Below are 103,791 nucleotides of genomic sequence, written 5' to 3' on the forward strand. Positions count from 1 at the left end.
ACTTCACTCTAACATTTCTCTAAATGAAAATGAATGTTAATTTTAAAAGCTTGAATTTCTTATTTTACAAAACAAAAATTAATCAGAGAATATGTACTTATAGTGCTTTTACGTTCCCTCCAGTTTTGGAAACAACAGTGCTTTACTTTCAACTCCAGATGGCACTGTGGTGCTGAACACTACCCAATTGGGGGAGAGCAGATGGATTGCAAAAGCATGCAAGCTCCTGAAACACAATGGCTTTCTTGTTTTATGAGAAAGCAGCTGCTAATAGTTTTCCAGTGCAGATGTCCTATTTTACTTTCAGTTCGGTGAAGACTGGGGTAACAAATGGCAGTTTATATGCCCGAGATTTGACTTGTCGTGGAAGAAAGGACTTGCTTGTCTGTACTTGCACGAGATCACGAGGGTACTAGCCTTTGCCTCCACCAGCAAAACCTAATGCAACACACACTATTGCAGAATGAAGGGAGGTCTGCTGTTGCACAGCTCTTCCTATTAACAGCGATTAATTCTACCTCTGTAGAACTGGTAACTCTGCTCATAAAAGTGTATTTTCAAGGATGGAGTGCAAGCCACTGAAGTAATGAGGTTATTGGTAACTTTTCTAGGGAAACCCATAGACTTTACTGTTCGCAAGACATCCTTTGCCATTTCATGTTATCACTTAGACTATTGCAAAAATGTCTACAATAAATAATATTATTCCTTCATGTTCATCCTTTGAGTATTTAGGAGCAGGACATTTATATATTTGCTTAATCATACACTCATATTCGTCTACACTGCATCTTTTCTTACATTTTATTTTTTCTTGAGATTCTATCTCCTTAGTTTTTAGAGTCTTCTCAACTCTTAAATTTGTAGAAGTCTGCCTGACACCTAAATTCTTTTAACCCTTCCTAGCTTATACTCGAATTCTCCAATCTTGTATAGAGTCATTTCTAAATACTTGTTACCTGACCTACGGACCCAGGTAAAGTTCCCAGCTCCCACTGTGCAATTGCTAAACTGTTGCTCAACCCGAGTTTGAATAACTTCACTGGTTCTTCTGTGCATTTCATCTGACAGAATTCTGGAATTTGCTCCATAGGCCCATGAATTTCCCATAAGCCACAATAACCCTTTTGATTCCAAGCAAAACTCAGAGAGTTTACATGGGTGCATTTGCAGGCTGTTACATTTTCAACGCAAGTAAATCCTTTCCCATAAAGTTAAGGAAGCAACTGAAGATACATAGAAAGGGCAGGCTATTTGTCATACATCTTCTAGCACGGATGACTATTTCATTACAAAGTTTATGAAAGAAGAGGAGCTCAAAAGACAAAAAGGAATAAAAGCAAGAGAGAGATTACTGTCTTAAACAGGCAGGACCTTAAAATAGGCTAGGTTCTCTCAAGCACCATATGGAATCCTTTTCCAAAGGCATCAAAAATGCATGCACACCTGCCCACACACACAGAGGGCATCCTTAAGTTCCCTCTAGATTTATGAAATAGTCATGTATGTCATGTTAGTTTTGGTAAATGAGTAGCCATAAAACCACACAAAGCAGGATGTCCTACATTACTAGACAATAATGATGCCTCTGAAGACAGAAAACCCATACGACGCCTACATTCGTTCCACAGCTCTGTAGCTCTTAATTTTCTTCTCCATCCTCAAAAGTTGCATAAGGACACTGGTGGCTCCTGATAGCATTACACAGTACATAACTGATAATGTTATTGGCATACGTGACACAAAAGCACTTCTTCTTTCAGAATGTGTTCCATGTCCATTCTAGGTCTTCTGAATAAAACTCAGAAAATGTCCTGAAATCAATTTTTTTTAAATTAAAAATAAACTTTAATTTAATAAAACTATTCCCAAAATTTATGTACATTGTATTTACAATTTTGCTGCTGACTAGGTAATACTTACATGTAATGCAAAATCTTCCCCTTGCATTAGTCACACTTAAATGTGCTCTACTCAGCCTTTAGACTGACACCAGTGCCAGAGCAAACAAGGGAGAAATTTCTGGAAAAAAAAAATCTTTTGTGTGTAACCATGACACATAAGATTAATTAAAAAAAAAAATCTAACCGAAGAGGACAAACCAAAGTACTGTTGTTACATCATTAGAAAAACAAAATTGGTGGTAGAAAGAATGTATGTTTCCTGAAGAGGGACATACAGAGTGGTGAGAAACTTTATCAGCTGCAGTGCTGGGGTCATACTAAGATGAACAGAGGGCTGGGTAAAAGCCAGATGACAGCTACAATAATAAAGAGTTTGACTCAGCAGGCACCAGCATTTTCCTAGTCCATATTCTTCTTCCATCCTCTCTGCTGCAGCACAACTTTATTCCCTTTTAAACTCAAGGCAGAAGGTGAAGGAGGAAAATGAAAGCAGGCCAGAACAGCATCCCTGAAGCTTTTAGAAAAGATCTGCTGCTCTTTCCCTTTGCACCCTTCTCAACCTCCAGCCTCTGTGGCAATACTGTGTGCTGGTGTTGTGGGAGGAAGATGAGCACTACTCAAAGCACCTCTGGCAACATATTGTTTTTAAAAAAGCTTTTGGGGGTGGAGTATCTCCCAAAATCTAATTATATAAAGCAAAGGATGTTCTAGGTACCTTGCCAAAGCTGCTGCTCTGCCAGTGAGCAACTGCACACCTACACTCAATTGTCTGGCCACTGATTCACACCAGTAGCAAGGTGGATCCCTCATACACCTTCACAACTATGTGCTTGCTGGGGCGGCTGCAGTGTTAAACTGTCTCATGTACTTAAAAGAGGTTGCAATTTGGGTTTTTTTTGCCTTCTCTAGCCATATCATCACATGCCGAGAAAGATGTCAAATGTAACACAAATGGCACGAGTGGTGTCAGCCTCTGACCTATTGAAACAGAATCAGCAACCATTTGCTTTTCCGAGCAAAAAATTTACTGTGGCATGGACAGCTGCATCAGACAAACATGTCTGATGTCTTCTGTGGTCATCATCTAGACTTACTCTAAACCTGTTTGGAATTAACTTGAAGATGTTGCAAAACGTTATTTGATGCATTTTGCAAAACACAGATAGGAGCCTGCATCTGAGGAAAATGAAGAATGGAAGTAGTAACTATAGATAGTACAGCCTTCCAGAACTGAAGCAGGATAATTAACATTGGATGGAACATCATGGAAACTGGTTTGCACAAAAGAAGTAGGTTCGTGTCCTAATTACTGTCTTGTGGAAATCAATTCTGCCAGTTCCTTTGTGGGCCATCTAGCCCTCTCTTTGCCTGCTGGGGAGAAAGGTGTAGAACTTCCAGAAGTGCTTCTTCACCAATTTAGGCCTTTTTTTTTTTTTTTTTTTTTTTTTAAACAAGTGCTACTCTATTGCTGAGCAACCTCATACTTCACTTTTTGCTTCCACTAAACCTGCTTCCAGATGAGGGCTGGGTGTGGGGGATGTGACTTAATATTAAATGCAGAAGTGGTATCCCAAACAACCGTGTATGCTGGGGATCAGAGTCCTTTCACTCTCTTTTCAGCTTTCAGAACAAAGCAGCAGCACTTATGAGATCACAAAATTTCAAGCCAGTTAAAACTATAGTTCCTAGAGATTACTCTAGAACTAGGTATTTTATTATTTTGCTACATAAACATTCCAGAGAATGCAACTTAGATTTCCCACTGTAGTTTTACTCTGCAATACTTGCTTTTTCTCTAATAATCTGTTTGCATATGTTCACTTCTCTCTTTGAAAACCTGTTTTTGCAGAAATACCAATTTTGGCTTTTACATTTTTCCACTGACTCTCTTCTTTCCTCTTAAGGGAACAATTCATCCTCCTCTTTCTGCCAAAATGCAGTGATTGGTAGCAGTGCTGGATTTTTTTAGTGTACCTTTTTTGTTAGACAGATTTATAAAGCTATTAGGATAGTGCCACAATCATATTTTTAATGGGAAAATAAACAAGCGAAGGCAGAGGTTTTATGGCTTACCACATTAAATAGCCAAAACTTTTGAAGTTTCTCATTTAACTCATCCTACAACTGTCTACACTCACCACTAATGCAAGTTTTTGTTATCTATCACCTTCTTTATCACTATGAAAATAGTGTCTTTGGAGCTTGCTGGCAGAGATAATTTTTAGAAAATGATCATCATATTGATATTTCTTCAGATCTCGGCTGACATTTCAAACATCCCATCCCATTTTCTGGAACAAGCAGACCACACCATTTTCCAAAATTAATCCAAAGATGATGGCCAGCCAAGGGAGCATTCGGTTCAAGTTCAATGTAACTGCAAAAGAAAACAGAACAAATTTATCACCATTTAAGATGATCATAGAAACCATGATTAATTCACATTAATTTGTATGTATAAGAAATCACACAAATCTGTTAAAGTCTGCATTCCAAAGCCATGCATAAAATTAACACGAAATTTTCATCTTCCAGACACACAAAGAATTCTACTTTATGTTTCAATGGTCCACAATGAGTTGTCTCAAATTCTAACTGATGGATCTGATAGATATAATACAGCATATACAAAGAGATGATGGTGACATAAGAGGTTCTTTTTCTTTAAGTGCTTTGTTTCATTCACTTTCTATTAAAGTCTAAATAACACAGTTTTAAGCTAGAGCTATTTTAGTCACGTATCTGATACTGATTAAAAAAATAACAGCAATAATGACTTCTATAACAGCTGCACTCTCTCACACACATTCTATACCAATAATGTAGTAATAATAAAGCAAAAACATACCTCTAATTGCCTGAGAGTTTGATATCAAGACAAACACTTTTATAAAAGCAAGGCACACAGGTGTGTAGTCATGTTCCCAAATGACAGCTGGAATTAGCAAAAGCTTTCCATAGCTGGACAACAGCAGTGCTTTGAGAAGCAAAATGAAGTCAGACTTTGTTTTTAGCATCTCAGGTCTCATCCACCATAAGGTAGTAAAAATGCCAAGCAAAAATGAAGTTTGTTCTAAGAAGAAATAAGAGAAGTTGGAAAGAGAGAATGAAGTGCCAAAATCAAGTCCTTTTTTCAATGGATTTCAGTGAAATGATGTGTCCCAAATGCAACTGAGCCACTGCTATTTGAGAGACACATGCAACACGAACATGTCCTCCATCTCCTGTGTTCATTCATGACATTCAAAATAACTTGTTGTGGTTTAGCCCCAGCCAGCAACTAAGCACCATGCAGCCGCTCGCTCACTCCCCCTGCCCCCATGGGATGAGGAAGAGAATTGGAGGAGTAAGAGTGAGAAACACTCCTGGGTTGAGATAAGAACAGTTTAATAATTGAAATAAAGGAAAATAGTAATGATAATAATAACAATATAATAATGATAATAATAATAATAATATACAAAGCAAGTGATGCACAATGCAATTGCTCACCACCCAACGACCGATACCCAGACAGTTCCTGAGCAGCGATCACTGCTCCCTAGCCAACCCCCCCCAGTATATATACTGAGCATGACGTCATATGGTATGGAATAGCCCTTTGGTCAGTTTGGATCAACTATTCTGGCTGTGCCCCCTCCCAGTTTCTTGTGCACCTGGCAGAGCATGGGAAGCTGAAAAGTCCTTGACTAGCACAAGCAGCACTTAGCAACAACTAAAAACATCAGCATGTTATCAACATTCTTCTCCTACTAAATCCAAAACACAGCACTATGCCTGCTACTAGGAAGAAAATTAACTCTATCCCAGCCAAAACCAGGACATAACTCTATCACAGAATTCTGTCTGTAGTATTGTCATACTCGTAATTTCTGACACTGTACAGCACAGGAAGTTTAGCATACGAATTTCCTTTACTTTTCCTTTTTAACAAAAGGAGAGGGTTTTTTTTTTTTTTCAACTGCCTGTTAGTCTGTAAAACAAAATAAATACTTGTCTGTTTTGAAAAGGTCACCAGCAGTGAACCCTTTCCATCCAGCATGAGAAAGAACACACTAAGGTGAAATATCACGGAGCTATTAAGACTTTTTTTGACACCACGTCCCTGCATAACACTGGTATTAATGCAGATGTCAAAGCAACTCTCATGACAGCTGTAATAGATGAATTACTACTGAAAAAATGAGTTCCAACATTTTTACTGACCTGTTATGAAAGCTTCCTTAGAGCAACACAAGACAATAAATGACTGAAGTTAAACTCTGAATGACTAAGGGAAATACTAGTTTTAGTCTGTGGGCTTGATTTAAACTCTATCACCAGAAAAAAATTAGAGAATAAAAGTATTACCCAAAATAAAACAAAAACCCTCCCCGCCTTCAAATTTAGTCTTGCAGCACAGAAGTATTTACTCTATACCAACGGTGACACTGCTCTGTATCTTTGTGTATTCATGTAAAAAACCAAACCAAAACAAAAAACCCCACAAAAAAACAAACAGATACAGCTTTTCCCAATTATTTACTTTTGTAAGGATCATCCTTAATGTTGCATCACCTTAATGAATAATAAACCTTGGAGTCAACATGAAATATGGAATAAGGCTGAGCTCCACACTGGTCTTCAAAACTATGTAAACAGATTCAAATGAAGATTTGTAAATATTGCCACTTTTCAGTATTTAGGTATGTAATGTTATCATATCAGTCTGAACTGTAATCAGGATCAAAATATGCATTTGCATTAAATGAAGGCAAATGAGAATGTGAATAATCATTTAACCATACTGGGCAGGACATGACATCCATTTTGTATTAATTTTTGTAATACAAGCTTGATGAAAGACTCATGGAGTTATTCAGTGCTTAAAGAGTAAATAGTTACATGAACTAATCATCCATCTTACCCAAAGAAGCAATACCAAACATTCTATAAAAATCCCATTCCTTGGCATATCTAATTAAGTCATCAGGATCTGTATTTTGGCTTGAATCCTGTAGTTGCAACCACCTGAGATAAGCTTCACAGAGCAAACAAAATACGCAGAGCTTCCCATGAATCTGGTAAATGAAAGAAAAATGAAAACATTAGTATTAAATCAGCATAAATTAAAGTATTAGTATTAAATTGGTATTTAAAATACATTTCTACATCTCCACAAACAAGCTCTGTACATTTATTATTTTTGTTTAGAAGTATAAGCAAATTACTTCTGTTGAGCCACTAGTTTAGCACATTATCTTTTTAACATAAATTAATACCATAAGCCAATTAGAAGAGGTAGGAAAGTGTATGAACAGTTCCATACAAAAGAAAGCATTTAACTGTAGTTTGTAAAGCCTGCTCTATACTTTTTTTTAATTGGGAAGGGTGTTTCAGTTAGTAATATAGAAACAAAATTGTGCCATAGCTAGCAGTACTATATCATCAAAAATTTTCATTTCAGGGAAACTATTCCCTTCAGTGAACTGGTTTCAATAGCCTTGTTTCTGTTTTTCCCTGGGACAATCTCCATTAGAAGAAACTGGTAGTGTAGTTATACCAAAAACATTTCTTAGTTCAGATAAGGGTGAAGGACCAAAAATAAATGGAGCAATGTAACTAAACAAAACTTAAATGCATCCTCTGAAGTGACTGCAAAAATGATGTCATGAGGGTCCACAGTTAGCACGTTTCCACATTAAACAGTCTGTAAGCCAGTGTGTATGTGGGGGCAATTCTGATTTTATACAGATTTAAATAAACCAATAATTTCTGTGCGTGGATTCTACTTCTTCCATTAGAGACTAGTTATGCCAATTGCACTCACATGCACTGGCTAAACCAGTTTAAAATTCAACTCAATTTATTTGAGTAGACGAGATTTCCACAGATGGAATAGTTCTTTCCAGAAGCCTCATGGAAAACATCATTACCAGTCTCTAGAAGCACTGATTTCATTAAAAACCTTTAGTCAGATTTATGCTTGAAAGACGAGGTGAGTATCTACCTACATTCTTTAACACTGGACTGGCCAAGAGGTATCAACGTGAACACAGCATACACTTAAGCTTGGATAGTTTGCTCTAGATTAGCTTCCCTCTCCTGGGAAATCAATCCTTAAAGTAAAATATGCAATTCTGTCAGAAAAGCTACACCCCTACACTCCACCTGGGCCAGCACAACTAAGCTGACTACGTAACTCTGCATCAACAATGCTTCATGTGAAAGCCGCTATCTTTTGCTATAGTTTTGAGGACATGGTTAATTACTCAGGAGGAAACTTGTGAGAAATTTGTACAGTAAGTTTAATTGGCATAGTATTGTTAATGTGGTATGTTATACTACTATAGCTCGTTTCAAAAAGAACTGTTTCCAACAGAAATTTAAGTTGGAAATGAACTTGAAATCAGACCTGTCTCTTCCAATGAGTCAAATTAGGACTCTCTTTAACATGTAGGATGACTGCTGTATTTGCTGGTATTGTGGTATCACTACTGGGGAGACAGTAACTTTCTTAGTAATAGCTGGAGTTTGAGATTTCATGTGTTCTACTCATGATATTAGACCCTTAACCTGTTCAAGAACAAAACCGATGCAGCTTGATGGAACCTGTGGAAAGGCAGAAGAACAGTTCTTAAAATTTTACAACTATTACAGTCAACTTACCAAACCTAACTGTATCTTTAACCGAAAAAAAAGTCACAGGGTAGGGGTGAAGCAACTTACATTTATCTTTGTATTGAAAAGAATGTGCCTGTATGCTTGTGCTTTACATAAAATAGCATTAATCAAGATGATAACAGGATCATACTCAATGTATTTGTCCACAGGTTTCTGGCAGGATTTCTGAAAGTCACAAAATAACAAGAATTAGAAGGGTCAAAAAAAAAAAAAAAAAAAAAGAAAAACAAAGCAAGTGTTTATTAAAGGCTCCTCTATGCTTAGCACAATTGCATAAATCCAACCTAACTATTCAATTCTTATTAGTCTTTCATTAATGTAATCTTCATTTTCAATAGTTTTTTAATCCATCCAGAAAAATTGCTTCTCCCCTTTGACACTACAGTTATGTTACAAAACAAAGGTAACATTATCGATTTTTGTAGGCTTCAGATTAACACAGATAATAAGCTATGCAAGGATGTACTTAGTTATCATTTTGTGTCCTACAGATGCAAAAACCCCAAACTGCCTTCCCAACACTGTAGAAATACACCAGTATCTTGTTAAAGGTTACCTGATCATGGCCTGTCTACTGGGTATTTGGGGATTTTTTGTTTGGGTTTTTTTTTTTTTTTTTTTTTGGAAAGAAAATGAATTTCTTTTATCACTTCCTTCTTCTAAAAGAGGTGCTTTATCCTCCTACCCAACATTTTTCCTTCTTTAAAGAAAAAAAAAAGTTTTTTCCTGTTGCATTGGTCTTCCATACTGGCAAGTAGTCTCGATGTTTCAATTCATTTTCCATTATCGAACAAACACCAATATATTTAGAATACTGATAATGTAGTTTTCACACACAGATATAGGCAGAAAGTCAGAAGTTGCTACTGAATGGTGGTAAGACACTAGGCCATTACTCCTCCAACACATCTGCTGGTTCCTGCTGTGCCTGCTAGAGAGGTTATTTCACCCAGACCGCTGGGAACAGCTTGCCATCAACCCCCTTCAGATTTATTGACTTACCTGCATGGGTGGTCACTCCTTGACTTGAGTTAAATGAGAAAGGCTAACAAAAGGCTATTATACTAACTGTGAACATGAGGCTTAAGTAACAGTCTTACAAAAGGCTCATCTAGCAGACCTGAGGGGGAAATAACTTCTAGCAGAGAGCTGAGGAGCAGCAGCAGCTGATCACAGCAACCCCTTCAGCTCCAACAAGCGCACCTGCATAAGGGTGCTGGCCCGCAGGTCAGCTTTCTCCTGCTGCTGGATCCTCCACTTCAGCCACTTCTCTCCTCCAATCTGTCCTCAGCTAATCACACTCCCCTGGGCCTTCACACTGGCTGCCATGCTCAGAGTACAACAGTCATAGAAACAATTTCTATTTCCATTTTAACAAGCGCACAGCAGTGTGCTGCCGGAAAAGAAATCTATGCACACAGCTTTCTGAAATGCTGCCAACAGGCAAAAATGCAGCGTAAGACAACACACACCTACAGACAAACTCCCAGGAAAGAACAAAAAGTTTTTTTCTTGATTTTATAAGGATTCCTTGTGCCCAAAGTTAACTTTGCCTTGCTATTTACCAGGCTTATTATTGGAGAATTTGCTAAGCAAAATTTCACTAGCAAACCGACTCAGAAGTCCAATATCCATATCAAGAAAAACATCTAAACAGAGGCATAAGTTAAATAGTGTGTCTAAGGAATGTTCCTACCACCAATCAATGTTTCTTGGTCCAGCTCAAGAAAAAAAACCCAAACTCATTTGCATTAGAAAATACAGCATATGATAGTACACAAGTTAGAGGTAATGAATTCAAAGACTGACTGGATTAACCAACAGTTTGATAGGTCTAAAATTAAAGCGAGAGAGATGGAAGAAAGGACATAATTAACAGAAGGCCACAGCTACAGCATTTAAGAGTGAAAAAGAAATTGCAACTATAATTAAAGGCAGTGCCTTGCTTCATTTCTTTCTACAGGGAAATCATGAACAGATATTCTTATAGGTGATAATTTACGTATGTCAAATCTCTGGGGTGATGTAGCACAGGAGAACTCTTGAGGTTTTTTTGTAGGCTTATTCACAGAAGCACTGGACAAGCACAAACAAAAGAAGGTTATTCTTGAACACAGTGGGTGTCGTAAAGGTTAGATGAAGGACATCCTACATACCCCAGGATTTATTACGCTCTCAAATTTTCCTACAGCAGAACATTGTTTTGACCAGGGTCAAAAATCTTTCTGAGAAGAGTAAAGAATGATCTTTTCAAGCAGAGGGTGCCAACCAAACACCAATCAAAAAACTTGCCATTTAAGAGGTACTGAAAGTTTTTCACTGACAGCTGATACGAATTTTAGACAATTAAAATATATCAGACCAACCCTCCAGGCAAAATCAACAATACAGAAATTCTGCTGCAGATATATAATGAGACTGCTGTAGATGAATACACAAATAGTGGTGTTACCCTTAAGAATGGGTCTTCTGCTCCACAGCTTCTAGCAGCCACAACCGAACCTTCTGCAGCTGTGAGAATGATGTTTAATTCAGTATTTTGGCATACCACCACCACTCATTTAAGAATCCTGTTTCTCTTGTGTGACTTCAACAGGAAAAGAAAACCTGCCGTATCACAAACGAGCAGCCAGCTTCAAGGACTTTTCACACACAGACACATACGTGCATTCATGTCTGCCTGTCTTCTAGAGCTAGATGACAGCCCTATTCTTAATATACTTTACTCCTATTTGAGTCTCAACTGCATGAAGGGAAAAGTCCTTTGTGCTTACCCAGCCAGTGACCTAGCCAGCGTGAGTTCATTCTGGGACTTGAGACCTGCAAACCACCTCACTGCCAAAGACTTGCGTGTACACTGCCATAGGCTAATTGGACAAAATGAAGATGACACTTCCTACACGACGAGAACATTACCGAATTAATAGACCCTCTAGGATGAAGTTTTTTCCATACCTGGCTTTTTTGTTATTTTTTCAGCTGTACTACAAAAACATCTGATGCTAACCTTAAATGCCTAGGAAGGAAACTTATGACTAGAGCCTGACTTCAGCAAAATCAATGCAAGTGAGGGTTAATGCAGTTTAAGTACCCATAGGTTTAACTAGATAAAGCTATCTAGTTAAAGTGATGTAACTTTATGGACATCGATAATCACTAACACTTTCAGAGAAGATCAGTATGAGCAGCTCAGCTATCGAGAACTGCTTGCACACTTAGTTTTAAGATTTTAGTCAGGCAGTTTAGAGTGAACTACAGTACTGGTGCTCATGTCTCATTCCCAATTGTGGTTCTGCACAGCTGTAGTCAACGGCCCGTTCAGCAAGAAGAAGGCATGACTGAAGTTCAGACTTCAGAAGAAGTTCAGACTGAAGAAGGCACATCCTTAACAAAATAGAGCTTTTTCAATCTTCTTTGGGCTTTCTCAAAGAAATGCCTCAGTTATCATAACCACGGTAACAATTCTAGAACGGTAGAAAGAAGTAACTGGATTTCTCTCTGTTTTTAACTAGTTTTTAATTTTTTCCTTGCATACATAACATCAGAAACAGGAAATAACTGGTATCTTTCCTTGAAAAAATAGACATTACTTTGATTAAAAGGTACTTTCAAATTATGTTGCAGAAGAGAAAGGTCAAGCTTGACACCATAAATTCTATTTATGCATCTTCTACTAAATTGGTAAATTTAAGGAAAATTATGAATGTTTGATACTGACACACAGGAGTCCAGTAGATACTGTAAAAAAATCCTAAAAAATACCCTAAAAAGGGTGTTGAATGTATGTCAATATTCTAATGAGTTTAAATGGATATTAGTTTAGGAATTGTTTGACTAGTCAAATACTTAGGAATATTTGACTATGCTTGTCTATTGTTTCCAAAAAACCCCTTCCATTTTCATAACTTAGAAATTTGTTTAGTTATCTTAAAAAAAAAAAAGTATTTAAAAAAATGAGCAAAGGCAGCTTTAAGAAAAAAAGAAATCTTCAAAAGCTAGTACAACCATGTTCTTCATAGTGTAGTGTATCAGATTCTTTCTGATCAAAGCAATGAAAAACAGTTAAGGAAAGTAACATATGTTTTAATATCTCAGTTGTAAGAGAAAAGGAGTATTGAAATGTTAACTCTGACTGCATGTTTGTCAGCCTTTTATAAAACATTACTCAGAAGACATAACTCCTCTTTGTTCATCAAAGATTCTTAACTACAAACACACGCCAAATACAATAGAGTGTACAAATATGTGAGGAAATACGTACTATCACTGAAGGGCAAAGTTCCTAAAGTATATGAACATGACTTTTTTTAGAGTGCTCTTATCCAACATGAAAACATAACTGATTTTTTTAAGTATTTTGGGATGGGGGTGGTGGAAGGGAAAAATATAAGAACATTGTAATGTAAGAAGAGGAAGCCATAGGACACTACAGAAAATAAAAATGTACATTGAATAACCAGGCTTCATCCTGAACTAAAAGTAACATGAAAACACCACCAGGAATACATTTGCAAATCTCTGGATATTAGAAACATCAGTGAAACAGTCTCATTTTAGTATTCCTTTCTCCAAGGATTGGAGTTTGGCAAAATTAAGCTACAGTTTTTTGCTGGACTACATATAAAGCGAATTTTAACAACATTTACATAGCTTCAACATGAACATAGGTTCATACGGCAAATTAACACAGACCCATCATGCTGCGAAAGTGCCCTTAATCCCAGTTGCACCCTTAAAACAATAAAATGTAATTAGCTATGCTGCTTTCAGGAATGGGTTCTTTATTAGGGATGTGGCTAAGCGTAATAATAAGCTGAAAAACAAACCACCCCAGTTTCAGATGCATTCCATTTCAGAAAAGTGAGGTTAAAAATATTGTTTTATAATTTTTCCTATATAATATGTTTTCCAGTAGTGAGTTGGTCTGTAGACTGAGTTATGTAAACAGGAAAAATAACATACTTTATTTTCCAGGATGATCTTTGTACTCTTGACAGATTCTTTACCTTACCACATAAATGCTTTGCCTTGAAAGCATTTACAGTCTGTCTGCCTTGCTGCAATAAAAGAGCTATTCAATTATTTTTTTAATTGCAGAAAAGCTAAATGAAGTATGCACTGCTCACACAATTTGGCTTTCTTATTACAAAACACAAGGGGGACCCTGACTGAGCTCTACATACTGCAATGAATAATTTCTTTCCTTTTGTTAGGGTCTGCAATGATTAACATTTTTGAAACTTTAAACACAACAACATATATGTAATTTAAAACCAAATTTTAAAAAATTGCATGCTTTGCCTTCTATTTTTGAATAAGTTTGCTAATTTCCTTTTATATTCCTTTTACTTTGACTGCAGAATTTATTCCAGGTTAGCCGAATGTGGGGTTTTTTCCCCTATAGCATTAATACTGTAGTGGCAATGTTATCTGAACAGTATTTTTTGTTACTGCTCTTAATGGTTGGTTCATAACATACTCAGTGAAGATTCATTTTATTACTTACAGATCATTTAAGTTTTAAGGATCTCAAAATAATTAAGAAAAATCTCCTCTATAAAGACCTACCTAGGCTTACTTTCACTGTCACTTCTGATTCAGAATAGGGAAACCATTAGCACGTTCACAGCCCAGGACTACAACCAGACCCATGAGTTGTAAAGCAACCACCAGAAGTCACCTTTGTTGGAGACAATCCTAACATGCCTGCACTCCACACACACACCCCCCCAGTTATCACACTGAAGAAAAAACATATTGAATAGGTCTCCCCAAGGAGGTGAATTTCCTCAGAATTTTACTATCCATTTTTAAGTACCTTTAAGTTCTTTTTAAGGAGCAACAGTCCACCTGTCTCTTGTAATGGCATTTCCACAGCAAAATATATGCAGGATGAGAAAAAGGTGCATTCACTAAAAGCAAGTCTCAAGCAAGAAGGAATGCGCAATATCAGAGGTCTGGGCTAGGCTTCTGCTGAAACTGGCCTTGATTAAACAAAACAGATTAAAAAAAGTTACAGAACTTGAAGAATTTGTGGCAGTTAGCCACCTTGCAGAGCTCTTAACAGAGGACATGACCTATCCATCCCAAGTTTCATGGTACTGAGTGGACTTCCCATGTTTGATAGAAGGTTTCTTTAGCTTCATCTGTTGCAAATTTATTTCCAGGGTGGCTATTAACACTTGTGAGGTCTTTAATGCTTGCCTGCGTTAAAATTGCAATATGGACCTCAAAGAAACTTTTTATTATCTAAGAGCAATAACAAATGCTGCAGGAACTGAACTGAAACAGCACCATGAATATTAGGCTGAATTTCTAAAATTATACTCTAATATTGTGAGCTGGAAACAGATGTTCCCTAATGGAAGCTTTGCCTTTAGAAAAAAAATCCATTCTTCTCTTCAACAAACTAATAACAGAATACAAAATAATGTTATTTTGCTTAGGCATTCGAATTTATATCTTCCACTTGAAAATCAGGCCCAGATCAGGTTAAACACATCCTAAAAACAAATGTAGGACTAGACAGAAGATGCTGTTGGGAAAACTTAGCTTCTTCAGCCTCAAGATAATGTTCTGAAAGGTGCTGAATGACAGGAACATCCTGAGAATGGCAAAGATGTTTTAGATGCAGATTTATTAATTCATCAAGGATAACTTTAAACTAGCATGGGGCAAGTCTGTAGGTCTGTATAAAAACATCTGGGCAATGTTCTGCCTATTCCTAATTTTCTGGGGCCAAAATAAAGAAGGAAACCCTTTATGTTACATATCATATGGAACAAATAATGCTGCTTTTTTTTTTTTTCCTTAATGTGTCAGTATTTTCATGCACTACTTGAAAATAGGAATGAAATGCAAGTATCCCAAAGCTTTTTAACAAAATAATTATCTAGACTGTGTCCATTGGCCTCACTTTGAGTATCACTACAATCTTTCTATGTTCTTTTCACTTCTTCTCCCTCATGCTACAAAGGAGTAGCAGTACTCAATGTTCTAATTCCACAAGGACAGATGAAAATTGTTCTTAGACTGAATGGCCACACCTTCTCATCTCACCTCAGACCTCAAATTTTTCTTAAATACCTTAAGCTTTTCATAAGTTTTTAGAGGCCTACACCCTAAGTTTTGTAAATACCTGACATAAGCAATGTTTCACACTGATAAGTGGGATATTCATATTTTCTAAAGTGGAGAAAACTTCTAAGCTTACTTTCAGGTTAGGATGATTCGTAACACTGACAAACTCATTGTAACACTGCTTGTAAAAGTTTGTAGAGGGTACCAAATCACATTCTGTACTTGATTACTTTTTGTTGTCAGCAGCATGATGCTGACTAACTTTTCAGGTCTCTGGCCGGAGCACAGCATTGCCTGCACGGAGCAGAATGCCTGCAGAAGGTTAGTGCAGTGACAAAACTATTCTTCCAGATTACAAGGAAAAAGTAAAACAAGAATTGCCCTATTAGAAACCATGAGCTCTTGGTAGCTGGAGACGACAGCAGTGCTTTCCTGCAATACGCAGATAAAGCTGAATTCAGATCAGTTCAATTGAAGGAATCTTTTGATCTTGGCAATTTTCTAACATTCTCATCTTCACTTTATAAACCGTGAGCTAACGCGTTTCTTACTAACATGTTTTGTATTGCCTGTTCTTTATGTGGACTGCTCCTACTCTCAGCACCTCCTGGGTTGCCAGAAGTGGAGAGAAAGGGTTAGAGATGATATCACATGGCACCATGTGAGAGCAACTAGGACTAAGACTGAATCTGAACCATGATAACCAACAACATAGACAGAGGAATCAGACTGGTAGGAGTAAGTGAAAAACAGTACTGATCTGGACCTGCATGAAGAAAGGTGGACAGAATTCCAAGTTGCTAGGAAAATGTGATTCTTTACTCTTTCTTTTACTCTGTTCTTTACTCCTTTTGCAAGAGTTTGGCATTTGTGATGAACACAGCAACTGGGACTCAAGTCTTTGATTCTACATGGGATGTCACAGCTCCAGAAGACCAGTCCTCAAATGGTTAAATGCTAAAAGGAACGGGTGCCATCTGCTGGCTCCCAGTTTCCCTTAGAGATTATCATAGCCAAATTAATAACTATAATTGATAGCCTGGATCTACAAGAAGTGCTAAATCTTATGTGATATGGCTGCAGGCATCAGCTTGATACTTGTCCTTTTGTATCCAACTTGTCCTTGATTTCAAAGATGAATTTGAAGCTCCACGTGAAAGAGCTCCAAAGAAAACCATTTACATTTTTATCATGTAATCATTTGACTACATGATTTGACTACCAATGATTTGATGCAGTTCATATCCACTACTAAACATGACACATTATACTAACATGAAAAAGCAACTAAAAATCAAATTTTCCTTGCCATGTGCATGTCAGAAGCCAGTAGAAATCAATCTCTATTACTTTGTCTTTTACCTAAGAAAACTGCTGATGTCTCCAGTTTTTGAAATGTCTACAGAGATTTCTGTGCACATTTTCAGCAACAAGCCATTTTAACTGACCACTGGGCTGGGAAAAGAAAAGGATGTGAATCAGCTCTTTCTACTATCATCAGTGATTTGTACATATCTGGTTTTCACAGCCTTTTGTTGATAACAGAGGCTGAGATCTAACAGGTACGTCTTTCAACTTGAGCTAACCGCTATTTCCCCAAATATAAACTGGCCACAGACCAATGTGATCTGGTGCCTACTATCTCTATTTTTGAGCCAAGAGTCTCAAAGTTAAAGCTGTAAAGAAATTCATCACAGGTTTCATACAAAGCTTTCCTGTCACCTGTTACGCTTATAGCTTCATGGTTAGTAAATTAACCCATCTTCTAGCAGCATTCTCAAAACGGCAAAGGCTACAAAACTGGAGGAAACAACCACAAAAGAAGTTTGAATGATACACAACTAATTCCTTACAAAACACAAAATATTCATCAATCTGTTCAAAAACAAGGTTTCCCAATTTTATAAGCAGCAGACAGGATATTGTGAAACATAATCACAGATAAAAATCAAAGGCTTAGTCAAGACATATTTGCAGATCCCTCCATTCCAAAATTCTTATTTTTTCCCCAAACTAAAGGGTGCTAAGTGATCCAACTTTTTACACACTACAAAAGAATAAGTCAAAGCTAACCATAAATGTAAAATAAACCCTAACAAGATTTGAAAACAGTAATTTAGAAATAGTTGAAAACACTGCTTAAAAAGGTAAATGCTTTTTTGCTGCGGCTGCAAAGTCTCCAAGAAAACGTGGGAGACACTAAAAGAAAAAAAAGTTATTTTAACATTATGAAAACATTATGGGGAAAAAAATTAACTCTGTGAGAGGCAGAGTGGGAAGGGAGAGCAGCGAACACCCTAGAACATGCTGGCACCATTTTGGAAAGTACAACCGCTGTAGCTAGGTAAGCAATACAGAAGTCTTCGTGCGTACGTTGGATGATCGTCAGTCAAAACCCGAGGCTTATGTCCAACTGTTATGCCCGGCTTCACTGAAGTTGCCTAACCACGGAGCTGGGCCAGATCTGCCTTTCAGCAAGTAGAAGACAGGGAGCGCGGTGACAGGCCCACTGCAGGGCCCTGTATGGGGGCCAAGCGGGTGCCCTCGGGGAACTAGAGAAAATGGAGGCAGGAAGCACGGCAAACAGGGAACCTGCCCCTGGATGCGGGGAAGCCGGCCAACCCGTGGGTGCCAGAGCCGCGAAGCAGCGCGCCCCGTGGGCCAGGGCCCGGGGCCGCCCGTGACGGGGCGCGGCCGCCGGACAGGCGGGAACGCCACCACGTGCCGCCGCCTGCTGACGTCGAAGCCTCCCGCTTCCCCTCCCCTTCGGCCTCCCTCGCCCACTGCCCGGCCGCCCCGACTCACGCAGATGGAGATACGGAGCACGCCGCGCTGGTAGTCCCTGTACAGCTCCGCCGCCTCCCTGCTGCACTCAATGCAGCGGTAGGCACCAAGCGCCGCCATGGCACGCGAGAGCACGCCCCAGCCTGCCAACGCTTCAAACGGCCTCGCTTCCACCTTCGGGGGCGGAGCCTGGCCTGTCCCTCGCGCCGCGATGCATTCTGGGAGTTGTTGTTTTCTGCTGCCGCCGACAGCCAGGCCGCGCCGGCGCGGAACTCCATGTCCCAGGAGGCAGCGCGGCGGCGCCCGCCTCCCTGCCCGTCCTGTGGGGGGGGCGGTGGGGGCGCCCGCCGTCCCCCGGCCGAGGGGGAAGTGGTGCGCATGCGCCTTGGGAAGATGGCACCTGCCGGCGGCTGCCGGGCTGTGAGGGGACTGTGGGTGCTGCTGGCCGCGCTGGCCCTGGCCCGGGCCGTGCTGGCCTTGACCGAGCAGTACCCGGCCTTGTCCTTGCTAAAGCAGGAGCTGCACCGGCAGCGCCAGGGCCCGGCGGGGGGCTGCGGCTCGGCGGGGGAGTGGGCAAGGCAGTACTCGGCCGAGTGCGGTGAGTCGGGGGGCGTTGCCATGGTGACCGCCCCGGGGCGGGGGCGAGGAGGCCGCTGGCTCGGCGGCACCGCGCAGCCCGGCCGGCCCTGCGGAGCCCCGGGGCCGGGGGTGGTGGTGGATTGGGGCGCCGGTGCGGGCGCCCCCTCCCCTGGCTCTTGCGGAGGGCGGCGGCAGGAGAAGAGGAAAGCGCGGCCGGGCCTCGGCTCCCACTGCGGCGCCGCGGGGCGGTGCGGGGTCCCGGCGGCGGGAGGTCGGGGGCTCGCTGTAGGCGTTGCTGCCGTTCAGCTGACTCATAGCGAGGCATCTTCTGCGTGAGCTGCGCCCCCGAGCAGCGCTGTGCCGTTGTGTGGTGCGGGGCACAGACCACGGCTGTGGCGCTGAGCCGAGGAAAAGCTCTCGCCCATTGAACGGGTAAACCGTAGGGCCTGTAGTGTCATCCAGGAGGATTCCTGCTGTCCCACTCGTCAACCTGCCGAGTCTAGCTGCTGGATTCTGCGTGCTTTTGAATCCCTGCACTCAGTAGTACACAGACATGCCAGCTACTTGTGCTCGTGTTATTGAGTTGAATGTGGCTTGATTAATTTTCAGCTACAGTTATACATATTTCACTGGTGAACTGGATGCTTTCTTTAGGAGCGCCAAGTTCAGGTAGCAGATCTGGTCTTTTTCAAGTTAATTGATGGCTTGTAATACAGGCACAGTTAAAACTATTTTTATGTGCTTAAATATCTTGCATCGGGATCATGTGACTTCAGCAATCTGTTACGATCTTTGATCATGAGCATAGTGTCAATGTACTATACAAAAATGCCAGTCTGAATCACAATGTGCACGTAATACAGATGAAGAAAAAGATTTTATTAATTCAATGCAATATAGACACAGTTATTTATATGAGAATAACCAATGATGTGTCATGACTGCTTGGCTGTCTGCAGGGTTTTATTTTTTTTCCCCCTTATTTTGTAAAGTCTGTGCTCATATCAGCAATCACTGTGGTCCCCAAGGACAATATACAGATAGTGTAATCCACTCAAAATTACAAACTTTGTGGAAATACCTTGCTATGAGTTTCCTACATCTGCTTTTTTTTCCCTCTGTATGTGTGCTTTTGTCACGACAGCTTGAAGTTCTTTGGTTAGTTTTTATCTATATTATCTATGTTAAGCATGTATTTACATCAGCTTTTTTTTTTTTTTTTTTGAGGGGTGGCTGCAGTGGCTGAGCGCCATAATATGTAACCACTAAATCAGATCGTGAAAGTTATCTCAGATGACCATTGCTCCAAATCATTCAAGCTTGAGCATAAAACCAAAAAGACTTTCACCCAGTGTTGAGATAAAATCTGTATACTGTACAAGTTAATAAATGGCAAAGCACTTGATTAGATCTCTTCTGTTACTAAGACAGGAATGATTTACTCGGGATACTCCTTCAGAGGTGTGCCTGGAAGATTAGATTTTGATTTGATGGTGGATGTTGTTTAAAAGAGACCAGTGTAATTGGGATTGATATAAGGAATTCTGCTTAAATCATCAGGTACCTCAGGTACTTTGCATACACTGATAATAAGGTAGCCCTTAGTTACAGAACAGCGTACTTACCCTGAAATAGCTCTATACCAGTTCACTCCTTGCTATTTAAATCCTGTGGCTAAATAAATTGCCAGTTGAAAAATTCCCTTAAGCTCTCAGTCTCTGTTTTACTACAACTTTTCCAGAAGCTGAGAATCTTTTTATCTCAAATAGTTTCTCTTGTAGCCTACTACAAGGTCCAGGGTTCGTTCTCTCGTTGGTGTTTCTCCTTTTTCATAAAGCTGTTAATGAGGTAGTGTGGTACAGGTTTGACACTATCTAACTTGCAGGCAAAGGCAGAGCCATTCTTCCCTAGGAGTAAAGCAGTTTGTTGCCCCAAGAATTGCAAGATTTGAAGGGTCCTTTTCCCCCTATGGGTTGTAACAGATAGGCTGTTCTTATTCCCTGCCACCTTATTAAAAAATTCCTTCACTAAATTCTTGCTGTTAGGCAGAAAATTATTCTGCAGGTAGGCCGTGCCTGTACCTCTTTGTTTTGGTTTGTGATGCAAAAATTGCTCAGTGAGTCCAGAGTGATGGCTCTTAACTGTTCTGACTTACAAGCACCAACATAGAACAAGTAACGTGTTAATAATGCTGCCATAGCACAGGAGGGTTTGGCCAATGTGAAGAACAAAGGGCAGTGTTGAAACCTCTTACTGGCAATGCTTTTTCTGGAAACTATGGGTGTTGAGCCACTGTTCTTACAGGACTTTCTGACTAAACTTTGACCTTCTGCTTTTCACCACTCTTGCTTCTGTTGTAAAACTTCTCCCACCAGTTATTTATGACTCAACTTAGTTCCAAGTTTCTATTTACAAGGAATGATTTTAGATGCTATTTTGACTTCTCTTTATAAGACGACTGTTTCTTTTTCTCTTTTAGCACTGTACTTGTGAGAAATGGGGAATTAACTAACTGCAACCCATATGTAATCAAAATATAAGAATAGCACTGCCTGTAAAAGTGAATTAGAAACACACACTGCCCCCCAGCCTTTCAAACTTAGCATCAAGCTTATATTTACAAACATTACGGGAGACGATAAAGCTTGGTATTTGTGACATGGAATCAAAGAGATAATACCGTTTATTTGCTTTTTCTTGTTTACTCTTGAAATATTTCAAGTTAATAGAAGCTTTAAGATCTGAAGATTTAAAAGCTAACAATTCTGTTGGGATAGCAGTTAAAGCACCATGTAGGTGAAGCAGTGACTTATAAAGTCTATCAATCTAGGGGGTTTTGTTGAATATTGTTGTTACTTGTTTATTTGTTTCCTTTGTTAAACTTTTTCTGTGCTATGCCAACAAGCTGTGTTTGACTTTTCATAGATTTGAATCAATCTTATACTTTTTGTAATGGCCTTCTTAGTAATATACCTGTGAGGACCTTTGTATGTGTTCAGTCAATTACGGTTTACTATTCTGTCTGCTTTTTTACAGTCTTTATACCTCTGTTTCCTGGGTTTGCAGCAGCAGCTCCTTCCGTGACTCTGTACGGTCCATTCCATTTATTTTTCTCTCTGGGATTGGAATGATAATTTTTTCTTTAATTTCTTGGGCCAGAGAACAGAATTGTAATGCCAAAAGGGGACATGTCTACCCCAAACTTTTCTTATTTGCTTCCAGCTTCCTTCCTTTTTATCCCTCCCTCCCTCCCCACTTTTTTTAGCACCTTTTTTTTTTTTTTAAATGTATTTTTAGCCAAAAGCATAAGCAGTGATAAAACTAATTATATAAAAGCAGTCACGTCAACTATTGCTTCCCTGGCGGTGTGGATGTAGTGCTTCATGAAAGTTCTGCCCTGTGGAGTGCCCAATGGGGAAGCTGTTCAGATGAACATGAGGAAATGTGAGATGTGATAATAAAACATACATGTAACTCTTTGAGTTCCTAAAGGTATTTTCTCTCTCTTCCCCCAGATTCACCATTTTTGCAGTTCCATGAATCGGATTGTGACATAGGAGGGTCTTCATCTTGTGAATCTGTGCTTTCTTTCAACACAGAAAAAATTCTGGTATGCTATCAAGAATATAATGTACAAAACAATTTTTCATAGATTGTTGAAGTTGCAGATCACTTTATCTGCATAACCAGTTAGAATGAAGTTCAGACAAATACTACAAATAGAATCTATTAATCAGTAGGCAAACGTTCCCAAAAGGCTTAAGTATGAATGAACTCAAGTTGCTCATGAAAGCATGATTTCATAGTACTCCATCATGAGTCTCTAGGGCTGTCAGCAGTTTCAACTAATTGAAGCTGATATTTCCACTGAAGGCAACCTTCACCTGGATTAGTCTACCAATTAATTTTTTATTTTTAGGGGTGCAAGGGATATGGCTGAAAAAGGGAAAAGTGTGTTAGTTTTTACCCAGATTAACTATCTGAGGAGGTTTACCACAAAAAGCGTGTAAGAGTAGGAGTGATAATTTGCAATTGCTACAGACATAACATTGTGCATCATGATAGAGTTAGAGTCTTCAGACCATATTTTAACGGACACGGTATGTGGAGAATATTCTATCAAAAGAAGAGTATCTCTTGGTAGAGAGACTTCAAGAGGATTATTTTGGAATCTGGGTTTTCTTGCAATGCTACTGTTAACCTAGTGATCTTGAACAAATATTATCTTCAGTCTACATCAGAACACAGGTTTGATGTTACTTCTTCAGTCTAGTAGAGTCACAGATATTGAAAATCTTCAAATAATTCCTGTGTGAATATGCGAAGAAGCCTTGGCAAATTTGTAGAAACTATTAGCAATGGGGGAACACAGAAACAATATTCTAATTCGAAGCAACTTCTCCAAAAGTGGCATTTGGAAATACAACTACTCTACTGCAAATCTACCAAGCCAATTATTTAACTTGAATATTCTCCTCAGACATTACTTCATCAGATATTGGTCAGATCTTCTGTCTAGTCTAGTCTGGTGGTACCAGCAATTCTTTCTAAAGCAGTGAAATGTCTATTAGTTTGTTAGAAATTTCCCTGTTTAAAAAAAAAATGTTTTGAAGAGAGCAACACTTCAACCTATTGGGAGCTGGTGCTGCGATGAAAATTCTCTCATTTCTTGAAGGCAGAATGACTCGCAATTTTTGCATGTAGAGCTGCAGGATGTCTAAACTATAAGTGGATTCAGAACTTGTTGAAGAAATATGAATCCCCTTCCTCCCTCACTCCAAGAACCAAACACTATTCTGTTGTTCTATGATAGCAAAACAGATGAGGGAGATGAGGGCAGGGGAAACTGTGTAGTACTTCTATTGCTGAGTGTCACATGCAACTCTGTAAATCATAGGATATTAATGCAATGCCAGATTCTTTTGGTTGTAGCTTATTTTCTAATACCCAGCATGGAATCTTGCTATATTTTATCATTCGTCTGCAGACAAAGAAGTGTAGGCCTTTTTTGTAAATCCACCAAGGAAGAGGTTGTACTTTAGTAAAAATGATTTTTTTCTAATGTTAAGACAATTATAGAAGAATAATGTTGTGCAGAGTTCAATACTGAAGATCACTTTCTGAAGTAGGTTTTCTGGGGATTACCTGAAGGCCACTGGTGATTATAAAAAGGTTGTGTTTGGAGGTGTGTCATTTGTAAATATATATTGTCTGCAATGTAGATTTAGTTTTCCTGTTGAACCCTGCTCATTCTTGTGCTGTTTTTTAATGACTTCTTTCTATAAGGAAAAGAACTTTTCCATTCTGTTACTGTAGGTGCAGCAGTAGGTGGAGTAGTAATTCTCAGAATGTTATAGTGTAATGTAGAGCTCATACATGATCTCTAATTGCAGTAAAAACAAGGTTTGTAAAATCCAATTTGCTAATTGTTCATAACCTCCAAAATATTCAAGTTTTTAGAGCAGACCAAACTTTCTTCTCATTCCTAAGATTATTAGATGAACAGGGGATTTGGCCAGTTACTTTTGTTGACACAGCACTGAGATGTTTGTGTCATGGACACAAGTAATAAGGCACAAATAATTTGATTGAACAAGCCAAAAAAAGTGGAAGGGAGGAGGACAAAGTGCAGTCCTCTTGGTAGAGGAAATGATGAGTTAAATATGTTCTCTGAAGTTTTAGGTGTTTAACTGTCTTCTCTGAAGTTAAAGATGTACATATGTGCTGTTTAGCTGAAGCAAAAGAGAACTGAGCAGTGAGCGAAGTTATTTTTTCCCCTTCTTGCGTCCTAGAACAGTTTGGAAGGCCTATTAATTAAATGAGTATTTTGTATTTTTCTAACATGAACTGCTCCGTTAGACTTACAGCTGTCTGATAAATACTTGTGAAAATGGACAGAGTATTTCTGTATTTCTGAGGGGTTGTCTTTGGCAGTATTGGTTTCTGTAGGTGCATTATTTGGGGAACAGAAATCTTAGATGAGGCTACAATTGGCTGAACAAAGTCTATAACTGATAGAAAGTTATTGTTAAAAGGACAGCCTTTTTACTTTTGTATGGCACTGTTAAGTTAAACTTGTCTTTATTGCTAGAGCGATACTCTTTTCAGTGTTTCATTTTCAGTGTTTTACTCTTCTGTAATACCCTTCCCTTTGCAGGAGACAAAGGAATAATTAACGTGGTAAAGAGTATAAACTTTCCTGTGAAGTAGCATGTGTCTTAGAAAGACTTCCAAAACTTCATGTTAAGCAGATGTAATATAGAAAGATCAGCCACTGGTAAAATGCTGACAGTGTCCTTTCATCTGAAAGGTTTGGTCAGCCTTATGTTAGAGAGGATAATGACAGCACCTGACTGAAGAGCAGTTTTTCTCCCTGTGGAAGAGTGGGAATGAATTTGTTTTCAGTTACCTTAAAGCAATCACATTAGTCTTAACTTTCTGATTTAAGGCATTCTCTTAAGGATTGAAGACATGAGTTTTCTATTAAATTCTTTACTGTTTGCTGAACGCTTAAAAACATGATGTTTTACAGAGTCAAGCGAAGTTGCTTGCAGAGCAAAAACGATTTCCATTTGCTACTGATAATGACAACACAAATGAAGAATTGGGTAAGATGCCTTATATAAGGTTTGTGCAGGTGAATTACATGGTAATTATTAGCACTGAGTGTTTTGAAACTAAACGATGATTCCTTAGTGATGCATTAATTTTAAAGTGATCCTAATGAGCCTGAAAATACAGGGAGTATTCTCTGGTCATACAAAATACGTACCTCTCCTCCTAAAAATCTTTTCTGCTTTGCTTACTCGAATTCTTCACCATGTCTACTTAAGCAGGTGTTCAAAAAGCATTTTGATTAAATCCTGTTAAACAGTCTCAGCTACTTCCTGCTTCCCTTTTTCTGTCATTATTGATGACTAAAACTATTCAAACATCCAGAAAATTTTACCAATGGAATATGCTTTCTATCAAGCATGGATCTTGGATCTGTCTTCCCCTCTCCACACACTCTTCCCATCAATGCTTATTGGCAGCAGGAAGGCTTTCTGAATTATGTCCTTATACAGGCTGCTACTTGATGTTTTTTCAAAGCACACTCAGCGCAGAAAATGGAATGGCATTTCAAATAAAGCAACAGGAAATACTTTTCTCAAAGGACTTGAGGAAGGAGTTGCTTGCACTGGTTCTCCAAACTGATACCCTCTGTAGGAAGTGGAGGTATTATCAGGCAGCAAAGAGATTGTTGAGGATGTGTGTCACGGAAAGCAGCAGACTGTCTTTTATATAAGAGCAAAGGGATGCTTTACTCATTGTCTAATGAAATAATCAAGTAGTTTTTTGTTAATATAATTTCTGCCTTCATGGATTTATCCAAGAAAATTTGGGGGCTTAATTTTTTTCATATTCCTAGCATACCTAACTATGTTCATAGAATTCTACAGGGAACACCAAACTTCATCCAGCAGAAAATATTTGATGCTTTTAGTTATCTGCTCTGTAGACTTGGAAGACTATGCCAGAAGGTCCCTAGCCTCATGTTTGGCCTGTAGGCTGGCACCTGCCTACCCACTTTATTTCAAGTATGTCATGGTGTGAGGAGCCTGGGTCCTTCTTGTTTGTGCGTGTTACTTTTAACTGTTCTGAGGAAAACTGTGAAATGTATGGGGCATTCTGAAGCAGTGTCGGTACCCAAATACTTGGGCTAACGGACCATTGTTAACCCTTAGATTTTTCATAATACTTACTTGTATTTTTGTAGTATTTAATTAAAGATGAGAAGATTAATCAAAGAGATAAAATTTAAAAAGAAGCTGATACTGTATCAGCTACTAGCTGCCAATCACTTGACATAGTTTTACAGACATATCTATGACCTCCTGCGTTTTGCCAAGAGTCTTGGATAAAAAAAGTAAACTCATTATCAGCAAGACAATGAGTCTACATTATCTTGCTTCCTCCACTTTTTTCCGTAATACTGGCATGGTTGAGTTGATTTTATCTTACGTGCCAACTCTTCTCTGTTCTGGGACTGGAACCATAAAGATGATACTAAGAACTCTGTAGTCTTGGAGGAGAACGAAATGGGGAAAATTCAAGAGCTCTTCAGCCTGTCCTTCACTCTGCCAATTTTCTTTCCTTTTTTGGCAATGCTATGCATCTGTACCAAGTGAAGCTTTTTATGTATTGAGGAAAAAGCTTGTATTGCACACAAATGCTTCCTTCTGCATAATAGAAATGCTCCAAGAATGAAGCAAGCTCTAGATTAAATACATTTCTTATTTCTCCTTCATTTAACTTTTTTCCTGCTTTAATGAACAGTGCTTAGTGACACTGTCAAAACAATGTGGCTCTGCCTGCATGAAAGATAAGCGTCTGTGTCCTATTAAAAATACCTTTATTCTAACAGGCTTATTTGTCTCCTCTCATGTTTGAGTAAATAATTAAGCTGATAGGGGCCTCTTCTGTTCTGTTTGGATGACTGCTAAAACTCATTAGAAGTATGGGGAAAGGTGAATTCTGGCTCTTAGTTCCACTGTCAGCCATTCGTGCAAACTGCCTGGGGAAAAGTTGTACTTTCACTTTTATAGCTCTGGTCTGCAAGATACTTGGTTTTTGTGAGCAGTGTAGACAGAGCTTAGTCCAGGGTTAAGAACTGTGAGAGATTAAAACATGGAAATGAAAGAATCTTGAGATATTCAGCTGTCAGAACTGAACTTCAGTCATGCAAGCACAACCACAGCTTTCCAGTCTTGTGACTTGACTGTATTTTTATATCTTGTGGAGATTACAGGAACATATTTTTAAACCAGTGGTCTGTTTCTTTTTCAAACACTTGGCTTCTACTCCAAAGCCGGGGGATTGCAAGAACTTTAAAGCTTTTCATAATTTTAACATGGATAAAGATTCTGTATTTTTTTCGATCTTATTTTTATAAATAATGGAATCACTTTAGTTGAGGTTTTTCTAGATAATTCAAATGAAGGAAAAATTTATTGTGAGCTAGTAAAGTTTAGCAAAAGGTATACAAACAAGTACAGTCAGATGTTCTTCAATGGAATTATCAAAAAAAAGTTAGCCAGTGTGAGCCAGGCTCACTTACAATTGAGAAAGCATCTAGGGCTACTAAATGGGATCATGGTACTTTTCCTGGTCCTAAGTACTTTAAAAGGAAACATGGACCATTTCCCGAACAACTTTAAAAATGAGAGAAAAAAACCCAAACAAACCACAAAACCCCAAACCAATTCTAATGAGCACAGTATGAATTGAATAATAAACGAATGCTGATGGTTGAGGGAAGTCATTTCAGTGGCAGTTCAGAAATCGTTTGACTACTTAAATCTTTAGTGCAATGTAGGAACTTATATTAAATACGACCAAACTGTAAAATGTATTAAAAAAAATCAGATTTTTTTTTCTGTTTTATTTACATTTGTAATTTTTTGTTAGCAATTGCTTATGTGTTGATTGGCAACGGCTTGTATGATGAAGCCATACGACATTTTTCAACAATGCTGCAGGTAAGTTTTCTGTTTGGACCCCTAAAAAAAAAGTCAGTTTATGAAATTATCCATTGCAACATATGGCTTTTACTAAAACAAAGATTCAATTAAGGATTTTAAAATGAGAGTAATTATTCTATTATTTGTTCATTTTTTTCCATCTAAACATAAGCATACTCTTAAAATCAGGTGATTCAGCGTCTTGGTTATTTGGTGAGTGTTTTTCTCATCTGTAGCAATAAACTTTTTATGGCACTTTGACAAAAAAAAGCGCATGTTCAGAAACCTGACCGGTGCAAAATTGAAGTTCCTTTAATTGCCCTCTCAGTGTGTAGGCTGCAATATTTTAATGTGGATTCTTTTTTGGAGACAGTTAGCATGTTGCCAGTAACATCAGAAAAAAACCTGACAGAGATCACTTATTGCTAGTGGCAATTACCACCACATTGCTTTCACGATGATAAATTATTTTGTATGCTGGGTTTATCCTTCTTCAGTGTTAAGCATTTGATGAGCTTAATATGTAAGTAAAATGCAGCATACTTCAACATGTTTTTTTCCTGACCAAGGTAAAGAATTCAGAATCTTCTTCTATGAAGTAGAAGGTAGCCACTTTTAAAACAAAACCAATCCCAACAGTTTAAAAGCTTCAACTAAAGCTGATTTCAAAATACTGTATTTCTGTGGCTGAGAACCTGGGACTACCAGAAGCATGGACTTGCTTTTTGATCTAAACAGGTTATAGTACACAAATGCAAGCTGAAAGTAATACTGCAAAAGCTAGCATGTGTGCGGTTTTTTTTTTTTTTTAACTCAATTGTCATATGACTTGCACTTAAATTGAGTGAAAGTGTGACAATTTAATGGAATTATTCCAGGGGATTTATCAGAGGACCAGAATGTTTTTTGTTGTGGTTTTTTTTTGTTGTTGTTGTTGTTTGGTTGGCTGGTTTAGGCGTTTAGTGATCTCTCTTTGTTTTTAATGTGAGGATTTTTTTTTTTTTAATTACCCTAATGAGAAATTCTGCTTCAAAAACCACTGGAGTTACATAATGTTTCCTGCCCTCTCCTTCTTAAGAAGGAAACTTAATATAAGTGAAGATAAGCAAGATACAGGGACTGCAGAAAGATACCGTGAGAAGTGTGTATATAATAGAGTGCCTTTGCAATGCACACATCTCAGTTGTAATTAATATCATGCTTACTGTATGCCTGAAAGGGTGTAAAGTGATTATGATTTTTCACTCTGTCTTCCATGAGGCAATTTTAAATACATACAAAGTGAGTATTAAAACATAGAACAAAACAGCCTTGCTTAGCTGCTGTATTAAAAGTAGGGAAGTTACCTAAAGTTGAGGTTGACAAGTGGACACTTGGGATCAGCTCAAGTCTAGCAAACTGCCAGCATTGGTGTGCCATGTACCTGTTGTTTTGACAATGAAAGAATTTGTTTCTTGGCAGTTGTCCCAGTTAAATGAGACCAGCTCTACGCTACAAACTTTTGTAGCACAGCTATGTTGGCTGCAGGTGTGAAGATGCGTGATTCCTGACTGGTTTTCAGGGAAACTACCTGCATAGGCATTGTTGTGCCAAGAAAATTAGTTTTGCTGTTGTAGTTCTTCAAATTTGGTTGGGAAGCCATAGCTGGAGTAAATAACATTGAACAAGAAGTAGATTCACTATGTAAGATGCATCCCCTTAAATGCCCAAGATGGAAAGCCACAGACTTAAATCTAACCCAGGGAAGGTTTGTTTGAATTTTGTAGGACTATTTTGGCAGAATGCCTCTAGTTTTAGTTGCTGCCCGAATACAAATTTCATTGGGATGTCACAATTTCCTGCTTCCTAATTTTTAATCTTAAATTACAAACAAAACAAGCTTTGAATGGCTGAATTGTATTTGTTTGTTATCACTTCAGTGACATTAGACAAAAGAAGTAATATAATAAGGTTACAAGTAATGAAGTTCGGACAGCAGCCTATACTAATGTGTACATAGCTTCTGATAGGTGGTCACTGACACTGTAACTGCACTCTGTTTAGGTCATTTTCCAGAGAAATACTCCAGAACAATTCCAATAAATTGAATGGGGAGTTGTGAGCATATGAAAGTGTGGACTGTAATACAACCAATTTCTTTGCTTGACAACTGTGGTTGTTCATTGCTTACTACTTAAGATCAGCAAGAATTAAATACATATTGAAGAAAGATACCTTTAAAAAAGAAAAAAACCCACAACTGATGTTTGTATTAATTTTTAAACTTAACAGGAAGAACCAGAGCTGGTTAGTGCAATTTATGGACGAGGGATAGCGTATGGAAAAAAAGGACTACACGTGAGTAGATAATTATTTAAATTAATATCTGACTGAATTATTTGAGTCCAAACTATAAGGAGGCCTGTAACAGGTGGAGCTAGATTGATAAGAACTTGATGGGTACATCCCAAAATCTTTGTGCTGTCCTGCTATAATGATGTGTCCATCCCTTGGTAGGTGCTCCATAACATAGAGGGATCTAGTGGATCATACTGCTCAAGCCATGGGTACTGTGGAAGTAAAGCAGCATGAAGCCAGGGGAGAATATAGGCACAATTGTGAGTGGTGGATAGTAAGGCTGGGAGCCACAGCCACTTGAAAGAGTTATCTAATGAGATAACAGGCAGTATCCTGCCTCTGAGAGGCAGGTTTATGAAGTCCCACTGAATTTGTCTCCACATCTAGTCTGTATTTGGAAACAAAAAAGTCTTCTATTGCAACTTGAAAACACCGTCAACTCTTGCAATCCAGTAGGCTTTATATTGCTGCTTGATTGCCTGTGCCTCTTGGTACGTATAACACCTTGAATTTTTTTGAAAAAATTCAAAGTTAAATTACTTACAGCTACAGCTGACTGCTCAAACAATTTCCTGAGCAAAAATAAGTTTAAAAGGACCAAGACTATGGTCCTTAGTTTGAGTTTGTGCCCTGTTGAATTGTGATTGAATGGTTGCTGGAATTCTAGAAGGAAGAATAGTTGAATAACTCCTTGAAAATGTCCTTTGTGCAGAATATTTAATTCTTTAGTGGTGCTGACAGGAGCTTGAAGTCCCTCGTATTTGCATGTTTTTAACACCAGCATGAGTTTGTTTTCTCAGTTCGGGTAGATGTTGAGACAGCTTTGCTTCATAAAAGTTTCTGTGAGTGACATTTTCAAGACACAAAAATGATGTTGTCCTGGTTTCGGCTGGGGTAGAGTTAATTTTCTTCCTAGTAGCAGGCATAGTGCTGTGTTTTGGATTTAGTATGAGAAGAATGCTGATAACACACTGATGTTTTAGTTGTTGCTAACCACTGCTTATGCTAGTCAAGGACTTTTCAGCTTTCCATGCTCTGCCAGGTACACAAGGAACTGGGAGGGGGCACAGCCAGAATAGTTGATCCAAACTGACCAAAGGGCTATTCCATACCGTATGAAGTCATGCTCAGTATATAAGCTGGGGGGAGCGATTGCTGCTTGGGAACTGTCTGGACATTAGTCAGCAGGTGGTGAGCAATTGCATTGTGCATCACTTGCTTTGTATATTATTATTATATTGTTATTATTGTCATTACTATTTTACTTTATTTAAATTATTAAACTGTTCTTATCTCAACCCAGGAGTGTTTCTCACTCTTACTCCTCCGATTCTCTCCCCCATCCCACTGGGGCAGGGGGAGTGAGCGAGCGGCTGCGTGGTGCTTAGTTGCTGGCTGGGGCTAAACCATGACAGATGTTAAGCACATGCAAAATTTTTTTGCCTTGAAAAAGAAGAAAAAGATCAATGAAATCTAATACAGAACTTGCTATATAGCCAGTTGGGGTTTTTTTTTTTTTTTCCAATCAAGTAACTGCTTCCGATCTACAATTTATTGAGGACAATATAAAAATTTAGATAGGCAAGGTGCTGATGGCATCAACCCATTCACCAGTACTCCTTGGATTAAGTTACAGACAGTACTGATGAAAACACTAGTGGGTGAGAGTATGCGTGTGTATTGGAGTTCACATGAGAGCTTGAGCCAGTTTTGCTGCCAAGAAAGGTACCTATGGAGCCATAAACCTAACGTTTACTTATGGAGTTACATTAACAAATTATTAGACGTACAGCACAAAGATGATGTGTACAAGCAAAGTTTATTTTTCTTGTTTATAGCAGGTAGGTGTGTGTGTGGGTTCAGCTATTTGTAGAATACTGCATCTTAATGTTATTAGCAAAGGTGTGAAGGGCTTTTAATGTAAACTAATACACTATCAGAAACTTAGCCTATCTATTTGTCTTCAGAGTATATTACTCTATGCACAGTTGTTTACCTTGTTTATTTTTCTTCTTTTCAGGATATGAAAAATGCTGAACTTGCTCTGTTTGAGCTCAGTAGGGTGATTAGTCTAGAACCAGATCATCCTGAAGTATTTGAACAGCGAGCAGAAGTGAGCATTTTTGTCTCTTCTTAGATTTTTGGAGAAGTTGCAATTGTGTTTTCAAGTATTTCTTCACTGATTTAATGACTAAAGCTCTTGGCTGTGTTTTTCCATGAACATTCCTCCTTCCCTTTAAAATATACATATTTGCTCTCAAACAGTGTAGTTTGTGGAATATTTATTTTTAAAATGAAACATACACCATACGGAGTTACTATAGCCAGCAGAATAGCATATATTATATCTAAGTGTTTAGTTTTTGACATACTATATAGCAAGTTAATGTGTGTTTTGTTTTTTTCTTAATATAATGAATCAAAATATCACTTGAACCTTATTGTTTGCACTTAGTGTCACCTTAGTAAATTTATTGTTAGGATTAGTTGGTAAAATGCCAAACTTGTAAAGAATGAGTTTTTAATCAAATATTTTGGTTTTATATTTGTGCATATAAATTAAATATCATTCAGATACAGAGATATTTTTCATTTTGAAAATCATGCTTTATTTTGCCAATTAAATTACAGGACATGGATTTCAGGAAGCAGCTTTGTAGACAGATCAAAAGCATAAATATTTATTGCTGTCAGCATACTGTATAATGATAACTGCCATAATATGAAATTGTAATTCACAATTTTCATATTTTTAATGATTTGTTAATACATTTGTTAATAATCTTGATCTAAAAATGTGAAAGGCATTCAAATAATTGAAAAATAGACCATTTTCCGTTGGGGGGAATATTTTGTCAAGATAAAAACGTTTATGAGAGTGCTTTCAACACATTCAACTGAAAATGTAAAGTACTTGAAATACAGTATTTTGCTTTGGCTGACTTGTTCTTATTTGGACTACTAGGTTTCTGCAAATGTTATTGGTGGTGTTCATGTACACTGCTATTTTTTGGAGAAAAATGCTTTCAGATTTTCCCTTTGATAGGGGTTAAAATGCAATAAGTACTGAAATTAATAGTAGAACTTTCCAGCCTGTTCTAGCAAATACAGTTACACTGTTACAGCTGAACATGAAAAACAATAATCTTCATATTTTTAAAACAAATCTAGTCAGCCTGTTTGCTCTAAACTATGTTTTTGTTTTGTACTCATAGATATTGTCCCCACTAGGACGAATCAGTGAAGCGTTATCTGATCTCACCAAAGCTATTCAGCTGCAACCATCAGCACGGCTCTACAGGCACAGAGGTACCCTTTACTTCATATCTGAGGTTAGTGGATTTTGGGGATTCTATTTGGTTTTGGTTGTGTGAATGTTGTTGATTATGTTGTTGTTGTTTGTGCCAGTTGTTACTTCTGTACAAGAGCTTCTTTCCTATTTCAATTAAAAAACAAAATCACAACAAAAGCCCTGATTTTCCTGTAGTTTACTTCCTGACAGTTCAGAGGTATTCTTCAAGTATTTCACCTGCATATCTATTTAATGCAGAGAATCAGAGGGCAAGTACCTTGCATGCACATGCCAGATTGTGTGTTTGAGGAGTAGGATATGGATAAAGAATTTGACTTGATTTATAACCTACAGCTACACTTAAGTAGTATTGTTAAATGCCAGTCTAAAAAGGAAAACACTTACGGCCAAGGCAGTAACTGCCCTATATACATAAAAAAAAACCCAACCCAAACACACAAAAAACCCCAACCCCCAAAAAACCAACGCACACCACACAACAAAAAACGCCTACAAAAATGCTAACATCCTGTTTTACTATGTAATCTGCATGTGTTGCTCTTACACGTTAATGTAAAACAAGTAAATTTATCTTCAAAGGTTGTGTGAATACTAAATAGCTGATTTCCCAATTTATTCTTCTGATTTCACTCTGTTTCCAGCTGTTTTTCCACTTACTTTACAACGTTTTATATAGCACTTGCTATAAAAGTTGGAAGTGTATTGTGCATTCCTTATTCTTTGCTATTCTGGCTGGCAATTGACAATCGCTGCTTAGTGCTGAGGCTGACTTCATATATTTAACAAAATTCTGTAGTTTACTTTTATGAAAATAAAAGTCTGTGTTCCTCTTTATTTGTATGGTGTTTCCTTTGTTATCTAAAATCTGCTTCATCACAGGATTATGCAACAGCCCATGAAGATTTTCAGCACTCATTGGAACTGAACAAAAATCAGCCTATAGCTATGCTTTATAAAGGCTTAACCTTTTTTCACAGAGGACTTTTGAAGGTAAAGCTATGTTAAATAATAGTTCATGTAGAACAGTACACATTATCTGAAGTTACTTCTATAAAATAGTAGAAATATCATAGGTATTAATATATGTATTTTCTCTCACATAAGGAAGACTTTTTAAGGCAAAAAAGTGCAAGCAAAATGAAAAGGTGCCATTGCTGACTGTAATACTTCATGGTATGACATGTAAATACTGCTGGTCTTGCTGGATCTTGGTAAATCAGTGATAACGGATGTGTTTACAGAGTGCTTTGAAAGGTGTTTGTATTTGGCACCTCTGCTAGTATCTGCATGGCTATAGTCGAAATTTCTTTCCATGAAATGGAGACTGCCTAGGTTTTATGAAGAGGAAAATAATTTTAAATTCTTCCTTAAATGAGCTAGAAGGTAATCAAGGAAACTGCTGATAGAGAGCCCTGCATTTGTGTGTATTTCAGTTATATGTTGATTCTGCAATGCTCGTATCCAAATTTAGGGAACATACTTGCTCCCTCAGATTCTAAAATCAGCAGGGAAGTAAGTTCTTCCCTTTTTTTTTTTTTTTAAAATATTTCACCACTTTCTGACTCAAAACTTCTGTATGTTTTAGGTGTAGTAATATTGTACCTGTTTCTTGCTTGTAAGGTATGTAGAGATACTGCTGCAGTTTATCTTAGGGGAGAGTAATAGCCAAGTTGTCTGAAATCCTCAGTTTGAAAAGTGAGGATCCAACTGTGTGACTCCTAAATTCCAACAGAGTGGAAGTTTTTTTGGGGGGTGGGGGGGTGGGTTTAACCTCTGCTAGCACCTTGGAATTCATTAAAGGTTGTATGAAGAAATCCTGACAGAAGCTGGAGACAACCCAGGACTCCTGAGTTTCAGCCCAGTATCTTTCATAGGCAATCACTGCATGTTTTTGTTTGTTTGTTTGTTTTTTAGCAAACGGGCTACTTCTCCATTTTCTTAGTACCCAAGCTGGTATTTTTTTCCACACTCTGTGTGTGCTGTGAGAACTTCAGGCTGTCATTGAACTTACTGTTTGTATCTTATTCCAGTCAAATGAGTTACTTGCAAATAATAGTCTGAATGAATTCCTAATTTTTGGTGTTGGCAGCAGAGAGCCCAGAAAGTGATGGTGGATATATAACTGACAAGGATAAATAATCTCTCAATTTGCAAAACAGAAGTAATGTTTTCTTCTTTCTGATATGCAGATCAACACATTTCTGCACCACCACCTCTTTTCCCCCAATTGCTTTTCTCAAAGAAAGTGTCTTCCCTCTCTAATATTCCAGTTCTGAGAGATTGTGACTGAGTGGCTTTTCATTCCCAGGTATACCTTAGCTTCCAGTCAGGTTCAGACTGCCTCTTGAAGGAAGGCTATACACGTCATCTGTTAGGTTTTACTAGGCTTGCTGAAAACTGAGATTTGGGGTGAGGGTGGCAGAGTGTTCATTTTTGAGTGAAAAGAGGTTGTTGGGTTTGGATCATTGCTTTTGTGAATAATTTTGGATTTAAAACTTACCTAGAGGACATGAGCATATCAGTAATGGTAGGTGATTATATTTTTGTTCAATAGATATTTTTGTGCATGTTGTAGTGTTCAGAACATATTTGATAGTTTTTCTGAATAAGAATCTCTAAATTGACTGAAGATACTAATGATTCTTTCCTTAATTTCTTGCACTGCATACTTCAAGATACTTTTCAGGCATTCCTTCATAATATAAAGTAGTTGATTATTCCATCCTTAATCTAAGTCTCAGTACTGCATTTGCCAATTTATATAGCCAGTCCAGTTTAAAAACCTGAGTTCTTAATCAAATCCTTTGAAGAGGAAGATTTGTTTGAATGTATGCATACAATTATTTTTAGCTATTTTATTTTTATTACATTGTATTCCTCACAGCAGCGGTACATGCTGTTGTGTGAAGATGATCGCTTACTCTGTAATCCCTCCAGAGAGTGTTTGTTAACTGTGCAACTAACACAGAATGCAGTAAAACAAGGAAAGGCAGAGTTACAGATTTGAAGGAGTCTTTTGGACTGCAAAAATTAAGAGGCGTATTTTGAATGAAGAAGGAAGACTGTAAGGAGAGACTGCTTTGCCTTAGGGACCAGACTGAGCTTTGAAAGCAAACTCTGAAGGGATTTCATCTCTGAATTCTGTTAAAATCCTAAAAGAATTTAATATGCTCATTCCCATAGCATATTAGACAAAGGGATTCCAGCTAAATCTGTCATTACCATAAAGAGCGTTGCAGTATTTAATTTGTTATATGATGATTATTACTCTATAGATTTTTTAATAAATTTGTGCCTTGTTTGTTCCTTCCAAAGGTTTTGACAAATTGTAAATCCATGGCTAGTTGCTACTGAGGATGATAAAATTAAAGAAATGCAGTAGGTGACAAATTTTTCTGTTGGTGTCTTTCTGTAGGAAGCCATTGAATCGTTCAAAGAAGCTCTGAAGCAGAAAGCAGACTTCATAGATGCATATAAAAGTCTGGGACAAGCCTACAGGTAATTGCATTCAGAAACAGTTTTAAAGTCAGTTTTCTATCAGGTAGTGTTCTTTAAATGCACTCTTTCAGTTTTACACATTTGTTACAAACCCAGGCAGAATCATATATGTATTTGGTAGCTCCTACAGCCAGTATGGCTATGTCAGGATATGTTCAATATAAATAATTTCTAGGTTTGCTTTGTATTTTTAATTCAGTGTCCAGTAGCTTTTTGAGTCTCCCAGACTCAAAGGTTAGGTAAATGGCAGTTTTCAGCAAGATGTGTTTTAGGTATGCTAAATGATTTTTAAATGATGGAAATGTTTAATACGAACTGTTGATTAATATGCTCATTAGTTGCCATCTGAGATTATTGTGCTACTTAAATTTATGAAAAACTCATTGCATAGTGTGTATCATTTTATAGAACTGCTAGATACTATATCAATTAATCTCTCACCAAAGAGATTTACGGTTCTGAGAATTTAGCTAATTTCCTGTTTAGGGTATTTTTAATAGAGACATGTGGTTTCTTACCTATTAATCAAATAATTTAAAAAAAAAAAAGAAATCTCTATTTAGTAAGGTAACTAGTCACTTTTTGCTTTTTTTAATTTGCATTAAAGATAAAATGGTTTAATTTACAGTTGAATAGAATGTGTTACTTTAAAGGTGGTCTGCAGATAATTACTAAGTACATATAGCTTGGACAAAAACATAACATAGTAAGCAACTGAATATCCTGCCCTTTGTAGTTCTTTTCCCAACCTGCCGTGTCTTGTCAGCTTTTTATTTCCTGTTTTACATTTTTATTTTTGGAAATCACTGATCTACACCATAGATGCTGCTGCAACATAAATGGCTTTTGTGTAGCAAGGGTTGAGTTGGGTAGGGTTGGTGTGCAAGCATTATATGATCATGCGCTCTCTTTCTTCAGGCTTTGTGCTTTCTTCAGCATACAGAACATGCAATATTCACTGAAGGCAGTGTCAAATTTTTGGTTTTGTTATTTTTTGCTTTGTGGACTCATGCCTTATTTACCACAGTATCTAAATTCTGAACTCAGTGTAGAATCACTAATTTCCTGGTGAGTTGTTTTGTGGTATTCGTTATTGTGGTGTGTAAGTACTTTCATGGTGCTAAATAAGTCAGTAATTTAGCCTGGAAGACGGGCAGTTGACTCCTTATGTTTCCAATAAATGCTTTAACGCTTTTCTTTTGTATCTGGATGTGGGACTGCCTCTCTAGTTGATCAGCTGTTCTACCCTGTGCCCAAGAAACGTTACTCTGAAGTTTTATTTTGAAGGAGAGAAAAAAGCAAGCCTTAAAATGTCTCATTTTGCACTGCATTGTTTCACAAAGCAAAAGTCACTTAACCAGAGTATTCCTAATCAACTTAAATTTGTTGCTTTTATTTCCTCTTACTGTACCCTGCCTGCAAAAGTTCTTTGATCCTCAGGAAATAATAGGGGAAAGAATATAAAGAAATCTTCTTTCTTTTTTTTTTTTTTTAAAGAACTTAATGTACAAAGCACAGTTACTGTTGACTTTTCTAAATGCTCAGCCGTTAGAGAAGGACAGAATCTGAATAGAATATTGTTTAATAACTGAGAACACTGTAACTAGTGACCAACTATGATAAGTCTGAATTACTTTCCCATGAACACTCAGACCTTAAAACAGGCAGAAATGATCTCATTCCTCCAGGGCACTGTTGACTTCAGCTGTCAAATTCTTCTTTCTTTCTAAAATCTTTTATTTTAAGTTCACACTTTCTTTCTTCTGCATCAAATAAGTTTCAAATACAATGCTTAAAAATATCTTTTAAAGAATTCTTTTTATAGTGGAAGTAGACAATTCTTAGTCTGTTTTGTCTTTCTGTAGAACATGAGTTATAGCATTTTACCTATTAATTCCTGCTTCAAATCTAGTGACTTCAGTATTCGTGCATTTATTTGAAACTAAATAGCTGTGGTTAATCACTGTTCTGTCTAAGAATTCTTCTTGGCAAATGTATTTCAAACTAGTAAATCTTGTTTGTTTTTTCTAGCGTTGCTCTTGTTTGGATTAATTTCATCTAATATAATTTGATGTGGAAAGAATTTCATGATCTTAAACTTAAAAAGATCAGTGTACTGGATAAAAAAAAAAAGAAGAAAAATTAAATTGTGTACTATTTCTATTTTAAGTTTTTTCGTGATAGTTTCTCCATGGCTGTTTTTACTAAAAGCTGTCCTGCACATGGAGTAATTCCAGTCAATACGTTCTTAGTTTCAGCTTTCAAACACCATATGCTTTCTTCTTATTCAGCATTTAAGTAGTTAGTGTATTTTTAAAAATGTGTTTATATTCAGAAGCTAAAAAGACCTGTCATAGACAGTGTTTTCCGAGAATGTTTTCTGTGGAAGTTTTGTTTCTTTTAGTTTCTGAAGAAATACCATAGGTATGTGTTTTTGTGATTTATGTCCACTGAGGATTGTGAAGATTTGTGGCATTGTGGGCTTGTATTTCGGAGTACACATTTCTGGGAGTAAAAAACTCTGTGCAGCTGTTCTGTTCTTACCACTGAAGAACAGTTGCAGAATTACTGCTTCTGTTAAAGAAATTTTCCATTAGTACTATGTTCTTCTTTAATGATATCCCCTTTGGACATGTTAAAACAACTTTTAACAACTGATTTTGTTGTCACTGTTGCCTTCTATATTCTTCACTTTCCACTTTATGGAATCGCCTAGAGAACTTGGCAACTTTGATGCTGCTACAGAGAGCTTCCAGAAGGCTTTGCTGCTAAATCAAAATCATGTTCAGACATTACAGCTCAAGGGAATGATGCTTTATCATCATGGTAGCTTAGATGAAGCACTAAAGAATTTTAAGGTAAGCAGGCCCTAAGTAAATACAAAATTAAAATGTTTTAACAAGGACTAGTATTCAACAAGTGCAATAAAATAGGCAAATATCAAAGTTTTTCATTCTGAATGTGTATGTGCATTTGAACTAAAATTATTTACCTTACAGTTTTTAATTAAAAATGGAATTTTGCTAAAACTGAGATACTTCCTCTGTTTTATGAGTTTCTAAAGGCAAGCTCTCGTTGAAATATTTTATCTGTTTTTTTAAACTGGTAATTGTGTTCTTGCTAATATTTTAGTTTGGGTTGAAACCTAAAGTTTTTTTCATATCTGACAGAAGAAGGAATGTAGTCGTCTTTGTAATTTTAGGCTTAAAATAAGCATACAAAGTTCCAATGTTTATCTAATTTTACTGAGGTATTTTCTTTGTTTTGAAAAACTCAGAATATGTTGCGATTCATTCAGCTTGTAAAAATGTGTGTTTCCATAGGTAAACAAAATCTTGCCTCTCGCCATTGACATTAAATAATGGTCTCGTTTTGTAGACAGAACAATAAAAGCATATGTTAATCATGTGTCCATATCCTTAAAACAAGGAATGAAATAAGATGTGGGAATGATTACATCCCTTTCTGAATGAGTGTGTGCTTATCCCAAAGAGAACACTTTATATGCATTATTATGGATTCACTTTCTATAACACAATTTATAGATACTGGTGTAATTGAAAAGATATTTCAACTTTTAAGATGGAGATGCTCTTCTAAAGACATGTAATTGCTGGAAGAATCAGAGCATTAATTTTTGAGTGATAAATATGAATTTGCTATGTGTTTAACATCTAGTAGATAGTTGACTAACATAATGAAGTGTACTAATGCATAAACTAGCGAAGATATGGATGGGAGAAATGGCACGATATATATGCTGACCTAGCCAAAAATGACTTGTTACTAATATTGTCAGGAGTATGTTTTGTCTAATTTCATTCAACTAACATTGAAACTTCTTTAGTGATAATATCATTAGAGCAAACATGATCTATTTTCATAACAATTAAAGTGTGATCAAAAGCATATTTGCGCTGGCAGTTCCTTTTCTTCCCCCCCACCTTAATGAAGCTGAAAATATTTTTTTTTTCTTACATTTGCTAGCAATTTAAGTGCTCAGCATCATTTGAAAGGAAATTGTGATGGCACTGGGTCATAATAACCAGTAAATCTTTTCATGCGGTCTTCTGACCGAACAGGTTAGTTTATTTGAAGATACTCATTCTCTCTCTTGATTTATGGGTGCTTTGTTCCTTTAATCTGCTAGAGATGTCTACAGCTAGAACCATACAATGAAGTATGCCAGTACATGAAAGGTCTCAGCCATGTTGCAATGGGACAGTTTTATGAAGGCATAAAAGCTCAGACTAAAGTTATGTTAAATGATCCACTACCAGGTCAGAAGGCCAGCCCAGAATATCTGAAAGTGAAATACCTCCGAGGTAAGTTGGAATTGTTTTTCTTTTTTTTTTTTTTTTTTTTTTAATTTTCTTAAATCCTTTGAGAACCCTAAAAGTGCAAGCATGCTTGTAGTTATGGCCATTTTGAAGAAACCATCGTACATTCTCATGAGGACTGTTGAGTATGTCTGTTTAAAAATAAAAGTATGCTGATTCTTATTTGTTCATACAGTTAAAAACTAGGACCACAATGACATCTATATTTACATATATATTACATATTTACAATATACATTTCTGTATAATGGTAAAGAGTGTTGTGATACTTAGTTGAAATGGACTTATTTCTGTCTTGGAAATTAGCTAATAGCAAAATTAAATTATCTAAGAGTAATGACTTATTAAAGTCATGTTGGATAACTGGCAAACATGTAATCTGGTTTTTGTTTTTATGTAATTACATAAGTAGGCTGATTATGTAAACAGTATTTAATTTTATTTCTTTCCTCCAGAGTATTCTAGATACTTGCATGCGCATTTGGATACTCCTCTTACAGAGTATAATACTGATATAGATCTTCCTGGAAATTTCAAGGACCACTGGGCCAAAAATCTTCCTTTTCTTATAGAAAATTATGAAGAACAGCCAGGGTTACAGCCACATATAAAGTGAGTAATTTTTTTTTTTTTTTAAGCCTACTCCAAATGTTTTTTTCAGTTTGACTTTTTAAAGTGCTATTTCAAGGTGTTATAACAGCATAAATGTTTAATACTATATGAAAGTGGAATTCCACTAGGTGTGTAAATCCTTTTCAAAATCATAGGGGTTGGAGTTGGTTTAGCTCATAAAAGAGGAGGAATGAAACTTGGGATGATTTTCTTCACTTCTGTCTTCACATAATCAATAATATTAACATAATGTTGTTTCATATTCTATGCCCTTACTGATTAACTATTCTGTTTCTTTTTTCTTGCAGTTAATGTTAAGGAGTTGATAAGTTTGAGATGCTCGGTGTAGTGTTATGTAGCACCCTTTATTACAGTTTCTTGTTGTGTGTTAAGTTTTTATTTTGTTATAGGTGTAATTTCCGAGATACTCAATAGATTTTTAATGGCAGCTGGGTTTCACTGGGAAAAAATATTCTCTGGAGTAATTTATATAACCAGTATTTTAGGAGGAGGGTGATTTAAGTCAACAAAGCAGGGGATTTATTAGAATAGGCTTCAAAAATAATAGCTAAAGGAAAGATAGCAATTTCTCCTGCTGTAAACTAGTTTCTAGATATATTTTCATGTATTCACTTTATCCATGTAAAAAAACTGTTGAGTTAAAAATTTATGGCTTTTGTGTATATGGAATAGAATCTACCTTTTTAGCACAAGAAGCTTGTATGGCATTACGGGAGAAATGATGGAATAAGGCTTCTGGTTTCTGTACGTATTCTTTTCTTACTTAGTGTTAAAGTTCCTCAGGGTGAGTGTAACATTGAAGGATAATGTATTATCTATGACCTTTATTTAGTATCACTTACTATGAGCAAGTCTGAAGGTGAAATACTGGTTGTGACAGTAATAAGATCTGCCACTGAATTCAGTAAGACCAGGTTTTCATTTGAGATACTGAGTGTAACTGCCATGTACTGTGTGTTTTCAGTCGGGTGGGAGGAGGAATGCATGTTCTTTATACTGCTTTTAAGTATTTCTTACACAAATGGTATTGATTATCAGACAAACAAATTTGTGGTTTACAACTTTGAGGACTTTTGTTGCCAAGTTATGTCTGATGCATGTTTTTCTCCTCTGTTAAGAGATGTATTATTTCAGAATTTTGAAAGCTATAAACCTGATGTGCAAGAACTCATATGTGTAGCTGATCATCTGGGTTCCATGATGCAGTATGAGACACCAGGATTTCTTCCAAATAAAAGAATACATAGAGGTATACTGAAAATGCTCTGTAAATTTGAAGGGGGGGGGCGGAAATCAATGTAGTGATAATTTAATGCTATACCTCTGCTATCTGCAAATTAGTTTTATGCTCTGTTTCTTTCAAATCAGATAAAAAGTTTAAGATGAAAATAATCATTATGTCAGCAGTTTCTTGACCTATTTGGGGACTGGAAATCACAATCTCCCAGATTTTACTGATGTTGGCAATTCTTTTGTAGTAAATATATCACTTTCCTGCTTCAGTTTTCCTATCTGTACAGAAACGAGTGTTTGGCTCTAATTGGGTTTCTGTTTCTGTTGTTGTCTGTCCCTCTCCCCTCCTCCACCCTCAGCAATGGGATTGGCCACTCTAGAAGTAATGCAGGCTGTGCAGCGGACTTGGGCAAACTCAAAAGTTCGGATGAATGGGAAAACCAGACTGATGCAGTGGAGAGATATGTTTGATATTGCCGTGAAGTGGCGAAGGTAATGGTAAAAGAATAGAGAGAACAAGCCTTATGTTGGTTGTAATAAAGATGCATCCTTCAGTTAACCAAAGGGCTGAAGTCACAGAGGAGAAAATGAACACTTGCTACCACTCTGTAACTAGAAAGTCTTCTGATAAAAGAGAAGGATGGCTAGGTACAAGGAGTGCACTTCTGAAAAGAGTCCATTTTTCTTCTTTTTGAAAAGAGGGAAAGAGTTGGGAATAGCATTTTCTAGTTGAGGCAAAGTTGTGAAGGACCATAGGATACATTGCAGCTTAGGCTAACAAAAACTAACAGTTTCAAAACTCCAGCAACATAAAATGCTTACGAGTTGTTTTTTTTTCTTATGAAAATTGTACATGCGTTTCAATAAAAAGTTCTTTTTTGTGATCTCTGAATTCTAGCTTTTGCCTAAAATTATTCTGTATGTGAACAAAGCTCAATTAAAAATATTACATGGAGTGAAATTTGTGCCGTTATTAATGTCCTTTGTCTTTGTAGGATAGCTGACCCTGACCAGCCTGTGCTTTGGTTGGACCAAATGCCTGCCCGAAGCCTTAGCAGAGGTTTCAATAATCACATTAACTTAATCAGGTATGAGAGTTTTACCAAACAGCCTTACCCCACACACTAAGGGATTGTAACAAAACTTACCGGCTGTTCATGAGACAGTGTATTACAGGACTGAATGTATATGTGCTTACTGTTGTGCTTTAATATTTGTTTTATATTTTCTAATGGAACATTTCAGTTTTGTGCAACTCAAATTTTCCCTCATGGCATTTCCTCTTTTTCCTGAATTTCAATTGTACAACTAAGTTATAGCAAGAGCTAACTAGGATCCAGAAGATGCATATTTTTATGTGCTTTCTAATTCACAAATTACCTTAAATGTAAAAATTAGATTAAGTTCATCACAGTTGTAATTTTTGCAAGTGCTGTTTCTCAAAGATAGTGACAGCAGTAATGAAACAATGCTGTTCTATTAGCTTTAATACCAATTTACAGTAGAGAGGAAAAACATAGTTCTTTAGTTGCTTTCAATGCAGGTCAAAGTAAAGTAAAAATGTCAAAATAAGGAACCTGTGAGAGGTAACAGTTGCACTTTAAAACAAAGGTAAAATTTAAAAGATTCAACCACTGTTGTACGTTCCATCTTCTCCCATGCTGCAAGACTCGATATTGGAGTCACGACAGTGCTACCTCCCATGAAGTGGTAGAAGTATGAGAGACTCAGTGTGGCAACATCACTGTCAATCACAGGAGCAGAGTGTGTTTGTGTAAGTAAATATATAGCCAGGTTTCATCTTTTTCCCTCCCCCTGCCATGGGAAGTATTGAGTCTTTGAACTGTCATTCTGCTTTTATGTCGATTTCTTTCTTTTTTGAGAAGCTGTGTGGGAAAAGGAGGATAAGGGAAGCAAAGCCTTCTCAAGAATTACTTCAGGCAGAGAAAAACAGTGATATTCTAATGTTCACATACAGAGGCCAATGAGAATTTGTCCACACTCTTCCTTCCACTCGAGGGAATGCACCCTAGCAGCCTCTGCTTTACTTTAGGGAGTGGTTACAACGTAGTGTTAAATGCCAATGCTGATCAGGAGTTGCCTTGCAGGATATGCTGCTTCTTGAACAGTGGTATGCTTAGGCTTCTGTCTTCCCTCAAGCCAAGTGTTACATTTTGGCTCCAAGCTCTGTCTGTCTGTGCTGTTGCTGCATTTCTCTCTTCTCACACATACGATGCAGCAGAAACCACAACCATCTGTACTTTGAGACAAGGATGCGTTCCATACTTCATCTGTTTCTTCCAGTTTTTATTTTAAATGGGAGAGTAAAAGCTTAATTTCTAGGTGATCTGTGCTGGCAGAAGGGCATTCATGTAACAACACTTGATTTCCATGCTGAAAATAACTTCGAACATTTAATCTGGGGAAATTTGTCCCTGTATAGGATCTCTGTGTCAGCAACTCTGTTTTTCACTGGCCAAAGTACTTTACTTGTTTTCCTCTCATCAGAGAATGCTAGCAAAATTCATGATTTACTGTTCCAGCTGTTTTGGTGATTTCATAGAAACCTGAAATAAGCTTCGTGAACATTCAGAATGATAGGACCACAGTGAATACTAACCTTTTGTTTCTGTCTCAGCCTTGACTTTTGGGGATCTCATCAGCATTTTGGTCATGCTTTTTTGATAGCTAAGTAGTGGTTCTCTGAAAATTATTGACTTGACACTGTTTTGGAAGGAACAATAGTTTTGAAGCAGCCTAAATACTGCTGCCTTAGGAGTCGGTCATACTTTCGCACTGATGGTGATTGCATCCTTTCTGAATCTGGAAACCCGTACTTGTTTGATCATTCTGCATCCCAAGTAATAGCTGCTTTCATTGGTCAGCTTTCCATAGTGATTTGTTTCTGCTTTTGGATTCCTTCCCGATGATTTCACAAGAGGTGAGGGATGAAAGAAATTAATATATTAAGTTGTAATAGGTTTTTTACAACTTATTTTATTTTACTTTTGAAGCGTGCTCTAGCCCATTATGATTTCTAAATGACAATTTGCTCTTAATGGATTATACAGATCTGTATAATCTCCTTCTTGCATTACTCAACTGTAAAATGGCTGCTGATTGAATATATTAAAGGGTACAGGGCTAACACCTTTCTGTTGATAATTGAGATCACTTAATGGTCTTGTGACTTTTTCAGGAAGACATACATTGCTTTATATTTGTCTTATGATTTGAAAGTTATTCTCATAACTATATGACTAAGGCTGAATTCTTTCTATAACATGGCTACCTGAAAACCAGGTGTAACAGGCTGTCAAATGGCAGCCTTCATGGTTACTAAATATACAAAGATATAAGCTGTTCAGTCAAATAAGAAGTGTAACAATAGCAGTTGGGTATTCTTTTAGTACTCATAACAGATCTAGTCATGCTGAGCTCAAGCTGTCTCTAGGTTTTGTTTGGTCTAAATTGTACCCCAGTAATTTCTGTGTGCAAAAATATTTGGATTAGTTATCTGTTAACATAACCTTTTTCTTTGCTCAGAATTCTTTGCATTTTAAGTCCATTATTGTTCAGTGATTCCTGTCAAATGAGTCTTGGCATGGAGGCACTAGTATTCCATGACTGCTGAATTAAAGATTCTTTTCCAGAGTGGCAAAATGTTTGGAAAGTGTCAGAAAACAAAAACTTTTTTTGTTTGTTTTGAGTCAGTTTGGGGACCTTTTGTTAAAGGTGTGTAAGAAACATCTTGCACTTCACAATGTTTGATAGGCTTCCAGATCTTAACATTCTCAAGAGGCCAGTATATCGGCTGTCACTGCTTCTTCATGGTTCTATAGACAAGTGCAGCTTTGGCTTATCTCCTTTCTGGCTTAAATGATCAAAGTTACCAAGTTTCATTTAAAGTAGAGAAAATGTTTTTGAAAGCTTAAGTTATTTTCATAGGCAAAACAAGGATTTGGGATCAGCTAAACATTAATGATATACTCAATATTCTTTAAAAAAAAAATGAAGACACTCTCTGGAACACTGCTACTTTTGAATTCTTGGTGGTAGTGTTTATTAAACAAGGAGAAAGAGTGGGAATAAACACAAATCACTTCTGACCACCCACCAAAAGTCTCTTCTTGGTACTACTGCTTCTAGATGGCCTTTCAGAATGATAGGTCTGGTTTGGATGTATTTTCCTTTAGATGCCACTAAAGGAAAATCTAGGTAATTATACTGACACGCTTCTGCCTGTTGTACAGATTGGTTTTTTTTTAATACAGATGGAAAATGATGGGACGTACAACAAGGGCAAATTATGCGTATATGTTTGTCTTCATCCTTCCTCTTTCCCTGCCTTGCTTTCCTATGTGCAGATATGTATATGTGTTCTACTTCTGTTCAGCTTTTAAAGACTGATTCTGCCATTAGTCTGAGACTAGGCCTGCTAAAGTGTGAGACTGTCAAGTGAGACATTAGACAGGGACTTAAGCTGCCAAAAATCACTTAAAGTGGGGAAAAAAGCTAGGTGTACACGCCTTCCTGTGATTGACAGTGGTTTTGCTTCCTCAGAGAGCGGTAACATTTGCTTTATAAAATCTTGTTTTGTAGACTGGGAGAAGAGGAAGGACTCCTACAAATGCAATAATGGTATGTAATTTTTCCTCCCAGAGTGGTTATAATCCTAGCAGGTTTCTACCAAGTTTTTAATGTATATTTTTTCCTTAGTAGTCCAAGGGAAAAACAACACCTTTTTGATGTTTTTGTTTAACAGTTACTACTTGTAACTGTTAGGAGTCAAAGCAAAATTACTTCAATATAGAGGGACATAGGTGAATAAAGAAAAATATATGTGGGCTGTCAGAGCAGATCAGTGTATATATTGGCAAATATGTAAACTGGAGGGTGTTGGTTCTCAAAGTAAATCAGTGTGCAGCTTGAGAATTCTCTTGTAGTCTGCAATATCTATGAGTAAATAACTGTCTAAGAAAGATTATGTCTTTGTACAAATTGATAATTATATAGATAAGGTTTACTGGACATGGGCACACTGAAAATGGGGAAATATGTATGAAATGTAGTTTATCAGAGAACACCACTAGTGATACAAGAGCTTTTGCAAGGTCACTATGGAATCTATATTAAGTGGGAGATGGGCAATTCACCACTTCAGATAAACCTCTAGTTCATTCCTTTAATTTGCAAAGCATCTGTGGATAAAATTCTGTCAAGTAATAATGAGTAATACTTGTGTCTTAGCCCTGGAATGTTGGGTTGGAAAAACAAGACTTTAAAAAAACTTTTCTTTTCTTTCTAGGGGTCAGGTCATTAACATGCGGTACCTGGAATATTTTGAGAAAATTCTTCATTTTATCAAAGATAGGATCCTTGTTTATCATGGGTAATTTACTGATATTTTTTTTTTTTCCCTGCTTCATGCCCCTGGTAATACTGATTTGAAATTTATATAACATTCCTTTCGGAAAGTCTGAGGGATATTTTAATTTTAGTAAGTTCTAGTTTTCTTAGTATCTATAATTGTCTTATTTCCCATTGAAAATGCAAAATCCTATTCATTGCCATGTAAAGAAACTTAAACTAATAGGAAAAAACATTGTGAATTACAGTATACCTAGAAACTAATAACTGTTGAATTTGTACCCACAGTTTTGGTATGAGTGGGTCTCAATTCTTTCTAAAAATGTGATTTATTAAAGATGTGGGGTTTCCTCCTGGTAGAATAGAGTACAGTTTCTCTGAATATTGAGATTAATTTATTAAATAGTAGGAGTGAGGAAAAAAGAGACAAGAAGATATGGAAGGTAATTTTAACTGAAACTGGCGTTTGACAAGTATTTTTAAAGGAGCAGAAAATCTCCTACCTGTTATGTAGGTGGGTTGGTAGACTTTGTCCTGGAACAGAAGACAGTTGTAGAATCTTGAATGAAAGAATGTGACGAAAGGTAATCTGAAAATTGATGTTGGCTTCTATTTCAAACTTTGATCAGTTTTCTTATGAGATGTCTTCCCCACCTGTGCCTCATTTGTGGCAACAGTGTTGTGATAACATTAAAAAAAGAAACTCATTTAGCTTTAAACCCTCTAATTTTTCTTTGCCTGGTAACTTTTATTAAATAGAGTTCTGTTTTTCAATCTCACTATGCTACTTGAATATCAAAAAATGAAAGTGCAGAAAATCTTTATAACAGTTGAAAACATTTAAGTTTTAGAAAATTTATCATAGTTGCTGAAGATACATAAGTTCTGTAGTAACTGGGAAGGCTATCCTCCATTGGGAGAAGATCTGTTCAGAGTGAGCCAGCAGCATTTGACCTTACACCAGAGCAATTTGTGCTGTGATTTTTAAAATAATTCTGTTCTTAAAATCTGGGTGTACGGTAATTAATAAATATTAGAGCACTGGTTCAATAGGTTTCTTCACGGTCCAGCTGTGCCTGCATCTGTAGTATTTGCATACCTTTGAGGCTACACAGATGCATATATTTTGAGAAGAATATTTCTAACATTAACTCTATTCTTCTTCCATCTTTCCTCATCAACAACCCCCTGCCCACACGCACTCATGCAAACAGTTTAATGCTTTAGAGTGGCCAACAGCAAATTAATAAGATAAACCTGAAGTTTGAAGTTGAAGATGAAGCGGAAAAAAATGAGCTAAGCTGTCATAGGAGGAAATTACTTTTTGAAGAATGGGAGAGCATGTGGGCAAGTATGAAGGAACTAGTTTTCAGAAAAGAAATAACTAAATAACTTTCAATAACTTATTCCGTTATGGCTAATTAGGTTAAAGCTAGATGGACTTCCGGAAATGCTACGTGTGTTCAACCATTGCAATTCCATATTTAATTTTTTTCCAGTGCTAATAATCCAAAAGGACTATTAGAGGTTCGAGAAGCTTTGGAAAAAGTACATAAAGTAGAAGATCTTCTTCCCATAATGAAGGTAAATTAAAGAAAAACTTCAAAATATGATAAAAATAATAAAACGTATTCTGGGAGATATGCAGTTCCTCAGAATATAACCATTGTGTATAAGCTTGAAATGAATAACTGAAAGCACTAACTGAGGTTATTTCAAATCTGCATATGTAGGGTATGACCTTCCCTTTGATATACACAGATGTGTGATGTATATTTGAAAGGCTTGGCTTAACTGTGAACTGATAAAGAAATGATAGGAGTGTTGAATGTAATTCTTTGAAGCCAGCGGTATCAGCTGAAAGGGTTGTGGTCAGACCCACCATAATGGACTCACAGTATGCCTGTACAGTATGAAGGAAAAAAATGAAGATGTGTGTCTGAAAGATTAGGAACATGGAAGCTCTTTTTACCTTAGGTTCATTGGTGTAGGTCAGTACATGGTGGCGCTGGCAGGGGGAAACGGGGAAATAGTTGCCCTTAGTGACAGATAGCTAATCTGAAATGAAATCTTGGTTTACATTCTTGCGCTTTGGAAGACTGTCAGAAAAGGAGTGGGGAAACCTGCAGATTTTCTTCTTGCTGGTGGTGGCCTTCGTAGAAGGGCTTTGGATATATGACATGCAAAATGATTTATACTCTTATCTCAACTTGAGTAATAAGGCTTGAGCTGGATTTAAGTAAAAGGTCTTCTCCCTCTCCCCCTGCTCACCCAAATTAATCTAGGATGAGCAGTGTGTAAGTATTTGGGTTTGGGGAAACACTGTGACAAAGTATCTCTTTTTAAAGGATTAGGACAGGATTTTATTTAGAATAGAATAAAATTTAGGAAGAAACAGTCAGTCTAAATGGAGACAAACTCATTGCTTTCTTATCAGGTGTGTCCACCTTGCAATTTCATATCTAAGCAAAGCTGATGGATTGCCATAGAACAGAGCTCTCTGAAGATATATTCCTGCTACTACTGGTAGACTGTCTGGGTTTGGATTTGTTCATGATAGTAGCATTCACTCACTTGTGCACTACAGATATCATTACAGAAGCTACATGGCTCAAGCACTGAATTTTTCTATGGGTTTTTTTAATATGTGTTACTAATATAAGTGTCTTCAAAGAACATACCATAATTTTGAAGGTCCTTTTTATATTACTGTCTTGTTCTTGGCCTTGAAAGATGAACCCAAGTGGATACTAACTGAACCTAAACAAAAACTTGTCATGAGGAGGTAGTAGATGTTGGGGTGGATACACAATTAAGTGTTCCGTACTGACACACAAATGTGCAAATAGGGCCCTGTAGAGCATCTAATGTGGCTATTGTTGAATTGTGGGCCAGAAAAAATGCTATTAGTGGAGTTAAAAATATAGACTACTGCAAGAGGATGATGAAAATATATAAATATAGTGACTATACATGACTTATTTCAAAATAAATGTCTCGACTGGCAGTAGATATTCTTCCTGGTTTTTATAACCTGTACATTTTGCTCTGCTTTCAATCTCCTGTATCCCATTTTGAATTGTATCAAAGTGGAATGCTGTTTCTCATTAGAGGCTTTTAGATTTGTTTCTTTAAAATAATTGCAGATTCTCTTTAAACAAAACATCGTGGATCACAAGTTCTATCCTAAAATAAATAATTGACTGAGTAATTCATTCAACACTATTGCATAAGTCATTAACAGTGTCTGTATAAAATGAATGTCTGCTAATATTGATGTAGTTTGGTTATTCACATAACTGGGGAATGTTGTATGTCAAAAGCTGGGCTTTTGGCTTAAATACAGTTTTGCCTGGTTTATACAACTCTTTGGCTACAGTATTATACTTGGATAATGTAGCTTTCTAAAATTCTTAAACTTTGTGATATTTTTCCTTCTGATGAGGATAAACATTAATTGAGTGTGGATCAAAGTTAAGAAATTGTTGCTGTGAGCTGTATTCTGGAATCCACACTTAGACTAATGCAGCTACTTCTTAGAGTAAACATAAAACAGGCTCTCAAATTCCTGCTTTTGCATTTACATTGTTACACCAAAAGGTTACTATCAACATGCAGCTTGGGGAGAAATCTGTGCAACTCAGACTGATTTGTACAGTTGCTTTTCCTAAACGGTGCCACTTTATATTCACTATATAGTTATAAAGTTGAATGTCAATATGCCTCAATAAATATTTATGATTTTCATTCAGTAAGAAATAAAGGATAAATGAAATAATGTAGTTGACAGTAACTCTTTGTCCTGTTCCTTCAGTTTGTCCATTTTCATTTCTGCTCCATGTATTAGGTGTTTCAAAACAATACCTAGGCAGTCTGTCTCTGTTCACTCTAATAGTGCGCTTTTTTTTTTTTGCTTTTTTTTTTTTGAAAGCAGTTTAACAGTAAAACAAGAGATGGGTTTACTGTCAACACAAAAGTCCCCAGCCTCAAGGACCAAGGAAAAGAATATGATGGATTCACGATTACAATAACAGGAGATAAGTACGTTTGCTATTTTCATGGGTTCAGGTACATTAAGTAATGATGAAGTATTAGCAATTAATCTTCCCAAATGCCATTTCTACTTGCATGAAGTGGATTTTGATTTTCACTAGTGGCATTTTTGTAAATGATTAAAAAATTTCTTCATTTGAGGACTTCTGGTGCCTGCTGTGTTCCCTAACAAAGAGGGAATATGGATAAAATTGTTGGAGTAGGCCCAGTTGAGACGATTCTCTAACATGTAGCACAAAAATGAAGAGAAACCTTGTTATTCATCTTGGACTATAAAATACTTGAAGAGGAAAAATCTCAGTCTTTATCCGTATCAAAATACATTTCATGTTGTGAGACCTTGTCTCTTATAGTGACTGAAAAGTCCGAATGGAATGGAGATTTCTGTGATCTAAGAATGGAAGAGACTCTTTCTATTTGGACTTTTGGCCTTTTTTAAATGTTTATTTTTGAGATGTTTGCAGACCTTCTATTTGCAAATGCCAATTTAGATAGTACCTGAATGTATGAGGATACAATCAGGAGTCTGTGGGCCACTCTTTGGGTGAGATAGTAAATTTCTCACTTTATGGATACTGGCTCCTTGTCTTCCTGAAGAATGAGCGTTAATCTGAAGCTCAGAAACTGTCCTACTACTAACTAAAAACTTTGGCTTATGGGATTTAAAATTCTGTGCACTGGAATTTTTCTCAAAACTTGTGTGCTTCCAATGAGTGGCACGGAAGCCAAACTTCTCTTCTAAAATGTTAACGTATCTCTTGGTTTTTAATTTTACATTCTAAATCATATGCCTATATACAGTGAAATGGCATTAAATATTTGGCCCCACTGTTTTGGGGAAAATATTTTGGTGTCAGTAAAACGGTCTAACTTTGTTCTGCACAAATTTTGTTCTGTATCAGTCAGTCTGTCTTGATCCATAGTTTGTAACTATGCTTTTGTCCCAAAACAATTCCATTTTGGTAGTTTAAAAGTTAACAAAACTACACTTTACATTGTATACAAAAATCTCAAGCCCATGAACATATTTTACTGTTTCATATTTCTTATTTTTTACCTACACTTTAAGTGAAACACTAATCCTTGTCAGGTATTCTTCAGTGCTTCACCTGTGATTAGACAGCAATCTTTATGTATTCTTTCAGACAAACTTACAATGTGACAAAACGTTTTTAATTCATTGACGCTTTTTTTTTTTTTTAAAATGAGGGCAACGCACATGATCTCCTCCTTAAGGAAAAATGATAGGAAAAAGTTTATGATGTGGTATTTAACTCTAGTACATTTGTAACTTACCCTGAATATTAGATTGTGCATCAAGTTCTGTTCAAAAAATTTCTTACCTCCTTTTTTGTTTCATCTACTTGATAGAGTAGGGAACATACTATTTTCAGTAGAAACTCAGACAACAGAAGAGAGAACACAGCTGTATCATGCAGAAATAGATGCACTATATAAGGATCTAACAGCCAAAGGAAAAATTCTAATTCTGTCTGCAGAGCTGGGGGTAAGGCTATTTTAATGGAAATGATTAATTTCTTGATAAAATTATATATATACTTTTTTATACCTTCTGTTTAACAGTCACTGTTCTAATAATTTTTGACAGAGATCTTAAGTAATAAAATTCACTGCTTGCTTAAATGCAGTTATGACAAATACCATAAGAAGTTGCCATAATTCTATCTGTTACTTTAAAATTTGCTGTGCTTTGCTGCAGTACTAGAGAGAGTCCAGACAAGGTCTCAATATCACAGTGCGTTCCTTTTCCACCCCCGCTTCTTTCTGACCCCCCTCCCCTTTCCCCTCCCTCCCCCCTCTTCTTTTTTTATTTATTTTTCTCAGGGGTCTGTGTCACGGGTCACTGTCTCATCATCCATATAAGCACTGCTTAGGATTTGATTCATGGTGGCTACATATAAGTAACACAAATTCATGAGAAGCACTAGAATTTTGTTTGTGTTGATTTGTATTGCAGTAAGAATCTGACTACTTGAGCTTGTGCTTTCCATATTTCATCTTTTGACACAGTGTAGCTGAACTGTATTTCACCTAAATTTTAAAGATAAAACAATTTGCTTAAACACCTGTTAATCAGACTTCAGTTTCTCAGCTTGACATTTTTCACATTTGAAATGGTTCTTTAAAAAAAATAATCACAGTACTGTAAGACTTTCCTTTCTATGGTATTTATATGTGTTCCTTTATATAGTATTACCTGGCTATTAAATTATCTTTAATTCACTTTTTTTTTCCTCTTGCTTAGGAAGTGGATGCTGTTTGCAACTTGATCCTGTCATTAGTTTATTACTTCTATAATTTAATGCCACTTTCAAGAGGATCTAGGTTAGTGATTGTCTTTATCATGTCTGTTATCTTGGATGCATGCTTGGTCCATGTGTTGCAGTATCTTAACATATTTTTTAATATAAAAAAGCTAAAAAAGCTCTGGGTTGAGCTGTGTGTCCTGCACAGTCTCTCATTTTGTGCTGCCATGACAATGGGTACTGACTTAGTACTGTTTTAAAAGCTAGTTTAAATTATTGATGGAAACTGTTCATAGCTGCATGTATATTTAAAATTATGAGTAGTCTGTATTTATAGACTTCAGCTCAGATTGAAAAGTGTAATTTTTAAATTGTAATGCTTGGGTTCCTAATCCATATTATGTTACACCACTGTAATTTCACTCAAGAAGCTTTACCAAAACATGTATTTAAGACAAAATATACTTTGAGATAACTTATTTTAATAAAATACACTCAAATGTAATTTATTGCAACTGTTAGGGTCACCAAATGAAACCCTAGAATAAAGTCCCATATGTTGCATATCTCTTCAACTGAAATTCTGGTTTAATTCAAACCTGGCTACATCTAAGACTATTATGAGTCTGTTCCACAAAGTACTTAAGATCTTTAAGTTTATTATTAAACATAGTACAGTAGAAAGTGAAATTTAAAAAATCCTGATACTTCATTTTTGTAATCAGACTTTGCCTTTATCTTACAGAATGTAAAAATTAACAGAAATTCTGTCGGAGTTTCACAATTAAAAAAAAGTTTAAGTTAGATTAAAAAAAAAGTTAAGTAACTCAACAGCTTTAAGTGCCTCTAGCTCTGTTGCAGTAGAGTTTGTAGACTCTTCTGGGCTACAGCTAAAGCTTCTTGTGAACAGGAGGTTGCTTTGTTTTCAGCCCTGTGGAGTCTTAAGAACTTGTAAGTCTGAAATTATAATTCTGACTACTGTAGAAACAGTGCTCTTCAGTAGTTAAACTCCATTCCATCATAACTGCATTCCAGTGGTGTTGGAAAGTAACAGTGATTTTGTTTTGTGTTTCATGCTTGTTTTTACTTCTAAAATAAAGTAACTAGCACAGTAATTTTTACTAGCCTGCTGTGAAACAGTACTATATTCTATTTGTTTTGTAGTCTAAAATACCATTATGGAAAGACTGTTACTGTATTTTGGTTTTTGATTTTTTTTCTTTTTTTTTTTTATTAGTGTGATAGCTTATTCAGTGATCATGGGAGCACTAATGGCAAGTGGAAAAGAAGTATCAGGAAAAATCCCTAAAGGAAAGGCAAGTATCAAAATATACTGGCTCAGCCTTGATGGAGGAAGTAATACTTGTAAATGTGAGGAAGGAGCTGTAAGAAAGTACAGAAGTTGCACACTTGTTTACTGGAGATGGCTCAGCTGCATACTGTGCTGTCTTGCAGCGCTCTCTTGCAGAGAGAGTTTTGAAAATGTCATTGCTGTTCTGATAGCAGATGAGATTTAGGGATAGTATGTGCAATAATTCTGGTTATTCAAATTGTAGCAGTTTGGGTTCCACAGTAATTACGTATTTGTAACTGAAGCATTTCTAGTGTGCTGAGTGGCTCTCCGAGCTTGCTTTGAGAAGGGTTCTGAGAATACTTGGGCAGAATTAGTGAACCTTTTGGCACACGGCAGAAATTTTCTGTCTTTGCTCTCAATGTATTCCAGAGCATTTAGGGCTTGGTAAGTAGAAATGTATTTGCAACTGCTCCTGATTTGTCCTGCCCCTCTGTATTCTGCTTAATTTAAAATAAGTCCTAGTTAAGTGACTGCATTTGAGTATTATACCACCTTGCTCAATAAAGTGTTTCCCTTTCTTTATTCAACTATTGGTCTGTTAGCTGTGTTACCTTTTCAGCATGAAAGGAGTGAGAGCACCTCTGTCTTTTTAATGTATTGTCAAGAGAATCAATGAAATTCCAGTGAGAAAGTTGTTGAAGAAAATATCCTGCGTGGATAACTGAAGAAAGAGCGACTTTCCCTTTTGTTGAAAGCCCTGAAAACAATGAAGTTTGTCCTTTCAGTACAATGAACTCCTAGTAGCTTTTAAGAGCAAACTGCATTTGCTTAGTAGCAAGAAAACTTCCTTTTTTGTATGCCATTAAGCTGATATCTTCACTGTTTTGTGGGAGTTCAAGCTAAGGTAAAAGACTTATGTGGGTTTTCTTATGCATCTTCTTAGGACTTAATAGGGTAGTGCATTTTGCTGACTGATTTTATGCAGGCAAGCAGAGTTTCAGGACTGCCAAAAAGCAGGATTTCTGACTTACAGGAAGCTTTGGGAACATTTTTACATTTGAGGATTTTTCCAGAAACAGAGTGCCTGAATTCGAACAAAACCATTTTTCAGAAAAAGTTTTCATGAGCTGGAAGAAATTGTTTTCCCCAGTTGAATGAAACTGGGATTTTTTTTTTTTTCCTTTTTTTCTCTTTTCCCCCCAGATTCCTTTGAAGGGTATTTCTGGTCCCAAGCTTATGACAGCATGCATTATCAGACTGCTCTGAAGACAAAGATGCCCAGTAGTCAAGAGTCCTGTTATTGCTTGGCAGGTCAGTCAGTAGCCGCAGCCTCTGTAGCTTCCAGTATTGGTTGTGGTGGGGTGTGCAAACCCACAGAGAGCTTCAGTGCCTGGCATGCATGCTGACTTCCAAACTGGTGATGAGGGACAAAGTAGTCTGGGCATAGACTAGTTAGTAAGCTTACTCCTGTCTTACCAAGAATATAGGTAGCATGCTCTCAGAACCCTTCTTGAATTCAGCCAAAGTTCACTGAACCACAAACGTGTCAGCTTAAATGTTTCACTACTAGTGAACCAATGTTTTTGACTGAACATTGTTTTGCTGAAAACTTATTTTCAGCTTTAGGTATGAAGTTGCACAGAGTTCTTGGCTATATGTAGTCAAACTTGTCTGAAAACCCACTGTGGAAAGAAGTAATACAGAATGCTGGGAAAGTCCAATATAAATCTACCAATGACGTAATACAGTATTTTGCAAAATACAGTATGTAGAAATGAGAACTATCCCCACTTTATTTTGACATTGTAATAAAGAGCTGAAGACAGTCAGTATTTTCTGGCACTGACTCATTAGTATAAACATCTTGTTAAGAGATAAAAAAATAGTTAAAGTTGAATTTATATGTTAAGAATATTTGAGGATTAACGTCTTGGAATTAGAGAACTCAAAACTTCTCTAATTTCTTAAGATCTTTTTTATTTTGTTGCATTTTCAGCTGGTTGATTTTGAAGCAATGACAGCACCAGGGTCTGAAGCTTTTAGCAAAATAGCAAGGAGCTGGATGAATCTAAAAAGGTAAATCTGTTTGTTCAGATGGGGGGTGGGGAAATAAAATATGAAAGACTTTATATGTAAAATTTAAACCTATACTAAAAATGTTACTCAGAAATTATGAGTTTAGAAAATGATTCAGTGTATTTTTTAACACTGTTTAGGAATTGATGAGACAAGATTTTGAATTTACACATACAGTAGTTTATTTCTAGTCTAACAGAGTAGTTAGTAGTCTAGACTTCAGTTATGTGAGTGTTATCCTCTGAGAAAATTACTTGGGTTAATATTTTCTTAATTTTGTCCAGTGGTCAAATTTGCCTTTTTATTAATTTTTTTTTTATCATTACTAAATCTGGTGATTGAGTGAACAAAGCAGGGGGAAATTTTAACTTGGGGTTTTTTTCTGTTCTTATGGATCTCTTCAAACTATATATCAAAAGTCATTTACTTATCCTTTAGTCCTATTTTAATTTGGAGAATGAGTATTTTCAAAGTAGATGGAAGTTTTGAATATACAGAATTATGTTACTTAGTATAACTGCATGACTTCTGTATAATGCTTTAAAATTTTGATTTTCATATGAATTGATTTTTGAATACTGAACACAATAATTCCTTGTCAATATTACGAATCTGGTGCATTTGATTTGTCCCTTAGTGGTTATTCTCCATACAAAATCTAAAAATCAAGCCAGAGACAAAACCAATTTTAGTATCCTTCAAGTCAGGGTCAAGACACTTAAAGGGTGCTTTAGAGAACTGGCCGATGTCCTTACAAGGCCATCTATAACCTCTGAAAGGTTGTGCACATCAGGGGACATTCTTGCTGATGGCAGGAAAGGAAATCTGGCATCCATCTTCAGGAAGGCCAGAAGGACAACCCAGGGAAACTGTAGACTGGTCAGCCTCACTGTGGTCCCTGGGAAAGTCATGAAGTGACTCTAGGAAAGCATTTCAGGGTATATGAAGGAGAAGGTGACTGCAGACACTCAACATTTGGTTACCAAACATTGTGTGACCCAATATTATTGCTTTCTGTGATAAAACACCTAGATTTGGGGATGAGAAGAGAGCAATTGATGTTTATTTTTACTTCAGCAAGGACTCCCACAATACTCTCATACCAAGATAGCACATTACGGTCTGGATGAATGGATGGCTAGATGGGTAAAAAGCTGTTTGGATAATCAGATTTAGGGTATACTCAGCACTTTAGACCACACCTAGAGTACTACATCCAGTTTGGGGGCAGCTGCAGTAAAGGCTGCAAACTGGAGCAAATTCAGTAGAGAGCTGCCAAGATGGTCAGGGGGCTGAAGCCTTAACAGGTGTGAACTGGGCTTGTTCAGCCTGGAGAAGAGAAGGCTTTGACCTAATAGCAGCTTTGCAGTACCTGTGAGTATTGAGAAAATGGAGCCAGGCAGTGCTTGGTGGGAGGACAAAAGGCAACATGCATGAGCTGAAACAAGGTTCAGACTGAGCATAATCTTTTCACCCTGAGGGTAGTCAAGCAGCAGAGCAGGCTGCCCAGAGAGGCTGTGCACTCTCCATCCCTGGAGATTTTCAAGACCTGATGGGATAAAGCCCTGACACCCTGGTCAGTTTTTGCAGTTGACCTTGCTTTGAGCAGGATGTTCGATCACAGACCTCCTGAGCTCTGGTCCAACCTGAGTTATTCTGAGAGCCTGAGGAACTCTGCAGCTGCTGGTGGTGCCAAATACCTCATACCGATTAGCGTTTAACTTCATTATCAGTGGTTCTCAGCCTGCTGAATTTCACTAGACTATAAAATCTCTTCCTCAGTGAAGAAGGCTATTAAGACTCAAGGACATCTTTGTCAGACTCAGGCTAAAAATCTACATGTAAGTACAGTCAAATTCAGCATTTATTAAGGAGTGAAATTTTTACTACAGTGTAGAAAGTTGCATTTTTTATTAAAAGTAGTCTGCACAAATACTGTGACTTGGTTGTCTTGGAAATATAAAATATTTATGGTTCCCACAATTTTTACTGTAAATCTCCCACAATTTATATACTCAACTTCTTTCTTCATCGTCTGTTCCTGTCTTTTTTTTTTTTTTTTTTAAGACAGATCTTTACCAAAGGGTAACTTCTCTCTTGGGAGCAGGCAGCTGAAGCCGTTTCAACACTATCTATGTGTTTCTTACGCTCTCAGTTGTACTGTTGAAATTTGTGGGAATCCATAATCCATAGCAAACCAGATCAGGGAACTGATTGTATTAAAAATAACCTTGCCAAAACCAAAATCTTTTTTAAATAGAGACCATTTCATAGCATAGTCCCACCAATAGTATTGCGGGCTCAAATGAGAGATGTATAATGGGCGAGGAATGAGCCAGAGTGGAGAAAATGCTGAAGTTGTCTTTGCTGAGAATAGTATCTGTAGAACCACAGCCCAAAGGACTTGAAGTAATAATATGAAGGTAATTAACCTGAGTGGCTAATTTGTCTGTGGTAGAAGAATAATAGTAGGTAAGGTAAGCAAGGCTTGAACACTTAAAGCAATAAAATTTTGCTTTAACTTCTGCCACTTCCAAAGGCTCTTTTATGTAGTCATTATTTTCATTCTATGTAGTGAGTGAGGAGTCGTGAGAAGCAAGAGTTGGTTGTGGACTGGTTGTGATTCTTGACTTCTGGTCCCAGATTTGTTGGAGAAGGCGATGAAAAGAAGTATAAGTTAATGTGTTAACTTCCAGGTAAATCATAAAACTCAGCAAAAGATAAATAATTTTCTTTTTATCTTCTCTTTCAGTATTTCACCTTCTTACAAGAGCCTACCATCAGTATCAGAGACTTTTCCAACCCTGAGGATGATGATCGAAGTACTAAATACAGACTCGACTCATTGTCTAAAAAAACCGATAGTTGTTGTATAATTTATACAAATAAAAGGCCAAGAGGTACTGCTTCATAAATTATTTTGAAGGGGAAATTATGGTCAAAATGGTTTCGTTTTGGTTTTTTTAATAGAGTAAACTTACTTGACTAGTTATCACTAGAATAAAAGGAATCTTTCTGTGACCAATAATATTAAAAAGGAACAAAGAAGTAGAACAGCTGATTTCTTGTATTGAGACATACTCTAACAGGAAATACAGTTGTTCAGGGGCCAAAGAGCAGTAAGAAACTTCCATCACAGTTATGATCTGAACATACTGCAGGTGAAAATTAGTTTAAAAAAAAAAAAAAAAAAGAGAGAGAAAAGTAATCTGCATTGGAAATACCACTATACTACTTCCCATTTGTTTTTTTTCAAAGCCTCTGTCTTCTGCATGGGAAAACTTCATGAGCTGTACATGTGTGAGTAATTGGTAAATACACAGGCATTTCATGTAATGCAGTCCAGTGAAGGAACAGATGTCAGCTTAAAGAATGGGTTTCAGGAAAACATCATTTGGAAACAAAAACAAACAAATGACATATTGGAGTTAGGCTCTTGGTGAGTAAATGTCAGAAACACAGCAACTGTACATCAGTCTCCCTTTCCAAGTACCCATTGGCGGTGGTGGTTGGCAAAAGATACTAACGGATTGACAGTATACTGGGAGAGCTAGCTAGGGTTCCTTGAGTTGTTTTTGTTGGAAGGGCCTAGCAGCATTCTGGAAAGGCAGGCTTCCTGTAGGGCAGGGCTGATTCAGTTCAAACAACATGGACAGTACCATGAAGCAATTTGTGACTGTAAATCATGATGATAGTATTTCTGGTGAGTCCTAACTGAATTATACTCATCTTAGCTTGAGCTCTGTGACATTAGAGCTCTTTATCAGGTTAAGTGATTTCAGAAACAGCAAGCAAGTAGGGCAAATGTCTGGTTTCCTTAGTGGTTTTGATCAACTCTTTTCCTGCCTGAATATTCAGCATTTCAGAAAATGTACAAAACTGTTCTGTTTTAGACATAGCTTTCAACTTGTTTAATATTGATGGTCTAAACTGTGATTCTGTTGCTGTCACCTTTTACACAATACTCTCTTCTTTACTTTGCTTGCTTCCAGTTTTCCAGGGGTAGGGCTTTGTTGGGCAGTTGCAAATATCTGTCCTAACCATGTAATATGAGATATGCTAAAGAATGTTATTTACCAAGGGAGAGGGGAAAACATCCTGCATACCCCAAGCGTACCAACAGCAGTGCTGTGGTTGCTTTTCTCTGGCTACTGCACAGGGTAATCTCAATCCCCTCTTTAATGAAGAAAGAAATGCAGCAAAGCATCAAGAATGTTGATACAGGTGACCTGCTTTAATAGTGGGACTGAAAATGGGGTGGATTTATTGAATGGAGGGTCTTTTCTTGATTATCCACCCAAGTATTTATCGGATTCAAAGTGGACTCTGTGTGTATGTGTGTGTGTTTCAGTTTGGGGGGGGGAAGTGCCACAGAGTAAGTTAGAAGCTGCTGTGAATACTGACATCCATTATAAGAAAAGCCCTGTTGATTTAGATTTCGATATGTGTTATGTTGATCACTGGCAGAATAGGACACCCGCGGGTAGCTAGAGACCTGAGTGTTTACATGTATGAAGGATTTTCATAGAGATAGAAAATGAATCCTAGAAAGTGGATCCATGCTATGTCTACATTAGCAAGCAGCGCATCCCACCCAGTGCGAGTTGCTCACTTCCCACACTATATGCATTTCAGAGGTTTTACTTTTGTCTGCTTGTCTATTTTATGAACTGGCTGCTCATTGTATTTGGAGTGCATGTTAGCAATGCATCTTCCAGTTTGGGTGTCTTTTGGATGAAACAACACTTACTCTGAAACCTCTCTGCACTGTGAACCAAAAAGTGGTAAGTAGAGAAAATGAGGAGACTCACTTTGAAAGTGTGCTCCCAGTTCAAATTAAACCAGTGGTGCATATATACCCATGGAAACTTTTTTTCATCAACTCTTTAAGATTGTATGTTGAAAATACAAGGATAGGGAAAGAATGTGCTTTCCTTTCACTTAACACCTTTTACCATCTATTGCTGAAACAAGTGTTGCTGTCTGTTGTAATAACTCTTCCTCCCTAAGGACAAGTGCTGTTACCGCATTAACTTCTTGCCATGCTACCTTATGGTACGGTTACCAGACTTGTAAGCACAGCAGAAGTAATGATGTGTGAAGGCAGGGGAAGGAATAGGAAGCAGATTTTTTGGTCAGATGTTTTTAATCCTGATTCTGGTATGTCTGAGTAGGTCTAGAATCTATTTCAAAATTTGCATGGACTGTACTGGAGCTACAGTGGTAACATGGTTAGATTTGATTAGAAAACAGTGATACGACTCCCAGCCAAGGGAAGAATGATCTAACGTGCATTATCTTGAATTGTGGAAATCAACATCTGTTTTGCAAGTATCAGAAGCAAATGGTGTGCCCATGTCTGAGCCCATTTTTCCTAAAGCCTATTTTTCTCTTCTCCTGCTTGTTTGCAGGGGAAATTATTAAGTTCAGGTACATATATCTGATCGGGGATGTGTAACAGATGAGTGCCCAAAATGCAAGGAAAACTAGAAAACTGGGGAAACACCTGTTTGGAATCAAAGTTGTTAGCCATTAGTGAGCACTAATGCACTTTATAATGTTGCTAAGCATTTGGAAGTATAGGTATAATTTTGAGTACATAAGTAAAATTCATCAGAAAAAAAAACCAAACCAGAAGCAGAATTTCATATGCAGACCTAAGGTTCATTAACCAAACCATAATAAAGGCAAATTTGACCACCTGTCTGGCTGGTACTAATGAACATGCATTTTAAACTTTCTTGTTTCATGTAAAGGATGAAAGCAGGTATTTCTTTCCAAGTAAGGATAAAGGAGGTTTGTGAGTTTTCATTGAAAGAATTGGGTTCCTGTCCAATTGTGACAAAGGTATTTTCCCATCATTCTTTTGCTTGAGTACTGGGAAGGTACTCCCCCACTAGAAATAAGCACTATTTGCTTCTATGGTGTCTTCTATTTAAAGGTCTAGAAGTTTCAGAAACCTCTATTAGATTTCATTATGGAGGAAAGGAATTATTATTTTCTGCCTGCCTAATGGAGAAACAGGTACAGTAGCCAGGAAGAGATGCCTAACCTTATGCCTCAATTGTATTCTATTAGTATGATCTTTCCTTTAAGCCTCTAAGTTTTCTTATACCTTGTATTATTCACTGAGAAAGGGGAAATCTATGTTGGCACTGACCAGACAGTTCTTAGAACTCTAAAATAAGAGGTTTTCTTATTCTACAGATTAGACCAGAGGGAGTGGAGAAGGGGTGGTGGGGAAGAAGAAAATTCCCTGGACAAACCAACCATGTACAGCTGTCTGGGCTTCCTCCTCCTCATTTCTCTTACTCCTGTGGCTGGCTTCATACCCATCCCCGTGCTGACAGACACAAAGATGATATTAATGGGAGATCAAGGGAGGGTAGGTGTAACATGCATTACACCTCTATGAGTGTGTGTGTGTGTGTGTATACACGTGTTTCAGAGGCTTGTTTCTCTGGGGCGTGATACAGATGACTAAGAAAACGAGCTCAAGTCAAATGCTCTCAAACAAGTTTAACAAACTAAACAGGGTTATATAACTGGGCTGGTATGTGATGACTTGGAGAACTGTAATTACCTCCTAAGAACGAGGTATGTGGAGAAATCTAATTATCATTTTCCATCCTCTTCTGTGTCATCTTAGACAGCTGGTCTAGCGATATCATTTGAACTCTTAAATGGGAACATTAACGTATTGCAGCCCCAACCATTTATCTGTTAAGACTAGTATTAAAGAAAGCAGAATGAAGAAAAAAAAATAGGCTAAGCAATGAAAACCCATTAATCTGAACATCAATATTTGTGTGACTTTGTAATGTATTTTGAAGATAATAAAAATTCCACATACAACTACCTAGGACAAAAGACAAAATAGATTTAACCTCAGATAAACCTTCTGACGTATTTACCTGCCTTGGTAAGCTTGCTTTGTTTTTGTGGAAGGGAACTGTGCTTCCCCCCCCTTCCCCCCCCCCCCCCCCCGGAGACTTTGGGGGCCTTTTGGGAGTTTGGCAAAGCATTTGCTGAGGTACCACACACAAAGTTTTAGGACTTGACACAGGAAAAGAGAGTGTTTGTATTGTGAATGAGGAGCTATCTGAAAGGGAGAAACAAGGTGGTGGGCTGCCAGGTAAGCTAAGGTTAGTAGTGTAGTTTGCCAATGAAATTTGCAGGTTATGGAAGGTTTGGGTGTGTTAATAAAATGAGGTACAGAACAGCAAATAGGGATAACTCAACACTTAAAAGTACCTGAAATGGTTGTATCGAATGCAGTTTCATCCCAAGTATTTTGTAATTTCCAGATACTGAGTTCCAAGTTTGGGTAATACAAGTTGCAACTAATAAAATTTGCTATCATCAGGTGTCTCTGGAAAAGGCATATAGAAACCCTCGCATATGACAGGAAAGATATTCTTAGAAAGATATTCTTAGTCAATAATTTTTTAAAGACGTTACATAGCACTGATGAGCCGTCCTCTGCGATACTGGTGTATTGGGGAGTTCTGGTGGACAGCTCCGGCCACCCATGGTCAATAAAGATGGCTTCAGACAGCACGAAGCACAGAGAAGGGCCAACAGAACGAGCAGGGTGCTGGAGCGAACATTGATTGAACACAGGATCTCCCTGTAAGTACATCAGTCAGAAAAATAGACTCAGAGAAAAGAGTTAAGGCTAAACAGAACCCTGCTCTTGACACAAGCTGGACATAACGTTGGCAACTCCATCTCAGAAAGCTGGAATAGTATGGCAATGAAACATTCTTTAAAGATGGTGGTGGTGTGCTGCAATTATTCTTTGCCAACTACTTTCTAACCCCCATTATTCTAGTTCATTGAACATTTAGAAGAAAGCATTCTTCCTCTTGCAGCACACCTAAGACCAAAAAACCTCGTTATTTCAACCTATAGGAAATGTATTTTACTGATGTAACTAGTGCCTACTGCATGGACTTGTTATGCTTGGGCTGCAACCTTTTTTACCAAGATAATACAGAGGCTTTGGACCCAGTTGCTGCTGAACCTGTCGAGCTGGACAAAATAGCTCATCCTAGGCACGATGGCCCTTCTCACAGGAGCTGCTGGACCTTCTGCCGCGTCAAGAAACAAGACTTATTTAGGAGTGGGGAAAGGCAGGTTCTTGGCTCCAGCGCTGCTCTGCCAGCTGAGGCAAGTCGTTTCCTGGTGCTCCGGGCCCCGGCAGCGTGGGAATACTACTGCTTGGCTCCTCTGGAGAGGAGGAGAAGGGCTGCGGGAGGCGAGCGCTACGGGCGGGGCAGAGCCGGCCGCGGGGCAGAGCCGGCCGCGGGGCCTGGGCGGGCGCGGCCACGGTCGCAGCCTGCGACTCGGCTCCGGCCCGGGGCTGGCCGCGACCCGCTCGGCCCCACGGTACCGGCGGTAACGGCACCGAAGCAAGCTGGGGAGGCGGCCTCCCTCCCTCGCCCGCTGGGAGGCAGAGGGAGGAAGGAGGAAGGCCGCCTGCCGCCTCCCCCCTCCCGGGAGCGGCCGGCGCCGCGGGGGAGGCCGCCAGCGGCCGCCGCGAGCGCTGGGCGTGCGGGAGGCGGGGTGTGCGGGGCGGCGGCCGGCCTTTATAGGGAGCGAGGGGAGGCGGCGTTTGCAGGAGCGGAGCAGGGAGGGGGAGGAGGAGGAGAAGTGGGGGGGGGGGGGGGGGGGAGAGAGAGAGAGAGGGCGAGGGCGGAGGAGGCGTTTCCCGTTCCCATTCCCATTCCCGCCGTGCCAGTGCGCTCGGCTCGGTGCGTGCGGGGCTGGCGGCGGCGGGGTGGCCATGGCCTCCATGGCGGCGGCGATCGCCGCCTCCCGCACGGCGGTGATGAATGGCAACCGGCCGCTGGACGAGCGGGAGCGCAAGCGGTTCAGCTACTTCTCCTCGCTCAGCCCCATGGCGCGCAAGATCATGGCGGAGAAGGAGCGGATCCGCGAGCGCTACGGGCCCGAGTGGGAGCGGCTGCCGCCCCGCCAGCAGGACGAGATCATCGACAAGTGCCTGGTGGAGCCGCACGTCCAGGCCCGCTACGCCGCGCACCGCGGTGCCGCCCGGCCCGCCGCGCCGCCCGCCTCCTACCCCAGCCTCCGCCTCAACACGGGCCAGAAGGTGGTGCGCTTCGGCGACGAGGTACCGCCGGGGGCACGGGGGCGCCGGCCGGGCCCGCCCCTCTCTCCTCGGCGCCCGGGCGGGGGTCGGCGGCGCTGCCCGGGCGCGGCGGCTCGGCCGCCTGAGGGGGCCCCGCCGCGGCGGGGCCGAGGGGCCGCTCCGCAGCCCCTGCGGCGCCGCACGGGCGGGGCGGCCGTAGCCGTGCCGCGGCCTCACGGCTGCCTCTGCCCGCGTGTGCCGGCGCTCGGCCGCGGAGGGGAGCGGGCGTTTCTGGCCGTGGGCACCGGGGCGGGGGGGAGCTGGAGCGGCCCTGGCGATGGGGTTTCTTTCTTTCCCCCTCCCCGTGACTCGGCGGGCGGGCGGGATGTTACGGTGTCAGCGAGGGGACTCGGTCCGACCGCAAACGCAGGAAAGGCACCGAATCGGAGTTTGTCCGAGATAAGCCGAAGTAGCTCCGAAGTGGATTTGGCAAAACGGGGACTTGCAGCGGAGGCCGGTACCAGCTCCCCCTGCAAACGGGGCACGGCCGTGGCTAGCTCTGGAAATAGCCCCTTGCTGAAAATGGGCTGTAGGGAATGTTTGTGCTGAATTAAATCTCTTCCTTTTTGTTTCTAATTTTAGACACAGTTAAAAATACAACACGGAAAACATTCCAGCTCTTGGTATTTTTGACACTTTAAAAAAACGCAGCCTGTTCCATGTCACATGCCAGGAAAACCAAGGGTGTGGAAAGATAGATGGCAAAAAGTATGCATTTTGAAGCTTCTTGAGAGCCATCTAATGGCAAAGCATGGCAGCCCTTCTAGAAAGCTGTGGGTATAAGGGTCCGGAGCTGTGGGTCGTGTTACTGAGTGCGATCCCTTGAAGTGGAAGCTAACAATGCTTGCAAAGACCTGTGGTGCTCTTCAGATACTGTCTCTCACTCTGTGTATGAGATTTCTTTTGTTTTGTTTTCTTTTGCATCTTGGTATGATTACAGAGCCGGTATCTTTAAGATATTATATGAACATAATGAAAGTGACCTATTGTCAATTAACTTATATGGCTTCTACCAGGAAAAAAAAATATCTGCTTCTACTTTTGTAATCATCAATCCAATTTAAAGAGAACAGAGCTGCTTTTAGCCTCCTCACCAATATCCCTTGCCATGGGATTTGTAAGAAGTGTTTGAAGCACACAGATACTCGGCATCGTGGTTCCCAACCAGCTTTGTGCTAGAAGACTGCTGCCTGTGTTTCACCTGTCAGGAAGGTGTGATGATGTGTCACGCACGCATCACATCTAGAGTTAGAGAACATATGGTCAAGCTCAGCATTGTTCAGTCTGTGACAACAGAAATTCTGGGTAAATATTTGCTAGTAATAGACCATAACTCCTGGTGAAAAAGAGGTATAGAAGGACACAAGACAGCAAATTTGGTTGTGCAAGCAGTCTTTGAAAGGAAACCTAAAACTGAAGTTAGTTGCAAAAGGATTTAGGTTAACGACTGTGGAAAGTAAGTATGTTCAGCTTTCCCAGCCTCAGACAGCTCTGCTGTGCTTTCTGCTTTGAATCATGTGGATCCAGAAGGAAAGCAAGCATGTTGTAGGTTGTTGTGCTGCACTGTAAGGAGATAATCATTTCCTACTTGACAAAACAGCTAGAGAGTCCATCTGAAATTTGGCAAGTTGTTTTCTTTCCCCTCTTCCCCTGAAACACAGCTATGATACAAATAATGTTGTTGCTAGCATTTGTGTAGCCATTAACCAAAGAAAGGATGGTTCATCAAACTACTTGATGCAAAGTGTTTAATTTTGAAGGCATCTGCCTCAGCTGACTTCCTCCTTGACTTCCAAGCTGAAGTTAATACAAATCGTATTTCTGAAGAAGAGAGATTCCACTTGTTTTGGCATCCTTCATTTCCATTTTAGTTCTTCCAACTGTACTGTTGAGCCTTGGAGCCTTCCCTGGCTCCTCATCTGATAGCTTCCTCTCCCCTGGCTCCCTTGCTGATTCAACCTGATTCTTGGACATTTGCCCTGGCTCACTAATTGTTCCTCCTTGTCCTGCTGTTACAGAGCCACTGCGGCCGGCGTCTTGCCGTTTTGGTTCAACTTTCCAGGCTTGCAAATGCTTTGCCTACAGAGCTTTGTTGTCTTGCTGTCTTCTGGTCTGACAGCTTACTGAGCTGTACGGCTGCCGTCTTTGTAAGATGTAACTGCTGCATGTACCATGGCCACCCAGCCCTCGCTCAGGGCGGTTAGGTTGGTCCTGGCTGACTGTCCCTGCCTCATGGTGTATGGTATCCTGAGGCAAGGAAATGGAGAGCAGTCTGCATAACCTCAGAATCACTTGTTGATGTTGCAGCACTTTCAGCGTGAGTGTTTTGGTCTGATGATGTTCTTGCTGACACCGGCTCCAAAAGCTTCATGTTTCCAGCCACAGCTCATCTTCCCTGTTAACTGATGTCGGAATCTGTAGTGATCTACCTGTGCTTGCTTAAGCGTGGAAAGTTGATCTCTTTCACCTCGTGTTCTTTGGAGGACTTTGGAGAAAGCAAAACAAGGATGAATGCTGGAGATACTGATTTACCCATTCAGGACTCTCACCATTTCAGTCCCACTTTCATGCATGTGACCACTTTGAAAAGGTGGTCCAGAGGATATATGTAGGAGTCTTGTATCTCTGGACGATTGGTTCCCTCTTTCTTGCCCCCACCGTTTCCCATACATCTTTTCTAACACCAAACTAATGTCCTGAACTTGTAGCCTAGGACTGTAAGTTCTCAAGGCATAAGCATCTCTTACATTTTTCAAAACACCTTTCAGTATGTTGGCTGTGTGGGAAGAAACACAGAAATTTGTGACAGAAAATAGATGTGCAGTAACAGGGCCATGGCATCCTGTAGCCACGATCCAGTCATTTCATAGTGCTAGAGCGCTGCAGCACCGTGTGTGACTCTTAGCAAATGCGTGGAGTCAGCTGAGTGCCACTGCTCCTTCTGTTCCATTATCTTACCCTCATTGCGGAATTACCGGTCATGGAGTTAATAACTGAAGCTGTACATGCACTGTGAATGCAGTTCCTAAAAAGGATTGGTGCCAGGACACCAGAGCTGCTTTTTTAGTCTCCCATCTTGCTGTCAAAGAACTGAAGGGATTTTAAAAAGTCTCAAAAAGCTTGATGAAAGAAGTGGAAGTACAGGAATTGGGCTCCCTGATTCCCCAAGCAGTGTTTCTCTCTCAAGCACAGAATTGGTTTGGGTGGCACCCAGTTCACTTGGCATCTGCCTGTGTGCACCACGCTGTCGCAGTGAGGATGTACGCAGCTGCTAACACCAGCCATTATGTGTCCACCGTCAGTCTCACGGTGTCAAGCTAAGACTTCCTAGTTGAAACAGACCCCAGAATACACCGGCTCAATAACCTTGATGGGGTTGCAGGCCTTGGTATTTTCCAACACCTCCTCCTAGCAAAATCCAACACCTCTTGCCTCTCTCTCTTGTTCTGTTTTCTAGAGTCATGCATATATTTTTCATCTCTTCCAGGCTAATAGGGTCAGTTAACAGCCCTGTGAAAGAAGTTTTGTCCTGTTTTGCAAGATTGACTTGCTATCATTGCACATGGGCCCTTTTCTGTGTCTAGACAGCCTAGGCCTTCTGACTGAGGGCTGTTTGAGGCTGCAGCCTTCAAGCAGAGCTTTTTTTTTCCCAACAGGCCTCTGATTGCTGGCATTTCACTATTTATGTCTAATGCTTGTAGTGGTAGAAAATAAGGTTAACTGAGCAGAGGGAAGTCTGGAAATAGAATCCAGGATTGAATATAAATGTAATGTGAGTGGGCTGTTTTTCAAATACATCGTAAATTATGAGCCATCATGAGGGGAATAGGTAGAAAAACAGCAGTGTGTGAGAGGCTTTGGCTGCTGTAGTGGTCAGCTTGTGTTAAGCATCTGATTTGATGTTAGTTGATGCCACTGTATCCTCCCTGTTTAGTTCAGTGAAAGATAGTTTAGATATTCAGTTTACAAGAAGTTCTCACTCTTCTCTTAATATTGTCCCTCTTTATCCACAAGTGTAAGACATACACATGGATTTAAGGTCTGATTTTTTTCTTTTTTTTTTAGTTCTTTTTTTTTAAAGGTATATTGAGCATTTGAGCAGTACTCAGCAGCTCAAAGAATTGGACTTGAAATAACAAAACTTTTCATTGAAGAAAATGCCATGTACTTTAGGAAGTGGTAAACATTTTAGGTGGAGGAAAGACAGGTAAGAGAGTTTGGTTAGTTTCATTCATCATCTTTTAATAGGGAAGCTTGACTTATCTACCTGAAGGCAGATACAATACTTGTTTTGCTTAGCCTTAAGAACTTTGGCACCAAGCCAAAGGATCAACCCTTTTATCTCCTACTTAAAAATGCTTTAAAGCAACAAATATTCAATATAGCAATAACTTTTATGTTGGGCCTGTTATAGATCTGTGCTTTTTAAAAGATGAAAAATGCAGGGTAGCTTTTAAGTGCAGTTAAACCTCAATAACCAGCAAGTCCTGTTCTGGTAACACTTCTCAGATGCATTTGTTGGTGGGTTTGTGACTTCCTGGCTACTGTCACCTGCTCTGAGCAGTGCTCGTGTCAGATACACTGGCACGTTTGTACCATTGTCTTCCATTTTGAAATTCAGATGCTGTTTTGCAACAAGCTGCCTAGATATAGCTAACGTAGTTTGTGATTCTTTTTTATATGTTCTGCAGCTGGTTGTTGAAGTGTATGACCAGATTTTTGCCTCTCTTTCTTTCTCTCTTTTTTTCTTTTTTTTTGGCTATGAAATACATTGCATGAGGCCCCATTTCTTACAAATAGATTCTTTAAAGCTGGTGAACAAAAGTTTATTTATTTGCCTTCTGTCTGGAAGAAGGCTTTGTTGTGTGCTGAAAACAAAAGCTGATCAGATATGGATCTCTTCTAATGTGTGGTGATGATAAATAGCCACAAAGCCCTTTTTTCCACTCATAATTTACTTTCGTGAATATTGAAATACTTGATGCTTTTGCTCCTATTTTCTTCAAGCGTGTGGGAACTTGTTTATTCTACAGAAAGCAAAGTTATTTCTCAGATTTTGTTGGTGATAAACATGAATCAGGTGCATCAGACAGGAAACTGTTGAACTGTGGTCTTCTGCTTCTCACTTGGTCCTCTGCATGTCCTCCGTGTGAGGGCATGAGAGGTGAAAGACACAAACTTCCTTACCTTTACTGACAATGGACAGAACCTGACAACTGTCTCCTTCATCCTAGCTTCAAGTACACTTCAAATAACCACAGACATCAACTCCTTGAAGCTCTGTATCCTCAAACCATGGCCTATGCTATTTTATACTTTTCTAGATCCCGTGGAAGATCTCTTGAATGTGGGCAAAGCTTCTCAGACTTACTGGCTCTGAGGTATGCTGGGCTGTGCAGCTGGAGATAAAATGAGCCATCCTTTTAAGAAAATTCTGTGGTCCTTTTCTTTGAGGGAACTGCTCCTGCCTAACAAGTGTCTACTCTTCCCATCTTTTGAAATAATCTATGAAAGTCTTAGATTTTGTCTCTGACAAGAACTTTTCAATAAATGCTACCAAAATACCATTAATTCATTTCAGGAGCTCTTTGACTGCCTAAGCTGGAGGCTGAAGTTACAAGTTGAGGTGCCAACAAGTGCAACGGTGGTTGAGAAGACATCACATTCTATGAAGTAGGAAGCTGACTTGCTCCATCCTGTAGGGAATGACGTAGCCTTGTGCATGACAACCTCATACCTTCACTCTGCCTTCCCCATGCTGCTTTTCTAGCCCTCTGTGGGCAGCCTTCTGTCAGCAGGGCTCACTTGCAGCAGCAGTGTCATTGCTGAGTTCAAGATGTGCAGGGAGTGTTGGGTGAAGAGGTGTCCCTCCCAGTGCTGTCTACACTTGCCTCAAACATAGGCAAATAAAGAACTGGCTATCTCAGATCCCAGACAAGGATGGTCTTGGCTCGCTCCCAAATTTAAAACAGGTCCATGGCTGGTTTGCATGTCCTATAAATGGCAAGAAGTCAGAGCTTCCTTTAAACTCCTTAGGTAAAACCCACTGACAGCTATGCCTACATGTCTGGAGCTTTAAGGTGCTGTGACAGCGTGTAGGAGTGTTATACTGTCTGCTTGACTTCATTTCTGTCCTTTACTGCTGTGGTTGAAGTTGAGTGCTGATCTGTCCAGACCCCATGCAGACAGAAGGGTTATGGTCCTGCCTTGTGTGTGAGAATCAATCCAGTGGCTGGGCTCTCCCGCCTCTCTTCTCTCGTGGGCCATGATTCCTGTCATGCATGCTTCAGAAGTGAAGTGCCAGCTCCACCAGTTCCAGAGGCAAAGGATACAGTCCTAAAATGATTTTGAAATAATTTGACACTCACCTGCTGTGAGACATCCCACTTAAGTGGTCTGGAGTTCCCATGTGGTCATCAGCACTTTACAGTGCAAACACTGGTAGAAGTTAGAACAGATACTAAAAAGCAGACTTCTACTCCCTTTGTTTCCCTTAAATGTTAATAAATATGAGTATCCATTTCCTGGAATGAGAGAATCTGGTATTAGACTTGTGTCCTTGGCAAAGATTTCATGTACCAAATTTCCTTTTTGGCCAGAATGTGTGGTCCAGCAGAGCCCAGGCCTTTCCTTTTAGATGGTCTCTATCTGTCTAGTTCTTTTTAAGAGCATGAGATCACACTCATATATATCACAAATACGTTGCTGCTAGAAACCCTGTGTTTCACAGATGAGTAATAGTTGGAGAATGACACGTTTTCTTGTTTAGGAAATGGTTTCAGACACTTCTAATTGTGTTTTCATAGCCCTAGGCCAGCAAAATCTGCCTAGGGTGAAATAAGAGATTGCGGATCAGTAGAATGCTATCAGATGTCTGAGAAATGTGTTTCTATAAAGGCAGAGGTTAGAAATAAGAAAAGGGTATTCATGGTAGGATGTGGGGTTCCTGTGTTAGCTTAAAATATGGTCTAGTTCTCTTACTCTTTGAACAGCAGGAGTGTGAAACAAGCACTCCAGGTCTTGTCCCGTCCTCTCCTTCCCTGTGCATGGTTACTCCTGGCCTTTCTCCTTCCATCCGCTGTTCCAACTCCTGTTCCTCCCCTGATGTACTGGGGTGGCCAAGCAGTGGTATTCTCAGTATAGAGGGTGCAACTCATTACCTCTACCAGCGTGAACATCCAATGTACAAATGAGTCTCATCTATGACTGGGAATAGGAATGTGATCATTTTGTTGCAAGTCTTGAACAAATGTGAACAACAATTATTTATTTATTTTTCACCCCTTCTTTTTTCAATATGGGTTGCATGTATTTCTGGAGGGCATGCCATGTAGGAAGAGATTATTTAAATTTCTCAGATTGGGATTATTTTCAGAAAAATAGCTTCTTAAAAGAAGCTATTTCAAATTGGGATTTTACTCTGGATGTCGTGTGGTTCTTTCAACAGCACTGAATACTTACTTCAGACTGTTCGTCATTGAAGTGGCATAATGATGTGTCTTGTCAGGGCTGGATCCAGCTGTGGCTTGGCCTGATGGATGTGCAGGTGTTTCACTGCCACGGTTCTGCCTGGTTTCACATGTGCTCTTTGGTCTGCGGAGGGGAGGAAATGGTGCTTCATTTCCTTAAGGACCCTTCTCCTCTTGTTATTTCTGTCCCTGTGTGTTGCTAGTGGCTACCAAAGAAAACACATAGTAGAAAACTGGAAATATAATATGTTTTAAAGCTATTTGTAGAGAAACCATTTCAAGAGGTTTAGACCAGGTTAAACCTTCATATATTCTGTAGGCTAAATTGGTATACTAATTGATAATCTTCCCGAAAACTTGCTTTCAGTCAGTCTTAAAACATGATCAGTGCCATCTCTAAGTAGTGCTCTCACTTTTTAGCAAGTTCTGTGATAGTGGTTGTTAAGCTTCCAGCATTGCAACGTAATGTCATCTGTATGATGCTCCTGAGCAGGTAAAGCTGCTTTTCTGATTTTTAGTCATTCTTGAATTTTATTTCAGGATATAACTTGGCAAGATGAACATTCGGCTCCGTTCTCCTGGGAAACAAAGGTAAGTATGCAGCAATTTTATTTTTAATGTTGGTTTATCATTTTATACTGTTCCTTGTGCATTTATATTGTCTTCATTTTGAGACTTGCAAGACCAATGTCACCTTTATTCTATCACAGCTGTGTAAAGTGGCCGTTCTGCAAATGAAACGGGACTGGTGTGCTTCAATTTACATCAACAGAAACACCAAATGTGCTTCATGAACTAATGGTCTGGCTTCAAGTGCAGATGTAAACCTGATTGATTACAAATTATTTGGTTTTTCATTGTAAACTTTTTAAACAACTTTCCATGTTTAGCAAGACCAGTGTCTCAGACATTGTATAAACATAACTGCATTTCGCTTTTGAAGTCAGGAGTAAAGTAGCTAGGAAATGGGGTGAGAAAGGTACGGATATCTAGTAACTTCATTGGATTCTTTCTTAAAGCCTGTCTTATGCTTCTTTTTATTATGTACTAGGATGTAATGAAACTTGTTGGTCAGGGGCTATGCTAGAAGCATTGTGTTATGTTCTCTACAAGAGACAGCTCTTTCAAAAAATAATGTTTTTTTCTGTGGTGGGTTGGTTTGGGGTTTGGGGTTTTTTTTCCCCCTCGCTTTACCTCTGGTATTTTGTTATTTATGATGGGATTCTCATAAGGCTAACACAGAGCCAGAGTTCTCTGTCTTTCTGGACCTGCAGTGTGAGGAAATATAGTTACACCATATTTGGGGGGGGAAATCAAGTTTAATTCTTCTTGTTGAAGAAAATCTGGGCGCAAAAACACAGCTCATTGTCTTTCTCAACTGGGAATGGTGGGCATGTTAATTTAATCGTGTGTTTCAGACTGTTTTCTGGCTTTATCTGCCAGAGGAAGCTGCTTCTCCCCTGTTTCTTCCACTTTTTTGCCCTTGAATTGTGTAGATAATCATGTATGAGCTTATGAATATAATCTTAGCCTAATGCAGAGTACTTATTTGGAAATGCCAGTGAATACTAAATTAATCTGGTTGACCCTAGACTTGTCAGCCTTCCCTGCTCAAGGTTACTGCCTGTAGCTAGCACCCCACCTGTGCTTTGCTGATGCTGATTAACCTACCAAATAATTGATAGTTGTCTTTTCTTTTAAATACTTTTATGTCTAGTTAAGTGTTTTTCAACCCATCCTGTGGTTTATCCCTTGCTGATTAAGATTATTTTTACTATCCTCCTGGTGTCTCAAAATGAGGGACCACAATGGAATGATGCTCTAGTTTCAAGCTTTCCTGTAATGAATGGAGGATCGCAGAATGATATGGGAACACTCATGTGCCTGCTGAAGAAAAGTGAGCTGGGGAGGAGGTTGCTTTACTAATCAAGCTGTGCTTCCCTCTTCCCCCCCCGCCCCCTTGCTGAGCAGAGATAAAATCTGTGCCCCAGCTGTAGGCTGAAAAGTTGCATGACCTTTTTTCCTTTGGCCCAACTCTAGCAAATCCATTTTGTCTGGCTTTACAGGGTGTGGGTTGGTTGGTTTGCGTGGGTTCTTCCTTTTGTTTCTTCCCCAGTGCCTCATATTGTGTCAGTCTTTCAGCCAAATCCTTCAACTGCTGAGTCTTCCATTTCTAAAGGTGGGGATCTTGCTTCGTGCTTACTCTTTGATCTCTTCCCTAACCGGTACTTTACTGGAAGGCAATTTCTCCATGAGGTTCCAGCTGAGGAAAAAGTATCCTTGCCCAATTGGTCCAGCATGGGGAAACAGTGAAGAAACCTGAATGAGCTGTTTAGTAAGGTTGACATGTTGTAATGCACTTTCAGTGCCTTGTGAGCTAGATCTGTTCCCACTGTTATTTCAGGCTGTCAGGCTCTTTCCATTCCATGAGCTCTACCCCATGTTGGGTTGTTCCTTCTCTAATATTCTTTTCCCTGATCTCCCTTTAATGCAGAATTTTTGGTTTGGTTTGGTTTTTTGCATGTTGTTGCCATGATGATGAAATTCCTTCGTTCTTTTGCAGCTTTGCATGAATGTGCTCTGGCTTACCCAAGGAAAGGAATGTGGTGTTCACTTTCTGCTTTTGCAGAAAAGGAGAAAGTAGAGATGTAAATCAGTAAAACCAATAAGCTTTTTTTTTAAAAAAAAAAAACAAAAACATTGAGACTCAAGAAAAATAAAGTGGCAAAATCAGTATTTGTCTGTAACTAACTTCAGGAAAACTGAGAGGGTAGTGAGAAGAGTAGAGAAGAGGGGAGGGCATGTTTTCTGCAACTTGGACCCTCTCTCAGCTGTTACAGTGATGCCAGTGGTGATTCCAGTTGATGAGGTACGGACGAGTTTTTTTCACAGTAGTTAGTGCAATGGATTCCCTAATTCTATGGCTGTCAAACTTACCCAGAGAACAGTGTACTAAACTGCTGTCATTTTGGGCAGAACACTGTTGAAGGGCTTGATCACTTCTGTCAAAAGTAAACCTTCTGTGTTCTCATTTTAAACACAAATGTGAGATATGGCTTAAGTCATTCATATCACAACAAACACTTGCATGAATATCTCCTGTTTGAATATCTGTTTGATGTGCATTTAAAGTTCTTGTCTTACCTCTTTATTTTTAAACCCTCAAACAAGGCAAACAAAGCAGAAATAGAATGTAAATTGCTGAGTTAGCTGTTAGTGTTTAAAATACTAATATTTTTAGTAGAAAACTGTAGCACTTCTCAGAAGGAAATCTACCGGGGAAGCAACAAGTTCTCATGGCACTGCAAATAAGCTGACATTTTAAAACTAGAGATTGAATTGGAGGGAGTGATTTGTTTCATGGGTGGAGCCCTCATGAACGTAACACATCTTGAAATGTGGGTTACGTTTTTAACTGGAGCTAAAGCCAGGTTTATGAATTTAGGGCATTCTATTTATGGCTTCAGGTTTAAGTGAGATGAAAGCTGACATTTTGGCTGAGTTTAGCCTTTGAGGTTTCTTGATTTGTTTGAAGTAAAAATTCAGTGAAACTCAGGATGGACCCCAAGATATAAATGGAAAACAAGAATCATGCCTGGGTTTGGGAATGAAATTTCTCTGCAACTTTTCCTGAACTCAGAACTTTCTGGTTCTGATGTGTTTTTTTTTTTTTTAAAAAAAAAAATTAGTGGTGGGCAGAAAATATAATTTCAGTCTGCCACCTCAGCTAACACATTGAATGCACAGAGCAGCATGGGAATAAGTTGCAGTCTATTTCTAATTCATGCTATTAACTAAAATAAGTTTTATTTCAGACACTTAAATTTGACACATGCACATCTAAAAATTTGTTGCTCTCGATACAGGTAGAATAGTTGCAAATGTAGCTTTAGAGTGTCCTTTCTGTACTTTTTTCTTTTTGACTCCTGGCTTTTTCCTCCTTCAGCTCTTTTCTACTTTCAACAGGCCCTCAGATACTTGTTGAAAAGAGAAACCTTCAAGGTGTGTTTAAAAGCAAACAAACAAAAAGCAAAAAGAGAAAGTGTCAAGCTTCAATCCCTTCAATAATCTGGTTGCTGCCTCCCTGTCTGAATTCTCTAATTGTATTGCTACAGAAGTGATCTAATCCCCGTGATGATTTAGAAAGAAAAAAAAATATGTTGCACTTACAAAAAATGTGGTTTGCAAAGTGTTTCCTTTATCTAAAACTAAAAGGCAGTCTTTAATATCCTTTCTTGTACAAGTTGGTTTTGTGGTTTGTTTTTTTTTTTTAAAAAGGAAGAAAGTGACAGAAAAGAATTTTTTTTTTCCCCTTCTTCCTTAGCAGCCTGATACTAGAATTGTTTGTTACAAACTGTACTTCAGTGTGATTATTTTTATCAAGCTGGCGTAAATGGCAGTGCTTCCTTGGAAAGAGAGTGATGCCTGAGGTTTTGGGTTTTCCCTTCCCTTCTTGATCTAGACTACAGGTGTTTAAAACACAGTGCTGTAAGACTACTGTTGACTATTAGTTCTTGAGAAAAAAAAAAAAAAACCAACTTGCAGTAATAGTAGCTGTGTTCAAGGTCTATTTTAATGTGTGTGGCCAGATGTTCTCAGCTAAGGATTCAGTTACCTGCATCAATCTTTAGACAGTTGTTTTTGAGCATAAAGCCATGCACATACCAGATACTGTCAGTATGAGCTTGCTCAGGCTAACCAGTAACAGTGGCAGACTAGAATGCTGTTCATATCACCAAAGAGTAGATCATGAAATTTCCTCCGAAGCTCCACGCTATCCATCTTGGGCGTTGTCTTTCTGTGTGGACTAAAATTACTTGGATTGGTTTTGAGTGCTTTGCTCTATTTTTGTCCTTGCAGTTGGTCTCTGCTGACCTAAGGATTTCTTTCTGACTCTGAAAAGATCCTGAAAACACTCACAGTGTGCACCGGAAACAAAGCAAAAACTGCAGCTACTTTGGGTGCCATATTTATTTTGGTTTTGTCCATTCAGCAGAGCAAAGTAATCTTCTAAATAATTTTAAACTTGGCTTTCTTACCTCTGCATATATCAGGCTGTGCTTAAAACAAGTTGCCTTTGACAGTGTTTCTGCAGTCTTCGTCTCAACAATTTGGATTTTTCAGGCTGCCAAGCAAAACAATTTGTTTTGGCTGTGTTTGCTTGACTATTTAGTAAAATACTACACATTCCTGATGAGTGAATAAGATGCTTAAAAAAAAAAAGCTCCTGGGTTCTTTGTGGTCATCTTCGTTTTAATATAGACTTATGAACTGAGACTTGATTTTATACAGTATTATTAAATCGTTACGTTCTTAGTGTGTGGTGCCTTTCTTTTAGAATACATTGTTTCCCATGAGTATATACAGCCAGTATTACAATTTGGTGGATTATCCCTGCCTTGAGACTGAAGTTAGGTCTAAATTTTTTAATCCAATAAATAAAATTCCTAAATACCTTAATATGGTCTTTTTAAGGAAAGATGGACACGCAACTTCCGAAAACCTGCAATTTTTAATATTGCTTACATTTATTTGACAGAAAAATGATCCAAGACCTAGGCATGCTTTATTTTAACCCTTGCAGTGGTTTGGGACCAGAGGGATAAGACTGAAAAGAACACAGGTTTCTAGGTTTGCTCTGCTTCAAAATATGACTTCATGCATGCTTTCACATGCACTCTCTCTCCCCCTCTCTCTCTTAACGTGTTGAGAATTACTTGTTCTTGCAGTGTCTTGAAAATATGACTGCTGTTAATAGCTTTTATTTGAATTCTGATAACTTCTAGAAATTGCAGTTGGGACTGTACTAGCCTGTCTGTAAACTCCCGAGACTTTCTGGGCTGAACAGTTCCCAGAAATACAATTTGGACAAATGGTAGGAAAAAGAAAGTATTTTTATTTTTATTCCTTAGATGGAGAATTAAAGTACAGAAACTGCAGCTCATTCAGAGTCGTACAAAATCTATGAAAGAAGCTGGGGACTGAAACCCTATCTCTAGAATCCCAAACTGTGCCTAAAGGACAAGTCACTTTTGACCGTCAAATCTTACTGCAGTGTTCAGTGTTTGCTTCCCCAAGGTGGCAGATGGTGGAGTGCCACAAGTGCAGTTCTGCTGCTAATGCTTCAGTGGCAATTGCAGCTCACAGCAGCTCTGCCTCAGCCCGACGAAAGTGAACACGTGGTATGGCCCTTTATGGACTAGCTGCCGCTGCAAGTTTGATTTGGGCCAGGAGATCTGTGCATCAACATATTCTCATGGCTGGCAAACCTAAAGGAAAAGGAAATGGGTTTTTGGGGGTAACTGTCTTTTAAATGTCATTTCCTTCCCTATCCTCCTGTCCCAATCAATTGCCAATTTGCAATCTGATATTAGTGTTCTGCTCTCAACTTCTTATTATACTCACATTTCTAGTGACTTACTAGAACGTACAGTACTACTTATGACTTAGATGTCAACATGGGGTGTTTCACACAAGTGTCTTCTCCATCTCTATGTGAAATTATGTCCCTACTTATACTGCTATTCTGTTGGGTTTTTGTTTGGGTTTTTTGGGTGAGTTTTTTTTGTGGGGGGCGTGTTTATAATATTTTGTTGCCAATTTTGTGACTTGAAAGATATTGCATGCTGATAATTGTCTTTCATCAGCTACATTTCTTAGGGGTTCAGATGTCTTAAGTAACCTTGAAAGTCAAATAGAAGCATTATATATTTCAAGAAAAATAGAGTAACTTGTGACTGGTCCACAGAAGTTCTTGGCTTCTCAAGCTAAATGCTAGAAGCAGAATTACACATCTGACCTCTCAGGGCTGTTGTTTACATCATGCTGAGACACAGTGCTTTCAGAACCTGTCAGGGTAGTCTTGTCTTCTTTGCCTTCTTCGGGGGGGAGAAAGGAAACTCATGAAGAAGGATTTTCATTCAGATTATTCCATGTCAGGTTGTGAACTGTTTGATCTCCAAAGCATACCGTGACACAAGTATGTAATCTTAAATGTTGGGTGGTCCTGTCTTCTGAAGGGGAGTGGTACACCCCATGGTCTCCATTCTAAAAGGACAAAGAGGGCATCCTTCCCAGAACATGCATCCATGAGCAGGTTGGAAAGGGTACAACTGCCTGAACTTGTGCTGCAGTGGCATGCTCTTCTCTACACTAGAAGCAGTCTACCACTTCCGAACCAGACCTCTGAGCTGGTATTTGGACCCATACGAAAGAACATAAAACATGACCATAGGCAGTGGCTTTTGCTCCGCAGCATAAGAATGTCCCAGGAGGCCTGGCTTTGCTTGTCTGTCTTGCTGCCATTAAAAGGTAAAGCCATGTCGTTGGTTTTCCTTTTTCTGATTTTTGTTCTGACAGACCCCTGCTTCCCTTCCATCAGTGTTTTTCATAGAGTTTGTTTCCAACACTATTCTGGTGGATCTAGGGCTGTGATGGCCCCTCTGCCCTCTGGGCACTGACCTGCCCTCTGGGGGGTGAGGGAATCATTTTATTGAAATTGACTGCTGTTGTGGTGGCCTTTAGCTACTGTCCTCTCTAGTGTGAGCACTGGGACAGGCTACTCAGAAGGAAGACTGTTGAAGGATAGAAAGTAGCACTGTTTTCATTCCTACTTGACAAGGTGCTTAAGTCTTCCAAGATGGAAATTCCCACCCACTCCACCACCCCCGCCCAGATACTGGGGAAATGCAGGTCTATTTTATATTGTGTTGTGGGTTTTTTTAAGCTGGGATTTTATCAGTTCTGAAATCTTAAAACATCTTAACTTCAGGGTGGTAAATCTCTATTCAGTAGTATTGCCAAATGAGCTTAAGGAAATAAATCCCTATATTTTAATATAGGGAATGGCAGTCACTGTAAATAAAACCACCATTGCATGCATAGTTTGTTTATGCAGAATTTATCTAAGGAAACAGCTCCTGCTCTTAACTTTACGTCATGACTTTTGTTTAAAATAAAATAAAATAAAATTGGAGCGCTAAGGTTTTTCCTCTTAGCTTTTTGCAGGCAGGATGGGGCATTGAGCTGTTTGGGAGGCGTTGCATGTATCTTTGCACTCACCTTATTCTAGCAGAGCTATAATTATTTACAGCTTGTTTATGTTCTGCATCTTTTGATAACACAGTGTATTCTTAATGAAAACATGGAACTTAGTGGTTCCTTGCCTATAACCTTGGAAAAATATCTAATGTATCTAATTCTTTAGAAAGGTCAGATGTTAGTCCATGAGTCAAATTATGTGTACTCAGCTGCTGACTGTTTAAAAAAAAATGTTTTATAAATAATCAGTTGCTGAGTTAACATTTGCACTTTGATGAGAAGTTTCTGAATATTAAATACTAGGTGTGTGAGACCTGCTAGATCTAGAGTCCCTTTGAACTTAACATGCACAATAATGTAGGACTCGAGATCAAACACTTCTAGTGAAAATGATATGCAACTAGGACTTGTTTTAGACTTGGGTCCACAGATGCTATTGTGGTTTTATTCAGGAAAGGCCAGGTAATGAAGTAGAATGGGGAAAACATCACAAATCTGTAATGAACTTCAAAAGTATCTGTTAGCCACTTGTAGCAAAAGCTAGTATTTGAAAATCTCTGAATTTTTTCAAAACTAATCAGGCCCATAATGACAACAGCATAGCTCTAACAGTAAATGCAATTTTAATTTTTTTTTAATTGTTTATTCCATTTTACAAACAAAAGCCTAGACATTAGGTTTTTCTTTTCTGGCACTTGCTATGGTGCTGTGCTCCTAAATACAGTAACACTTAACGTGTTCCTCAGAGTGAAATAAGGCTTAACTTTTATTAGCCTGAAGAGTGTCCAGCTAGTTGACAGTCAAGGTTACTGAAGTGGTGGTAAACAAAATGAATATTTTGAAGTATTGTTCGCTTTTGGGTGGCTTTTGCAAGATCTGTGTCATGCTTTAATGCTGGCCACTTGCTTCCTTGACCCAGTGTTATTTCTCAGAAATGAGTACAGCTATCTGCACTGCAAGTAAAAACAAAACAAGGCTCTGAAAGAAGTGAAGAACTAGTCATGCTGGAGTTGCTTCTCTTCCTTCAGAGGGGCATTAGAATTGTAAAAACTACTTATCTACGCATAACTGTTACATCTAACCCTTTATCTTGGAAGTAGATGGAGTTGTAACATGTTGACAACTATTTCAAAGACTATAATAGAACATTGCTTTTTAAACTACACTGTAAAGCTTTTTTGCTTTATATTTTCATGTAAAACATGTATGCCTTTCAGAATGCATCCACAACTGTTGTAATGTTTTAGTGTTGCTATTCTAATGTTTTAGTGCTGTGCATGCTATGCACTGCTATCTTGATGGCACTGAATAACTCAAATATGATTGCTGTCTCTGACTCCTCTGCAGCAGATCTAGGACTCTTATGTTTGCTTGCAGTTCAGACTTTTAAACATTATTATTTTAATGTAGCTACAAAGATAGACATTTATGGAGAAAATAAATTAGCTTTGCTGTGGTATCTACTGTCTGGGAGTTGCCCAGCCATGGGCAAAGGTGTTACCTAAATGCACCAAGATCAGAAGTTCAAAACTGTGTCTTTGTGAAGGGCTTTGAAACACTGTTTTTCTTTAATCCTGAACAGAGTCAGATGGAGTTCAGCGTTGCATCTCTGTCCATACAAGAACAAAGTGGTGCCCAGTTGCAACATGAACAGAGGCAGCCCGTTAAAGCAGCACCTGGTGTCCAAGTCCCTAAATCTTCTCAGGCCAATAAGACCCCTGGCTCTGATGGGTTGATAGCATCCAGAAAGGAAGAGGAGTCCTCTTTCTGGAAGATAAATGCAGAGCGCTCAAAGTTTGAAGGAGACAAGTCTGAGTTCCAGTCCCTGACCCCCAGCCAGATCAAGTCCATGGAGAAAGGAGAGAAACCCCTTCCCTCTTTTTACAGACAAGAGTCTGCTCCAAAGGAGATGGCAAGAGCTGAGAAGCCCAGCATCACTAAACCGGAGAAGTCTGTTGCCCCCAGCCTACCTTCTGTGTCTCTCGAATGGGAGAAACCTCGACCCACTCAACTCCCTGCTAGTTCTCTAGATGACTTCTTTCTTCCTGACCCACCACAGGACCTGGCATCTTCTAGGACAAACAAAGAAGATACTGATGGTACTATACTTACAGATCCACAAATGCCTGGACAGGTAAGGACTGCTATATCCACTGTCTTTAGATTTAAAAACTGTATAGCACATTAAAATCTGACAAGGATGCTCTGGAAGATTAGGGATTCCGTAAAGCGTTAAGCCATAGCTAAGCTTGCTGCCTTTTTATCCTGCAAATTTAAAGAAGTCTATTTAACCAACATGTTAATTGCTATTGTTGGTTTCAATCAAGTGTTTTTTAATGTAGTAAAGTGCAAAGGATAAAGGCATCATTTAAATGTAATACCAGAAATGCTGACATGGCATCCAGTGGCTAACCGACAGCAAGCTACCTAAAGGTTTGGGGTAAAGAGCTTGCTATATCAAGTAAAAGAGTTGTGTTTTTTTTTTTTTTCTTGAAACAGCAAAACACTTAATGGAAAAAAGAAGGTTTTTAACTTGAAAAGTAGATAAACCAGAGTCTAGGATACTTTATTGGTACACACAGCATAATGGTGAATGGCGAAGTAGTTTCTCAGCTGTTTTAAGCGGTAGCCCAACAGCCATTTCCCAGTGCTTTGTCCCAGGCATCTGGGCTGCTTTAAAATGTGTTTTCTCTTAAAGTCCAAAATGGAAATGGAATGAGCTTCCAGAATTAGCCTCCTCAATGTTGGGTTCTTTCTAAATAAAAAAACGCCAAACAACCCAACAACAAAAAATAAGCAGCTCAATAGCCAATTGAAGCTATTTAAAAAGCGCATGCTGATCTGTGAGAAAAGAAAGGGAACAACAGGATATGACATGGTGGGGGAAAGAAAAGGAAGAGATCTGAAGCCTAAAAACTGTGAAGTAGAGGAGTGGCTCTTCAAACAGAGCTGTGCAGTTCTGTTTGAAATCTGTAGCGTCACTCTGGCATAAGTCTGACATATTACTGTACACTTTAAGCATGTTGCATAGCTTTTTCCCTACCATATTTTTGTTTAAATTCCAAACAAGATGATGTAAGGTCAGAAAGATGCAGGATGAGGTAGATACTTGCAAGAGAAGTAAGTGGCAGCACTTATGAGAGAACAATACTTAAGCCACTTCAGTATTTGGAACCCTATGTTTAGTCTTTTTTTTCTGAAGCTAAGACATAATGCTTGAGCTGTTTTGCTACAAATTGTGACCATGGTAGTCCTTTAATTTTAGTTAAAGGCTTTATCATGTTTTCCTACAAATTAATGTTTTGTTACAGTTTTAATTCCTTTGTGAATGTTTCTAGCTAACTGAAATAGTTTGAAAAGCCTGATTTTTCTCTCTGTGGAGAAACAATCCTCCCATGTCAAAATGTGAACAGAGCATCAGAGATGATAGTGTGATAGAATTTTCATCATTTCCTCTTTTCTGGATTATCTTCCCTGTTCTGGGGAAGAGAGCCATGCTCTAGGAAGGGAATCCAGAGTCTTAGCCATGTCCCTTGAATAGTCTTCCTGAACACTAAAATCACCTTAAATGTCATGCCTAAAAGTGCAGCACTGCAGGAGTGAGCATGGTCTTGATAGCATAGTAAATAACTTGTCAACAAAGTTTAAACTGTACAGTTTTCTGGAAACAACTGGCTGTCAATGCAACAGGCAATCTGTTGAATTAGTGATGCTTACATTCTGTGTCTGTTTCATTCTCTGCAATTCCCACTCTAGTCTAAAAATTAATCTTTATGAATTTTTCCATGAGGAAAAAAAAAAATAACATTTTGCCTGCAGACCACTGCAAGAATTTTATTTTTATCTGGAATTGCTTTTTTGGACACTGTGAGTATTTTTCCATGTCTAGCACTTTCTGGTGTAGGTTCTCGGGTATCCTAGAGCAAGGTGAAGAACTTGAGATACTGGCAGACAACATTTTAAACTTTCTTGTATAGATAGGCAGTCCAGTACTGAGTTTGTAATACCATAATTAACAACCACATCTTATTTCTTTATTTTCCTTGCAGACTAGTACAAGCAATGTTATCTTGAAGACTGGCTTTGATTTTCTAGACAACTGGTAAAAGATACTTCAAAATAGATCAAACCAATTTTGGGGAAGGAGTGGAATATCTTTCTCCTTGTATGTTAATTTACTAGCATTTGTGTCTTTTTCTAGAAGTAACTTTCAAACTCTTAAATGTTGCCTTTGTATAAACTTTTGTAATACCATATGCGTTTTTGTTTTTTTAAACAGTGATAGAAGTGTGGTTTCATTTGGATATTTTTTTAATATCTGTTAAAACTTTTAGTAGCTACTGTATTGAGAGGATGGGAGAAGTTACAATACACATGTTAAAGAAAAACAAATGAGAGTCTCCCTATCCTAGAAATGGAACCTGCAGGACCAGATTGCTGTTTTCAATCGAAACCTTGCTAGCATAGCTTGTAAGAAGTAGCGTTGCACATGCAATGGTTCCAAATAAGCAAATAAGTCCAAACTTCAGATAACTAGCAAAAACAGTATGAAAAATAAGCATACAGAAGAATTGCATTGATTTCTGTATTTCATTTAGTTTGAAAGTAACTTTTGTACCACTTATTTGAAAACACTTTTCTTTCAAAGAGGCCAAAGGCATTGCCAAAATGATGGATCCAAAGAAGCACTGTGTTTGTACCCTACAAATCTGCTGAAGTACAATAAGGGTGTTAGTTAGAAAAATGACCTGGGGAAATGACAGGTGTTTCTGGTCTTTGGATTAAAGACTTGGGGGTGGGTGGAGGGGAATGGGACAACACCTAATGAATGGGAGAAACTGTCTTCAGGGAACACAAGCCTAATTATTTTACTGCCTCCTTACTAGAGCATAACTCTTCATAATAGTAGTGCTGGAAGTACAGCACTGGGAATTGCTGGAGTGTAGATTACCTTTGTGTCAGGAAACCACTATGTTTAGGGGAGGTCATAGCGGTATAAGGCTTCTTTGTTTTTTAAGCAGCTTATCGTCTCAAGGACTCATCAACTTTGGTGCTTTTTCCTCCTTGTGGGTACATTCTCTTCAGCATTCAACATCTGGGTTACATTTGTTCCCGAGGTGCAGAGAGGCATCTCAAGGTGGCCCTCAGCAGACTTGCCTCCAGTTGTGCTTTCGAATGATCTTTGTTTGGTGTTGAAAATGTAGAGAACAAGACTAGCTGTCGTTTGAATTTGTCGTTTCTGAAATGCAGCATGATTTACACACTGACTCTCACTGTGTTTACCTCACCTTGAAGCCTTAATTCCCCCTACGCACAACCAGTGACTGGTCTGCTCCAATGCCAAAGGTTTGACCTTTCCCTTTACCTCAGCAATAGTCCCATAGCATTTGTTTGGGGTAGAAGGCAAAACACAGGGCTCTAATGGGTCTAATGGGTCCCAGCCAAGGCTGTAAGAAGGCCACCATCTCCTAGACCATAACTGTGCTAGGCTTCTCATGGATTAGCACTTTTGGTTCAGTGCCAGGGGCAGTTAAATGTGCAGAATTGGATGCTGCAGGATTGTCTTCTGCCTGTTACAGGAAGAATTTATGATGTCCTAGAAGAATCCTTGTCTCTAATTGGTGTGCTGCTTGCTCTGAACAAGCAGAGGATGCTGATAGAGCATTAAAACCTACTTGTTGATCAAGGAAAATTCTGTAAGCTACCCACCCCCGACTGCAAAAAAAAAAAAAAAAAAAGAAAAGAACCACCAAGCCCAAAACCTCCAGTTTTTCTAGTGTTTTCTTAAAGGGTTTCTTAGCTTAATGGGAAGATTGCCACAGAGTATAAGTCATTGCGTAGCTTTATTTGTAGACTTCTGAAAGCTTCTTTACGTGCTTCCTGAGATGTACAAACTCCTGTAATTTGTGGATACTCTGCATTCAGCAGTTCAGAAAATACTTGTTGTTTCTACCAGCCTGGACTTTACTGCTGTTTTTTTCTTAGAAGACCTTTTTTAGCATTTGCTACAAGCATCCAGCATTAATACAGCTTAGAACAACTTTAGCACAAATTCTTTAGGTGTATAATTAGTATTGACTTGCACTTTCTTTTCAAAGCTGACAAATGTTAACCCTGGGGCTTACAGTTATCAGTGAATCTAATTTTCTGCTGCTGAAAAGTTATAAATCCAACATGAAGTTGCTCATTCTAATCTTACTTTGATATGGGGAGATCTGAAAGCAAAGTCTTCTGCTGTTGAGGAGTGTTATTTTAAACCTCTGGTAAATACCTTAAAGCTTCTTAGGGAAGAACCTGGGTTGCCTGTCTCTTCCATCGGCTAACTCGACCCTAATACACATTGGGACCAGCTGGTAGAACATGCTGCAGAACTTTTTACTTATCCTGGTAGGTTTTTCCTGTGCTTTGACAAGAGTCGATGCTCCTTCTTTCTTTAATATGTTTTTATTAAACATTCTTACAAAAAAAAATTGTACTTGGTCACATTTTATATTAACAATGTTTTAATAAAGTCACTTTAAATAGAACATTCAAGGCTTTTGTGCTGTTTTGTGTATTGTCCTTTATACTCTGCTTTCCTTAGTGCCATTGGAGTTATTTGAGGCATCTTGAATCTGCCTGAGAGCCAGCCAAGAAATTATCTGGTCTAGAATTTAGAAACTGAAGTTTTCAGATTGGGAGGAAAAAAAAAAATCAATACACTGTAGCTGTTTATCAAGCTTTTAAGTGAGACTGTTTGGGGAAGTATCTTTGCTTTATCATTTTATCTGATAGCTGGGAACAGGGTGAGATTTGGGACTTTTTATAAAGACTAAAATCTATTTGTACTTCACTGTAATAGGCCTAAACCTCCCCCATCCAAAGCAGTATCCGGATCAATATTGCAGGAGGAATTTGAAAACTATGTTGTGGTTTAACCCCAGCCGGCAACTGAACACCATGCAGATGCTCACTCGCTTACCTCAAGCAGCATGGGAGAGAGAATCAGAAGAGTAAAAGTGCAAAAACTCGTGGGTTGAGATAAAGACAGTTTAATAGGTAAAGCAAAAGCCGCACACACAAGCAGTGCAAAATAAGGAATTAATTAACTACTTCCTGTCAGCAGGCTTGCTGTACTGGGTGCAAATGACCAGAACTGGCAATGACAAACTTTCAGGTAGTTTTCCTGTCAGTTGATGGTTATATATGGGTTTAAGGAAGATGCTAGCAGAGACTACTGGGTAGTCTCATTTTCTGCCTTTTATCTTATGCAGCAAGTTCTCAAAGTGTAAGAGAATCAAAAGTGCAGCTACATGGTAGTTTTTCTTCTGTGTGGCCACATCCACTTCTTCCAGAAATGTATTTTGAAAAAAACTTAATTTGGTTTATATTTGAGCTGAATTTCTACCAACAACTAAAAAGGCATTTGAAGAAGAATTTGGAGAGACTCGACAGCCACTTAAGAGGTGGTATTCCAACTATATTTAGGATCTAGCCTACACATAGTTTGCTTCAGTCTTGTTTAAGCTGTCTTAACTTTTGAAAGTCCTCTTTAATAAAGGCAAATCCACAGTATATGGGCGCTGTCTTAGCATGTAGAGTCAGCAGGTCTCATGACTGAGTGAAGACTTGTAAAGGCAGAGTAGAAAACATGCTGCGGCTGCCTGGTGAAGAATAGTGATCAATTTATTTACTGGTGACTTCAGGCATAGTTGCTGAGGTTCAGACAGCACAGAAGTGTCTTTGAGGTCAGGGCTCTGGGTGCTGCCGCAGCACCCACCAGGCAGCATCCTGTTGATTACTCGGCAACAGCAACCCCCAAAGAGCTCCCAAGTCACGTCTCTGGGATACAAACCCAACTTTGTAGGCATTAGTCACAGACAGGCCCCTGGGGCTTTGCTGTCCAAGTTTACCCGTGACCCACTTGAATTAATATGTGCTTGTTACTGTGAGGACAAACCTGTAATTTGGCTGTCCTACATTTGTGAGTTAATGCTGGTGAAAGTCTTTATAGAGCAGGTAAGCCAGGCACACCTGATTGTTCTCAACAGGACACTTTCTATATTACTATTGAAAATCTCTGTTATTGTCCCCTTTTCACAAGCAGGCTTTACACCTCAACACATAACATAACCAAGTGGTTCACAACGAGGATCTACAACTTCATCTGACCTCCCACCACCTGGGGAGCTTTGATAGCACCCTCTAGAGTCAACGAATGTGAGGTGGGAGGTGATCACAAGATTTGTTTGCATCCCTAGTCCAGCAGTTCCCCAATGGTACTGAATTGCACCCAAAGGCTGCTGACCTGCGACCAAGTTTATTCCATCCTAATGGAGAGAGAAGGAAATCTCACGATTAGCCTATCCCACTCCTTCAACAGACCCTTTGTCCCCTAAGATCCTCTTCCCAGAGGCATTGCTCCTTCCTGTTCTCCTCCCTGCTGTTCAAGGTGAAGATGCCAAGGGACAGGCCACAGCTCACCCTGCTCCTCACCGGCAGCCTGATTTTCTTGCCAGGACAAGTTCATGTGTTCAGCACAGTAAAGGTACCTTCACTTAGGGCAGCTGCTGGGGTGGACAACCGCCCTTTACCCCTGAGCCAGCCTTGGCTGAAGCCTGACAGCCTCTACTCACCTTCAGCCCAACTCATTACTTTTAAAGCTTACCATTTTTCCGTAAGCATCACTGTGGATTTTACTCTGAATGTCTTCTGGGGCAAAAGATTCCATTAGGCAACCTCTAAACTACAGCATTCATCAGCTCTGCTGCCTAATGGCTGCGAAACTTGGATCTCATACAGGACCAAGATAGAGGGCTAAATGCCCTTGGCAGGTCAGGATTTTACTGGGATGCCAACAAGTCAAAAAACATGTAGCTGCTCTGAAAATAGCTTACTGCAGTTTTCCTATAATGCTTGTCTCCAAAACAAACGAGGGAATGAAAAAACAAAGAAGGGTGGGGGAGGGAAAGAGTCTTCTGAGTTTTCTGGATGGTTCAATGATTTCAGTGACCAAACAGAGGCTTACACAAGGACCTGACCTCAGCCTTAGCTTCCCTTCTTACAAAAGTGGCAAGAGTGCCGGCAACCATGAAGTGCAGCTGGCCATTTGTCTCCTGGGCTTGTTCTTTGAAGTCCAATAACCAGAGTGAAGGCAGCCTTTGAAAATTTCCCACTTGCAGCTGGATACAAAGTATGTTATAAGGATTGTTTTTGTTGCTGTAAGATGCCAGCTGCTATGCAAAGGTGCAGTGGCATGCAGCATCACAATGGAGATGGGAGAAGAAAGAAAGGTGACAGAAGAAGGAACAAAGTTCAAATGGGAGGAGAAAGTTCACTGCATGGGTCCTCTCCACCCTGACATTCCCAGCTACATGAGCTGAAGCACTGGCTCCGGTTAGCTTGGTGGCAAAATTTATTTTAACTTGTAGGAAGCCCGGACCTTATTACAGCTGTTTGTTATTAAAGGGTTGACTGAACACCCTGCTCTCCTTGCCACATTTTTCAGAGCTTACATCTGCCAAGAAGGAAACTTCTGGTGTGTGCCTATAAGCTTATGTTTGAGAAACCCTGCTCTGGCCTGTGCGTTGTACCGAACCCTTTGGCTTCCACCCCTGTTTGGCTGCAGCTCAGTTCCTCTGGAGCACAGAATACTGCAAATGCTTGTGGCCAGTAATTACGGCTTTTTTTCACTTCTCCATCCTGGAGAAACTGAGCTGCCGCCAGTGATTCAGGGCACCTAGGAGCTCCCACCAGGCTGGCAGCAGTGCAGGCAGCAACCGGCAGCTGCTGGAGGGACTGAGCTGCTGGTAGCTGCTGCCCAGGGCTGCACTGCTGCCTCTAGCCCTTCAGCAAACCCCATGACCTGCAGTCTGAGACACACTGAGCTGGCTCCAGAAACCAGGTCTGGCCAAAGTCACAGCAAAAGTACCAACAGATGACAGTTTCCTGGCCCACTGCCCTGCCAATATAGGAGTACTGCCTATTGCTTGTCCTCTGTTTTGTCCTCTCTGGCTCTCATCTCACCAAGAGAATGGTCTTACTGTCACTGAAGTCATGCGGTGTCATCTTAGCAAGAAGATGTAAAGTTGCAAGACATTTTAATACACACATAGCTAGGTGTCAGGTACTTGCTTTCACTGAGGCACAGCTGGTGTATTAAAATTCATGCAGATCTTGGCTGCCTTTCCTCCAGAAAACAGTAAAAGGCTTTGAGGAAGGGGAAAAAACATCTCAGATCAAACAGTTTTGAGTGCCCAATCTTTGGTCAAGTTGTACTATATCTCTGCCTCCAGCTTTGACCCAAGCTTTAGGTCGACCCATTATTTGTGGTATCAACACAACCGACTGTGAGGAAATCCCACAACAGCCCCAGGGAAGCTCCTTGTCACTAAGATTTCACCAGTTATGCTACAGGAGCATGGATGTCCAAGAACAAGCTTAGCAAAGAGCGACGTACACTCCTATATGGTCTTTCCACCAGCTGTTTCAAAAACAGTGCTGGCTGGGAGCAAGCAAAGCTTGCTTATGACTTAGATGAATCAACTTTTGCCCTGTAGCCCCGTGTGGTCCCTCATCACTGATGTGTCCAGCACTTCTATGCCAGGAATGATGTTTGTTTCCCCCATTCCCAGCATGGCAGGAACTTGCCCAAGCAGCAAGCCAGGCCCCTCAGGCCTACGACTGCACTCCAGTGACTGAGACTTCTCCCTGCCCAGACAGTCACCGCTCTAGTTCACTTCTAGCAGACAGCTGTCCATTTTGGGTTATCCCAGATCTCCAGGGCTCTAGGAGGGGTTGGCGTTGACAGATGGAGCAGGAACTGGGAGCTGGCAAGGAGGGCACTCGCTCACCCGCCTCCAGCCCATCCTGCTCCAGCACTGGGCTTGTCCTTTTCAAGGAAGGTTTCCCCTCCCGGGCTGCTGGCTCTCTCCCCAGGAGCACAGTTTGTTATTGCCGAAGCACCTTAGCGATAGGCCCTGTGCCAGGACAGGGCGCTTTCCCTTCGAGGCATTTGGCTGTCAGTAGCATGTAAGCCAGGCACCAGAGCCCACCTGCAGCCCACCGGTGGGATCCTCATGACCCTCAGCACAGAAAAGCCTTTCATCTTGAGCTGTTATTCGCTCTCCAATTTTCTGCCTTCCTGCCAAAGCCCCCACCCCTGCAGCAAGCACCTCTGTGGCCAGGCCACAGGCAGGCTTCACCAGTTACAGCAAAGTCTCCTAAAACACTCAGTTTAAAATTCCCTGTGCAGACTTCTCACGCATGCCTGGAAAATCAGGCACAGAAGTATTTGCAAAGCACAGCCATTATGAGACCGCTGGATTTTTGTGGGCATTCTTTAAACACGTTATTTTTGTCTCTCTCGACATTTTTTTTTTCTGCCCTAAAGTGTTCAGGGCCCTGAGATGTGCAGAGCCAGCCCTCGGTCCCTTTGCTGGCAGCAGCCCAGGGGTGGGCATAGGGGACCGCAAGGTCACCAGCCTCCCACTGCCCTTTCCTCACACTGGAGCCCAGCTCTTTTCTCACTCCAACACCACTCCCCGAGGTCAAACAACTTTCACCAGAGTAGAGCCAGAAGAGTAGATGGAAAAACTGGGTCGTGATGGTAATGTCCTGGTAAGGGAAGTTACACGATGATAAACAACAGAATCGGGGGGTGGCTTCTGAATCTGGCCTCCCAGGTTTTACCCAGCAGTCGGTGACTGCAGTTATAGAGGGCTTCAACTGACATGAAAAAAACCCCAAATACTGACTCCTTTCAACTGTACAGATTCAGTTAAAAATCCATAAAAGCAACAGCACTGAGTCCTTCTTAGTTAATTTGCAATGAGTCCCCCAGGGCATTACTTTTGCTAGAAATGCCATTAGCATTTACTGTTAAGTTCACTGGGAAGCACTTCTGGTTTTAATTATATAGCCCTTACAATGCTTCTTCTGGCATTCTCTTAGTATGGAAAAAATGAGCATAGGATGTAGACAGATAAAAAAGCTGTTAATTCCAGGACTAACAATGCCAGATCAGTATAGTTACAAACAGATTTGTCTCTAACCCAGCCCGAACAGCTGGCTTTCAGTGTTTGGATAGGAATGTACCAAATATGACAAAAATGTCTTTATCTGGGGAAGCTAATTTTAGACACCATGTTTGGCCAGGCAGTAGAAATACTTAGGGAAGAAATTATTAAACTTCCAATTAAAAAAATATTTTTGTAGGACTCATTGCACGCAGCCTTTCAGAAGCAGTGTCCCCGCTATGTCCATCACAGGGAGACTCTGGAGCGCCTGCTCATCCATGCTGCCACACACAGCCAGCAGCACCCACCCGTCCTGCCCCTCTGCACCTTCTCCCTGTCTCTGTCACACCCCCAGCCCACAGACCACGATCGACCAGAGCTCTGGCCCTCCAGGTACTCCTAGGACACGCAGCCCAGCCTGCAGGCACCCAACTGAAACACATGGGCTCTGGGAGCGCTGCATTTGCCAATGGCTCCCATGAGGCTGGGAGAGGTGATTGCCAGCACCCACGGTGTCTCAGCCTCCAGGCCAGCACCGTACCCACCCCACATCCTCACCCACCCTGGAGAGACGAGGGTCAGGCACTGTGATTGGTGGGGGAGCAAACCAGGTTCTTGCCCCATGAAAGGGGAAAATCCAGCATTTCAGAGCTTCCCACTACCTCAAGATGGGGCCAAGGTATTTCACAGCTTTGATTAAAAAAAAAAAGGCAGCAAAAGCAAGGTAGAACCCAACAGCTCCAGCATCCTCCTGGCACACAAGTGATGCAGCTCAATTCCCTGCCCTGCTTATGCAACTGAGCCACCTGTGCAGGGCTGAGCAGCTGCAAACCAGCCCTGATGAGGGCAGTGACTTACCTGAGATGGGCAGAACCAAATCTGAGCTGCCAGATTGACTCAAGAAGAGAGGGTGAGATGTGCAAGTGCATTCACCACACATAGCATTGTAAACAGAGTAATTATATCCCAATTAAATAGAGAGGAAAAGCACATGGCACATAAACAAGTTGTTTCTGGAGAGGTGCACTAGAAGATGTTTTAATTGATCCAGAGCTCTGCTGTTTAAAAATTCATAGGCTTCAAGTTATTTCTACCACATTTAAAATCACTTTTGAGTTCAACAGCCTCAGCACTTGCAACCAGCTACCTGCAAAATGTACTCGGTTCAAAAGCCCTTACCTACAACTGATCCATTTTTGTGTAACACATGCTTTCTTCCCATGCCCAGCCATTGCCAGAGACAGCAGGACTCAGAATCAGTGGTGGTTGTAGGGAAGGGGCATTCACAGTCCTGAAGGACACCAAGTGTCAACAGGATGCAAACAAATATATACGTATATTTTTAAATTCAAGAAATCGGTGCTTAGAAGTGCTCACTCTTCATAACAGCAATCGAAACACTGAAAATCTGCCAGCATTTCTGAGGGTTGGGGCCAGCTCCATCTGTCATGTTGTTTGCAGAGCAGATTGCAGCACAGCCTGGCTCGTTACTGTCCCTTTTGGCGGCAGGGCTGTGCTTCCACCCCAAAGTGCCTCCTCCTGCTCCGGTACAGAAGGGCTGACCTGGGATGGGAGCCTTGGACAGCTGAGCTGCAGCAATCAGGATATTGCTGTGGGATACCTCTGCTCAGGTCTGCAAGCTTGGCATGACCTCAGGTCACTCGCTTCACCTTGAGATGCCCTTACAGGTTGCTCTGTGGGGATGCTGGTCATGTGTGTGTAGAGCACATATGAGCCTAAGGACACTAACATTGACATTTGTTGTCATCTTTTGAGGACCAACCTGATAAAGACCATGGGGAACTGTGAATTAGTTGTTTACATATGAAATAGAAAATGAAAATAGAAATAGAAAATGAAAATAGAAATAGGATATGAAAACTTCCTGACAAAAGCAGTTGCTAACAACTATGGTAAAGACGACATGCTCATGCCCCTCATGGTCCGTCTCAGCCTCAGTGAGACTAGTGACGGCAGTGTTTCTCTTCCCAAATTACTCACAGCCCACAGTTCTTCACTTTGAAGAGTCAAAGAGGACGCCCCTTTCTCAGTTGAATGTATGAACTGTAGCCCAATGAATGAACTTGCAAATTTTGTTATTACAGGGCATCATTTTGTTCCAGCATTGACGTTATTACAAAGAGCTTTTCTACACTGAAATCCTTCAGATATTCTCTTGATAACAGAAAGTACATCGAGACTCCTGTTCCGAGACTTCCAGTGAAAGCAGGAGGCACTGATCTTGGTATCAAATGGCAACACTCACCTCAGGCTGAATGCCAGCATGCAGCTCAAAGTATCATTTTAACTTTCTGAAAAGCTGCAAGAAGCATCAGCTGAAATCACTTGGAAGCCGTCTCATGGTGGGAAGTGCAAGAAACAGACCTTTGTAAGTCACTTGAGATGGTAGCAAAGACATCTTTGTGGACACTAGCTGAAGGCACGGGCTAGCAGTGGAGTAAATGTCCCCACACTTTGATGGACTTCATGCTGGGGCCTGCACAGGGATGCTGCTGTGGTACAAAATCATGGCCAGTTTACCACCAGCAACCCAAAAGCATTTCCCACACTGAGGTGTCCTTCAGAGGTGACATCCACCAGTATACAATAAAAGCATTTGCTGGAGCAAGTCATTCTCAGTACAGTTTATGGAGAAACTTAAATTTAAAATACCCTCACAAACAGAAAAGGCCTTCTCAGTTGCCAAACATGCCTGAAAAGGAGCTTTCTATAGCCCACAGGTGTTTCGGGACACTCACACATAGTGGGAACAGGATTGATGGGGAACAGGATGCATGCCGGCTGTATGTACATGGTGGCCCTTTCTGGGGGAGGGCTTCCCAGCTCTCAGCAAGGGTGGTAACAGGGAGCCTCTCTCTGTGAGAGTTCTGTGTGCTGTGTTTCTGGCAGGCAGCTGCTGCCCCAAAATCCCAAAATGCTGGGAAAACACCGTCTTGTTGTACCTGCAAGGGAAGGCACACCCAGTGTTTCACCCGTGTGCCTGCTGACAGCTGGCAGAAAGAGAGGCAGTACTTCTGAAACGTCTGCACGGTGCACACCTGGGCCAGCCTCGGAGCCGCTTTTGGATGCGCTTTCTACTCATGGATCTATGGCTTTTTGTTTATTTTATTTTTAACCTCCTTTGCAAACACAGCTAAATATCCTGCCCTGTGCCCAGAGGTGGCATGAGGCCTCTTCACTGATGGTGTCCCACTGAAGGCCAGCTGGAGCAGAGGAGGGCACTGTGCGCCACCAATGCCGAAACATATCTGGCACATCTAATTTTAGCCTCAGGAGCACTGAAAGCCCTCTTGAGTTGCAGCATACCTTGATAAATAATCTAAATCAATGCTGCTTGGCCTAAAGCTGGCTTTCAGACAGGAAAGGCTAAGTACTGAATTTTATACATAATTTTGACTGAAGCTGAAGACATTTGCCTTCAGCATACAGTTACTCAGGGTGTCTGAGGCTTGTAGGGACTAGGAATTAAGAGAGACACCAAGAAGAGGCAAAAAAGCCTGGGATATTTTTGTTTTCCTGTCTAATGCAAATTTGACTGACAATAAATCTACGTGTGCCGTGTATATGCAGTATGAAAGCTAGAAGCATGGAAATAAGCAGCAAATACCTGCAGGGTGCAGAGCATCCTTCAGGTCTGTGGATGGACAGCAGGAACAGCTGGTTCCTTGTTTCAGGAAGACCAACCACATTGTAGAGGCTTCACCAACCTACACAGCAAAGGGACCAACTGGAAAAAAAAGGTATTTTGCTGGGAGTTCTGCATTCGTTATTGCCTGTTTGGCCCAGCTCCTTAGCCAATATTTAGAGTTTTGAAGGCTGGTTCCCATTTAGAGGCAAAACAAGTGATGCAAGATTGATAGGGCCTTTGGCAGGATGGGGTTTGTTGATGGACAGCACCCACAACAGCCGGTTCCCTGTTTGCTGTGGGCACTGGCCACAGTGGGCTTGTCCTTACAGCCATTGCATCCAGGTTCCCCATGTGGGCACACACACACGTGCCTATGTCTTTCTGTTCAGGGGTCCATGAAACCCATGGGATATTTTTGTTGGCTTTTCAGGCCCGACGTGTTACTGAGTAACTGGAGAAACTGAATTTTCCCTTTGGGACAGAGGTGGGTCTGTGACTGCAGGCAATTGTCTGTGCAGAGCAGGCTTGGGACTTTGGTACCCTTTCCCAGTTAATTGTGAAACTGGGTAATCCATGCATGGTGAATCAAAAGTTGGCTCTTAGTACCTTTAGGGGACCAACTGCCTCACTACTGGGGGTTGTTACTGAAGCCTTGTATACAAGCTGTCCTACATGTATATGAAATACATGTATATATAGTAAAAAATCATTATTTATATTACATATTTTATATAAAGTATATACACCTAACTTAATATATATATTAATATGCCTCTGAAGAAGTGTTTTTCCATGTCTTCCTCCCTTGTTTTTGCATCTGAGAGATGCTCAAGAGCAGAGAGACTATGAGGAGAAAAGGAATACCACTTAGTTAAAAAATGCACCATTAGAAAACTAATGTTAGGTCTTCAAAGGTCTTTAAACAACTAATTCACACTCTTGTGGTAGTTTGGTGTTAATGTTTTTCCAGAGCTGGTTGTTAGTGATCAGGGAAACTACTAAATTAACAACTCTGGAGATTTAATTGTCTGAACACTTTCAATCATTTATTAGGGAAGGAAATCCCTGTCTGTAAACAAAGCCAGCATAGGGTTATTTTATGTCAGGAGCAGTAACGCCACATCAAAGCAATCACAAACCATGAGTTAGGGCCACTAAAATTATTAACAGGGTTTAGACTTCAAAAAATAATAAATTGGGGTTGATCTTTATTTGTGTTCTGGTTTCTGAACCTTTAAGTCCTGCTCAAATGCCATTTTCTAGATATTCTCTGTAATCATAAAAGCTGAAATTTCCAGTAAAAAAGCTGGCAATTCTCACTTTCTCAGAGGCTTCTGCAGAAGATGAAATTCTGTGGCACCGACAGCACAACTATAAAGGCTGCCAGCAAGGAAGGCACCTTTCTAATGCAGATTGAAATTCTGAGCAGCAGTGGAGTGATTTCTACCCCAGACGAGGCACAGAGTGTCTTTTCAGTGAGCTCAAATCATGGGCCATGTCTTTCCACCACAACCAGGGCAGAGGTACTTTGTCTGGTGCCTCCTGAGCCACCTTAGGTCCCAGGTCCTGCATGGTAATGGCACCTTGCTGGAGGAATTTGTTGTGGTCTATGGAGGGAAATAAGGAAGGAGCCATGTTTGCCTTATGCAAGCGTATTGTCCCTGTGCTTTGGGTGCTGTGGGTAGATCCATGCATCCACCCACAGCAAGAAGGGTCCAGTCGCTCCCTACCCAGCCCCTCACACCATCCTCATCAGGGCATTTGGGGTGCAACGTGGCTGCAACCCAGGAGCAAAGCCTCTCTGTGCGCACAGCTCTCCAAATGGGCTTTGACACCATGAGAGGTTTTTTTACTCCCAAATAGGCATCTGTTTTTAGGCAATGCAGAAGTTAGATGGCTGCCCCCTAGAATATGCCTGGAAGAGCATGAGGTCAGATTGAATGCAAAATTTCTATACAATTGGGAAAGTTTCTTTCCAACTCCATCCATAGGTGTTTGACTAATCAGGTTAAATGGCTTTTCTGGAGGTCTTCATAGGCTAAAATAATGAAGACAAGTGTCCAATCCCCAGAAAGTGGATACAGATGGCCTCCTTTTCCCAGAAGGACTTGCCCCATCCATCATTCCTCAACATCAGTGGGCTCTGTGGGACCCTCAGCCCCCCCGACAAACAGGTCTCTTCTCCTCAGGCACTTTGGGGTTGGGATGGAGCCCTTGCTTCTGGTTCCCAAGGCTTAAACCCGTGACTATTGTGGCTGTTTATGGCTTGCACGTTTTCAAGATGCTGGCAGAAGGGAGCAGCACATTTGCTCCCTAGTAGGCTAGGCAAACTGGATCACCACCCAGTTAAGCCAGACTTGCAAGGAAATGTTTGTGGACTGCAGTGTGAGCTGCTGAGGGAGCCATTGCTCCCCAGCTCCTTGCAGGCTGACCATGTCACACTCAACCCAGCACTCATTTTCTTTTCCTCAGACTGAGTACATGTCTTTCCCCCAGGGGTTATGCAAACTGTACTCTGATTCTTTTTCAGCCAGCCAGCCAGCCATGCACCTGTTTTCGATCAAAATTTTTCTACTGTAGCTCTTGTTGGCTCAGAAAAGTGCTTTGACAAGCTTGAAATTTCCTGCCTTGGGAAGGAATAACATCTCTCTAAAAGAGTGCCATGGGTTCTACTGGAGAGGTATTACCCATGAGCTGCAGAGAAAGTCGGACTTATGAAAAGGATCAGAAACCGAAACAGCCCTTGTGGTGGCAGTACTAAAGATGTCCCAGAGCTCCTGGCTCCAGCGTAGGACACAGCTTGGCTCACTGCCATTGTGGCACCTTCATAAAGACACTTCTCACCTGTTTCTTGTGCTCAAATGTTTGCCTACACCCATTCAAGAAAATATAGCATATATGATGTCCTTGTGAGCAGTAAAGTCAGACACTCTTCAGCTGAGCCTGGTGGGCCAGAAGGCTGAGCTGAAGCTGCAGCTGACTGTGACTCATCCACTTCCGTCTCCCCAGTGAAGAAACCCTCCCTCAAACAGGAGAAATATTTATGCATGCTTTCACGCTGGAGAAGAAACCTGTGAGGATGGCAGTTTCCGTACAATGGCCCCTCAAGTTTTTTCTCCACTCTCCTTGACTTGTGTCCTGCTAAAACTTTCAGTAAGCTATTTATCAGGTAAATATGTAAACCAGCCATCATCGTATCAACATATGGTGACAGTGACTGAGAGCTACCCTATTAATTGCTGACCTCATTTCTATTTCAGTCACTTGGCATGTCCTCTAGGAAATGCATGGGATCAGTCATGATAAATCCATTCTCTGTGGCACCAGATAATCTGTTTTCAATCTGAAGCAGATGCTGAGATACCCGTCCTGGCAGCCTGCTGTGGAATGACCAAGGGGGTTGTAGTGCAATGTGGCTGCATCCCTGAAGACTTATGTTGGTGCCCTCTTGTACAATAAATGGTTTTGCTACACAGTATTGTGTCCTAAACTGCCCTGATGAGGTATGGCACATCCCAGTCTTGCATGCTGCACGGAAAGGATGCATCTTTCTAAAGGTCCCACAGATTCATTCCTGGATGGCTGACACCCTTTGATTTGGGTATTAAACTGAAGCAGAAAGGCCGAGTGTCTAACAACTAGAGGAGACTGGAGAAAGGTAAATGTTATTTGAATTGCTCAGGGTTTTGAGCCCAGATCTCCTGTTTCTGCTCTAACCATGGGGATATGAGACACCACGGTGTGGTGGTAGGGATCTTCTCAGCTCCCTATGCTGGAGCTACTCTGCTTTGCACTGAAACAAAGTAGTCCTTTGAGAGGTCAGGGATGGTGGAGGGAGCATATAAGTATTTAAAAGTATGATTTGCTGGTCCTGCTGGTCAGGCAAGGAGAACGCTTGCAGTAAAACACTTAACCATCGAGAAGAGCAGAAACTGCATCCCAGCAGTGCTGGGATGGACAGTTGGACACAGCTTTGCTCTCCGGCCCCAGTGGTGTTTAATGTTGCCCTGCACAGACACAGCCGCAGCTGGGGGGGGCGTGGGCTGCCACCTCCTCAAGCAGAGAAGACAGCTCAGCTTGGACCCTGGCTGCCAGAGCCCCTTCTCAAAGCCTTGCACATGCAGTCACCCTTGCACAGGTCCTGGGACAGACCCTGGCACAGCTCCACGAAACTGTGTGTGCCTGAGCAAGGAGGGGAGAGGAAGACACGGGGTCCAAAGCGGGGAGTGCCCTCCCAGAGCAGCGCAGCCGTTTTCCCTGGGGGCAGTTTGTTTTCACTGTATTTGTGTCCCTGGGATCCAGCTGCTTAGCAACTGGATAAAATTGTCACAAAATGCTGGCAGTGCCCTCCTTATCAGGGCAGCGTCTGGGCTGTGTCCCTGGTGGGGGGCTGTCTGCCAGGCGAGGTGGCCATGCGGCACTCACGGGGAGACCCCCATCCCTGTCCCTCTCCCCCCTGTTGGGCTGTCCCAAAGGTGTGAGAGAATTTGGCCCTCATGGTCTCAGGCAAGGCATGCAGGCAGCTGGCTGCACCCCGGGGGCAGATGGAACATGGA

The 103,791-nt window shown here is 39.7% G+C and overlaps 3 protein-coding genes across 3 annotated transcripts; 2 read left to right on the forward strand and 1 right to left on the reverse strand.

Moving 5' to 3' along the window:
- Positions 1-3,740: 3,740 nt before the first annotated feature.
- Positions 3,741-18,811, reverse strand: ARV1 (ARV1 fatty acid homeostasis modulator). The gene is given in 6 exon segments (XM_075707189.1): positions 3,741-4,281; positions 4,753-4,977; positions 6,811-6,964; positions 8,613-8,732; positions 18,453-18,635; positions 18,638-18,811. Coding segments are annotated over 6 exon segments (963 nt in total). The 3' UTR covers positions 3,741-4,174.
- Positions 18,810-62,224, forward strand: TTC13 (tetratricopeptide repeat domain 13). Its single transcript, XM_075707187.1, has 24 exons — positions 18,810-19,029; positions 22,526-22,620; positions 25,543-25,618; positions 28,461-28,531; positions 30,785-30,850; positions 32,871-32,963; positions 34,066-34,182; positions 35,043-35,153; positions 37,579-37,661; positions 40,378-40,519; positions 41,812-41,986; positions 42,457-42,613; positions 43,753-43,883; positions 44,227-44,359; positions 44,863-44,955; positions 49,176-49,259; positions 50,737-50,821; positions 53,169-53,278; positions 54,662-54,797; positions 55,557-55,636; positions 56,795-56,873; positions 58,848-58,927; positions 61,680-61,827; positions 62,186-62,224. Exons 1-23 carry the CDS (start codon positions 18,810-18,812, stop codon positions 61,801-61,803), a joined length of 2,541 nt encoding a protein of 846 aa, XP_075563302.1. The 3' UTR covers positions 61,804-61,827; positions 62,186-62,224.
- Positions 62,225-67,715: 5,491 nt separating this feature from the next.
- On the forward strand, positions 67,716-88,330 carry C3H1orf198 (chromosome 3 C1orf198 homolog). The gene is made up of 4 exons (XM_075708089.1): positions 67,716-68,063; positions 76,091-76,141; positions 85,173-85,724; positions 87,640-88,330. The coding sequence occupies exons 1-4, from the start codon at positions 67,716-67,718 to the stop codon at positions 87,694-87,696; spliced, it is 1,008 nt and encodes a 335-aa protein (XP_075564204.1). The 3' UTR covers positions 87,697-88,330.
- Positions 88,331-103,791: the final 15,461 nt, after the last annotated feature.

Source organism: Pelecanus crispus, chromosome 3, assembly GCF_030463565.1.
Source record: "Pelecanus crispus isolate bPelCri1 chromosome 3, bPelCri1.pri, whole genome shotgun sequence".
NCBI classification, from domain to species: domain Eukaryota; kingdom Metazoa; phylum Chordata; class Aves; order Pelecaniformes; family Pelecanidae; genus Pelecanus; species Pelecanus crispus.

Bases quoted from the DNA above. Each gene is read 5' to 3' on its own strand.
- TTC13 (XM_075707187.1), top strand. From the start codon at position 18,810: ATGCGCCTTGGGAAGATGGCACCTGCCGGCGGCTGCCGGGCTGTGAGG. The intron at 28,532-30,784 runs GTAAGTTTTCTG...TAAACTTAACAG, and splicing joins ATTTTTCAACAATGCTGCAG to GAAGAACCAGAGCTGGTTAG. The intron at 49,260-50,736 runs GTAATTTACTGA...ATTTTTTTCCAG, and splicing joins AGGATCCTTGTTTATCATGG to TGCTAATAATCCAAAAGGAC.
- C3H1orf198 (XM_075708089.1), top strand. From the start codon at position 67,716: ATGGCCTCCATGGCGGCGGCGATCGCCGCCTCCCGCACGGCGGTGATG. The intron at 76,142-85,172 runs GTAAGTATGCAG...AATCCTGAACAG, and splicing joins CGTTCTCCTGGGAAACAAAG to AGTCAGATGGAGTTCAGCGT. The intron at 85,725-87,639 runs GTAAGGACTGCT...TTTTCCTTGCAG, and splicing joins ATCCACAAATGCCTGGACAG to ACTAGTACAAGCAATGTTAT.